At 43.7% G+C, this 121,896-nt stretch overlaps 2 protein-coding genes across 2 annotated transcripts; both read right to left on the reverse strand.

Moving 5' to 3' along the window:
- Positions 1 to 33,147: 33,147 nt before the first annotated feature.
- Positions 33,148 to 68,450, reverse strand: LOC110503830 (periostin). The gene is made up of 23 exons (XM_090218441.1): positions 67,851 to 68,450; positions 67,004 to 67,102; positions 52,686 to 52,750; positions 52,080 to 52,237; positions 51,683 to 51,847; positions 51,233 to 51,379; positions 50,854 to 50,995; positions 47,764 to 47,976; positions 47,289 to 47,423; positions 43,730 to 43,878; positions 43,025 to 43,161; positions 42,234 to 42,364; positions 41,843 to 41,973; positions 39,042 to 39,144; positions 37,098 to 37,165; positions 36,822 to 36,867; positions 36,670 to 36,702; positions 35,052 to 35,146; positions 34,838 to 34,934; positions 34,452 to 34,514; positions 34,071 to 34,157; positions 33,826 to 33,864; positions 33,148 to 33,630 (listed from the first exon to the last, which is right to left on the reverse strand). Exons 1-23 carry the CDS (start codon positions 67,967 to 67,969, stop codon positions 33,587 to 33,589), a joined length of 2,466 nt encoding a protein of 821 aa, XP_090074567.1. The 5' UTR covers positions 67,970 to 68,450; the 3' UTR covers positions 33,148 to 33,586.
- A 2,103-nt stretch (positions 68,451 to 70,553) lies between these two features.
- LOC110503831 (short transient receptor potential channel 4-like) lies at positions 70,554 to 112,742 on the reverse strand. The gene is made up of 16 exons (XM_021582383.3): positions 111,968 to 112,742; positions 109,378 to 109,565; positions 107,637 to 107,855; positions 91,390 to 91,530; positions 91,008 to 91,184; positions 90,531 to 90,731; positions 84,388 to 84,573; positions 84,086 to 84,236; positions 78,403 to 78,542; positions 77,917 to 78,060; positions 77,425 to 77,597; positions 76,487 to 76,682; positions 76,080 to 76,274; positions 75,229 to 75,270; positions 74,027 to 74,116; positions 70,554 to 73,836 (listed from the first exon to the last, which is right to left on the reverse strand). Exons 2-16 carry the CDS (start codon positions 109,534 to 109,536, stop codon positions 73,270 to 73,272), a joined length of 2,781 nt encoding a protein of 926 aa, XP_021438058.3. The 5' UTR covers positions 109,537 to 109,565; positions 111,968 to 112,742; the 3' UTR covers positions 70,554 to 73,269.
- Positions 112,743 to 121,896: the final 9,154 nt, after the last annotated feature.

Here is a 121,896-nt window from a genome sequence, read left to right on the forward strand (position 1 = left end):
GTCCAACGCTGGTCCGACCAAGCTGACTCCACACTCCAAGACTGCTTCCACCACGTGGACTGGGACATGTTTCGTATTGCGTCAGACAACAACATTGACGAATACGCTGATTCGGTGTGTGAGTTCATTAGAACGTGCGTTGAAGATGTCGTTCCCATAGCAACGATTAAAACATTCCCTAACCAGAAACCGTGGATTGATGGCAGCATTCGCGTGAAACTGAAAGCGCGAACCACTGCTTTTAATCAGGGGAAGGTGTCTGGTAACATGACCGAATACAAACAGTGCAGCTATTCCCTCCGCAAGGCTATCAAACAAGCTAAGCGTCAGTACAGAGACAAAGTAGAATCTCAATTCAACGGCTCAGACACAAGAGGCATGTGGCAGGGTCTACAGTCAATCACGGACTACAGGAAGAAATCCAGCCCAGTCACGGACCAGGATGTCCTGCTCCCAGGCAGACTAAATAACTTTTTTGCCCGCTTTGAGGACAATACAGTGCCACTGACACGGCCTGCAACGAAAACATGCAGTCTCTCCTTCACTGCAGCCGAGGTGAGTAAGACATTTAAACGTGTTAACCCTCGCAAGGCTGCAGGCCCAGACGGCATCCCCAGCCGCGCCCTCAGAGCATGCGCAGACCAGCTGGCCGGTGTGTTTACGGACATATTCAATCAATCCCTATACCAGTCTGCTGTTCCCACATGCTTCAAGAGGGCCACCATTGTTCCTGTTCCCAAGAAAGCTAAGGTAACTGAGCTAAACGACTACCGCCCCGTAGCACTCACTTCCGTCATCATGAAGTGCTTTGAGAGACTAGTCAAGGACCATATCACCTCCACCCTACCTGACACCCTAGACCCACTCCAATTTGCTTACCGCCCAAATAGGTCCACAGACGATGCAATCTCAACCACACTGCACACCGCCCTAACCCATCTGGACAAGAGGAATACCTATGTGAGAATGCTGTTCATTGACTACAGCTCGGCATTCAACACCATAGTACCCTCCAAGCTCGTCATCAAGCTCAAGACCCTGGGTCTCGACCCCGCCCTGTGCAACTGGGTACTGGACTTCCTGATGGGCCGCCCCCAGGTGGTGAGGGTAGGCAACAACATCTCCTCCCCGCTGATCCTCAACACTGGGGCCCCACAAGGGTGCGTTCTGAGCCCTCTCCTGTACTCCCTGTTCACCCACGACTGCGTGGCCACGCACGCCTCCAACTCAATCATCAAGTTTGCGGACGACACAACAGTGGTAGGCTTGATTACCAACAACGACGAGACGGCCTACAGGGAGGAGGTGAGGGCACTCGGAGTGTGGTGTCAGGAAAATAACCTCACACTCAACGTCAACAAAACTAAGGAGATGATTGTGGACTTCAGGAAACAGCAGAGGGAACACCCCCCTATCCACATCGATGGAACAGTAGTGGAGAGGGTAGCAAGTTTTAAGTTCCTCGGCATACACATCACAGACAAACTGAATTGGTCCACTCACACAGACAGCATTGTGAAGAAGGCGCAGCAGCGCCTCTTCAACCTCAGGAGGCTGAAGAAATTTGGCTTGTCACCAAAAGCACTCACAAACTTCTACAGATGCACAATCGAGAGCATCCTGGCGGGCTGTATCACCGCCTGGTACGGCAACTGCTCCGCCCTCAACCGTAAGGCTCTCCAGAGGGTGGTGAGGTCTGCACAACGCATCACCGGGGGCAAACTACCTGCCCTCCAGGACACCTACACCACCCGATGTCACAGGAAGGCCATAAAGATCATCAAGGACATCAACCACCCGAGCCACTGCCTGTTCACCCCGCTATCATCCAGAAGGCGAGGTCAGTACAGGTGCATCAAAGCTGGGACCGAGAGACTGAAAAACAGCTTCTATCTCAAGGCCATCAGACTGTTAAACAGCCACCACTAACATTGAGTGGCTGCTGCCAACACACTGACACAACTCCAGCCACTTTAATAATGGGAATTGATGGGAAATGATGTAAATATATCACTAGCCACTTTAAACAATGCTACCTTATATAATGTTACTTACCCTACATTATTCATCTCATATGCATACGTATATACTGTACTCTATATCATCGACTGTATCCTTATGTAATACATGTATCACTAGCCACTTTAAACTATGCCACTTTGTTTACATACTCATCTCATTTGTACATACTGTACTCGATACCATCTACTGTATCTTGCCTATGCTGCTCTGTACCATCACTCATTCATATATCTTTATGTACATATTCTTTATCCCCTTACACTGTGTACAAGACAGTAGTTTTGGAATTGTTAGTTAGATTACTTGTTGGTTATTACTGCATTGTCGGAACTAGAAGCACAAGCATTTCGCTACACTCGCATTAACATCTGCTAACCATGTGTATGTGACAAATAAAATTTGATTTGATTTGATTTGTTTTGTTTTGTTTGTGGCTAAGCTGATTTAAGTGTTAACTCTGAGGAAATTAGCTGTTTTGGTTTTCAAGCCCTATTAGATTCCCATCACAATCATAACTCAGTATATTGAGACATAGAAGACATGGGCTCTGTAGGAATCTCTTAAGCCTGAGGTTACATCCCAAATGGCACCCTATTCCCTAGGGCCCTGGTCAAAAGTAGTGCACTATAATGGGAACAGTGCCATTTGGGACGCAATCTAAGTGGTATGCTGTCCACTAGAGTATTTATTTGGGTCAGTGTTTTTCTTATGCTCTGGGAGAGTTCAGTGCTCTGTAGGACAGGGGGACGTCTCTTTGTAATCAGAACGATGAGGTTGTAAAACAGGACTCACTTGACTTGTAATAAAAGTCAGTGACCCTCTTCTTGAAGAGGTACGGTGTTGCAAATATCAAGTGTTCCTTACAGCTGGGTGCTAAATGCAAATATCAAGTGTTCCTTACAGCTGGGTGCTAAATGCAAATATCAAGTGTTCCTTACAGCTGGGTGCTAAATGCAAATATCAAGTGTTCCTTACAGCTGGGTGGTAAATGCAAATATCAAGTGTTCCTTACAGCTGGGTGCTAAATGCAAATATCAAGTGTTCCTTACAGCTGGGTGGTAAATGCAAATATCAAGTGTTCCTTACAGCTGGGTGCTAAATGCATATCTCAAGCACAGTTATGAAAAAGCACAGTTGGGTTAACACTGGACAAACAACCTTCATAGTGTGTGGGGTTTAATTTTCCGCAAACAAATGTGTGTTACCAGTGCAGTAAAGTACTTAAGTAAAAATACTTTAAAGCATTATTTAAGTTGTACCTTACTTTACTATTTATTTTTTTGACAACTTTTACTTCACCACATTATTAGATAAAATTATGTATTTTTACTCCATACATTTTCTCTGACACCCAAAAGTACTCGTTACGTTCTAAATGCTTAGCAGGACAGGAAAATGGTCTAATTCACACACTTATCAAGAGAACATCCCGGGTCATCTCTACTGCCTCTGATCTGGTGCTCACTAAACACAAGTGCTTTAAAAAAAATTCTGTCTGTGTTGGAGTGTGATCCTTACAATCCGTTAATACAAAAAACTAGAACATTTTGTTGTCTGGTTTGCTTAGTATAAGCAATTAGAAATTATTTATATTTTTACTTTTGATACTTAAGTTTATTTTAGCAATTACATTTACTTTTGATATTTAAAACTTCTCTGGGATATGTGGGACGGTAGCGTCCCACCTCGCCAACAGACAGTGAAATTGCATGGCGCCAAATTCAAAACAACAGAAATGCCATAATTAAAATTCCTCAAACATACAAGTATTTTACACCATTTTAAAGATAACCTTCTTGTAAATCCAGCCACAGTGTCTGATTTCAAATAGGCTTTACGGCGAAAGCACACCAAATGATTATGTTAGGTCAGCACCCAGTCACAGAAAACCATACAGCCATTTTTCAGCCAAGGAGAGGGCTCACAAAAATCAGAAATAGCAATTAAATTAATCACTAACCTTTGATGATCTTCATCAGGTGGCACTCACAGGACTTCATGTTACACAATAAATGTGTGTTTTGTTCGATAAAGTTAATCTTTATGTCCAAAAACCTCATTTGAAATTGGTGTGTTATGATCAGAAATGCATTGTCTCAAACAAACATCCGGTGAAAGTGCAGAGAGCCACATCAAATTACAGAAATACTCATAATAAACATTGATAAAAGATACAAGTGTTATGCATGGAAATATAGATAAACTTCTCCTTAATGCAACCGCTGTGTCAGATTTCAAAAATACTTTACAGTGAAAGCACACCTTGCGATTATGTTAGGTCAGCGCTAGTCACAGAAAAACATCCAGCCATTTTCCAGCCATATAAATATTCACTTACCTTTGATTATCTTGATCGGAATGCACTCCCAGGAATCCCAGTTCCACAATAAATGTTTGTTTTGTTCGATAAAGTCCATCATTTATGTCCAAATACCTCCTTTTTGTTTGTGTGTTTAGCCCAGTAATCCAAATGCATAATGCGCGATCACTTGTTCAGTCGAAATGTCAAAAAAGTTCTATTACAGTTCGTAGAAACATGTCAAACAATGTATAGAATCAATCTTTAGGATGTTTTTATCATAAATCTTCAATAATGTTCCAACCGGAGAATTCCTTTGTCTTTAGAAATGCAATGGAACGCAGCTACCTCTCACGGGCGCACGTGATCAGCTCATGGCACTCTGCTTGACCTCTGGCTCAAACAGCTCTCATTCTCTCCTCCTTCACAGTAGAAGCCTGAAACAAGGTTCTAAAGACTGTTGACATCTATTGGAAGCCTTAGGAAGTGCAATATGACCCCATAGACACTGTATATTCAAAAAGTACAAACTTCAGATTTCCCAATTCCTGGTTGGATTTTTTCTCAGGTTTTTGCCTGCCATATGTTCTGATATACTCACAGACATCATTCAAACAGTTTTAGAAACTTCAGTGTTTTCTATCCAAATATACTAATTATATGCATATTCTAGCTTTTGGGCCTGAATATCAGGCAGTTTACTCTGGGAACCTTTTTATCCAAGCTACTCAATACTGCCCCCCAGTCCCAAATAAGTTTTAAGTATATTTAAAATCAAATACTTTTAGACTGTTACTCAAGTGACTTTCACTTTTACTTGAGTAATTTTCTATTAAGAGTATCTTTACTTTTACTCAAGTATGACAATTGGGTACTTTTTCCACCACTGGGTATTACACATGCACCACAAGTTATTTCATGCAATTCCAAGTAAAGTCTAAAGTCTTTGAGCTAGAGTCAAGAGTCAAGTCTAAAGTCTTTGTAATCAGAAGTCACATGGAGTTGTAAAACTGGACTTACTCTACTCGTAATAAAAGTGAATGACCCTCCTCTTGAAGAGGTATGATGTTGCAAAAAAAATGTTAGTGTTACTTCCAGCTGGGAGCAAAGTCTAAAGCACAGGGGGGTAACACTGGACAGGCAACCTTTATAGCGCATCTGTTAGCGTTACTTTTGGCCATACAATGTTATACATGCAGTCAGTGACATTAGTTATCAAGATTGGTGTAACGATTGTCGTCGGAAGGACCAAAGTGCAGCGTGGCACATATTCATAATCATTTTAATAAAGATGAATACTGAACAAAAACAACAAACCAACAGTTCTGTAAGGTGCAACAAAAACACTAAACAGAAATAACCACCCACAACCCATAGTGGGAAAACAGGCTGCCTAAGTATGGTTCTCAATCAGAGACAACGATCGACAGCTGCCTCTGATTGGGAACCATACCAGGCCAAACACAGAAATACAAAACCTAGAACAAAAACATAGAATGCCCACCCCAACTCATGCCCTGACCAAACTAAAACAGAGACTTAATAAAGGAACTAAGGTCAGGACGTGACAATTGGCCGGTACATTAATTTAGGATTTGGGTCCACCATTGGTCGAATCGAATTGACTGACAAGCCTACAAGCAGTTATTTAGGAATCAGTAGAAGGGCTTTGAAGAGTTAAGACCTCCTTGGCAATGTCATAGAAAAATGTATTCCCAAGACAATGCTCATAAAAAAAATATATATATGTTCCACAATGTTTAGATTGGCTCAGATAGAGAAAGGAGTCAAACTGTCAATAGACATATTACATTAATGAGAACCAAACAGACTTGAATCTATCCCTTTAATGACCTTGTAGTAACACCACCATACAGGTGTGTACCATAGACAGCTGTTTAACTACCTGCAGTGACCTATTATAAAATAAAAAAAATTAAATGTGACTTTATTTTCTCACCCAGCTATACACATACCCCACAATGTCAAAGTGAAAAAATGTTTTTAGAAATCTTTGCAAATGTGTTGAAAATGAAATACAGAACTATCCCATTTACAAAAGTATTCACACCCATGAGTCAATACTTTGTAGAAGCACCTCTGGCAGCAATTACAGCTATGTCTTTCTGGGTAAGTCTTTAAAAGCTTTCCACACCTGGGTTGTGCAATATTTGCTCATTATTCTTTTCATAATTCTTCAAGATCTGTCAAATTGGTTTTTGATCATTGCTAGACAACCATTTTCAGATATTGCCACAGATTTTCAAGAAGATTTAGTCAAAACTGTAACTCAGCCACAGAACATTCACTGTCTTTTTGGTAAGCAAATCCAGTGTAGATTTGACCTTGTGTTTTAGGTTATTGCCCTGCTGAAAGGCGAATTTATCACCCAGCATCTGGTGGATGTCACGCACCGACCATAGAGAGCCCTTAGTTCTCTATGGTGTTGTAGGTCAGGGCGTGACTAGGGGGTGTTCTAGTCAATGCATTTCTATGTTGGTGCTCTTAGTACGTATGGTTTCCAATTAGAGGCAGCTGATATTCGTTGTCTCTAATTGGGGATCATACTTAAGGTGTCCCTGTTCCCACCTGCATTTGTGGGATGTTTTTTTGTTGAGTGCTGATGTGCATGCTGTTACTTCACGGTTGTTGTTTGTTTATCGTTTTGTTTAAATTTCACTAATAAAAGTTGTGGAACTCGAATCTAGTTGCGCCTTGGTCCGTCTATCATACCAAGCATGACAGTGGAAAGCAGATTGAGCCAGGTTTTCCTCTAGGACTTGTTCTTAGCTCAATTCCGTTTCTTTTTTATCCTGAAAACACCCCAGTCCTTAACGATTACAAGCATACCCAGAACATGATACAGCCACCACTATTCTGGAAAATATGGAGTTATACTCAGTAATATGTTTGGCCCAAACATAACACTTTGTATTCAGTACAAAAAGTTAATTGCTTTGCCACGTTTTTTTGCAGCAGTGGGACTAATGACTCTAGAAATGGGGAAAGGACCAATGAAATGGGGGGAAGGTTTTCGGGATTCTACCCGGAGGGGTAGTTCCCGAGTGGACAGCCAAACCCTCTGCCCGACAGCGAGGAACCAGAGTCTGGTGGAGGTCCGCTTGTCGACGATACCTGGAGGTGGTCTTGAGAAGAGTCACCCTAGCTCTTTTCCAGGTATGTTGACAGAGGCAGACGAACATCTGAGCTGAAGGTACGTTGACCTCAACTTTTTTGCTCTGGGAAGAGCGGGGACTGACACCCAATAGCCGAGCAAGGGAGAGTGTTCCTGGCATATTCCACTCAGACCAGTTGCTTACTCCAGGTGGTGGGTTTACTGGCAACAAGACACCAGAGTGCCATCTCCATATCTTGATTGGCTCGCTCCGACTGGCCGTTAGATTGGGGATGAAACCCAGTGGACAGGCTGGCTGACAACCCAATAAGAGTGCAGAACGCCTTCCAGAATTGGGACGAGAACTGAGGACCCTGGTACGAGACAACGTCAACCGGGAGTTCATGGATACGGAAGACGTGCTGCACCATAAGCTGGGCCGTCTCCTTGGCTGAAGGTAACTTAGGAAGAGGGATGAAATGGGCGGCCTTGGAGAATCTGTCCAGCACTGTCAGAATGGTGGTGTTGCCATCTGACGGAGGAAGCCCAGTGACAAAATCCAGAGAAATATGTGACCAGGGGCGATGAGGGACAGGAAGTGGCTGTTGGAGACCAGATGGAACATGCCGTGGAGTCTTGCTTTGCGCGCATACCATGCATGCCGCGACAAAGGCCGAGACATCAGGAACCATGGTAGGCCATGGTGGCAGAGGAAAGCCAGGGTCTGACAAGTACCAGGATGACAGGTAAGCCTGGGGGAGTGAGCCCATTCCAGGGCCTTAGACCGGACCGCACCCTAACCCTAACCCTAACCCCCCCCCCCCCCCCCAGGGTCCGACTGGGAACGCTGAGCCTTGCAGATTAGAGCCTCAATTCCCCAAACAACAGAAGTCGTCAAACAAGATGCAGGGAGGATGGTCTCAAATTCAGAGGGAGTTGCAGAGGAACTGTATAGACGGGAGAGAGCATCCGGATTCACTTTTCTGGACCTTGAGCGGTAGAAGATAGTGATATTGAACCTAGTAAATAAGAGAGCCTGTCTGGAATTAAGGCGCTTGACTGTGCAGAGATATTCCAGATTCTTGTGGTTGGTCCAGACCAAAAACGGATGTTCAGCTCCCTCCATCCAGTGTCTCTACTGCCATCTTGACCACCAGGAATTCTCGGTTACCCACGTCGTAGTTTATTTCTGCACAGTTGAGTCGATGGGACAGGAAGGCACAGGGATGAAGGTTATAGTCCTGGGCAGATTGCTGGGACAGGATGGCCCCGACTCCAACATCCGAAGCATCCACTTCCAACACAAATTGACGGGACGGGTCCAGGTGGATGAGGATGGGTGCTGTTGTGAACCAATGCTTCAGGTCCACAAAGTCTTTGTTGCCAGCTGGAGACAATATAAACGGTACTTTGAAAGAGGTGAGTGCAGAGAGGGGGGCCGCCAGGGTGCTGTAAGCAACACCTGGAGGGGTGGAGACAATCACAAGGACAGGTGAAACAGATCAGGGCGTGACACCTCATCCTCGACTCAACAGACACAATGAGTAGTGGGGTAGAAAAGCCCTGAGCTATTTTCTTACTCACTACGTGTCACGCCCTGATCTGTTTCACCTGTCCCTGTAATTGTCTCCACCCGCTCTAGGTGTTGCTGATTTCCCCTGTGTTTTTATCCCTGCTTTTCCTGTCTCTCTGTGCCAGTTAGTCTTGTATGTTTAGTCAAGTCAACCAGCGTGTTTTTCCCATACTCCTTTTGCTATTCTCCTTTTTCTAGTCCTCCCGGTTTTGACCCTTGCCTGTTCTGGACTCTGTACCCGCATGTCTGACCAGTCTGCCTGCCTTGACCACGAGCATGTCTGTCACTCTGTACCTCCTGGACTCTCCTTTTGCCTGTCCACAACCATTCTCTTGCCTACCTTTTTGGATTTTTTAAAATTAACATTGTAAGACTCCAACCATCTGCCTCCTGTGTCTGCATCTGGGTCTCGCCTTGTGCCTTGATACTACGTGTTATAGAAGAGTGCAGAAGCTCTGAACTATCCTAAAGGTTATGGAAAATTTGCTCTCTGAGTATTTTGTTCAGTAGGTTTCCACTAGGAGAAAGCCCCCACTGCTATGTAAAAGACAATAGAACGAAAACACCATAGCAAATATTACAGTAATGTCTGCAAAACACTACAGTATTACTACTGTTTTTTTAATACAGTATTTATACAATAGTAAACTGTAAATACTACATTATACTACAGTCATGTCCACAACACAACAGTGAATACTACAGTAATGTCAGCGAAAACACTACAGCTAATTCGAAACATCCTCTCACTGTCAACTGCGTTTATTTTCAGCAAACTTAATATGCGTAAATATTTGTATGAACATAACAAGATTCAACAACTGAGACATAAACTGAACAAGTTCCACAGACATGTGACTAACAGAAATGGAATAATGTGTCCCTGAACAAAGGGGGGTCAAAATCAAAGTAACAGTCAGTATCTGGTGTGGCCACCAGCTGCATTAAGTACTGCAGTGCATCTCCTCCTCATGGACTGCACCAGATTTGCCAGTTCTTGCTGTGAGATCTTACCCCACTCTTTCACCAAGGCACCTGCAAGTTCCCGGACATTTCTGGGAGGAATGGCCCTAGTCCTCACCCTCTGATCCAACAGGTCCCAGACGTGCTCCATGGGATTGAGATCCGGGCTCTTTGCTGGCCATGGCAGAACACTGACATTCCTGTCTTGCAGGAAATCACGCACAGAACAAGCAATATGGCTGGTGGCATTGTCATGCTGGAGGGTCATGGGCCTGCAGGAAGGGTACCACATGAGGGAGGAGGATGTCTTCCCTGTAACGCACAGCATTGAGATTTCCAGCAATGACAACGTTGTTGCCGATGATGTCTGGTGAGGACCTGCCTTACAACAGGCCTACAAGCCCTCAGTCCAGCCTGTCTCAGCCTACTGCAGACAGTCTGAGCACTGATGGAGGGATTGTGCGTTCCTGGTGTAACTCGGGCAGTTGTTGTTGCCATCCTGTACCTGTCACGCAGGTGTGATGTTTGGATGTACCGATCCTGTGCAGGTGTTGTTACACGTGGTCTGCCACTGTGAAGATGATCAGCTGTCCGTCCTGTCTCCCTGTAGCGCTGTCTTAGACGTCTCACAGTACGGACATAGCAATTTATTGCCCTGGACACATCTGCAGTCCTCATATCTCCTTGCAGCATGCCCAAGGCATGTTCACGCAGATGAGCAGGGACTCTGGGCATCTTTCTTTTGGTTTTTCAGAGTCAGTAGAAAGGGCTCTTTAGTGTCCTAAGTTTTCATAACTGTGACCTTAATTACCTACCGTCTGTAAGCTGTTAGTGTCTTAACTACCGTTCCATAGGTGCATGTTCATTAATTGTTTATGGTTCATCGAACAATAATGGGAAACAGTGTTTAAACCTTTTACAATGAAGATCTGTGAAGTTATTTGGATTTTTACGAATTATCTTTGAAAAACAGTGTCCTGAAAAAGGGACGTTTCTTTTTTTGCTGAGTTTATAGTGTTTATGCCATAGTATACTATAGTATTTTTCATGTCAGAATCCCCTCAAACCTGTATACAACAGACACAGACAGAACTGGGCCTCTTGGTCTGATATGAGGTCTTACTGCACAGGGGATGATATCTTTGAAACCTGCTCTGTCTACATCAGACACTCAGGTTCTCAGAGAATACATTTATCTCAGCTCTACACAGGCAAGGAAATCCTTACCGTCTCCAGAGGAACTCAAGGAAGAGGAGGAACCCCAGAGTTCCTCTGAGAGGAGAGGCAGGAGTAGAGGGGGAGGAGGAGGAGGAGGAGAGGAGATACTCTGGAGAAGCTCTAAGAGGACAGGGGGAGTAGGAGGAGATGGAAAAAAATAATGTAACAGGATAAAGGGAAAACAGCACTAATGATTTGTGCAAACTGTTGGATCCACTTCAGGGAAGACATATCTTTGAAAAAGTTGGTTTCCTCTCTAAGGTGCAAAATAGTACAATTCTCAGTGGGTGGTTACTGAACATATGTCATATACAGTATGAATATCACTTACTGTAGGTGCAGACTTTCCGAACAGCACATTTCAAAATATTGCTGGCCCTTAGGCTATATAGTGTATATATGGGCCCTATTCAGTCACAATCTATTATCAGGTTTCCAGGGTAAGATAAAAGCCTAATTTTAGCAATGCAAGAGAACATATTTCAATTCTAAATATTTGTCTTCCCAGAGACAACCGAGACAACCGAAGTAGTGTTTCACCAGTGAGAAGTTGTGGTTGAATATGCCCTGTGTTGTCTCTACTGTTACTGCAGCCAGACCTCCTTTCATCATCTAATATTCTACTATTTTTCTTCTAAATTTTCTGTATACGCCCCAGATGGTCTAAATACACTGGAATACTGAATGAACCCCTTTAAACGAAAGGCCATATAATAAATATAACTACTGTCTGTCGTTCTTTTGTTTAGGTCTCTGGTCAAAAGTAATGAATTATACAGTATAAGGAATACATACCATATCTGTGTCAAGATGACAAAGTGTGTTTTAGCCTAAACATGACAGAGAGATACTTTTATGACCTGACCTGGGAAACAAGAGATGATGACCTACATAGAACCATCCCTGTTCAAATGACATTTTACTTTCTCATTCTCACACTCCTCCACGTGCCTCGATTTTTTATCAACATGTTTCCCTTTCTTAGTGCTTAACAGAAGAATGTATGTCCGCATCACAGTGCGGCTCCATAGTACACAAAGTTTAGATTTACTACAGCTTCAATTAGTCTATTTTTGGAGAAGGTATAATATACATTACAACTCCACCAACTCCAGCCAGCTATATGGCACAGCCACAAGTATCATGACACAAGGTGAGACCCAGATGCAGACAAGTGGTTGGAGTCCTACAATGTTTAATAATCCAAAAAGGAGTAGGCAAGAGAATGGTCGTGGACAGGCAAAAGGTCAAAACCAGATCAGAGTCCAGGAGGTACAGAGTGGCAGACAGGTTCGTGGTCAAAGCAGGCAGACTGGTCAGGCAGGCGGGTACAAAGTCCAGAAACAGGCAAGAGGAAAAACCGGGAGAACTAGAAAAAGGAGAATAGCAAAAAGCAGGAGAACGGGAAAAACGCTGATTGACTTGGAAAACATACAAGACGAACTGGCACAGAGAGACAGGAAACACAGGGATAAAAACACTGGGAAAAATCAGCGACACCTGGAGGGGGTGGAGACAATCACAGGGACAGGTGAAACAGATCAGGGCGTGACAACAGGCAGCCATGGACTCCATGTTAGCTTCCTGGGGACTTGCCTGCTGAGCTGAAGCCTATATATAATATACATTACAACTCTACCAGGAGGAATCACTTCCCCTCAGACTCATTGTCGTTCCTACTATAGCAAGCTATATGACACAACGAGAGCTAGTCACGGAGTCTACAAGTGCGTCCCAAATGGCACTACTTTTCACCCGAGCCCTATCAGCCCTGGCCAAAAGTAGTGCACTAAATAGGGGAATGGGGTGCCATTTGGGACAAAGCCATCATTAACGTCTTGGGGGCTCGTCCTGCTGAGCTGAGATCTGGTTTGAGGTATGTGAGGAAGGCTTGGGTCAGAGCTGAGGGCCCTGGTCTCCTCTACTCATCTAGGCTGAATATCAAATGACATCATATTCACTGCATAGTGCACTACATTTGACTAGAGCCCTGGTCCAAAATAGTACACAATATAGGGAATAGGGTGCCATTTGGGAGGCAGACCTACAGTTTTAATTACATTACTATCCTCTTCATCACCACCTGTCATCGCCTGGATCGCCATGGAAACATTTCACTCAGAGCCCCCTGACATCATGCTGTTATTATAATATAATGTCATAACTTTACATTTACCAAATCTTTACGGGAACACTTGTTTCTATTGAGTCACTTCATCAGCATTACCACAAATGAGAAACAATAATACAACATGTAAAATCCTCCCTCCCACCCCCTATTAGCCTGGTCCCAGATCTGTTTGTGCTTTTTCTTACTCCATTGTCATTCCCAAGCCAAACATGTTTGGCACAACACTTTCAAAATAAGAATTTGGTAAGGAAGCTAACACCCATCCTTTGATTGACCTGAAGTTGAATTCTAGTTTAAGTTTGGTTTACACTGTAATGTGTTATGTAGGCTGCAAGTATGTACAGGTAAGGGTTTGGACAGGATGGATGAGAGCCTGGTGAGATTCTCCTCATAAAGCATCATTTTCTTGACTGATGTATTGTCAAGTCCTATCAACAATATTTAATTGCAAAAGGATTAAGCCGTACCATTGTTGAAATAGTTTCTGATAAAGACTAAATGCCACACACACACAATCAAAGCAGTTTGTTTGACACTTGTCAATACATAACAATATTTATGGTGCAGTCTTCAGGGAGTAAAATTACCAGACAGATTCAACCCAGATAATTGGATCACTGCATGGGCTTCAAACATAAGATCATGATGAAAATGATTGTAATGTTTTTATGTGTATATTTGTTAGTAAAAGTTTGAATTCCTTGTATGACTTACCAAAACAATTTCCATGTATTGCTAATCATCCACAGACTGCTATAAAGCACAATAATACGTGATTTATTTCATAGCACATTACAGACTCCTTTGAAACACAACAGCTGGATCGAGATTGGATCGAGATTTTGGATTGAGGCTAATATCCAACACAATGTAAAGGGAAATCATAAAACCCATTGTGAACAGAGATGTGTACAAGAAGCCAACTAGTTTCTAGTACACCTAGTACACCATTGTTTTTAAGAACATACGTTTTATAGAAATTGACATCATCTGTTATTTACATAAAAACATCCATGTACGTTTGCAAAACTACAAGTAATTTACCAAAGTTCCCGGAATCTTCAGTAGTTTATCTAATTTAATCTATGGCAATCTATGGTAACTTTGGTAATTTATACTTGAATTACTGATAATGGATTCATATAGTCTTATTTTTATATCATATTGTCCATGAGTTTCTAGTGGATAGACCATATGGTTAAGGAGAAAATTGCCTAATTAATGAAAAAATCATCTAATCAACAATGGCATTATTTCAATTAAATCTGAAACTGTTTACTTTTTCACAACTCAAAAAGTTGATTTCATTCTGAAACCCTCATATTAAACACCAATGGTATTCACTAAGTTGATGGTTTATATTTAGGATAATGTTTTACTGCTTTGTCGTTCTATTTTTATTTAATAATCAACCTATTTGATTATGTTCTATGCAGTATTTAACGTGTTATAAGGCCACACAGAGGGCCAGAGATGATTACAGACACCTGTGATAATCTGAAGTACCCAAAAAGGCCATATAACATTTTGTAAGTTATTAGTAATATACCCTCCTTTTGCAATCCTACATCCATGATAACTTAAGAAATATTCCAACATGATCTACAATAGTGTTTTATGAAACACAGCATGGATAGGAATATTGCATCTTCAGTAAGAACAATGATGCGTGTTGGACACATGGGATGGATCAATTCATTCAACTACCCAAGAGGATGAACAACACTACAAATTCACAAGATAACAAATTCACAAGCTTTGTTAGAGTTTTGTAGAATTATGTTAATATGTTAAACAACCAAAAAGTACTTTGACTCAAATCATTGATTTATACAAACAGTTATGCCATTTTTGGGGAAATAAATAACATTAGAAAAGACATTATGATTATTCAGTGCCAGTATACAGTACATCTCTGGAGGCACCTTGTGCCTACAGTGGTAGGTATACAGGTCTACAGCAGGGAGCTGATGATTGAACCCCAGTGAGTCTAGTCCCTATAGGCTATAGTCGCTGGAACCTCCACTGAGCTCTTTTCTTCTGAGCTGTATTTCTCAGAGGAAATCTGAGTTGGATCTGTCTTCCACTCTACATCCATCAAAGCATTTGAACAGCCGTAAAAAAACAAACATTGCAACACACACTTTCCAGAGTTAAAAACTATTTCCAGACCAACGTTACGTAACTCTTTGGTCCCCATTATTATTGGAGCGTCACCTGGATTCATGTGTCCTTGCACGCTGGCTGACATTAAAATAAGATGGATGTGTCTGTGAAATCATACTGTAGGATTATTGCATCTCTGAACTTCACTTTCAACCACTGCCTGTTGAGAATGCTTTGGACAAGATACTGACAACAGGACTGTCTCCATGTGGATACAAGTTACATACCGTGAACAGATTCCCATAGGGGCAGTATTACAAATCAACGACAGTACAACTAAAAAGTGGCGCTTTCAAATATTTTGTTTGATCCAATAATTTTCGTGTGAGTTTAATTAAGACTTGACAATATTTAAAGTTAAAAACACATGAATCAGTAACCAATCCAGAAGCTGAAACATATCTTGATAAGTAAACAGAAAGAGATGTGTCTCAAATACCTTGAGAAACATGAACATTGGTCTAACAGGGAAAAATAAAGAACAACACACGGCCTATAGTAAACCACATTTTAAGCCACGTAGCATAAGTAAAAAAATAAAAAATAATTTCTGGCACCAGTTTACCTATTAAAGGGCCGCAGCTGAGCTGAGGAGGATTATTTATTGGGTTCCATTTATGTTGCACTTGTGATGCCTTTTGGCTTCCTGTCAGTGCACGAAAGATTGTGCAACTGTTGAATCAGTTCCTCTGTGTGACACCATGCACCAATGGAATGGTAATGGAAAACTCTCTCTGTCTTAACAGATGATAGGCTGGGGCTGGGAGAGTACTATAGCAGCTGGGAGCGACTAGGAGAGTACTGACTCTGAGGGAGTCCGTTCAGTTATGTCAGGCTTGAGAACAACTGTTATTCCAATTACCTAATGATACACATGCTCTGTGCCATGGCTCTTATAGGAAGATACCCTCTCTGAACAAATACAATGCTATTTCTCTGTAAAAAAAAATATCAACAGACATTCAGCATGGTTATAGAGAAGGGCACTCAACATGTACTGCCCTGACACAAATGATGGTTTAAAGAAATTGATAATAAGATGATTGTGGGAGCTGTACTGTTAGATTTCAGCATATCCTTTGATATTTTTTATTACCCCTTTTCTTGGTATCCAATTGGTAGTTACAGTCTTGTCCCATCGCTGCAACTTGGGAGAGGCGAAGGTCGAGAGCTGTGTGTCCTCCGAAACACAACCCAGCCAGGCTGCACTGCTTCTTGACACACTGCTCGCATAATCCGTAAACCAGCCGCACCAATGTGTTGGAGGAAACACCGTACACCTGGCGACCATGTCAGCGTGCATTGCGCCCGGCACGCCACAGGAGTCACTAGTACACGATGGGACAAGAACATCCCTGCCAGCCAAACCCTCCACTAACCCGGACGATGCTGGGCCAATTATGTGCCACCCCATGGTCTCCCGGTCGTGGCCCCAGAGCCTGGACTCGAACCAGGATCTCTAGTGGCACAGCTAGCACTGTGATGCACTGCCTTAGACCACTACGCCACTCCGCCTTTGATATTTCTGACCATAACCTGTTGTTGAGAAAACGTATGTGTTGTGGCTTTTCAACATCTGCCATATTGTGGATTCAGAGCTACCTATCTAATAGAACTCAAATGGTTTTCTTTAATGGAAGCTCCTCTAATGTCAAATATGTCAAGTGTGGTGTACCGCAGGGCAGCTCTCTAGGCCCTCTACTCTTTTCTATTTTTACCAATGACCTGCCACTGGAATTAAACAAAGCATGTGTGTTCATGTATGCTGATGATCCAACCATATACGCATCAGCATCCACAGCTAATGAAGTCACTGAAACCCTTAACAAAGAGTTGCAGTCTGTTTTGGAATGGGTGGCCAGTAATAAATTGGTCCTGAAAATCTCTAAAACTAAGAGCATGGTACAAATAATTCCCTAAGTTCTAGACCTCAGCTGAATCTGGTACTGAATAATGTGGCTGTTGAAAAGTTGAGGAGACTAAATTACTTGGTGTTAACTTAGAGAGTAAACTGTCATGGTCAAAACATATACATTACGAGTCAAAAGTTTGGACACACCTACTCATTCCAGGGTTTTTCTTTATTTTTCTTAATTTACACATTTCAGATTAAAAATATGAAATAACACATGGAATCAAGTAGTAACCAAAAAAGTTTTCAACAAATCAAAATAGATTTTATATCTAGTAAAAACCATAGAATTCACAAGAGTACAAAATCAAAAACAGCAAATTAAAAACATTGACAGGTCAGGGAATCAGTCTCAAGGTCATTCATCAGTGATTTAAAAATACGAATCGGGACAAGTTCTTCCAGTTTCAAAGTATTTTGTAAGGCGTTCCAAGACGATGGCGCAGAGTACATAAAAGCCCTTTTACCAAATGCAGTTCGGACATAGTTTTAGAGATGCACAATGCAGAAAGTAGTAAAAATCACGAAAAACCCTTGAATGAGTAGGTGTGTCCAAACGTTTGACTGGTACTCTAGATTTAATGGTTGTAAAGATGGGGAGAGGGCTGTCTGTAATAAAGATATGCTCTGCTTTTTTGACACCACATTCCCAAAAACAAGTCCTGTAAGTTCTAGTTTTGTCTTATCTTGATTATTGTCCAGTCTTGTGGTCGAGTGCAAGCAAAGAAAGACCTAGTTAAGCTGCAGATGGCCCAGAACAGAGCAGCACGTCTTGCTCTTCATTGTAATCAGAGGGCTGATATAAATACTATGCATGCCAGTCTCTCTTGGCTAAGAGTTGAGGAGAGACTGACTGCATCACTTCTTTTTATAAAAAACATTCATGTGTTGAAAATCCAAAAATGTTTGCATAGTCAATTTACGCACAGCTCTGACACACACACTTACCCCACCAGACATGTCACTAGGGGTCTTTTCACAGTCCCCAAATCAAGAACAAATTCAAGAAAGCGTACAGTATTATATAGAGCCATTATTTCATGGAACTCCATTGCATCTCATATTGCTCAAATGAACAGCAAACCTGGTTTAAAAAAACAGATAAAGTAACACCTGTATGTAGTTCTGTCCTTGACCTGTTCTTGTCTATTAATGTTCGGTATTGTTTCATGTTTAGTGTGGAACCCAGGAAGAGTAGCTGCTGCTTTTGTAACAGCTAATGGGGATCCTAATAAAATACCAAACATGGCTACATGGGTTCTCTCTGCATCTAACAGGCATGTTACACTGGATGTGTAACTTTTGCAGAGCCTTACACTTGAGAACACTTGACGAAGTGGCTCGAGCTCTGCTCACGGCAGAAAAAGCTATACGTGTCCAGTGAAAGCAACTAAAAACCTACGGTGTTTGGGACACCCCAGTGTAGTTCCTCTGTAGTACTACTACATGGGTTGAGTCGTTGTGCTATAGGTAAGACTCATAAATGTCCCTACCTACCTCAGCAAAATCCCACAGTCAGTAAAACCCTGCTCAGATTCCAGAACTGTAATGTTGCAACCAGCTGTCTAATCACATTCACACTGAGGATGCAAAGCCAAGGCATCCAACGAGGCAGACAGCGCACCCTTAACATCTTTATAAACTGATACACACTATGGGTCGTACGAGCCTTTCTCTGTGATGAGCTGACACAGGGGATGTGGGAGTAGGAAAAAGCAGGCTCAGTGGACAGCAGGTTACAATGCAACATAGTGATTTCTGTATATTTGTTACACTAAGAATTTCTGCCAGCATTTTTTCTCTTACAGACATTACTCTGGATTTAGCCTAGCTGAGTTGACATGTGAAGGCAGGAACAGCTGTGGTGACACAAACTATTCATTGTTGAAGGAATACCATCCAAACTAGGAACTATGACTGAGGTGATGGTTTAGATAAGGAACAAAAACTGTATAGATTACATTGTATTGTGAAAGCATATGATAGAGAGGTTTAGGAGTCCCAGGATGATTGTTGCTTACTACTACTCACTCAGAGTCACCCATTCTTGTTTTCTGTTGTTCCTTCGAACTGGATGTGAGGGTTTGGCACAATCTGGTCGAAGAGCTTAAACATCACTGAAAATTGACCACAGATGCACCATTGAGGAAGACCCTGATGAGAAAGTGTGTGCTTGTTGATAAGAACAAAACATGCCGGCTGCCCGACTCAAAGACAGACCATAAACCTCACCGAATTGTGACAGAGCTATAGACTCGCAGCAGGAATCATTCCAAGTCAAGAAAGGCAGCGAACACTGCAGACTTCAGGTCCAAAATAGAGACACTTCATAGTGAAAAACTGGCATTGAGTTTTGACACAATGGAGGTTTTACAGTCTCTTTACAAAGACCTATACGTATAAAAGTCAGTTCAGTCCTGAAAACATCTTTCTGTATGACAACTAATATCCACCCATACAGTACTAAACACACATTTCCCTTCTCATATCTCCAAGGCTTTATTCAACCACGCCTATAAAATCCTTTTTAGATGGTAATAATGAGACATTCCCCACTAACTGCTCATAAAGAGAATATAATGCCTGAGGGTATGTGTGTTATTGAACTCAATGAAGGGTTGCATCCCAAATGTTACTCTATTCCCTATTTAGACCACTACTTTTGACCCAGGCCCACTGTGTAGGGAATAGGGTGTAATTCGGGACACAGCTTTACTTTGCCGAAAGAGCATTTAAGGTGTATCATTGCAGTGTGGTAAGAAGGTGCATGCCTTTACAACCAGGAAAAGGTCAGGACGAAGGTTGGCATAAATGGTACATCAGACTGGCAGCATGGAACAGCATTGAGCTAGGATGCGTCACAAAGAAGTGGCACCCTATTCTCTATAGAGTGCTGATCTTTCAAAAGTAGTGCACTATAGTGGGAATAGGGTGCCATTCTGGATGCACATTGAATGTAGGTACTTTGCCCCTTGAAAACCTCTGTTTGTCAGAGTTTGGTATTGTCTGCGGGTGATCTCCCCCATCTCTTCCACAGTCTCATAAAATATAAACTGAATGATAGAAAGATCAGGGCTAAGCATATTTCTGTACTTCCAAAACCACATGGAAAAGCAATAGGAATCACTTTTACATGGTTTCTACATGTACTTTATTACAATACAGAGAATGCTGTAAACACTTCTGAATAGGCTTCTGACTGGAAATTACATTTAATTGTCAGTATTGTGAAGCATGTAACTCTTTGCCAGCCTCTTTGTGGTCAGATCTCCCCAATTCCCTGATTCCCATCAGGAAAAATAAAAATAATAATACGTCCTTAACTTCTATAAATCTTAATACCATAATATAGAATGATGAACAGAACACAGCAGACACAAACAGGCTGACGGCAGCCTATTGAATTGATGTTTCAAAATACTGGTCTTTCTCAGAAAGCAGTGGCTGAATTTTAGTCAAATGGTTTTCACCACGTGAAGTAGGGGTGCTGGCAGTCTATGGAGTACATGTGTGTATGTGCTAATACATTGCTAACGGGGTGCTAGGCTTATTCTTGAGAGGGCTTCAGCACTGGCAAACCCCTCACTGGAGCTGCCAATGTCAGCTATCCATTAAAACACTTATGGTGTCAGAGGAAGCGTCGCCCAGAGGATTCCAGCCATGGCAGTTAAAACCACTTCTAGTCCCATACTTCAAACTCACTCTGGTCTGAACAAGTTACTCTAGCTATCTGCAACATGATTGGTTAAACAAACATTTATTTGCATTTATCGTGTGCAGGTTTATGTTGATTGACAAGAACTACAGTTATTTGATACAAAGCTTTCCTTTGCCACAGCATGCAGTCACCCCGTTTGATAGTGATGCCCTCTAGCGTTGAGTAGATTTGCATAAACCAGGCTCAGTTCATAATTCTGTTCACAAACATGTCTGTTAATTCATAGGACCCATTCAACACCAGTCCTTCAGACCTTCAGGATATTTACAGTGCCTTCAGAAAGTATTCTTACCTCTTCAAATGTTTTTGTGTTACAGCCTGAATTCAAAATGGATTTAAAAAATCATCTTTTAGCAAATGTATTGAAAATTAAATACAGAAATATCACATTTTCATAAGTATTCACACCCCTGTGTCAATAGTTTGTAGGTGCACCTTTGGTGGCAATTACAACTTTGAGTCGTCTGTATCAGCTTTTCACATCTGGAATTGGGGTTTTTCTCCCATTCTTCCTTGCAGATTTTCTCAATCTCTGTTAAATTAGCTGGGGAGCTGCAGGGAACAGCAAGTATTCAAGTCTTTCCACAGATTTTCAATGAGATTCCAGACTGGGCTTTGGCTGGGCCACTCAAGGACTTTCATATTCTTGTTCTGAAGACATTCCAGTGTTGCTTTGGTTGTTTACTTAGGGTCATTGTCCTGTTAGAATGTAAATCTTCGCCCCCAGTCTAAAGGTTGTTTGCACTCTGAAGCAGGTCAAGGATTTTGTTCTCTCATTGTTATCTCTATCCTTACCAGTCTCTCAGTCCCTGCCACTGAAAAACATGCCCACAGCATGATGCTTCCACTACCATGCTTCATGGTAGGGATTTTTTTATTTTATTTTTATTTTACCTTTATTTAACCAGGCAAGTCAGTTAAGAACAAATTCTTATTTTCAATGACGGCCTGGGAACAGTGGGTTAACTGCCTGTTCAGGGGCAGAACGACAGATTTGTACCTTGTCAGCTCGGGGGTTTGAACTCACAACCTTCCGGTTACTAGTCCAACGCTCTAACCACTAGGCTACCCTGCCGGGATGATGTTATACGGGTGATAAGCTGTGCCTGGTTTTCTCCAGACATAGCGCTTTGCATTCAAGACAAATAATTACATTTTTGTCTCATCAGACCACAGTCTTTCACATGCCTTTTTGCAAATTCCAGGCGTGCTGTCAAGTGGCCTCTGTCTGGCCACTCTCCCATAAAGCCCAGATTAGTGAAGTGCTGTTGCTGGAGAGACTGTTGTCCTTCTGGCCGGGTTCTCCCATCTCAGCCAAGGAACTCTGTAGTTCTGTCAGAGTGGTCATTGGGTCCATGGTCACCTCCCTGGCCAAGGTCCTTCTTGCCCGGTTGCTCAGTTTGGGCAGATAGCCAGCTCTAGGCAGAGTTTGGTTAGCTCCATATTTTTTCAATTTACCAACGATGGAGACCACAGTGCTCTTGGAAACTTGAAACACTCTAGACATTGTTTTATACCCTTCCCCAGATATATGCCTCATCACAATTCTATCTCGGAGATCTACGGACAGCTCCTTCGACTTCATGGTATAGTTTATGCTCTGACATGCACTGTCAACTGTGGGAACTTATATAAAGATGTGTGTTTCTTTCTAAATCATGTCCAAACAATTGATTTGGCCACAGGTGGACTCCAATCAAGTTGTAGTGACATCTCAAGGATGATCAAAAGAAGGTGGATGCACCTGAGCTCAATTTGGAGTGTCATAGCAAATGGGTGTGAATACGTGTGTAAATGAGATGATTCTGTATTTCATTTTCATTAAATTTGCAAACATAAAAAAAAAAACATTTTCACTTTGTGATTATGGGTATTGTGTGTAGATGGGTGAGAATTGTTTTTTTTTTTAAATCCGTTTTGAATTCAGGATGTAACAAGAAAATGTGGAATAAGTCAAGGGATATGAATCATTTCTGAAGGCACTGTATGTTCTTGATATTAGCAACAGACTCAAACTGAATCAAACATGCAAGCGCTGAAAGCAACATAGTGGAAAATTCAATTCATTGATTTATCTCTACACCATTTGAATCATACAGCTGTAGGTTGCATCCCAAATGCCATCCTATTCCCTTTGCTGTGCACACATTTTTGACCAGGACCCATAAGGTTTTAGTCAAAAGTAGGGCACTATATAGGAAATAGAATGTAATTTGGGATGCATCCGTGTCTCAGTGGGTGTGCATCTAAAGATCCTAGTGTCAGGGCTCTAGTCTGGCATAGCAGTACACTCTTAGTTCCAACAGAGTTCTGTGGCAGTCCTCTAGAAGAGCCATTTTTGGTTCCAAGTACAGTAGAAGCCTTTTTGATTCCAGGTAGAGCTATTTTGGGTTCCATGTAGAACCCTATGTGGAAAGGGTTCTACATCAGAGGAGGCTGGTGGATGGAGCTATAGGAGGACAGGCTCATTGTATTGACTGGAATGGAATTAATGGAACGGAGGCAAACAGGGTTTACAGTTGTTTGGATGCGACCCAAAAGGTTTCTACATGGAACCAAACGTTTTTTTTCAAGGCTTCTCCTATGGGGACAGCCGAAGAACCCTTTTTGGTTCTAGATAGTACCTTTTTTTCTAGGACTGTATGAAGAGTGTTAGGGCTCTTTTTAAACCCTGCAGTAATGACCATTACTGACTTCCTCCTCATGTGTTGTGTCCTGCTAGCACAATAAATCAGAGGCCTATGGAAAGCCTGGACGGACCAGGGACAGGCAACGGGGGCAGGGGCGTAGAGGATGGGGAGAGGAGAGGAGAGGAGAGGAGAGGAGAGGAGAGGAGAGGAGAGGAGAGGAGAGGAGAGGAGAGGAGAGGAGAGGAGAGGAGAGGAGAGGAGAGGAGAGGATGGACGGGGGTGGAGAAGGATGGGGGAAAGAGGGGAAAAGTCCCGTCAGTGGAATAAGAAGTACTGTGATACAACGGAAAAAGGCCTTTACTGCAGTACATATTATGTCATGTGGTGGTTGCTGATGGTCTCCATTAAGACAACAAAGACTGAGACATTGAAATGATGGAAAAGATCCTGCCAATGATAGCTCTTGCAGAACGGTTCCATACAAGTATGGGCATATAGACCAGTTGACTCTGAGGTTAGAATACAACACTTCAGTGGTACTGTAGTCCTCAGCTGCAGGGAGATGTAATCACGGAACTTGCCTCTGCAAGTGTGCATGTCAATCTGTTGTTAACTTGAACTGAACTGAACTCTTTTCAGGTTGATAAAAAAAATTACTGTCTTAGAGTCAACATGAGAACCTGAAGAAGCTGTACAAGAAACGCACTGTTCGTTGATGCAGAGCAGAGGAAAAATGAAAGATAAATATACCTAAAGTAAACTCTTTTCAGGTTGAGAAATAAACAACTGCTGTACAGTAAACAGATGAACCTGAAGAAGTGAAGCGGGTTGTTCATTGATGTACTGCAAATGAAAAATAAATAGAATAAAGAATAATAGATGGTCGGTTGCCTGTCTTGTGTGAAGTTTTTACACTTGTTTTTGGATGGGAGATTGTGTCAGGGATCCATCTTATTGTGACTTCCCTGTCTATGTAATATCAAATCAAATCAGTAATAACAGAGAGTAGCAGCAGCCTAAAAGAGGGGAGGGGGGGGGGGGGGGGGGCAATGCAAATAATCTGGGTAGCTATTTGATTAGATATTCAGGAGTCTTATGGCTTGGAGGTAGAAGCTGTTTAGAAGCCTCTTGGACCTAGACTTGGTGCTCCGGTATCGCTTGCTGTGCGGTAGCAGAGAGAACAGTCTATGACTTGGGTGGCTGGAGTCATTGACCATTTTTAGGGCTTTCCTCTGATACAGCCTGGTATAGAGGTCCTGGACGGCAGAAAGCTTGGACCCAATGATATACTGGGCCGTACGCACTACCCTCTGTAGTGCCTTGCGGTCGGAGGCTGAGCAATTGCCATACCAGGCAGTGATGCAACCAGCTGTAGAACCTTTTGAGGATCTGAGGACCCATGCCAAATCTTTTCAGTCTCCTGAGGGGGAATAGGTGTTGTCGTGCTCTTTTCACGACTGTCTTGGTGTGCTTGAACCATGTTAGTTTAATGGTGATGTGGACACCAAGGAACTTGAAGCTCTCAACCTGCTCCACTACAGCTCCGTCGATGAGAATGGGGGCGTGCTCTGTTCTCCTTTTCCTGTAGTCCACAACCATCTCCTTTGTCTTGATCGCGTTGAGGGAGAGGTTGTTGTTCTGGCATCACACAGCCAGGTCTCTGACCTCCTCCCTATAGACTGTCTTGTCATTGTCGGCGATCAGGCCTACCATTGTTGTGTCATCGGCAAACTTAATGATGGTGATAGAGTCATGCCTGGCCGTTCAGTCATGAGTGAACAGGGAGTACAGGAGGGGACTGAGCACGCACCCCCGAGGTGCCCCTGTGTTGAGGATCAGCGTGGCGGATGTGTTGCTACCTACCCTTACCACCTGGGGGCGGCCCGTCAGGAAATCCAGGATCCAGTTGCAGAGGGAGGTGTTTAGTCCCAGGGTCCTTAGCTTATTGATGAGTTTTGAGGGCACTATGGTGTTGACTGCTGAGCTGTAGTCAATTAATAGCATTCTCAAAGGTGTGAAATGGCAATGTGGAGTGCAATAGAGATTGCATCATCTGTGGATCTGTTAGGGCAGTATGCAAATTGGAGTGGGTCTAGGGTTTCTGGGATAATGGTTTTGATGTGAGCCATGACCAGCCTTTCAAAGCACTTCATGGCTAAAGACGTGAGTGCTACATGTCGGTAGTCATTTAGGCAGGCTTAGTGTTCTTGGGCACAGGGACTATGGTGGTCTGCTTAAAACATGTTGGTATTACAGCCTCGGACAGGGAGAGGTTGAAAATATCAGTGAAGACACTTGCCAGTTGGTCAGCGCATGCTTGCAGTACACGTCCTGTTATTAATCTGTCTGGGCCCTGCGGCCTTGTGAATGTTGACCTGTTTAAAGGTCTTACTCACATCGGCTGCGGAGAGCGTGATCATACAGTTGTCCGGAACAGCTGGTGCTCTCATGCATGTTTCAGTGTTATTTGTCTCGAAGCGAGCATTGAAGTTGTTTAGCTCATCTGTTAGGCTCGTGTCACTGGGCAGCTCTCGGTTCTGCTTCCGATACCAGTCTCTGTGCGTCACACCGTCCTACAGCATAATTTATAAATGGTATCTTTCAGCCCCAGTATGCAACAGCAGGCCCAGACTTACCTTCTTCACTGACAGTTGAACAGTCTCTAAGATGGATGTTATTATTTTCTGCAGTTGGAAATGAGGTGCTGCATCGTTTTCCTTGGTGTGGGTTTAATTCAGAATGAGAACCAGCACAAAGAAAAACAGATGGCAGTTGGAAAGCAACCACTGTAAACAGAAATATGAAAATTAAACGTTTTTTTTTAAAGATGCGCTATGCAGAAATTGCTCAGCCATTTCCTGGTTGCAAAAATTCAGTTTATGCATCGTGTAGAGAATAATTGTACCATCTAAACCGTTCTAAAATATATTTTCCATAACCCAAAATATTGTTTTATCAGCTCTTTGAAGCTGGTGTACAAAACCGAAAGTAAAAGATGCAAAAACTAAACTTAAGAATGGGAAGCATAGAAATAGCGCACATAGAACAGCTCTACCGCATCTTAGACTTGCTTTCAATGAGAATGACAGGGGATGTCACGACTTCCGCCGAAGTCGGTTCCTCTCCTTGTTCGGGCTGTGATCGGCGGTTGACGTCACCGGTCTTCTAGCCATCGCTGATCCACCTTTCATTTTCCATTTGTTTTGTCTTGTCTTCCTGCACACCTGGTTTACATCTCCTACTAATTAACATGTGTATTTAGCCCTCTGTTCCCTCCATGTCTGTGTGGGGTATTGTTTATTTTGTCAAGGTTGGCACGCTTCCGGCTGGTTTGCGTTGGGTTTGGTTTTATACCCGTACTTTGTGGCAGCCGGTACTTTGTGCTTGGGTTTTGTAGTTTGTGCTGCTTCACTTGTTCTTTGGGCATTTGTGTTGTGACGCGGTTGCGTTCTCTATTATGATTGCCTAAGTAAAGTGCTTTGTCCATTCATCTCTGCTCTCCTGAGCCTGACTTCCATGCACCAGCTACACCCACCATTGACACGGGGTGTGATATGAAATATGTAATTGCATTACACTCGTAGAAAAAAACACTTTATCTAGGACTTTTTATAAAAGAGTGTAGGATCCAGTAAAAGGAACTATTGGTGTGACTGTTGAACTTTACAGCCATAAACACTGTTTTATGGGGTTGTACACTATCACTCCAGCCAGATAAGAATATAATACCTCCTGATCTGATCTATATTTCTGACAAATCAATGCATCTCCTTTTCTGGGATCAGCTGGTTGTGATTATAGTCTGGATGGAAGCAGATAGTTGACGTACCAATCATATAGCAAGTACACTATGACCCTTCAAACACTCACAAGGTAAATTTAATTCTGGACCTCGAGGCCAGTTCTACTTCTGATTTTCATCCTTCCCCTCTAATCAAGGACTGATTTAGAACTGGGACAGCAGGTGAGTGCAATTAATGATCATGTAGAACAGAAAACCCGCAGTAATCTGGACCTCCAGGCTTGGATTTAAATACTCCTGCTCTAAACCATACATTTCCCATCATTGTCTTATAATACCTTAAACCCACATCATACCATCATACGTGTTTGTAGTGTAATAACATTTAACTAATGTTGTATCATAGTATTTTAACTCCTGAATGGACTTCACTAGCTAAAGCTCTGGCCCTGTGTGTCTAGCTGTCGTGTAACACTGTTTTTTAACATGACGTCATCGGATAATCCTTTGTGCATCCCAAATGGCACCCTACTCCCTACATAGTGCACTACTTTTGACCAGAGCCATTTGGGCCTTGGTCAAAAGCAGTGCACTATATAGGGAATATTGTGCCATTTGGAATACAGATTTCTTCTCACTGTAGCGATTCCCAACATTTTGGTTTTGATTAGCTAAGAACATATGGAGATACTTCCCATCCAGAGAATTGGAACATTCAGCAGAGTGTAAATTAGGGGGGGGGGCTGAATGAGTCATGAGTCCCCCTAAATGCAACAAAGTCAACATTTTGGGGGGGTCTCTAAATAATGTTAATTTAACCACTCTCCTATTTGTTTAAAATGCAATTTGTACTGCTACAGTGGTAAATATGAAAATAAAAGTTTCTTCCAAATTAAACTAGCCCCGTCCGGTCTACTCTCCCTCCTCCCCTCCGGCATTCAACGTTGCTGCTATACTAACCACCCATCGTTATACGCGAACCTGGCATTACTCATTACGCGCACCTGCACATCATTAGGCACACCTGGACTCCATTACCTCATATATTATCTCCCTTATGTCTGGCACTCCCTTAGGTTCTTTCCCCAGTCAGTATTGTTTATGTGTTTCATGTCTATACGCTACTCGTGTTTGTTATATTGTTTGATGTTCTGTTTATTATTAAACTCACCACCTGCACTTGCTTTCCCGACTCCCAGTGTATACGTTACAGAATACTTACTCAAGCAATGGAAGCAGCAGGAACACAGAATGTCTCCCAGACTGTCAACAAGCAGGGATTCCTTCTGCGTCAATATCATGACCAGTTAGCACAACTGGGGACGGCTATGGAAGAGGTTCTTCAAGGTGTGCAACGTCTCGAACATACCCAGAAGGCATGGCCGTCAACTAGCGGAGGATACTCTACAACCAGTCGACCCAGCGAGTCAGCACAACAGCCCATTCAGCAACCCAATCTGGTCAGCTATGCCCGTTTGTCCCTCCCGGATAAATATGATGGTACCCCATCTAAATGCCGTGGCTTCCTACTTCAGTGCTCCCTCTACTTTACACACCAGATGGGAGCCCCCACCACCAAGAAGTCCAAGGACCAGACGGCTGCAAGTACACGTTCACCTGCTGGACAGTAGCAGCATCCAGTGGATGGAATGAGCCGGTGCTTCGTACGCTATTCAGAAGAGGTCTGCGCAAGGAGGTTCAGACAGAGTTGGCCTGTCGAGACGACAATCTCTCCTTGGACGCACTCATTGCGATGGCCATCTGTCTGGATAACCTACTTCGGGAGTGTCAGTACTCTCATCGCTCAGTGAACACTCTGGCTCAGAGCCTGAACTCATGGAAGTAGGGGTCACACGCCTGGGGCTCTGTCTGTATTGTGGTCAAGGAGGGCTCCAGCGGTGTCAAGCACTTCCCAATCTGGGATTCACAAGAGCAGAGGGACAGTCATGTGTTTTTCCACCTCCTCGGGTGTCCATCACACTAGTTGACTGTCCCTCATGTACTGTGTCTACAGCGTTACTGGATTCCATTGCCAAGAGGAACTTTATTGACCAGACCCTTGCCTCCTCTCTTAACATCATCTCATACCCGCTCTCTTCTCCTTTCCCGGTTCAACTCCTCGATAGTCGGCCATTAGGATCCAGAAACATCACACACATCACTAAACACCTCACCCTCACCGTGGAATCCATTCATCAGGAATCCATTCATCATTCATCATACCCTTCATCACCAGTTCACAAGATCATCCTCAGCCTCCCTAGGCTGCAACGCCATAATGAGAATCACAGACTGGTCACACGAATAACAGAGGACCTGCTTCCCCGTCCCCTGTGTTTCCAATTCGGTTGAGAGTCCTATGGTTGCCCTTCAACCCAATATCCCGGAGGTATACCAGGACCTGTGGGAGGTTTTCTTCAAGACCTGCTGTCTTCCTCCTCATTTTTAGTTTTTATTTTATTTTACTAGGCAAGTCAGTTAAGAACACATTCTTATTTTCAATGATGGCCTAGGAACAGTGGGTTAACTGCCTGTTCAGGGGCAGAACAACAGATTTGTACCTTGTCAGCTCGGGGGTTTGAACTTGCAACCTTCCGGTTACTAGTCCAACGCTCTAACCACTAGGCTACCCTGCCGCACCTCATTGCTCCTGGGACTGTGCCATCGACCTGCTGGTAGGGTCTGCGCAGATGAATCTACCCTCTGTCGGTGGCTGAGACCCAGGCCATGGAGGATTACATCCAAGAGACGCTCCAACAAGGTTTCATCCGCACGTCCACTTCTCCTGCATCGGCAGGAGGGATGGAGGGTTACGCTCATGTATTGATTAGAGGACTCAATGAAATCGCCAAAAAGTACCGTTACCCTCTCCCGTTGGTGCCAGCAGCCATAGAACAACTCCGCAGGGCCCATTTCTTTACCAAACGGGACCTGCGGAGTGCATACAATCTCATTCGCATCCGGAAGGGGGATGAATGGAAGACAGCTTTTAGCACAATGTCCGAGCACTTGGTGATGTCGTTTGGTTTAGCCAATGCTCCGTCAGTGTTCCAGGCATTCGTTAACGCGGTGTTCAGTTACAGGGTCGGACGCCAGGTGGTTGTGTATATCAATGACATCCTGGTCTACTCGGCTAGCCTGGAGGATCACGTCACTCACGTTCGAGCAGTCCTGGAACGCTTCCTGGCTAGCCACCTGTTTGTCAAGGCTGAAAAGTGTCAATTTCATCAGAAGGCTGTCTCCTTCTTAGGCTACCAAATCAGCCCGTAGGGAGTGAGGATAGATGACAAGAAGGTAGATGCGGTCACCCTAAAGGGGTTACAATGGTTTTTGTGGTTTGCCAACTTCTATCGCCGTTTCGTCAGGAACTTCAGCTCCGTCACCGCCCTTCTCACCTCTCTCAAGGTTAGTGTGGAGCCAGCTGACGGGGTCTTCTGTCTACTCAAGGGGCATTTCACTGTCCCCTGCAGAGAATAATTACGACGTCAGCGGAGTGGAGACACTGGCTGGAGGGCGCCAAGTAACCATTCGTCATCCTCACTGACCATCGGAACATGGGTACATACTGACAGCGAGGAAGCAAGGTGGGCCCTTTTCTTCACAAGGTTTAAGTTCAAGCTGGTTAAAAAAACACCAAGGCAGATGCCCTGTCCCATCTCTACGATTTGGGTGATGGTCCTGTCCAGCATGCACCTATAATCCCATCCTCCCGAGTCGTAGCTTCTGTGGTCTGGGACGTTGATGTGGACATTTGTCAGTCTCTGGAGAGGGAGCCTGCACCCTCTAACTGTCCTCTCGTGTGCATCTACATTCCTATGAGGATAAGGGATTGGCTGCTGACCTAGACACACACAGCTGTCATCGCTGAACATTCAGGTATTTCTCACACTACCCAATCCATCTCTGAGAAGTACTGGTGGCCCACCGTGGCACAGGATGTCACTCACTACATCAACTCCAGCAGGGAATCTCCTTCCCCTTCCCGTGCCTCAGCATCCCTGGTCCCATCTATACAAGAGGTTCCGGGTCCCCTAACTGATGCTGACCCCCACAACACGCCTCCACCCCCCCGGACATCGAGGGGGTCCGGCCTAAGCCGTCAGATCTCTACTGGACTCCAGAAGTCGTGGAGGTCGGCTCCAGTACCTGGTGGACTGGGAGGGTTATGGCCCAGAGTAGCAGTGTTGGGTTCCAGTGGAGCACATTCTGGATCCCAATATCATCTGCGATTTCCACTTTCGCCACCCGGACCGGCCCGCTCCTCGTCCTCTAGGTTTTCGACGTCGCCGGTATACTAATCACTGGTCCTGGTATCCATCATTATGCACAACTGGCATGAATTATTACGCGCACCTGCACGTCATCATCAGGCACACCTGGACTCCATTACCTCCCCTTATATCTGGCAGTCCCCAGTCAATATTGTTTGTGTTTCATGTCTATACGCTACTTGTGTTTGTTATATTGTCCGATGTTCCAATTATTATATATTAAACTCACCACCTGCACTTTCTTTCTGACTCCCAGAGTATACGTTACAATAGTCCCCTATCTCAGCCCCTTTTTGGTTGCCCCAACTTTTTTTTTGTACAAAAAAGGTCCTTTGTCAGTCAGCAAGATATATCAATTAATTTAGTCTTGAAGAGTATAATGTCATTACACTTTTTGGTGTTTAGTAACCATGTCTATTTCCATTCATCAAATGGTGTGGATAAAGTCTGACATTCTGGGATTTTTTTTGACTGGACCTCCTATGCGTACCTTTTAATTTGGGCATGAACACAACCAGTCATGATGTTTTAATCTTATAGTCAAACAAATCGCTTCAGGTAGTCTACCCGTGCATGTTTGTCCACTCCAAAAACATCACAGCATCTAAACAGTGCACGGTGACTTGTTTGACAATAAGATGGTTGTGTTCACGACAAACTAAAAGGTCATATAAAATGTATTACATGTCTTTACTATTAGGCCCATAAGAAATGTAATGTAAGTGCGGGCACACATAGGAGGTCAAGTCCCCCAAAAATTGAGACCCTGACAATCATGGTATAATTCGCACTCTGACCTTTTAAAGGACACAGATTGACATTTGTAGCATTGTCAGACTCTTTTATAGATTTTAGGAGAACTAAAAAACGTTTTTTTAAACTCCCCCCCCCCCCCCAAACAACTAGCGTTATACAAAACAATGGAATTCATTGAGTAGGTAGGGCCCAGTAGACACGTGCACAAATTAGATTGTGATCATACATCTTCTCCTCAAATTGGGTAAATGTGATTCTAAAATGTAACTGGAATTTAATTCCTTATAGCGATGAACTACTAACAAGTTTTTCAAATAAAGTTTTTCTCCTGGAGAATTATGCACTTCATATCCAAGAATATACTTTATTGAAAAAGGCTTGAAAAAAGTTTTAAAAAGCTATTGAGAATATGTGAAAAGTTAGGTTTGTCAGAGTGTTGCACATGTGAAACTTCTAAAAGCAAAGACAAACTCAATATCTTTATGGTTAGCTAGGTAGACAGTCAGACAGAAAGGCAGAAAGAGAGAGCAAACACACTACTGTGAAACTCAGATCAGAGCTGAAATTACATCTGGTAGAAAAATATAAACATTTGCAGAAATGAAGTCACTGTCAGAAAACAGCAATCACATTTTATTTTTTATTATTTTTATTTTTATGTGAGCACCACAAACTCGATATCATGCAGAGGTAAATTACAAAATCTTCCTAAAAATCCTGTTGTATCACCTCAACCAATGGTCGAGGCTTTCAAAAGATTGGTTTCAAAGATTATTTTGCTACCCCTGGCTAGCTTCTAATCTTTCATCTCTAATATACACCGAAAACCCACAAATATGCGTACGCTATTTACATATCTTGATGGCTTTTAGTTATCTTTAGATACATGCATCAATGATTTTTGTTTTGTTTAGCAAATGGCTTTACTGGTCTCACTAAGTTCAAGTTCTGTATGTCTACACACGCATCATTTGGAGTGTAGAGCTTTTATGGGAGACCATTCATTGACATTATCTCTGTTGTTCCTCTCTGGTTGCTGGTGCATCTTTAGTCACCTGGTCTGTCCATGTTTATGCTCTTTGTTCCTCTGGTCTGACTCTCCTCCTGGCACCAGCTAGGGATAGAGACAACAGAAAGATCATCATACACTCAAATAATATAAATAAAGTTCAAGTCAATGTTCAATGATAGGTGGTCATTCTCTTTCAATGGTCGCAATTAAAGATCCTCGTAGGATGACATTACCCATCATTTGAATCCCCCAACACGGTCAAACAGTATGTTATGTTATCAAGGAATCATGTTTTACCTGGAATTTTCCTGCCAGTTACTCGTCTCGGGTTTCCCTCTGTGAAGACAAATTTAAACCTCAGTCATTATAGAACCTTATAGAACCCAAATGTTGGTCACTACAGAATCTTACAGAACCTAAACTATAGTCATTATAGAACCCTACAGAATCCAAACTCCAGTCATAACAGAAACCATATCTTAATCACGTCAGATCCTTACAGAACCCAGTGGGGATGAGTAGAGTTTAGATGTGTCTCTTACCTTGGATGAACTTGGTGATTTTTTCAGAGTCCATGTCGAGCATTGAGGGGTTTCCCTCGATGGTGGTGATACGGGAGAAGTCAGCACCTACAGGACGGAGACAGGGATGTTACTGTATATGTCACAGATGGGACTATTATATATTCTAACGAAACAAGCAATTATGTTGGACAATTGACTAATTCTGCCGACTATGCCAAATATCACAGGATGGAAATGTAACAGTTAGATTGAATCTTGTTTGTCACTCAACCCAGATTCTAACAGAACCTGTCACATGTCTACCCAGTGACATGCATATATGTGATTTTCAATGTAACATTGCATTATTTCCTCTATATTAAGTTATCTATCTACAACCAAAGGGGTGATGTTACTGACCTTCCAGCTCAATGTTGGAGATACCACTGCTGGAGCCACTGCTGCTGGCCGAGTACTGAGGACCTGTGGATGACAACATATTGAAACATTACATCAGTCTTCACATAGAAACATACTGTTTTCACAGAGTGGCAGATGTAAGAGTCATGATCCAGGGGTGACGTAGAGTCAAGGGAATTCAGTACAACACATTAACATCTGTAGACCTGTGTCTCACCTCAGCAACCCAAACATTCACTTCTTTGTTTCATATAGTGAATCAATACACCGTATAGCAACTATAGACCAAAACAGGTTAATTTTACTACATGTTAATATGTACCTAGAGTTCTTCAGACCTCATGGACAGGAGTCAAGAAAGACCTGTGTGTCTGTGAGGTACGTACCTGAGACCACTCTGGTAACTTTGGTGACCTTGGGCTCTCCCTCGATGACTCTAGTGACCTTGGTGAACTTTGGCTCGCCTTCAATGACTCTAGTCACCTAATAATCATAATCATGTATTAGATTCATATAAGGCTTTTCCCGATGCTCAATGTGATTTGGTGGTTACATGGGTGGATACAATGGTTGAAACATGGTTTGTTACATTGGTGTTACCTTGGTGATGGTAGGCTGTCCCTCAATCACCCTGGTCACCTTGGTGATAGTAGGTTCCCTTTCGATAACCCTAGTCACGTGGGTCACATCAGGCGCTTTAGAAAGAGAGAGAGGAAAACAAGTTTAACAACTGAAATAAATAACATCGAAAGCATCATTGAAGAACATGACGTTTAAACGGCAAACTAGTAAGATCTGAAGGTCCGAATGAACTTAAAAACTCCAGACTCCATGAACCACAGACATGTAGTGTGTCATTGGTTCCTCTACTTCTTGATTCAAATATTGTCTGTATCGAATTAGACTGAAGCCCAACCTTCATTGGCTTTAAAAGAATTCATATGACAGGAATATATTGCATAATCAAAGGACACGTGGATATGTGCTTTGCAGATACGTTCAGAGTAAAGGCTCTCTCCAAGACATTAGTTTTCCCCTCAGAATCTTGACTGGAGATAATTGCATAAACAGTAACTTGAACTTCTGTGCATATTTCTCTTTCACATCAAGAATTAATCCTTAAAAGTCAAATCCCAATAAAGAACGATAATTTTATCCAGAACAGATAAAACCTTTCCAGGTGTCTGCTGCTATGGCAAGTCTTCTCTTGTTGCTGTCTGTACTGTAATTATCTGAACAACCACAATGGTTTTTCCTCTTGAACGTGGGTCACGAATCTCATGGAAGACAGAGATCCTCCTTATCTGAACTGTGCCAACTAGTCTATCAACTCTTGTAGCACAATGTCTTCAAGTCTTTCCAAGACTACTCATGATATATCATGTAAAATGAATGTACACTGAGTGTCCAAAACATTAGGAACACCTGCTCTTTCCATGACATAGACGAATCAGGTGAATTCAGGTGAAACCTATGATCCCTTATTGATGTCATGTGTTAAATCCACTTCAATCAGTGTAGCTGAAGGGGAGGAGACAGCCACCAATTTGAGTGTGTCAAGAACTGCAACGCACTGGGTTTTTCACACTCAACAGTTTCCCATGTGTATCAAAAATGGTCCACCACCCAAAAGACATCCAGCCAAATTGATATAACTGTGGGAGTCACCATGGGCCAGCGTCCCTGTTGAATGATTTTGACACCTTTTAGAGTTCATGCACTGATGAATTGAGGCTGTTCTGAGGGAAAGAGGGGTTCAACTCAATATTAGGATGGGTGTTCCTAATGTTTTGTACACTACACAATGCTAAGATTTATGTATGAATTTTTATTTTTTTTACCCCCTTTTCTCCCCAATTGTTAGTAATTACTATCTGGTCTCACCTCTACAACTCCCATACGGGCTCAGGAGAGACAAAGGTCGAAAGCCATGCGTCTTCCGAAACACAACCCAACCAAGCCGCACTGCTTCTTAACACAATGCAGATCCAACCCGGAAGCCATCCATCCCGGTAGGGATATTCCTACCGGCCAAACCCTCCCTAACCCGGACGACGTATGGCCAATTGTGCATCGCCCCACAGACCTCCTGGTTGCGACAGAATCTGGGCGCAAACTCAGAGTCTCTGGTGGCACAGCTAGCACTGCGATGCAGTGCCCTAGACCACTGCGCCATCTGGGATGCCCTCATTGTTTCAATCCTTTAACTGTAACTTACCTGACTCAATGACGCGTGTGACGATCGTCCTCTCTGAAGGAAACCGAAAACACACAGCAGTTAATCACAGGACAACAGCAAAGTTACAAATAGTTGCATCGCAAAAAGGTACAGCAGACATCTAAGACTTGGACTGATACAGTTGTACTCACTCATGAATGTGAGAGGGATTTCCTTATATCTGTATCCTGACACAAACTGTGAATGAATAGAAAGAAGGAATAGAGGCTGTTAACCATATTACTGTAGGTCTGTGTACACATCGTTCTGCTCAACTCCAATGTGGTAGGTACTGTATTTGTTCAAGGCTTTACATAGTGTCTTGTCATCTTAAGGTAATTTTGTAACAAACACTTAGACGCTAATCTCATCTTGCTATCTCAGGGTTCTCCCTAATTCCTTTATGTGGGTGTGGCCTGGTACAGTACCTTGATCTCCATGTACTTGATGAGTCTTCTCAGCAGCCCCAGAAGGTCAGAGTTTCCAGCAGGCAGCTCTACAGGACAATACAGTACAGGGTGTTAGACATACTGGTAACACTTTATACTAGGGTACAATACTGTACAGTACGGCACAGTACAGGGTGTTAAACATACTGGTAACACTTCATACCAGGGTACATAAAGGTTACTGCCAAAGTAATGGAAACACTTGAGGAAATGAGGGATACAAGAAAAATTGCTTACACGCAGGTGTGGTTCCTGAGTTAATTAAGCAATTAACATACCATCATGCCCAAAATGTTGGGCAGGCCATTATTTTGGCCAATATTTTTTGCTACCATGGCTTTGCCCCGATAGGATGACAATGCCCCCATCCACGGGGCACAAGTGATCACTGAATTATTTGATGAGCATGAAAACAATGTAAACCATATGGTATGGTTTACATGGCATAAAACCATGTTTGGGCTCATGGTGGCCTAACACCCTACACTTTGGCGTTGGCGTTTTCTTTATTTTGGCAGTTACCTCTACATACTGGTAACACTTTACGTTAGAGTATATACAGCACAACACAGGGAGTTAGACGTACTGGTAACACTTTACATTAGCGTACATACAGCACAACACAGGGTGTTAGACGTACTGGTAACACTTTACATTAGTGTACATACAGCACAACACAGGGTGTTAGACGTACTGGTAACACTTTACATTAGTGTACATACAGCACAACACAGGGTGTTAGACGTACTGGTAACACTTTACATTAGTGTACATACAGCACAACACAGGCTGTTAGATGTACTGGTAACACTTTACATTAGTGTACATACAGCACAACACAGGGTGTTAGACGTACTGGTAACACTTTACATTAGTGTACATACAGCACAACACAGGGTGTTAGACGTACTGGTAACACTTTACATTAGTGTACATACAGCACAACACAGGGTGTTAGACGTACTGGTAACACTTTACATTAGTGTACATACAGCACAACACAGGGTGTTAGACGTACTGGTAACACTTTACATTAGTGTACATACAGCACAACACAGGGTGTTAGACGTACTGGTAACACTTTACATTAGTGTACATACAGCACAACACAGGGTGTTAGACGTACTGGTAACACTTTACATTAGTGTACATACAGCACAACACAGGGTGTTAGACGTACTGGTAACACTTTACATTAGTGTACATACAGCACAACACAGGCTGTTAGATGTACTGGTAACACTTTACATTAGTGTACATACAGCACAACACAGGGTGTTAGACGTACTGGTAACACTTTACATTAGTGTACATACAGCACAACACAGGGTGTTAGACGTACTGGTAACACTTTACATTAGTGTACATACAGCACAACACAGGCTGTTAGATGTACTGGTAACACTTTACATTAGTGTACATACAGCACAACACAGGCTGTTAGACGTACTGGTAACACTTTACATTAGTGTACATACAGCACAACACAGGCTGTTAGACGTACTGGTAACACTTTACATTAGTGTACATACAGCACAACACAGGGTGTTAGACGTACTGGTAACACTTTACATTAGTGTACATACAGCACAACACAGGCTGTTAGACGTACTGGTAACACTTTACATTAGCGTACATACAGCACAACACAGGCTGTTAGACGTACTGGTAACACTTTACATTAGTGTACATACAGCACAACACAGGGTGTTAGACGTACTGGTAACACTTTACATTAGTGTACATACAGCACAACACAGGGTGTTAGACGTACTGAACCATTTAGCACTGCTAAATATATACAATATATCAAGAAATGATTCCCTGCACAGTGCGTCTTTCAACACATGACAATTTAATCAGGGTATAATTTGTTTCTCCAACAGAGGAGCTGGCAGTCAGAGAGGTTTGAGTCAGTCTTACCTCCGGGGTAGAGGAGGGTTTTGACAAAGTGAATGACTCCGTTAGTGGCCATGATATCATTTTCAGGGACCTCAATAGTGTTCACTCTAATTGTGTTGTTAGCCTGGAGGAGAGGAGTAGAGGGGATTAAGATACAAACACTGATGGGATGATTACAGATAAGACAGCCACAATGAGATGAGTTATGGGTGCCAGCTGGTAATGTGCCATATGTCTCTCAATTAGGTTGGCATTTACTTTTTCCACATTTTGTTACGTTACAGCCTTTTTCTAAAATGGATTAAAGACATTTTGTTCCTCATCAATCTACACAAAATACCCCATAATGACAGAGCAAAAACAGGTTTTTAGAAGTTTTTGCAAATGTATTAAAAAAGAAAACAGAAATACCTTATTTACATAAGTATCCAGACCCTTTGCCATGAGACTCTAAATTGAGTTCAGGTGCATCCTGTTTCCATTGACCATTCTTGAGATGTTTCTATAACTTGATTGGAGTCCACCTGTGTTAAATTCAATTGATTGGATATGATTTAAAAAGGCACACATCTGTCTATATAAGGTCCCACAGTTGACAACGCATGTCAGAGCAAAAACCAAGCCATGAAGTTGAAGCAATTGTCCGTAGAGCTTCAAGACAGGATGGTGTCGAGGCACAGATCTGGGGAAGGGTAGAAAAAACTGCAGCATTGAAGGTCCCCAAGAACACAGTGGCCTCCAGCATTAAATGGAAGAAGTTTGGAACCACCAAGACTCTTCCTAGAGCTGGCCACCCGGCCAAACTGAGCAACAGGGGGAGAAGGGCCTTGGTCAGGAAGGTGACCAAGAATCTGATGGTCACTCTGACAGAGCTCCAGAGTTTCTCTGTGGAGATGGAAGAACCTTCCAGAACCAGCACTGCAGCACTCCACCAATCAGGCCTTAATGGTAGAGTGACCAGACAGAAGCCACTCATCAGTAAAAGGCACATGACAGCCCGCTTGGAGTTTGCCAAAAAGCACCTAAAGGACTCTCAGACGATGAGAAACAAGATTCTCTGGTCTGATGAAAACAAGATTGAACTCTTTGGCCTGAATGCCAAGCGTCACGTCAGACACCGCTCATCACCTGGCCAATACCACCCCTACGGTGAAGCATGGTGGTGGCAGCATCATGCGGTGGGGATGTTTTTCAGCGGCAGGGACTGTGAGACTAGTCAGGATCGAGGGAAAGATGAACGGAGCAAAGTACAGAGAGATCCTTGATGAAAGCCTACTCCAGAGCACTCAGGAAATCAGACTGGGGCGAAGGTTCACCTTCCAACAGGACAACAACCCTAAGCACACAGCCAAGACAATGCAGGAGAGGCTTTGGGACAAGTCTCTGAATGTCCTTGAGTGGCCCAGCCAGAGACCGGACTTGAACCTGATCGAACATCTCTGGAGAGACCTGAAAATAGCTGTGCAGCGATGCCCCCCATCCAACCTGACAGAGCTTGACAGGATCGAGGCTGTAATCGGCGCCAAAGATGCTTCAAAAAGTACTGAGTAAAGGGTCTGAATACTTATGTAAATGTGACTATTTTTTTTAAATATAAATTGGGGGTATTGTTGGTGGACTGGTGTGGAAATAAAACAATTTAATACATTTTAGAATAAGGCTTTAACGTAAGAAAATGTTGAAAACGTGAAAGGTTCTGAATACTTTCTGAATGTAGTTAAGCTACAGAACTACAGAACATTTGCAACATTCAGTGTTGGGGAGTAGTGAACTACATGTAACTACATTTTGCAGCGAACATTTTGGTGGTAGTTAAACTAAATTCAAATCTACGTAGTGTTTTCAGTGGTCAATTACTTTTCCACCATGTAGCGGTGTAGGTAACTACTATATCTACTAACACATTACTTTTTTGGCAAAAATGAAATATGGGTGAAGTAGGCAAGAATTTACTTAATTTTTTGGCATTAGACATGACTAATTCTTGCTTGAAGCGTTGTTTTTGTGTTTAATGGGCTAACTTAAACATGCTGTTAACATAAGGTCAAAGTAATGTGTTCTTGCAATTTGTAGTCTATGACATTTCAGATTTCCATATGATAATTTATCACAGAGTAGTTTGCATATACTGCACTACCTTTTCAAGGTAACTTTAGTTCAGTAAACTATATTTTTTAAGGGTAGCTTTAGTATAGCTTAACTTCTGTAAAGTCATTGGTAGCAGTGGAATGCAACTGTCTGTTTTTGGGTAAAATGTCATCTAAACTAAATCATGAATATTCTGCACAACAAACATCCAGAGACCTCACATGGCTTTCTGCTTTATTTTATTTTATTTAAATGTTTTTATCGTCTTAGAATATGACCCTAAGGACACTGCTGTAACACAACTTAAAAGCTAAGAATAAAATTAACCCAAAATGAAAATACTAAATACCTTTGCAAAATCCTAAGTCTTGTCAGAATGCTGAATTATGTTGGGGAAGTTGTCTCTGGGGAAGTTCATCCAACAAATGCGATTCTGGTTTCTTATTCATCAAATGAATGTTATTTTAGACGTTCTCTTTTCCCAAACATGTTTAAGTGTTATATATGTGTTCCAAGAAGTCAAATTTAGCCATAACTCCTAGTTTAAACGTTTGTTGACATTGTCGATGACAAAGGATTGCGGTTGTTAGTAATACGGAGTGGATCAGGATGAGAGTCTCTTGATTCACTGTAAAAACATTGTATAATCTCTTCAGGATTGATTTTGTTGCAGCCATGATGCCATGATGTCTTATATTTACAGCCCTGTTGAGTGTTGAGAGGTTTGGACTCACATGCAGCACTCGGAGGTTGTTTCCCTGCAGAGACTTGAGGAGGTTGGTCACCCCAGTCTCCAAACCTCCGCCGATGAACACTCCGTTACTGAAGTGGTAGAGCAGGATGGTACGCAGGGCATTCATATTACCTGGCCAGAACAGACAGGGTTTTAGATGGAAGACGATGGATCCATAGTACATATCGTACATGCATCTACTAACTCTAAGACTTATGGATGTTCCTTTGACATAGCTTGTAGCTATGGTAGCTATGGTTAAGGTCAGCAGTTTTTCCTGACCAGCACGATGTGGCTAGACAAGAAAAACCTCTGGCTCTGATATTTGTTTGAGAGACTGAGACAGACTAACAGGGACGGAGAGAGAGGGAGAGTCTAAGAGATGAACCAACCTCTGAGCAGAGCCATGTCACTGTCGCTGACACCAGCGAAGGCCTCATCACTGGGAGCGAACAGAGTGTATTCTCCTTCCTGTTTGAGCAGGTCAGTCAGACCAGCCATCTCCATCAGTGACAGGAAGATCCTACAACCAAAACATGATGAAGGAAACAGTTACCTGGCTCTCATGACAACCACTGAGGGTAGATATAACTGGTGCCAGTGTGATAGCTTAGCATATAGAACTCGTTCCTGAACTTGTCTCTGACTGGGCTTTAACCAGTGTTCTCTACCTTACCAACACATGTGACCGCCCGTACGAACCGATTGAGCTATAGAAAAGGATCCTATTCAGTGATGAGATCCTTGGTATTATTTAGATGAAAAGATCACTCGCAAGAGGTGTACATGATTTGGAAAGAAGCTGGCCCGCTGGTCTGTATAAACTCTTAATACATTTCCCAGCCTGCTCCCAGGTCTGTATAAATTTGATTGAACTCTGTCTGATTAGTGAACTCTCTGACTCTCTGGCTATTGGGTTGGCTGAAGAACATCCTTTCTCAAGCAGGAGTAGGGGGTGAGACAGGATTGTACTCCAAATCCAACACTGTATAATATACAATATATTCATGAGTTGGCCACAAAATCGGAACAATCTTCATCTGCCCCTTGATCCTTCAACTATTCTGATCTCAGATCTGTATGAGCTTGAGCTAACTTATCTGACTATTTCATTGGCTGAAGCTCATACAGATGTGGGACCAGGCTAAAGCACACACAGCCTATAAGTCCACAAGCAGCTTACTTGAATCCTCCGTTGTCAGTGAGGATCTGGAACATGGTGGCCTCAGCTGGCTTCATCAGAGTCTTCATCAGGTGGAGGGCTCCGTTACTGCCCTCCTTGCTGCCGCGCACCAGGCAGGAGTTCTCTATGCACACCGCCTACAGACAGACAGGACACAGGGTATACAGCTTAAAGAACCACTTAAGTGAAAACTTTTTTTTATCCTGATGATGTAACTCTAGTCCTAATATCCTAATTTTAGCAAAATTATGACCTATGTGGGCATTTTGGTATGCTAGCATAAGCACCTAACTAGTTAGCTAGCCAGATAGTTAGCCAGCTAGGCTAATTGGTTCTCTAGACAGCTAACGTCTTTTTTGAGCATCTTTAAAACTGAAATTTGAGTTGGAACATCTGCTGAAGTAGCCCTTAATAAGACATGGAAATGAATAGTCTACTAGCTACTGAATTAACAGACTCTTAGTCAGTCCAGCAGATGGATAGCCCAGTGAAAAGGATATGTGTTGTATGGCAGACAGCCATTGTGTTTGACCAGCTGTTCAGAGACAAGAGATGGACTTGCACGCACGCACACATGCACACACCCACACACACACACACACACATTTGTATACTCACACAAACTCTCTCTCTCACAAACACACACATACTGTATGCACACGCATACCAGCACACACACTCAAACACACACACACAGAGACTCACTGTGCGGTAGATGAAGACTCTGAGGAACTTCCCGGCGATAGTCTCCAGGCGCTGTCCGTTGTACAGCTGTCCCAGAGTGATCTTCTCCTTCAGGATGTGGTTCTCCAGAATCACCTTCAGAAAGTTCTGGTCAATGGCCATCACCTCATCTGGTGGATGAGATATTTCATATATATACATTGTAAGAGGTCAAAAGATTACATTAAATCTGTTTGTAAACAACACGTTTTTCAGAAACTAGCCCCTCGTCTGGAAGGGTGATATACATGGAATATACAGTGGGGAGAACAAGTATTTGATACACTTCCGATTTTGCAGGTTTTCCTACTTACAAAACATGTAGAGGTCTGTAATTTTTATCATATGTACACTTCAACTGTGAGAGACGGAATCTAAAACAAAAATCCAGAAAATCCCATTGTATGATTTTTAAGTAATTCATTTGCATATTATTGCATGATATAAGTATTTGATCACCTACCAACCAGTAAGAATTCCGGCTCTCACAGACCTGTTTTTCTTTAAGAAGCCCTCCTGTTCTCCACTCATTACCTGTATTAACTGCACCTGTTTGAACTCGTTACCTGTATAAAAGACACCTGTCCACCCACTCAATCAAACAGACTCCAACCTCTCCACAATGGCCAAGACCAGAGAGCTGTGTAAGGACATCAGGGATCAAATTGTAGACCTGCACAAGGCTGGGATGGGCTACAGGACAATAGGCAAGCAGCTTGGTGAGAAGGCAACAACTGTTGGCGCAATTATTATAAAATGGAAGAAGTTCAAGATGACGGTCTATCACCCTCGGTCTGGGGCTCCATGCAAGATCTCACCTCGTGGGGCATCAATGATCATGAAGAAGGTGAGGGATCAGCCCAGAACTACACGGCAGAATCTGGTCAATGACCTGAAGAGAGCTGGGACCACAGTCTCAAAGAAAACCAGTAGTAACACACTACGCCGTCATGGATTAAAATCCTGCAGCACTTGCAAGGTCAAGCCAGCGCATGTCCAGGCCCATCTGAAGTTTGCCAATGACCATCTGGATGATCCAGAGGAGGAATGGGAGAAGGTAATGTGGTCTGATGAGACAAAAATATAGCTTGCTCTAAACTCCACTCGCCGTGTTTGGAGGAAGAAGAAGGATGAGTACAACCCCAAGAACACCATCCCAACCGTGAAGCATGGAGGTGGAAACATCATTCTTTGGGGATGCTTTTCTGCAAAGGGGACAGGACGACTGCACCATATTGAGGGGAGGATAGATGGGGCTATGTATCGTGAGATCTTGGCCAACAACCTCCTTCCCTCAGTAAGAGCATTGAAGATGGGTCGTGGCTGGGTCTTCCAGCATGACAACAACCCGAAACACAGGGCAACTAAGGAGTGGCTCCGTAAGAAGCATCTCAAGGTCCTGGAGTGGCCTAGCCAGTCTCCAGACCTGAACCCAATAGAACATCTTTGGAGGGAGCTGAAAGTCCGTATTGCCCAGCGACAGCCCCGAAACCTGAAGGATCTGGAGAAGGACTGTATGGAGGAGTGGGCCAAAATCCCTGCTGCAGTGTGTGCAAATCTGGTCAAGAACTACAGGAAACATATGATCTCTGTAATTGTAAACAAGGTTTCTGGACCAAATATTAAGTTCGGCTTTTCTGATGTATCAAATACTTATGTCATGCAATAAAATGCAAATTAATTTTCTTAAAAATCATACAATGTGATTTTCTGGATTTTTGTTTTAGATTCCGTCTCCCACAGTTGAAGTGTACCTGTGCTAAATTTTGTTTACAGATCTCTACATGCTTTGTAAGTAGGAAAACCTGCAAAATCAGCAGTGTATCAAATACTTGTTCTCCCCACTGTATATACAGTACAGTATATACTACATGGTTAATAGCATACTTAGATAAACAAAAAGACACAATAAACTACAGCCAAATGCAGGGGATCTTGCGGTATTGGGCAAAACTCAGACGTGTACAGATCAAAAGATTACAATACATCTGTTTGTAAACAATACGTTTTCTAGGAGCTAGCCCAAATTTCGCAAGAATGTAGATCAAAGGTTTTCCTAGGACGAAGACCATAAAAAAAGTTCCATTGTGATTATTATCGTCATTATGAGTCATAATATAGGTTAATAATGCAGTCTGCTGGTCTAGTCAATTGTAAAACGTCAACCTTATTTTCCAGGAAATCTCCCGGGTTCTGTAGCTTCCCCACAGACAGATTGATCAGCCACATTGGAACAGTGTCTGCGTCACAAATTGCACCTTATTCCCTTATTCCCATAGGGCTCTGGTCAAAGGTAATGCACTACTGTATATACGGAATAGGGTGCCATTTGGGACACAGACAGTGACTGTTCCAGTCTGCATTACCCGTACGTAATATACTGATATCCCGCTGGGAGAAGAGCTACCTCCTCCAGAGAGGAAACTATGGCTCTAATAACAGAGGACGTTTTAACAAGTGCTGTCTGAGAAATAGAGCTGTTCTGGTCTGTACAGTACGGTACGTCGACAATGGGCCAATCATGTAGAGTCTAAATTAGAGAACAATTTAGTGGAGGAATTTATAAGCCGTAACTCAGCTATTCCAGCCTGGGACTCTTTCCTTTCCTACAGCATGCAGCAGGCTAGTGTATCATACAACTGATTAATATACCTTGGTTCAGTTTATCACACATGCGTTACAAATGTTGGATTCAGGTAGGATATATCTCTCCCCACGCCTTGTGAGGTCTAGAATGTTCCTATGCTGTGTATGTGTGTGCGCAGGGGTAATTATGTATTCTTAGGGTTTGCGCGGCATAAAGCTCCAGCTATTAATCATTCCAGCAGCCAGGAGACCAGTATGCAGTATGTATAGTATACTGCTCACTAGTGAGTCCGCATGACAGCATGACTAATGTCACAGTTTGGAGCTCAGTGTGCATTACCCACCTGTTGAGAGGAGAGAAAGAAGGAGAGGAGTGATAAAGTAGTGACAGTGGAGCTATGGAGAGGAGGAGGGGGACCGAGAGAGGAGCTAGAGAGAGGAAGAGGGGGAGAGAGAGAGGAGCTAGAGATAGGAAGAGGGGGACAGAGAGAGGAGCTAGAGAGAGGAAGAGGGGGACAGAGAGAGGAGCTAGAGAGAGGAAGAGGGGGACAGAGAGAGGAGCAAGAGAGAGGAAGAGGGGGACAGAGAGAGGAGCTAGAGAGAGGAAGAGGGGGACCGAGAGAGGGGCTAGAGAGAGGAAAAGGGGGACAGAGAGAGGAGCTAGAGAGAGGAAGAGGGGGACAGAGAGAGGAGCTAGAGGGAGGAAGAGGGGGACAGAGAGAGGAGCTAGAGAGAGGAAGAGGGGGACAGAGAGAGGAGCTAGAGAGAGGAAGAGGACCAAGAAAGGAAAGAGTTCAGGACGTTCAAGAGTATTTAAGGGGAACGAGGGATGTGTTACAGACATAATTGAGCGGGTCCATGATGTGTACTCACCAGTGAAGACAGAATTGAGCGAGGCCATGATGTGTACTCACCAGTGTAGACAGAATTGAGCGAGGCCAAGATGTGTACTCACCAGTGAAGACAGAATTGAGAGGAGCCAGTAGTGTGTATTCTGCCTCAGCTGCCATGGCTGCAGAAAGACCTAGCTCTGACACCATGTCACTGAAGGTGGACTGGGAAGGGGTGAGCAGCTCCATCACCTGCTTGGCTTAGAGGACACAGACAACACCATTAAAAGCTTCTCTACCACTGAAAGATCAACACATCTACACTTATTCAGTTTTCAGATTTTATTTTAGTCTTGCCGTCATTGTGTCATTGTTTCCATCTATTTGCCTATGTGTATGGCTGACTTGTATAATAGTGTAACAGCAAAGGGAGATTTAAATAAAGGTGGTGTGTATTTCGGGAAAACAGTTCATGCCATTTACATTCCAACAAACAAATGCAAATGCAAAAAACTGTGTGTTAGGAGCACAGCTCTGAAATGAAAGCACTATACAAATGACATGTATAATTATTAGGTGGGTCAAGATGGGGGAGCTAACCTGAGTCAGGCATGAGGACCTCGTCGATGAGGTGGATGACTCCGTTGGCGGTGACAATGTCTTTCTTCAACACCATTTTGATGCCGTTGACCGTCAGGCTGTCCCCGTCACAGCCAATCTCGATGTTGTGGCCTTCCAGGGTCTCAAAGGTCTGGCCGGACATGATGCCCTCTGAACACTGGACAGAGTTCAGCATGTGGAAGTTCAGCAGAGCTGGAGGGAGAGGAGAGAGGAGAGAGGAGAGAGGAGAGAGGAGAGAGGAGAGGAGAAAAGTGTAAATCGGTCCCACACACTCCGATACTCCTACATACAGTATATCCTTATTGATTAACAGCATTTTCATTTGGTTGGGTTACTACATTACGGACTAGACTGGACCAGCATCCCGGGAAAAGTGTGTTTGACTTCATATACTGTACTAGCCAGGCGTCATTTTAATCCTAAATAATATAAAAAATCACCATCAAAACCTGTCAGTTTAAGCTAGAGATATTTTGCATTGGCTCCATCTCAATCTACTGCATCACATTTGTCGGCCTTCCACATCTGAGGTGAAAGGTGGCCGAGCTACAGTGGTGTTTGTCAGAGCTACTCATGAGACATCCCGAAAATCGGTCTTCTCATGAATACATCCTGCTGGACACGTCTGAAGTCGGTAACACTGATCTGCCAACTTCTGTCTGTAGCGTCCCAACCTTTTGGGCTACAACCTAGTTTGACCTCACTGTGGAAAGGGGAGACACTCGTTTTACTCTACATCCTTCACAAGTGTTACTGGGTTCTTCTGAATGTAACCAATACAAATGAATGGTAGTAGAGGTGCCTATGCATGGGATTATGTCATCACTAGTTCCCACAGCCACAAAGTCATAAACCCCGCCTATTTCCACAATTTTTCTTCGTAAAATGTGATTTTAAACCTAATCTTAACCACACTGCTAACCTTATGCCTAACCCTAAACTTAAATAAAGACCAAAAAGCAAATGTTTGTTTTCATACATTTTTACGATATGGCCAATAGTAAGAACCGCGCTAATGTTGTTGCTAGCTAGAATTTGTAATAAGCCCTTGTTGACACTAACCAGATGGCCACAACTAAATGACTAGTGTAGATAGCAACATAAAGAAACCACAATGGATTCATTTTTTGAACGAAGCAGCTGCCTGTTAGCTGTCGAGATTCGGTGGAGTAGCTACTGTATGTTGTGCTAAATAGAGATGCTAACCGTTTAGCTAACGTTAGCTAACAAAATACTGTATATGGAAACATACACTCGTTGGACAGTTTATTAGGTGCACCACCCCATTCACGGAAATAGTTTGTTCCTACAGACAGTGAGTCATGTGGCCGTGGCTTGCTATATTAAGCAAGCAGACAGGCATCAAGGCATTCAGTTACTGTTCGATTGAACGTTAGAATGGGCAAAACAAGTGACCTAAGCGACTTTGAACGTGGTATGATTTTCGGTGCCAGGTGTGCCGGTTCCAGTATCTCAGAAACGGCCTAGGGTTTGGAGACAATGGTGCGACAAACAAACGAGCAAATAACGGCGCAGTGATGTGCAGAACGGTACCTCGGAACGCACAACTCGGCGGTCCTTGTCACCGATTGGCTATTGCAGACCAGGTTCCACTTCTATCAGCTTAAAATAAGAAGAAGTGGCTCCAGTGGACACGCGATCATCAACACTGGATAATTGAGGAGTGGAAAAGCATTGCCCGGTCCGGTGAATCCCGGTTCTTGTTGCCTCATGCTGATGGCAAAGTCAGGATTTGGCACAAGCAGCATGAGTCCATGACCCCATCCTGCCTGATGTCAATGATACAGGCAGGCTGGTGGCGGTAGTGTAATGGTGTGGGGAATGTTTTCCTGGCACACGTTATGTCCCTTGATACGAATTGAACAACTTTTTAGACCCGGTACTAGATGGGTTTAGGTAATAAACTGGCCACTGAGTGTATATAAAACACAGGAAATATTGTTTTGGACTGCACTGGGCCTTTAGGTGCTCAACTTTTGACCAGATCCTTATGGGCCCTGGTCAAAAGTAGTGCACTAAGTAGGGAATCAAGTGCCATATGGGACGCAGACTATGAAACTCGGGAGACCTGGAGATCCCTTAGATCCCTTGGGTCCTGGTGTTGGGAGACTAGTGAGTGCAGGGAGAAAGTTTTACTACTGTGTGTGAAGTGACGGGATCTCACAGCTCAGGGATCTCACAGCTCAGGGATCTCCCAGCTCAGGGATCTCACAGCTCAGGGATCTCACAGCTCAGGGACGTTAGGGATCATCACCCCACTGCCAACCATCCTAATGCTCTGAACCTTCTGAACCTTTCCAGTCCCAACCCTTTGACTGGGATGTGTCCCAAAATTACACCCTATTCTCTAAATAGTGCACTACTTTTGACCAGAGCCGTATGAGGTAGGGTATGTAGGGAATAGGTTGCGATTTCGGACACAGGCAGAGCCAGCTGCTTTCTGCTTCCTGCCCTGTGGTGTTTAGCACCATAAGAACGACACCTTTTTGGAAATAGTTTTGAACAAGTTAGAGTGTTTTATAATGGGAGTGCCAACCAGACATAAATTATAGTGTGACGGTAAATGTTTAGATTGTAAACTTGTCAAATTATCAAAAAGCTTCACCATATGAAAGTGTATGTCTCAAAAGCCATTATTTCGTAGGCCATATGTGATCCAACATCTGAAACAAGAGCTCTTTTCTTTTTCATTACTCACTCTCACAACTGTGGTGAACGCTCAGTTTGCCAACTGCCTGAGGATTACAAATCCACAGCACAGACTGTAACTAGTTGGCTCCATTTTTTTAAGTATGAAAAAGCGCTTACATGGAAAACCTCTGCGGTTACTCAGCCCTGCAAACATGGCGAGCGGGAACCATTGAGTTACTTTTCCTGCACCTTCATCTCATTAAACACGGATATGGCCTGAGGGTGGAGATCTATATAAAGTCTCTATGTCTCCCCTCTGATTTAAAGTACTCTCCTGTGAGCTGCTCTCTGTATTTCTAGAAGGCATTCCAGAGAGGTGATGGGAGCTCTGAAGCCTGGCTCAGCGGTTTGGCTTACCTTGGAGGACACCCTTGTCACCCATCAGTCGTTGAAGCACGTCTGAGTCCAGCTTCGCGAAGGCATCGTTGGTGGGGGCGAACAGGGTGTACTGGCCGGGTTGTCCCAGCTTGTCCAGCAGGCCTGAGGCCAGAGCCACTTCCTGCAGTGAGAAAACACATCATATCCTCCAACATATGCTCCATTAATACTGTATGAATCGATAAATTGAATAAAATAGAATGAAAAAGACAAGAGGAGAAGAGAAAAGGAGAAAAGAGGAGAACAGATATAGATGAAAAAGGTAAGAAAGGAAAGGTAGGAAAGGAAAAGTAGAAAGGAAAGGTAGGAAAGGAAAAGTAGAAAGGAAAGGTAGGAAAGGGCAAAAGAGAAGACTTACACTGAGAGTGGTGAGGTCATCGTCAACCTCGATGACATCCTGGATGGTGTTGCCCACGGCAGTGATGACACGGTCGATGATGTGCACCACCCCGTTGGTGGCAACCTGGTTGCCATGGATAATCCTGGCACAGTTCACCGTCACGATCTTCATACATAACAACACACCACATAGGACATGCACAGCACAGTCAGTATCTGCACACAACACACAACAGCATACTGTCCTTAACTCTCCAATGTGCACTCAACACAGCCTTCAACAACTAACTACCTGCACACAATAAAGCCTTAGCTTTCCATGATGGCAACTTTCCTATCTCATGGCGTGGAAACAATCGGATTTCCAATTAATTCAATGGGCGCTGGTCAAAATAGTGCACTAAAAATGGAGTAGGGTGCCATTTGGGATGCAGGAGATGATGTGGTGTAGGTCTAGTGGGATGCTCACCCCGTTGGAGTAGTGGTTGATGTAGAGTCCCAGGTCGTTGTACATGGAGTCGACCACCAGGCCGTTCTTCAGGTCTTTGGTCAGCAGGCGTTTGTTAGCCATGTGGTAGTGCAGAGCATTGTACAGCTCAATGTTCACGTTGCTCACCAACGCGCTACGCACTTCCTGTTAAAGAAATGCAGAATAGAAAGGCTTAAGATAACATAAATGCTAAACATAAAGTAATGACAAAGATTTACAGCAACCTACTGTAGGGTTCAGGTCAATCAACCACACATTCTGGTCACATCACGAGCACAGAATGGTTTTGGCACTTAAAAAACCTAAAACTATTGTCTGACTTAAAACTATTGTCTGAATTTTCCAGCTGTAAGAGATGACACCTATCCTGACTTACCTCTTCTAACAAGTCCCAAGCATCGTTGCTGGGAGCGAAGAAGGTGTATGACCCAGATCCCTCTATCTCCTCCCGCAGCTTGGAGATGTGAGAGTATTCCTGGGTGGAGATGGCCTTGACCAGGCCCAAGGTACCATACACATTGTCTATAGGGGCCACTGTGGAACAGGGAATAGAAGGTACCATGATGATTGCATCTCCCTACATACCGGGGGTAATCCCAAATGGTATCCTATAACCTATACAATGCACTACTTTTGACCAGAGCCCTAAAGTAGTGCAGTACATAGGGAATAGGGGGGCATTTGGGGTGCACACAAGTCTCATTGAAACAACTCTAACAACCCTAAAGAACCCCAAAAACAGACGGATGAAGCTAAAAGGAAACATGCAGGGGTAGGACGATGTGCCAGCGGAATCTTTATGTTGGTGTGGCATTGTGACTCGTGAATTTAATGAGAAAACGTAATACCCCTTGGTATGTCTTCGTTGAACCTCTTGTTTAACCTTTGAAGTACACTATAACATTAAGTGCACTACAAAAATACACTGCGTATCTTGTACCCTATAACATTACATATACTGTAACCGACTGTAGCTACATACCTGCAGGACATCCTTTCATTCCGTCCAGCTTCATGTACCCTGGACAGCACTCATACAGCACCGTCCTATACACAGAGAGATACAGATCGACTAAGTTCAGAGACATAGACAATGTACCACAGACAGATCACGCATAAACAGATCACTCGTACAGCACCAGCACCGTCCTACAGATAGAGAGACACTGATAGACCAAGTTCAGAGACATAGACAATGTACCACAGATAGATCACGCATAAACTCAAACAGCACCGTCCTACAGACAACACAGGGACACACACGTTAGAGACAGAAAGGAGGGAGAGATGGAGACATCCCACACAGATCACGCTTTAGAGACAGAGACGACACACAGACACAGACAGACAGACAGGTCACAAGCTAGATACAGAGACATACCCTATCCTCTGTTTGAATATTCAGAGTCGGGGTACATAAACAGTGATCCCCACATCCCATGTAATTACAGTGTTCTAGAAGGTCTTTCAGTACAACAGAGCATATCGTATATTTATCCTGGAGTTCATCTTAGTATATTTCAGCTGAATCATCACTAATGTCTTTATAGAAAGGCTGTTTCATGCTCCTGTGTGTGTGTATGTGTGTGTGTGTTCAGATGTTTCCACATGGTCCTCATTATCTGTTTTATTACCCATAAGGCCATGTGGTCCCAGGGCCCAGGCCAGCACGCCTCCAGGGTAACGCTACCACATTGTATGCATGCATAAACAATGTCTGCCTCCAGAATGGCACCCTATTCCATATATAATGCACTTTGTAGGGAATAGGGTACCATTTACCAAGGACCCTGCCCCTTTGCAACTAAACTATTAGTCTCGCCTTCTAGTCCATGAATCAGCCTTGGTTAAGCTCTAAGACATTATGTTTTGGGTCTTGAAGTAGCGCGTTGCGATCAAATCCATAAGCAGTTGGAAACCTTGGTTATGAAATTTAACCACAAACTATGGAATGGGCTGTGTGGAAACTGTAACAGACTAGCTCATTAGAAATGACTTGGGGGGGAAATGATGGGAGGAAATGGCACTGTAATCTTTCATCTAAATTAAACAGCTTTTAAAAGCCATCGTAATCACAGAGACACAAACACAGAACAGGCCTAATTAGGTTTTCAGAGGCTCTTTAATTAAACTCCATGACATTACAACCCAGCTAACAACAAACATTCCCACAACTTTAAGTCATCAACCCTCTAGAGCAGCGTTCCCCAAACCCGGTCCTCAGAATCCCAAAGGGAACACGTTTTGGTTTTTGCCCTAACAGTATACAGCTGATTCAAACGATCAAAGCCTGATGATTAGTTGATTATTTGAATCAGCTGTATAGTGCTAGGACAAAAACCTAAATGTGCACCCTTTGGGGTCCCAATGAGAGAGTTTGTTCTGAAATGTTTGTCCTATATCTGAGAGATACAGTACAAGAAAGATCAGGAAACTATATATAAATTTTTTGACATGTATTCAAACCCTTATTTTAGACACTGAACTATCTCCATAAATATACTGGACACAAATATAAATGCAAAATAAAACAATTTCAAAGGTTTTACTGTTACAGTTCATATAAAGAAATCAGTCAATTTAAATAAATTCATTAGGCCCTGATCTCTGGACTGATTACACATGACTGGGAATATAGATATGCATCTGTTGGTCACAGATACAGTAAAAACAAAAGGTAGGGGCGTAGATCAGAGCATCCCAAACAAGCTCAATGGGTAACATGTCTGGTGAGTATGCAGGCCATGGAAGAACTGGAACATTTTCAACTACCAGGAATTGTGTACAGATCCTTGCGACATAGGGCCATGTATTATTCGTGCTAATACATGAGGTGATGTCGGTAGATGAATGGCATGACAACGTTAACATCAGCAAACCGCTCGCCCTCACGTTGCCATACATATGGTCTGCGGTTCTGAAGCCGGTTGGACGTACTGCCCGAATTCTCTAAAACACAGTTGGAGGCAGCTTATGGTAGAGAAATGAACATTACATTCTCTGGCAACAGCTCTGGTGGACATTCCTGCAGTCGGCATGCCAATTGCACACTCCCTCAAAACTTGAGACATTTGTGGCATTGTTTTGTGTGACAAAACTGCATGTTTTAGAGTGGCCTTTTATTGTCCCCAGCACAAGGTGCACCTGTGTAATAATCGTGCTGTTTCATCAGCTCCTTGATATGGCACACCTGTCAGGTGGATGGATTACCTTGGCAAAGGAGAAATGCTCATGAACAGTGATGTAAACAAATGTGTGCACAACATTTGAGAGAAATAAGATTTTTATGCATATGGGACATTTCTGGGATCTTTTATTTCAGCTCATGAAACATGGGACCAACACTTCACATGTTGCGTTATATTTTTGTTCAGTGTATTTCCATTCATTTTTTAAACTGGTACTGGGGACCTTCAGATGAGTCTTGTGAGGCTTGTGGGCATCCTAGAGCAAAACATCCGATATGTGCAGTAGTGTGTCTGTGAGAGACATATATTAGTTTGTAGCCCAAGCTGTCAGAAGAGGCTGTATCGAGTTCAGACAAGTTCCTTGATGCTTGTGGGGGTCGAAGAGCAAAACAGAGAGCAGCGTGGTGAGTCTCTTCTACCACAGAGGGGTAGGCCAAAACATTCAGACGCTTTAGATCTTTTCGCGAGAAGACTTACTTTCGGAATTGTCTTATGGTTTGACAAACATTGCTTTAACTCTGCCAGAGAGATATCAGTGGATTGAGATGCAGCCCATGCAAAAAAAACTGATGTCTCTACCTTCTTAAAAAAAAGGTTTCAAAAGGGTTATTTGGCTGTCCCCATAGGAGAACCCTTTGAAGATCCCTTTTTGGTTCCAGGTAGAACCCTTTTAGGTTACATGTAGAGCCCTCTGTGGAAAGGGTTCTCCTATGGGGACAGCCAAATAACCCCTTTGGGTTCTAGATAGCACTTTTTTTTCTAAGAGTGTAGCTTAAACAGGCGTATTTTGATGAGGATTTTTTAATGATGTTAATTTGTTTTCCGCTGGGCCACGGAAATTGTAGGAAAAGGGTTCTTGTCAAATAGAACATGGTATGTTTGGAGGAACTTTTGGGGGGGGGGGGGAGTTGATGGAATATTCTCCTAACCCACAGAAAACTAGACACATTAATGTTCTTGCAGCGTCCCATGACTCGTGTCTAGAACATTATTATTGTACATTCTGATAACATAGTAACCACGTTATTGATATTTTCTTTTTGACATTAAGGGAATGTTCTCCTAACTCTAACACCAAACCGTGCAAAAAAATGAGGTTTTTGCTAACATAGATAGAATGTTCCTCTAACTAACGGAACATTGGACACAAACATTATGGGAACATTACAAATCCCTTTTCGCTCCCTAGAATTGTTAGCTGAGAAACTGTTTGATATCATCATCTATCTGTATGACACCTCTGCAGTACACATGAACTGTATTGAAGACTGATGCTTTCAGACGATAGCTAACAGCTGCAGGTTGGATTTCCACCTCTTTATATCTTAATAACTATTTGTAGTAACGGTGTCCTGTCCTGTTCCCATTCAATTAGAATAACAGAACTTCACTTCACATGTTGATACAAGTCTCAAAACATCTAACAGCTGTCTGGGTGGACAAGATTACAAAAGGCACCCTATTCCTTTCATAGCGCATAACTTTTGACCTGAGCCCTATTGGCCCTGGACAAAAGTAGCGCACTATAAAGGGAATAGGGTGCCAAATGGGACATATCCCATGTATTCATATGACACCTCTGCACATGGACTGTCTCAAATTCTGATGTTTTGTAATCTCGTTCACCCAGGCAGCTGTTAGATGTTTTGAGACTTGTATCAACATGTGAAGTTGATGTGAGTTTCAAGTTCCTTGGTGTCCACATCACCAACAAACTATCATGGTCCAAACACACCAGGACAGTCATGAAGAGGGCACGACAAAACCTTTCCCCCTCAGGAGACTGAAAAGATTTGGCATGGGTCCCCAGATCCTCAAAAGGTTCTTCAGCTGCACCACCAAGAGCATCCTGACCGATTGCATCATTGCCTGGTAAGGCAACTGCTCGGCGTTTGACCATAAGGCACTACAGAGGGTAGTGCGAACGGCCTAGTACATCACTGGGGCCAAGCTTCCTGCTTTCCAGGACCTATATAATCGGTGGTGTCAGAGGAAAGCCCATAAAATCCTCAGAGACTCCAGTCACCCAAGTTATAGACTGTTTCCTCTGCAACTGCATGGCAAGCGGTACAGGAGCGCCAAGTCTAGGACTAAGAGGCTCCTCAACAGCTTTTACCCCCAAGCCATAAGACTGCTGAACAATTCATAAAATCGCCACCGGACAATTTACATTGACCCCCCTCTCTTTTGTACACTGCTGCTACTCACAGATTGTTTGTTATCTATGCATAGTCACTTCGCCCCCACCTACATGTACAGATTACCTCAACTAGCCTGTACCCCCGCACACTGACTCTGTACCGATGCCCCCTGTATATAGCCTCATTATTGTTATTGTGTTACTTTTTATTAATACTTTTTATTTTAGCCTACTTGGTAAATATTATCTTCTTCTTGAACTGCACTGTTGGTTAAGGGCTTGTAAGTAAAGCATTTCACAGTAAAGTCTACACTTGTATTCGGCGCATTTGTATTTGTGTGACAAATACAGTTTGATTTGATTTGAATTGAAGTTCTGTTACTCTAATTGAATGGGAACAGGACAGGACACAGTAGCTATAAATTACTACGAAGAATTATTAAGTTATAAAGAGGCGGAAATCCAACCTGCAGCTGTTAACTATATAAAGGGCCTTAACCTGTAGATCAGCATGTCTGAGCGTGTGTGTTCATGGGTGTGTGTGCGTGAGAGCGAGTGTATCTGTGTGTGTGTGTGTGTGTGTGTGTGTGTGTTTGTGCACACTTTGACTGTGAGTGAGAGTTACAGTACAGTGAAAGTCTGATTTATCCACTCTGAGAAACCCCAGAGGCCCCGTAACTACTCTCCATCTCTCTCTTTAGTGGTAATCAGCTCCTATAAAGGTATTCAAACTGTAAACAGTACCACATGGGCACCAAGTTGGCATCAAAGTTAAATGAATTTACTATAAGCAGAGTCCTTCCTTGTTTTAATAGACAAAAAACACAGAAGGACACTATCTGGGTCCTAAATGGCACCCTACTCTATATATTGCGCACTACTTTTTATAAAGGGGAAAGGGTGCCATTTGGGACGTACTCTAGAACCACCTAGCTAGTCCATTTCATAATCTCACACCTCATGAACCATGACACGACTCGTTAAAGCAGAACAAGTATGCTTCAATTTGTGCAGAGCCAGAGGTACTGTTGAGAGAGGAGAACTCACAGACATTGCTTTATGATATGCCAGTAAATGCCACAGGGTGTATTCCACTGATTAAGAAGAAGAACTGACTAAAATGTCAAATGTAAGTAAGCCTTTTCTGAGCCAGTGGCAGACGTGAGGCAGCGTGATTTACAAGTACACCACTGGACAGCATGCTATTCCACTGTCTTCAGCTGCAGAAATTCTAAACAGTAGAAATGCAGCAAATGCTAAATATACAAATACAATGATACATGAAGTAGGCTATAGTACGAGATGGGTGTCCAGTTTGAAGTGGACCAGACCTTACATGGTTGTGAAACTGAAATATCAATTGTGGGTTACAGATCTCTGTAGAAAGCATTATGCTGTATGAACACTCCAGCTGGGCACACACTGGTTGAATCAATGTTGTTCCCAAGATATTTTAACAAAATTAGATGTGGAATTTATATCTGTGCCCAGTGAGCTGACCCTGCATGATGCTGATCCTAGATAACTCACTAACTCATGTCTGGATGATGGTAGTTGGGGGTTTAGTTTCTTTTTTTCCAGAGTAATGGTTTTTGAATAATGGTTGCTTGTTGCTCAGTCTTTGGTGGCTTGGAACTTAAGTCCAACTGTGCTTCTTCATCAGCGGTCCCCCTGCAAACCAGAAAAACATTTCCACATGATCTCCAGTGTTCCAGTGGTACAGTGCCTTGCGAAAGTATTCGGCCCCCTTGAACCTTGCGACCTTTTGCCACATTTCAGGCTTCAAACATAAAGATATAAAACTGTATTTTTTTGTGAAGAATCAACAACAAGTGGGACACAATCATGAAGTGGAACGACATTTATTGGATATTTCAAACTTTTTTAACAAATCAAAAACTGAAAGATTGGGCGTGCAAAATTATTCAGCCCCTTTACTTTCAGTGCAGCAAACTCTCTCCAGAAGTTCAGTGAGGATCTCTGAATGATCCAATGTTGACCTAAATGACTAATGATGATAAATACAATCCACCTGTGTGTAATCAAGTCTCCGTATAAATGCACCTGCACTGTGATAGTCTCAGAGGTCCGTTAAAAGCGCAGAGAGCATCATGAAGAACAAGGAACACACCAGGCAGGTCCGAGATACTGTTGTGAAGAAGTTTAAAGCCGGATTTGGAAACAAAAATATTTCCCAAGCTTTAAACATCCCAAGGAGCACTGTGCAAGCGATAATATTGAAATGGAAGGAGTATCAGACCACTGCAAATCTACCAAGACCTGGCCGTCCCTCTAAACTTTCAGCTCATACAAGGAGAAGACTGATCAGAGATGCAGCCAAGAGGCCCATGATCACTCTGGATGAACTGCAGAGATCTACAGCTAGAGGTGGGAGACTCTGTCCATAGGACAACAATCAGTCGTATATTGCACAAATCTGGCCTTTATGGAAGAGTGACAAGAAGAAAGCCATTTCTTAAAGATATCCATAAAAAGTGTTGTTTAAAGTTTGCCACAAGCCACCTGGGAGACACACCAAACATGTGGAAGAAGGTGCTCTGGTCAGATGAAACCAAAATTGAACTTTTTGGCAACAATGCAAAACGTTATGTTTGGCGTAAAAGCAACACAGCTGAACACACCATCCCCACTGTCAAACATGGTGGTGGCAGCATCATGGTTTGGGCCTGCTTTTCTTCAGCAGGGACAGGGAAGATGGTTAAAATTGATGGGAAGATGTATGGAGCCAAATACAGGACCATTCTGGAAGAAAACCTGATGGAGTCTGCAAAAGACCTGAGACTGGGATGGAGATTTGTCTTCCAACAAGACAATGATCCAAAACATAAAGCAAAATCTACAACGGAATGGTTCAAAACTAAACATATCCAGGTGTTAGAATGGCCAAGTCAAAGTCCAGACCTGAATCCAATCGAGAATCTGTGGAAAGAACTGAAAACTGCTGTTCACAAATGCTCTCCATCCATCCTCACTGAGCTCGAGCTGTTTTGCAAGGAGGAATGGGAAAAAAATTCAGTCTCTCGATGTGCAAAACTGATAGAGACATACCCCAAGCGACTTACAGCTGTAATCGCAGCAAAAGGTGGCGCTACAAAGTATTAACTTAAGGGGGCTGAATAATTTTGCACGCCCAATTTTTCAGTTTTTGATTTGTTAAAAAAGTTTGAAATATCCAATAAATGTCGTTCCACTTCATGATTGTGTCCCACTTGTTGTTGATTCTTCACAAAAAAATACAGTTTTATATCTTTATGTTTGAAGCCTGAAATGTGGCAAAAGGTCGCAAAGTTCAAGGGGGCCGAATACTTTCGCAAGGCACTGTAGCTGGGTCCATAATAGGACAAGACAGCCTTGTCTAAATCAACAGTTTGACTGGAGAGAGAGGGGGGTCGAGGGCAGGATGGAGTGAGGTTTACAGTGGCTTGTTTCCTTCAGAGCGACAGACGACGAGGCTACAGTGTGTTGGGCTGTCATCCCCGGCTCCTCCCTCAGACATACATGCACGCAAGCGTGTACGCACGCACAGAGCTATCATCCCTCAGTAAGAGTCAGCAGAGGGAAACAGAGCTATCATCCCTCAGTAAGAGTCAGCAGAGAGAAACAGAGCTATCATCCCTCAGTAAGAGTCAGCAGAGGGAAACAGAGCATATCAAGGCCTGCCGTACGAGGAGAGGGGCTATGTCCCAAATGGCACCCTATTTTCTATATAATGCACCTCTTTGACCAGGACCCATAGGGACCCATAGGGCTCTGGTCAAAAGTATTGCACTATATAGGACAGATGTATTCAACTCTTACCCTAAGAGGTCCGGAGCCTTCTGGTTTTCTGTTCTACCTGATCATTAATTGCATCCACCTGGTGTCCCAGGTCTAAATCAGTCTCTGGTTAGAGGGAAACTATGAAAAAACGCAGTGGAACTGCCTTCGAGGTCCAGATTTGAGTTTGAGGGAATTGGCTACGGTGCCAGATGAGGAGAGTTCATGGCTCATGGCTGACTGCCATAAGTTCTTTTGAACTTAGCCCCTGGAAACACAGAGAAGAGGAAGAGTGGGGGGACGAGCCAGGCATGAGATCACACATGCCCTGATGAGGCACAGTCAGCAAAACCATCTCCACTCTCCCACGCACATACAGGAGAACCAAGACTCCCTCTGGTCTGGCCAAGGGGTTGGAAACTTCCCTCTGTCTGGTGAGCAGCTATACTTTAGACTGGAGATCTCTGTATGTCAGCTAGCCAAACCAATACTACTGTAGTACTGGCATCTGGTCAATGGATAACACTGTGCTGTTCCAAATAAACAGATCATTACTAATGATGTGCCTATCATTATGAGCAGGGCCAGTTGTTTGGTTGTTTTTTTGTGTGTGTGTGTGTGTGTGAGGGGGGGGGGGGGTTCTATCCAGCACTATCCATTAGGCTTGCTGCAGGTAGAAAATGCTAGGAACTGTTCCGCACCTCACTTTGCTCAAACTAATCCTCTCCAACAGACTCGGAAGTTGTAGCTTAAAATGGGTCAATTATGGGCAGGTAAGGGGACAGTCAATGAAACCAACTATGGAAGAATGTTGTAGCGAATTCGCAAGGTAGCCATGACCGGGACCCGAATCCTGATCCAGCGAATGTCAAGCCAACACATTAACCGTTAAGCCAAGAGGTTTGAACCTGTTGGTGTAACAGTTAAGGTGTTGGCTTGACAGTCGCTGGACCCAGGTTCCACAAATACTATTATTTGTCAGGGAATACTATACTTTGTAAATGAGTGATACTACACATCATTTTGCTCAAGCTGATCCTCTCCAAAGACTCTTGTTTGAAATTGAAATTGAAATTGTTAAGGGCAGTTTAAGGTGAGAGTCAATAAAACCGACGATGAAAGTATGCTGTAGCGAACACCACTCAGCATCCAGGAGTATAGAACACTACTCAGTACCCAGGAGTATAGAACACTACTCAGTACCCAGGAGGATAGAACACTACTCAGTACCCAGGAGCATAGAACACTACTCAGCATCCAGGAGCATAGAACACTACTCAGCATCCAGGATCATAGAACACTACTCAGCATCCAGGATCATAGAACACTACTCAGCATCCAGGAGCATAGAACACTACTCAGCATCCAGGAGGATAGAACACTACTCAGCTTCCAGGAGCATAGCTAGCATAGAACACTACTCAGTATCCAACAACATAGAACACTACTCAGCATCCAGGAGCATAGAACACTACTCTGCATCCAGGAGCATAGAACACTACTCAGCATCCAGGATCATAGAACACTACTCAGTATCCAGGAGCATAGAACACTACTCAGTATCCAGGAGCATAGAACACTACTCTGCATCCAGGAGTATAGAACACTACTCAGCATCCAGGAGCATAGAACACTACTCAGTATCCAGGAGGATAGAACACTACTTAGTTTCCAGGAGGATAGAACACTACTCAGTATCCAGGAGCATAGCTAGGATAGAACACTACTCAGTATCCAGGAGGATAGAACACTACTCAGCATCCAGGAGCATAGAACACTACTCAGCATCCAGGAGCATAGAACACTACTCAGCATCCAGGAGCATAGAACACTACTCAGCATCCAGGATCATAGAACACTACTCAGTATCCAGGAGCATAGAACACTACTCAGTATCCAGGAGGATAGGACACTACTTATTTTCCAGGAGGATAGAACACTACTCAGTATCCAGGAGCATAGCTAACATAGAACACTACTCAGCATCCAGGAGGATAGAACACTACTCAGTATCCAGGAGCATAGAACACTACTCAGCGTCCAGGAGCATAGAACACTACTCAGCATCCAGGAGGATAGAACACTACTCAGCAGCCAGGATCATAGAACACTACTCAGCATCCAGGAGGATATAACACTACTCAGCATCCAGGATCACAGAACACTACTCAGCATCCAGGAGCATAGCTAGCATAGAACACGACTCAGCTTCCAGGAGCATAGCTAGCATAGAACGCTACTCAGCATCCAGGATCATAGAACACTACTCAGCATCCAGGAGCATAGCTAGCATAGAACACGACTCAACATCCAGGAGCATAGCTAGCATAGAACACTACTCAGCATCCAGGAGCATAGCTAGCATAGAACGCTACTCAGCATCCAGTAGCATAGAACACTACTCAGCGTCCAGGAGCATAGAACACTACTCAGCATTCAGGATCATAGAACACTACTCAGCATCCAGGAGGATAGCTAGCATAGAACGCTACTCAGCATCCAGGAGCATAGAACACTACTCAGTGTCCAGGAGCATAGAACACTACTCAGCATCCAGGAGGATCGAACACTACTCAGCATCCAGGATCATACAACACTACTCAGCATCCTCGAGGATATAACACTACTCAGCATCCAGGATCATAGAACACTACTCAGCATCCAGGAGCATAGCTAGCATAGAACACGACTCAGCTTCCAGGAGCATAGCTAGCATAGAACGCTACTCAGCATCCAGGATCATAGAACACTACTCAGCATCCAGGAGCATAGCTAGCATAGAACACGACTCAGCATTCAGGAGCATAGCTAGCATAGAACACTACTCAGCATCCAGGAGCATAGAACACTACTCAGTATCCAGGAGGAAAGAACACTACTCAGCATTCAGGATCATAGAACACTACTCAGTATCCAGGAGCATAGCTAGCATTGAACACGACTCAACATCCAGGAGAATAGGTTGCATAGAACACTAACAATAATAGATTTCACATGAAAGTACTTTGGAATATACTTTTTTCCAATGTGATCCTTGAAATACTATGTGGTTGTTATAATATGTGGTTATACTGTGTCTGTTTCGTGTGAGCAGCACTATGTGGAAACCTCTCTGTCCTATGTGGGCTCTGTCCTTTCTGTCTGTGCTCAAAGAGTTTCCACTGTTTCAACCTCCAACCAGTAAATATGGCTGACACATTACTGCCCTATCAGAGCCAGGAACCAGCGGTGCACCACTGTGGCGTCCCTACGGCGACCACGCTCACCATACAATAATACCATCATAACCATAGTAACCAGGACCTTTATAATGCTTGGGATTGTGCATTGATGTAGGAGTTGAAGGCTTGCTTGGGTATAATCTTAAATCTTGTTCCTTTGACGTTCATTACTAAACCCTCTGAACTCTCTTCAGAGTAGTCTTTGTTTCCCAACATACACTAGATGAAGAGATGGTATTTGATGGTCCGTCATCCTCCTAGATTATTCTTTACTGATGTTCGTGTTTATGTTAATTAAACCTATCCTTCTCAACTACTCTCCCTCTCAAGTTCAAGTTCAGTCATAGTACCATTAAAGGTCTCTTTGTTTCTCAACATGGATGAAGATGATGAGAGGGCATTTGATGGCAGGCCATCTTTATACATTAGACATTCCTCTGATGTTAGTGGCAAAATTAGTCAAAGATAACACAGACCTTTTGTTATCTTTCCTAAAACTCCCCCTGCGTCCCAAATGGCACCCTATCCTCTGTATAGGGGACTACTTTTGGCTCTGGTCAAAAGTAGTGCACTATATAGGGAACTCCCTGACTGGTTCTAAAGGGTGATCGTAAATCTACACATACTTGTTTTTTTGTTTTTTTACCCCCTTTTTCTCCCCAATTTCGTGGTATCCAATTGTTAGTAGTTACTTTCTTGTCTCATCACTACAACTCCCGTACGGGCTCGGGAGAGACAAAGGTCGAGAGCCATGCGTCCTCCGAAACACAACCCATCCAAGCAGCACTGCTTCTTAACACAGCACGCATCCAACATGGAAGCCGGCCTAGCGACCTGGTCAGCACGCACTGCGCCCGGCCCGCACTACGCCCGGCCCCCTACAGTAGTCGCTAGTGCGGATGAGACAAGGATATCCGGCCATACCCTCCCTAACCCAGACGATGCTAGGCCGATTGTGCATAGCCCCATGGACCTCCCGGTCGCGGCTGGCTGCGACAGAGCCTGGGCTCGAACCCAGACTCTCTACTCAGTATCCTGGAGGATAGCTAGCATAGAACACTGCTCAGAATCCAGGAGCATAGAACACTGCTCAGAATCCAGGAGCATAGAACACTGCTCAGAATCCAGGAGCATAGAACACTACTCAGCATCCAGGAGCATAGAACACTACTCAGCATCCAGGAGCATAGAACACTACTCAGCATCCAGGAGCATAGAACACTACTCAGCATCCAGGAGCATAGAACACTACTCAGCATCCAGGAGCATAGAACACTACTCAGCATCCAGGAGCATAGAACACTGCTCAGCATCCAGGAGGATAGAACACTACTCAGCATCCAGTGCCTTAGACCACTGAGCCACCCGGGAGTACTACACATACTTGTTTAATCCGTACCTTAACACATACCCCGTATAAACCGTACCATAGCACATACCCCGTATAAACCGTACCATAGCACATACCCCGTATAATCCGTACCATAGCACATACCCCGTATAAACCGTACCATAGCACATACCCCGTATAATCCGTACCATAGCACATACCCCGTATAATCCGTACCATAGCACATACCCCGTATAAACCGTACCATAGCACATACCCCGTATAATCCGTACCATAGCACATACCCCGTATAAACCGTACCATAGCACATACCCCGTATAATCCGTACCATAGCACATACCCCGTATAAACCATACCATAGCACATACCCCGTATAAACCGTACCATAGCACATACCCCGTATAATCCGTACCATAGCACATACCCCGTATAATCCGTACCATAGCACATACCCCGTATAAACCGTACCATAGCACATACCCCGTATAATCCGTACCATAGCACATACCCCGTATAATCCGTACCATAGCACATACCCCGTATAAACCGTACCATAGCACATACCCCGTATAAACCGTACCATAGCACATACCCCGTATAATCCGTACCATAGCACATACCCCGTATAATCCGTACCATAGCACATACCCCGTATAATCCGTACCATAGCACATACCCCGTATAAACCGTACCATAGCACATACCCCGTATAAACCGTACCATAGCACATACCCCGTATAATCCGTACCATAGCACATACCCCGTATAATCCGTACCATAGCACATACCCCGTATAATCCGTACCATAGCACATACCCCGTATAATCCGTACCATAGCACATACCCCGTATAATCCGTACCATAGCACATACCCCGTATAATCCGTACCATAGCACATACCCCGTATAATCCGTACCATAGCACATACCCCGTATAATCCGTACCATAGCACATACCCCGTATATTCCGTACCATAGCACATACCCCGTATAATCCGTACCATAGCACATACCCCGTATACCCCGAACCATATCACATACCCCGTATAATCCGTGCCTCACGAAAGGCACATAAATCTGTTACACTGACTTCCAAGTGAGGGAATGTTACCCTTGGCTGTGAACCCACTCTCTGAGGGTGTCTCAGGGTGAGTTGGGATATAAAAAAAAAAACATTACCAATTCACATGTGTATTAATACACACCTGTACATGTGCGAAAAAGGACAAATATAAGCACCCACCAAATGATGATTATTATTATTGTTATTATTAAGCTCTGCTCTGACGTTGTGTGGTCCATAGGAGTTTCCATGGCACTAGGGATCACCCTGTGTCCATTTGGACATTTCTGTGTGGCACATGAGACTTCATCATTCCTGGGTCCATGTCTGTGTCCTTAATGGCACACTATTCCTTGTATAGTGCACTACTTTTGACCAGAGCCTTATGACCCCCTATGGGCCAAAAGTAGTGCACTATATTGGTAATACGGAGCAATTTGGGACACATCCTCTGTGGTCCATACAGAGGACCCTAACCTGGCAGTGTCATATTATTCATATTTGAACACAAAGGAAAGAATGTGTCCTGGGGGAACCCCCAAAAAACTAAACTTGACTTACGCTTTCTTTCCACAGATGGCCCCTTGATACCAATTACGACACGTGCTGAAATACTTCTTCTTGGTCCCCATGGCCTGCTGCAGAGCGCACACGTTGGGTCTAACGGTCGCCAGGGAAACAGAGGAGACAGATGGTTAAATGAACACATTTGGAATATCTAAAGTGTTCCGCACTCAGCATACCATGTAATAAATACTGTATGCCTGTTTGATTTCTTATCCTTATTTCATATTCACAGTATATTTCACTTTTGTTATTTAACTTTTGGTAATTTTGCATTCATAAAAATGTATCTGACATAGCATTTTATTTACATTAGCTCTTAAATGTTGTTAAGTGAACTTTAAAGCATGATTAACTTAGAAATTATGAAATAATCATATTCAGAATGAAAGTCTCAGATATAATTTGTTTCCGTAAATTATGATAAAAGCAGAAAAAGAGTTGTGTTTCAACTCAGCAAAAGTTTGGACTTAAAACAACTTTTGCATGACACATTTGTAGAGACTGTGTAGCATCAGCATAAATCAGTAAATACAGATCAAGTCCATCAGATAATAATAACAGTAATAATACCAATAATAATAATACAAATAATAATACCAATAATAATAACAGTAATAATACCAATAATAATAATACCAATAATAATAACAGTAATAATACCAATAATAATAACAGTAATAATACCAATAATAATAATACCAATAATAATAACAGTAATAATACCAATAATAATAATACAAATAATAATACCAATAATTACAATAACAATTCCACTACTACTACTAATGATAATAATAATAATAATAATAATAACAATACTAATTTAAAATAATTAACTTACCCCTCTTTTCTTGCCCTGACTTTACTGTGGTAGACTATCTTATCATAAGAAGAGGAGTCCGCCATGTCAAAGTTAGACAGGACAAACACAGAAAAGAGAGCTGCAAACAGGATCTTCATGATGATATCCCAGGAAGCTCCTCCAGGTACACAGAAACACTGAGAAATGGGATCTGGCTGGGGAGAGGGAACTTATATAGTAGGATAGACTCACTAGGCTGGCTGGTTGAGGAAATAAGAGGGAGGACTGGAACACACCAAAGCCAGACTCACGCCTGGACCACCCAGCACCCCTCCAAGACCATGTTACGCACTCTACACTAATACTGTGTAGTGCGACACGCTACTATACGGGGAAATAGTTGTAAGATTAATGGAAGGTATTGTCATCATTGAGATTTTTGATTTAGTAATAATTTTGATACTGATATAATTTGCTCCCACTTCAGATTTTATACTTCAGATTCTGTTGAGATTCCGTTTCAATTTAAGGAAAAACCACACAAAAAATCACAATGGTATTTATTTATGCCATGGAAAATACCTGTAGAAACCACACTGGCAATGTAGAAGACAGATCATACATCCACCGTTCCTTTCTGAAAACAAGTAGCTAGACAGAGAGTTATCTTGTTCTAGACAGACAAGGTCCAGACAGACATGGTACCATATTGCACTATTAGTCACCTCTGTGAACAGGCAGGCACCACTGGAGGCTGTACGTCATTTTATTCAGAACAAAGCTGGCCTCCAGATTTAGAAAGCCACAAACACACTCCAGATGGACCTACAGAAGCTGAGTCCTGCAATGCCAGTCACTAATCTGTGTATCAACTCCTAATTATTAAACCACATAAACAAAACTCACACACAAGAGGTAGGAGAAGTAATCTGTCAAAAGTAACAGTTTGTGTTTAGCCCCACCTAGTGGACTGAGGGTAGTGTGACATAGAGGAATCTATGACTATTGGAGAGGAGAGGAGAGGAGAGGAGAGGAGAGGAGAGGAGAGGAGAGGAGAGGAGAGGAGAGGAGAGGGTTCAGAGTGTGGCTGTAAATACCAGAGCCAGATGAACTCTTTAATACACTAAAGATGTTAGGGAAGGAAGCCTCGCTCAGCCTCTCTGTCCACACGTCAGAGGAACAAACAATGCCACAAATACACGCCTATGTTTCATATGTCCATAGAGCCTTTAAAAAATAGAATTCATAATTTAACTAACTCAATTGTTATGGGAGGCAAATTGGAGAAAATCCCAGTGATGTGTTATGGGCATAAAAAAACAAGAAAAACACAACACCATTCTAAAATGTTTTTGAGGAAGAAAACCCTCTAGACAATCATACCAGTGTGTGTGGGTGATAAGGGTCAGTTATCATCTAACTTCTAACAGAAGGGAATAAGATAATATATTTCTATGATCTGTTGATTGTTCGCATGTGTTTGAAATGTCATTTTTCAAGTGTGTGAGCTGTGCAACTTTAACATACCTTTGGAAATGGAGCAATCAAATCAAATTGCTTCTCTGAGCTATTTGAAGAGATGTGTCTGCACCACACAAACCAACTAACAAGTCAATCACTGTTTTGCTGCTCCACATGCGCTATGTGAGGTCGGCAGGATCATAGAGATAACCCTACCGTCAGGGAGGGCAGTGTGCTTCTCTCTCTGGTTAGAGGAACAGAACACTCCTACTGTTCACTAGATTCTGCACAAACACCAGAAACTACACAGTACACAGTACACACACCAGAAACTACACAGCACATGTCCCCTGAACCCTAACCCTTACAGCTTATGACACATGCTGGAGAATGCAGGAAGTTCTTTTCAGCCCATAGTCCAAAGCCAAGGTTTCCCAACTCCAATTGCTGTCATTGTCAAGCCAAGCATAACAATGAGTGAAAAATAATTTGCATGAGAGCACCACAGACTGGCAGTCAGGCTCAGGCTCCCACCACATCTATTGTGATTTGTTACAGTTTCTAATCCTATTAAACAATCTACAATCAATTCACTCTGCAATCCATAATTAAGTATTTCCATTAGCCAGAGGAACCAGGAAATCTCCCGGAGCAGCATGTCCCTGTTAGATGAGAGAGTAATGACAGTGTTTTAACACCCAGGCTGGTTAACTCATTTAACACATGCAGTGTGACTTTTCCCTGTAAAGGCCAGCAGACTGCTGGAACACTGAGTGACTGGGGAGAGGAGCAGCAGACACATGGGCTATGTCTGACTCTGAAATTATACCCTATAAAGTGCACTAGTTCTGCTCAGCCGTCTGTCTGTGCCCTTAAATCCTTTATGTCTGTCTCACAAACTATTCCTATCTGTCCTACCATAAAAACGATTACAGAAATATGTGTAAGAGGATCGGGATTTATTTATTTTTTTTACAAAAAAATGTTTCGTTTACGACTTTCAACAGGTTTCTCAGCCAAGCGAATGTTCCTCTGTGTGACCTTAACCAGTCTGAAGTAGCAGTGAAGTACCTTCATATTAGAAAAGGATTCTTCCAATTCATGTTACCATGGAGACAGAGATCTAATGAGTAGATGAGACACCCCAGCAGATCTGTAGGTGTGAAGCTGAGAATATCCATGGAAGTGCAAAAAGATGAATGAGGAACGTGTGATATATGGTGATATATATGTGAGAAAACGCTCACTGTCTGTCTAAAGGATGGTGATACTGACTTCAAATCATCTATGTTAAAAACATATTTATGTTTATTGATTCATGTTGTATAGCCCTCTGGAGCCTGAATGAATGCCAGATATAAAACACAACATTAGCACTCCCTCAGAAAGTATACATATCTAATCAATTTGCATAATCAGAATAGCAGAATACAATGCAATACTTCACATGTGAATGCAGTAGTATGTCTTTAAGGTTAACAATGGGATGCTGAGTCCCAGTATCTTACCTTGAAGGGCAAATCTAGGATTCGAAAAACAACTGTCACACCCTGATCTGTTTCACCTTGTCTTGTGTCTCCCACCAGGTGTCTCCCATACATCCCCTGTGAATTTATACCTGTGCTTTCTGTTTTGACTGTTGCCAGTTTGCCTTGTCTCGTTCCTCTTTCTTGTTTTTGTTCCAGTCTCCCCGGTTACGACCTGTTTTGCCTGTCTTTACCCTGAGCCTGCCTACCGTCTACGTCTGCCAACTATTACAGGATAACAAACCCCTGCCTGTCCTCGACCTGCCTTTTGCCACCCCCTCTATAGTCAATAAATCTCTGAGACTTGAACCATCTGCCTCACATCCTGACATGATAACAACAAAGTGGTAACTCCACCACTTGTTTTGGTAAACGGCTGAGGGATGGGCCTAAAGAAGAAAACACTCAAATAAACGGAGCTATAAAAAGCCCCCAAAATATGCACAAATGGCTGTACCACTCTTGGATTGCCCCTTTAAGGTTAACAATGGGATGCTGGGAGCTGAGTTAGTGTGCAGTGTTACTGTCAGTACTGAGTATAGCATCATATGGTAAGAACGTGGGGAATTCCTCACAAAAAGCTAATGAATGGTATTTCACAAGCTAAGCTATGTCAACATTCAGTTGTAGGGGAGAGTTGGGTAAGTTAAGACATTTTTTCCATTCTGTATCACTCCGTAAAGGGAAATATAGTATTATTTCTAACATGGAAATAATCCGAATTCATGTAAACATTACAGTTTTTAAAACATAGCTTGTCCAAAAAAAGTAGTCTCTTGGCACAACACACCGGGTATAGGGTGATATGAACTGTGGGACAGGGTAAGTTAAGCCGCCTTCAAATGTCTGTACTGAATTAAATATTACCACTACCTTTTTAAACAATGTCTATCTTTAACACAATTACAATCACTTTTTTGTCTTTAAATAATTTTAAACATATTTTAACACAGGCTTAACACCTAATAAACACTGTACTTTTTTAAACACTTTTAAAATAGGACAGTCCTTGTTGTTACCTCCTATCCCAGCGATAATGCCTTGGATTACGCATGGGAAGAAAACATTTAAATTTGCTCAACTTGCCATTGGCTCAACATACCCCGTGGTAATTGGCTCAACATACCCTGTGGTCATTGGCTCAACATACCCTGTGGTAATTGGCTCAACATACCCCGTGGTCATTGGCTCAACATACCCCGTGGTAATTGGCTCAACATACCCTGTGGTAATTGGCTCAAATTACCCCATGGTCATTGGCTCAACATACCCCATGGTCATTGGCTCAACATACCCCATGGTCATTGGCTCAACATACCCCGTGGTCATTGGCTCAACATACCCCATGGTCATTGGCTCAACATACCCTGTGGTAATTGGCTCAAATTATCCCAAGGCAAACATTTGGATTATTAGCCCACACAGCTACTAGGATACACTTAACCTCAAATGATGTATAGAACAATCTTACAATTATCTACTTTCGTTTAGATACAAGCATCATGAAACCTCCAACACAATAAATTAATTTGACTTGGTCAAAAGTAGTGCACTATATAGGAAATAGGGTTCAAACTAGTTTTGAATAATTCGCTAAGGTGTGACATTGTACAGATCTACCTGTAAGAGTCATTAGTGTTTTCCGTTATGCATTATGACAAGGGATCATTGTGAAATAGCAGGTGGCTGACTGGAGGAAGCAGCAGAGACAGGGCTTGTTAATAAAATACTGATAGTTCTATCACGTCTAGGGTTACAAAACTCAGGTAACTTTCCCCAAATTCCCAGGTTTTCCAGAAATCCTGGTCGGAGAATGACGTCTTATATGCTTGTTCCATATGACACCCTATGTCCCCTGGGTCCAGAACCCTATGTCCCCTGGGTCTAGAACCCTATGTCCACTGGGTCTAGAACCCTATGTCCCCTGGTTCCAGGGCCCTATGTCCCCTGGTTCCAGAGCCCTATGTCCCCTGGTTCCAGAGCCCTATGTCCCCTGGTTCCAGAACCCTATGTCCCCTGGGTCTAGAACCCTATGTCCCCTGGTTCCAGGGCCCTATGTCCCCTGGTTCCAGAGCCCTATGTCCCCTGGTTCCAGAGCCCTATGTCCCCTGGTTCCAGAGCCCTATGTCCCCTGGTTCCAGAGCCCTATGTCCCCTGGTTCCAGAGCCCTATGTCCCCTGGTAAAATGTAGTACACTATATAGAGAATAGAGTGCTATTTGGTACACAAACCAAGAAACAGACTTCTAGTCTCCAGGTCTCAGGCTTATACGTTCTAGACCAGAATATATTAGTCTGAGAGCTGAATTGGTTCTGAAGTCGCAAGACAAGTTACTACACAGGTCTCCATGAAGACGTATCATAATGACACATTCAAATCGCTTGTGGTCTTTTGAACAGTATTCACTCTATAGTCCTTCTACGTAGCAGTCTCATCCTCAACAGTCTGTTCTAACATGAACCCTTCTCTCTTCACTCTCCCCTCTCTTCGTTTTCTTCCTTCTCTGTACACGTCCTCTCCCTCGCTCCACCCTGCTCCTCCTTCTCTCCATCACAGTCCAGCTCCTCCAGGTCAGCCTCCCCCATCTCCTCAGACACAGAGTAGAGCCCAAAGTCACAGATGTCTTTCCTGGCCAGTCCGTCTTTGATGGAGGGAGTGGAGGAGGGAGAGGAGATGGAAGTGGAGGAGGTGGGGATGGAGGAGGTGTCAGTGGAGGTCCAAGAGGGTACCACAGAGCCGTTGACCAGTCGGTTCAAGCCCTGAGAGGTGGAAGGGGATGTGGACGAGGAGGTGGAGGAGGGGGCTGCCCTCTGCTGGAGCATGGATGTGGTGACGTGAAACATGTTGGTCTTAAGCGTGGCCGGGGGGAACTTGGGGGAGTACTTGAAGGAGTGGTCAGGGTAGACCAGACTGGAGGCCCCTGCCACCTCACTGGGTTTACTTCCTGCTATAGCCACGCCCCCACCCCCAGGCCCCACCTTCCCCTTCATCATCCCCAGGACCTCATACCTAAAGCTGGAGATGTCCTGCTTCAGCTCCTGGGGAAAGAAACATGCACACATACAACTTTTTATCTATTTATGACATTTACAGTGGACAGTGCAGGTCAATTATCATTCATTGCCGGAGACAGAAACAATGCTTATTTTTAGTTTGTAGTCCCTGTCTGGTGCTGAATTCAGATTGTTTTTAAAGAAATGTGGAATGTCAGAGGAAACCAAACCTTACCTTAAAGTTCTCCTCAGTCAGTCCTTCCTCTGTCTTGGCATCTCTGATCATGGCTGCTACATATCTCTTCACCAGGTTCCTCAAAACCTCCTGAAAACAACACAGTCCACAGGTTGATAGAATCATACCAAACACATCCACTCCTGGGTTACTAACTTCTGTAGATAAAATGGAAAACATAATCCTTAGAGTGGACAGGTACAGGAATGTGTCCCAAATGGCATCCTATTTGCTATATGCTGTAGTGCTCTACTTTTGACCGTGGCCATAGAGCTCTACTTTTGACTGGGCCATAGAGCTCTACTTTTGACCGTGGCCATAGAGCTCTACTTTTGACTGGGCCATAGAGCTCTACTTTTGACTGGGCCATAGAGCTCTACTTTTGACCGGGGCCATAGAGCCCTACTTTTGACTGGGTCATAGAGCTCTACTTTTGACCGGGGCCATAGAGCTCTACATTTGACCAGGGCCATAGAGCCCTACTTTTGACCGGGGCCATAGAGCTCTACTTTTGACTGGGTCAAAGAGCTCTACTTTTGATCGGGGCCATAGAGCTCTACTTTTGACCGGGGCCATAGAGCCCTACTTTTGACCGGGGCCATAGAGCCCTACTTTTGACTGGGTCATAGAGCTCTACTTTTGACTGGGTCATAGAGCTCTACTTTTGACCGGGCCATAGAGCCCTACTTTTTACCGGGGCCATAGAGCTCTATTTTTGACCGGGCCATAGAGCCCTACTTTTGACCGGGGCCATAGAGCTCTATTTTTGACCGGGCCATAGAGCCCTACTTTTGACCGGGGCCATAGAGCCCTACTTTTGACCGGGGTCATAGAGCTCTACTTTTGACTGGGTCATAGAGCTCTACTTTTGACCGGGGCCATAGAGCCCTACTTTTGACCGGGGCCATAGAGCTCTATTTTTGACCGGGCCATAGAGCCCTACTTTTGACCGGGGCCATAGAGCCCTACTTTTGACCTGGGCCATAGAGCCCTACTTTTAATCGAGCCATAGAGCTCTACTTTTTCACCAGGGCCATAGAGCTCTACTTTTCCACCGGGACTCTGGTCAAAAGTAGTGCATTATATAGAGAATAGGGTGCCATTTGGGAAAAATCGAGTTCAAAATATGTGCATCAGCAGAATAAAAAACATTGAAAACTGACACATAATGATTGAGAAATAATCCATTTAAATATAAATACCTGATACTGGTGGTTTATTCGTACATTTATAGCAGCCCGTCTCTACAAAAGAGGAACATTAACTTACTCCAAAAGCACACCAGGCAGCATGACTAATCAGTTCATGTGATTTCCTTCTTGGGGGAGAGTTGGCCAGCTAGCTCTGTCATCACCTGCCCGTTCTCTGTTAAAGGGATAGTTTGGGAGTTGGGCAATGAAGCCCTTTATCTTCTTCTCCAGTGTCAGATGAACTCGTGGATACCATTTTAATGTCTCTGGATCCAGTATAAAGGAAGGTAGAGGTTGATTTGTGAGCCAATGCTAACTAACATTACATGAAGACTTCCAGTCTTTGCACTATTCTTTTTCGCTAAACTAGCGCATATACGAGTTAGCATTGACTTGCGAAAGTACCAGTAACTCCCTTTATACTGGATGCAGAGACATAAAAATTGTTAATTGCCCAAATCCCGAACTATCCCATTAGTTCCCGAACGATCCCTCTATCCCTTTAACTTCTAACTGCTGATGCTATCAGAACAGTTATGTCTCATGACACACGTCTAACCATTCTGGGAAGAACAGGTCATTTCATTCATGATAATTTGTTGAGAACAACCTTCTGAGAATAGAGTAGAAGAGAAGAAGTAGAAGATTCAACTGTGAACTATTCAGTGGAGTTCCAGAATTGCCAGGTCTTCCAGAAATCTCAGTTGGAGGATTCCCAGAATCAGAGTGGAATAAACAAGAAATACAGGAAATCCAACCAGGATTTCTGGAAAACCTGGGAATTTGGGGGAAATTACTGACATTTTACAACTCTACTGTTCAGTACAATTATTGTTGATGTAGACTAGAGACCACATCCTCACCCCTATGGTTCCAAATGTTTCTGTTTTCTTGGGCCTGGTGATCTTGAAGATGTGTTTCCTGATCCAGCAGATGAAATACCAGATTGACTTGGGGCTCGGGATGATGTTGAATGGAGAAGGTAGAGTCCCTCCCTCTTCAAAGTAACTCATCCACAACTTGGTTCTTGCAAACTTCCACTCAATGTCTGCATGATCCTGAACAGAAACAACACATGCTAAGCATCTGAACAAGTGATATGAACAAAACTGTGTGATATAAAATGACCGCAGACAGGTTGTTGGGCTCACAAACAAGTGAATGAATTAATAATTTTGCTTTCCAGTGATAGCATAAGACTTACAGCGATGTGTTGGTAGCAGTTGTCTATCATGGCTAGGGTTAGTGTTAGGGTTAAGGTTTCACTCACAGCGATGTGTTGGTATGAGTTGTTCATCATGGCGATCAGCATGTTGAGTAGAACCACCAGAGAGATGACATTATAGGTTCCGAACATGGTGGCCCCTACAAACTCTGTGAACTGGTGGTCTGCCTCCACGTTGGTCACATACAAACTGATCAACCCAAAGACAGACCAGAACAAAGACTGGAGTGTCTCAAACAACCTAGAGGAGAGAGAGAGAGAGAGAGAGAGAGAGAGAGAGAGAGAGAGAGAGAGAGAGAGAGAGAGAGAGAGAGAGAGAGAGAGAGAGAGAGAGAGATGAAATAGAGAGAGACAGATGAAAGAGAGAGACAGATGAAAGAGAGAGCGACAGATGAAAGAGAGAGAGAGAGAGAGAGAGAGAGAGAGAGAGAGAGAGAGAGAGAGAGAAAGAGAGAGAGAGACAGAGAGAGAGAGAGAGAGAGAGAGATGAAAGAGAGAGAGAGAGAGAGAGAGAGATGAAAGAGAGAGAGACAGATGAAAGAGAGAGAAAGGGATGAAAGAGAGAGAGACAGATGAAAGAGAGAGACAGATGAAAGAGAGAGCGACAGATGAAAGAGAGAGAGAGAGAGAGAGAGAGAGAGAGAGAGAGAGAGAGAGAGAGAGAAAGGGATGCAAGAGAGAGGGGGTTATATTTCAAAATGTATAACGTATGCTGAATCTACATGAATAGTCAAGATATCATAAAAGGCTGCCATTCCAGTTTTGCCCTAATCCAGAATATTGGCAAAACATACATATCTATCTCAATAAAATAAAATGTAAGGTTGCAAAATTCCAGTAACTTTCCCCAAATTCCTGAAATTCCTGGTTTCCCTGCTAATTGCCTTCTGATTCCGGGCATTTTGGGAAAGATAACAGAATTTGTTTACCCTCCCAAAAGTTAAACATGTTACAGAGGAACACATTATCAGGTCTTTACTAACGTTGAGAAAGCGTTGTTCTGTGTTTCGCAGCGGATGCCCTTGCATCCCTTCAGTCCCTCGTCTGTCTCGTAGTAGAAGTAGAGCTGGTTGAGCCCGTTAGCGAAGGCCAGGAGCACCAGGCAGTAGATAAACAGGAACTTAAGGATGTCCAGCAGCATCCTGCCCAGAGAGATCTGGAATCATGATGATTATCGTCATATTCATCATCATAATCATCATCATAAACGAGAACCTTTCATGCAATAAATTGCAGCTCAGTGCTTTACAGATCAGGGGCCATACTGTATGTATCAATCTTCTCAGAGTAGGAATACTGATCTAGGATCAGGTCCCCCCCGACCATATAATATTATTCATTGTGAATTAAAAGGAAAAACTGATCCTAAATCAGCAGTCATACTCTAATACTGCTCCTAATACTGCTCCTGGACATAATGACAGAAACATAGTATTAAATGACAAATCATGTGAATCTAGTATGATAATCCTGACCTGTAGAGGTCCCAGGTGGGAGTTAGCTGTAAACAGAGAGATGAGGCGGAGGGAGCTGAAGATGTTAGCGATGGCAAACACAGCCTCTGCTACCAAGGTAGGATGCCACATCTGCCACTCGTTCCTGGCCCTGAAGCCACTGTACTGTGGGAGAGAGGGAGAGACAGAGAGGGGAGAGGTCAAACTCTACTGTGGGAGAAAGGGAGAGACAGAGAGGGGACAGATCAGAGTCTACTGTGGAAGAGAGGGAGAGACAGAGAGGGGAGAGGCAAACTCTACTGTGGGAGAAGGGGGTGAGACAGCGAGGCGGCATTACATAGTAAGTCCAATCAGCCTTCTCCACCGGACAACTTTTGACGAGCGTGAGGCGCTCCTACTCATTTAAATGAAGCCTGAGTGTAAGGTGGTCGTATTTTCAAGAATTCGTCGACAATTTATTCAAGCGTATTTCATATTATCTAGTACACAACAACCATCATACAGTACCTTGACATAGGCAACAATCTTCAGAGAAATGGTAGCCAGGTACAGAGAGTTCATAACAAAGTCCATGAGGTTCCACCAGTCATGGATGTAGTCCTGGAACCCTCCATCCCACATCTGTTTAATCTCTGTCCAGATGAAGCCTACAGGACGGAGAACAGACTATCCATTCTATCCATTGCAAAGTGCATTACTTTTGACCAGAGCCCTATGTAACTCACCCTATTCCCTACATAGTGCACTACTTTTGACGAGGGCCTCTCGAGGCCTGGTCTAAAGTAGTGATCTAAACAGGGAATATGGTGCTATTTGGGATGCAGTCCTAGAGTTAGGGTTAAGGTTGTCATGTCTGTCTGACGCTGGGCAGAACTAATCTATCATGTCTCTCTCACTTCTCTGATCTATGTCCACGTTCCCCAGGTGAAGAGGGGGTGTTAAAATCAAATCAGATCAAATGGTATTTGTCACATGCGCCGAATTCAACAGGTGTAGACTTAACCATGAAATGCTTGCTTACAAGCCCTTCCCAACAATGCAGAGATAAAGAATTACAATAAAAAGAAAATACAAAAGAATGGAGCTACTGTATATACAGAGTACCAGTACCAGATCAATGTGCAGGGGGATGAGATATTTCAGGTAGATATGTACATGAAGGCCAGCTAAAGTGACTCTGTATGCATGTGTGTGTGTACATGTAGGATCTTAATTTGATCACTTTTAGGTTGGTGAGAATTTTCCTACATAGCAGGAAATGCAAACTTGTAGTGTATTTGAGTTTTAAAGAGGCTTCTAAAGTTTGTAATTTCAGACTTGTTTTACACTACTGAAAAATGATAATTTCCGTTTCCTGTTGCTGCAGAATTATTTTCCTGCTGTGCTAAACTGGCTCAAATTAAGATCCTACATCTGTGTGTGTGTGTGTGTGTGTGTGTGTGTGTGTGTGTGTGTGTGTGTGTGTGTGTGTGTGTGTGTGTGTGCGTGTGCGCGTGTGCGTGCGTGCATGTGTATGTAGAGTATCTGAATGTGTATGGGTTTTGTGTGAGAGCGTTGTTCTAGTTTGTGTGTGAGCTTTGTTCTAGTTTGTGTGTGAGCGTTGTTCTAGTTTGTGTGTGAGCGTTGTTCTAGTTTGCGTGTGAGCGTTGTTCTAGTTTGTGTGAGAGCGTTGTTCTAGTTTGCGTGTGAGCGTTGTTCTAGTTTGTGTGTGAGCGTTGTTCTAGTTTGTGTGTGAGCGTTGTTCTAGTTTGTGTGTGAGCGTTGTTCTAGTTTGTGTGTGAGCGTTGTTCTAGTTTGCGTGTGAGCGTTGTTCTAGTTTGTGTGTGAGCGTTGTTCTAGTTTGTGTGTGAGCGTTGTTCTAGTTTGTGTGTGAGCGTTGTTCTAGTTTGTGTGTGAGCGTTGTTCTAGTTTGTGTGTGAGCGTTGTTCTAGTTTGTGTGTGAGCGTTGTTCTAGTTTGTGTGTGAGCGTTGTTCTAGTTTGCGTGTGAGCGTTGTTCTAGTTTGCGTGTGAGCGTTGTTCTAGTTTGTGTGAGAGCGTTGTTCTAGTTTGCGTGTGAGCGTTGTTCTAGTTTGTGTGTGAGCGTTGTTCTAGTTTGTGTGTGAGCGTTGTTCTAGTTTGTGTGAGAGCGTTGTTCTAGTTTCTGTGTGAGCGTTGTTCTAGTTTGTGTGAGAGCGTTGTTCTAGTTTGCGTGTGAGCGTTGTTCTAGTTTGTGTGTGAGCGTTGTTCTAGTTTGTGTGAGAGCGTTGTTCTAGTTTGCGTGTGAGCGTTGTTCTAGTTTGTGTGTGAGCGTTGTTCTAGTTTGTGTGAGAGCGTTGTTCTAGTTTGCGTGTGAGCGTTGTTCTAGTTTGCGTGTGAGCGTTGTTCTAGTTTGTGTGTGAGCGTTGTTCTAGTTTGTGTGTGAGCGTTGTTCTAGTTTGTGTGAGAGCGTTGTTCTAGTTTGCGTGTGAGCGTTGTTCTAGTTTGCGTGTGAGCGTTGTTCTAGTTTGTGTGTGAGCGTTGTTCTAGTTTGTGTGAGAGCGTTGTTCTAGTTTGCGTGTGAGCGTTGTTCTAGTTTGCGTGTGAGCGTTGTTCTAGTTTGTGTGAGAGCGTTGTTCTAGTTTGTGTGAGAGCGTTGTTCTAGTTTGTGTGTGAGCGTTGTTCTAGTTTGTGTGAGAGCGTTGTTCTAGTTTGTGTGTGAGCGTTGTTCTAGTTTGTGTGTGAGCGTTGTTCTAGTTTGTGTGTGAGCGTTGTTCTAGTTTGTGTGTGAGCGTTGTTCTAGTTTGTGTGTGAGCGTTGTTCTAGTTTGCGTGTGAGCGTTGTTCTAGTTTGCGTGTGAGCGTTGTTCTAGTTTGCGTGTGAGCGTTGTTCTAGTTTGTGTGTGAGCGTTGTTCTAGTTTGTGTGTGAGCGTTGTTCTAGTTTGTGTGAGAGCGTTGTTCTAGTTTGTGTGTGAGCGTTGTTCTAGTTTGTGTGTGAGCGTTGTTCTAGTTTGTGTGTGAGCGTTGTTCTAGTTTGTGTGTGAGCGTTGTTCTAGTTTGTGTGAGAGCGTTGTTCTAGTTTGCGTGTGAGCGTTGTTCTAGTTTGTGTGTGAGCGTTGTTCTAGTTTGTGTGAGAGCGTTGTTCTAGTTTGTGTGTGAGCGTTGTTCTAGTTTGTGTGTGAGCGTTGTTCTAGTTTGCGTGAGAGCGTTGTTCTAGTTTGCGTGTGAGCGTTGTTCTAGTTTGTGTGTGAGCGTTGTTCTAGTTTGTGTGAGAGCGTTGTTCTAGTTTGCGTGTGAGCGTTGTTCTAGTTTGCGTGTGAGCGTTGTTCTAGTTTGTGTGTGAGCGTTGTTCTAGTTTGTGTGTGAGCGTTGTTCTAGTTTGTGTGAGAGCGTTGTTCTAGTTTGCGTGTGAGCGTTGTTCTAGTTTGCGTGTGAGCGTTGTTCTAGTTTGTGTGTGAGCGTTGTTCTAGTTTGTGTGAGAGCGTTGTTCTAGTTTGCGTGTGAGCGTTGTTCTAGTTTGCGTGTGAGCGTTGTTCTAGTTTGTGTGAGAGCGTTGTTCTAGTTTGTGTGAGAGCGTTGTTCTAGTTTGTGTGTGAGCGTTGTTCTAGTTTGTGTGAGAGCGTTGTTCTAGTTTGTGTGTGAGCGTTGTTCTAGTTTGTGTGTGAGCGTTGTTCTAGTTTGTGTGTGAGCGTTGTTCTAGTTTGTGTGTGAGCGTTGTTCTAGTTTGTGTGTGAGCGTTGTTCTAGTTTGTGTGTGAGCGTTGTTCTAGTTTGCGTGTGAGCGTTGTTCTAGTTTGCGTGTGAGCGTTGTTCTAGTTTGTGTGTGAGCGTTGTTCTAGTTTGTGTGTGAGCGTTGTTCTAGTTTGTGTGAGAGCGTTGTTCTAGTTTGTGTGTGAGCGTTGTTCTAGTTTGTGTGTGAGCGTTGTTCTAGTTTGTGTGTGAGCGTTGTTCTAGTTTGTGTGTGAGCGTTGTTCTAGTTTGTGTGAGAGCGTTGTTCTAGTTTGCGTGTGAGCGTTGTTCTAGTTTGTGTGTGAGCGTTGTTCTAGTTTGTGTGAGAGCGTTGTTCTAGTTTGTGTGTGAGCGTTGTTCTAGTTTGTGTGTGAGCGTTGTTCTAGTTTGCGTGTGAGCGTTGTTCTAGTTTGTGTGAGAGCGTTGTTCTAGTTTGTGTGTGAGCGTTGTTCTAGTTTGTGTGTGAGCGTTGTTCTAGTTTGTGTGTGAGCGTTGTTCTAGTTTGCGTGTGAGCGTTGTTCTAGTTTGTGTGTGAGCGTTGTTCTAGTTTGCGTGTGAGCGTTGTTCTAGTTTGCGTGTGAGCGTTGTTCTAGTTTGTGTGTGAGCGTTGTTCTAGTTTGCGTGTGAGCGTTGTTCTAGTTTGCGTGTGAGCGTTGTTCTAGTTTGTGTGTGAGCGTTGTTCTAGTTTGTGTGTGAGCGTTGTTCTAGTTTGTGTGTGAGCGTTGTTCTAGTTTGTGTGAGAGCGTTGTTCTAGTTTGTGTGTGAGCGTTGTTCTAGTTTGTGTGTGAGCGTTGTTCTAGTTTGTGTGTGAGCGTTGTTCTAGTTTGTGTGTGAGCGTTGTTCTAGTTTGTGTGTGAGCGTTGTTCTAGTTTGTGTGTGAGCGTTGTTCTAGTTTGTGTGTGAGCGTTGTTCTAGTTTGTGTGTGAGCGTTGTTCTAGTTTGTGTGAGAGCGTTGTTCTAGTTTGTGTGTGAGCGTTGTTCTAGTTTGTGTGTGAGCGTTGTTCTAGTTTGTGTGTGAGCGTTGTTCTAGTTTGCGTGTGAGCGTTGTTCTAGTTTGCGTGTGAGCGTTGTTCTAGTTTGTGTGTGAGCGTTGTTCTAGTTTGTGTGTGAGCGTTGTTCTAGTTTGTGTGAGAGCGTTGTTCTAGTTTGTGTGTGAGCGTTGTTCTAGTTTGTGTGTGAGCGTTGTTCTAGTTTGTGTGAGAGCGTTGTTCTAGTTTGTGTGTGAGCGTTGTTCTAGTTTGTGTGTGAGCGTTGTTCTAGTTTGTGTGTGAGCGTTGTTCTAGTTTGTGTGTGAGCGTTGTTCTAGTTTGTGTGAGAGCGTTGTACTAGTTTGTGTGTGAGCGTTGTTCTAGTTTGTGTGTGAGCGTTGTTCTAGTTTGTGTGTGAGCGTTGTTCTAGTTTGTGTGTGAGCGTTGTTCTAGTTTGTGTGTGAGCGTTGTTCTAGTTTGTGTGTGAGCGTTGTTCTAGTTTGCGTGTGAGCGTTGTTCTAGTTTGTGTGTGAGCGTTGTTCTAGTTTGTGTGAGAGCGTTGTTCTAGTTTGTGTGTGAGCGTTGTTCTAGTTTGTGTGTGAGCGTTGTTCTAGTTTGCGTGTGAGCGTTGTTCTAGTTTGTGTGTGAGCGTTGTTCTAGTTTGTGTGTGAGCGTTGTTCTAGTTTGTGTGAGAGCGTTGTTCTAGTTTGTGTGTGAGCGTTGTTCTAGTTTGTGTGTGAGCGTTGTTCTAGTTTGTGTGTGAGCGTTGTTCTAGTTTGTGTGTGAGCGTGCATAGAGTCAGTGCAAGATAGGGTCTGTGTAAGTACTCTATTAATGAACTAATTAGCACTCTTATGGCTTGGGTTAGAAGCTGTCTCGGAGCCTGTTAGTCCAAGAGTCGACGTTCCGGTACCATTTGCCGGACGGTAGCAGAGTGAACTATGGCCAGGGTGGCTGCAGTCTTTGGGAATTATTCGGGCCTTCCTCTGACACCGCCTAATGGAGGTCCTGGATCTTGGCCTCAGTGATGTACTGGGCTGACCACACCACCCTCTGTAGCGCTTTGCAATTGAGGGTGGCGCATTTGCCATATCAAGCGGTGATACAGGACAGGTAGACAGGTATGAACAAGTAGACAGGTATGAACAGGTAGACTGGTTGCATGCATCCTGCCATGCGGTTGCACTGAACAGAACACCGTAATGGGAGTTAAATAGGAAACACATGGGCTGGGTTGTCTTACAATACAGTGTGCGTACAATGCATGAAAACCAGCTGTAAAAGGTAGATAGGGTATTTGGCTGAAACACAAGCTTGGTTTCTACCATTTCCTGTCAGAATTGTCATCAACTAGTATCATTAACACCAATAGCAGTCTACGTGGTATGTCTCGAATGACGCTCTATCATCAGCTGACCTTCTGTGGAGTTGACATTGTGTTATGTATCACTTTGGAGGGAGCAGCATGTGTCCGGGTCTATCCTTTCTTGACCAACCATGTTGTGCACCTCTGCGCGCACACACACACACACTCTTACCCAGTACCCAGGGCAGTATCATCCATTCCACCACAGTAGGAGTCGGCCCCTGTCTGTTGGGGTCTGTTGAGACGATGTGCTGGGAAGCCAGCAGCAGCAGGAACAGGAAGGTGAGATACGACGTTGTGTGGCAGATAAACTTGATGAAGGGCTTCCTAATGATGTAGAAGAAAATTACTTTATTGTCCATTAGGTCTAACATAAATTCAACTTCAGCTTCCTGACAGATTTTTCCCATCAGACCAGGGATTCAAACTGGCAACCCTCCAGTTGCTGGCCTGCCTCTCTAATGTCTAGGATACTTGCCTGATGAAGTGTCCATAGCGGCTCTTAGGAGAGACCAGGTAGCAGAAGGAGAAGAGGGGGAAGAGGAGGCCGATGAAGACACAGGTTAGGAACTTCCCTGCCCAGTGACGACGCCTCCACCCAGGGAACTCATCGTACCAACGAGACGCAAGCAGCTGCTGACAGTTAGGCTGGGCTACAAACTGGAGGAGGGAGATTGAGGGAGGGAATAGGGGTGGGGAGGAAAGGAGAGAGAGAGGGAGGAGAAAGAGGAGCGAGAGAGGGGGTATGAAGGGGAAGGGAGGGAGGGAGGGAGGGAGGGAGGGAGGGAGGGAGGGAGGGAGGGAGGGAGGGAGGGAGGGAGGGAGGGAGGGTCAGCCTTTATGATAATTACTGATTAGCTGTTATTGGAGACCTGTGTGTCTAATGTAACTTCACAATGTTTAATATTCTTTCTCACTTGCTTTCCACTCCACATTGACAAACAACTGACACGAAAACAGGCACATCTTAAGCAAGTCTTGGCAGTTGGGTACAGCATACTGACAGCAGTAAACATACTCAGCTAATGGAGGAGGTCAAATGACGTCCCAGATTACATTATGTGTGCATCCCAAATTACACCCTATGTGCTGTTTAGTCCAGCAGCACCTCCAGCTCTTCAAATCAAATCAAATCAAATCCGATTTTATTTGTCACATACACATGGTTAGCCGATGTTAATGCGAGTGTAGCGAAATGCTTGTGCTTCTAGTTCCGACAATGCAGTAATGACCAACAAGTAATCTAGCTAACAATTCAAAAACTACTACCTTACAGACACAAGTGTAAGGGGATAAAGAATATGTACAAAGATACAGTGCCTTGCGAAAGTATTCGGCCCCCTTGAACTTTGCGACCTTTTGCCACATTTTAGGCTTCAAACATAAAGATATAAAACTGTATTTTTTTGTGAAGAATCAACAACAAGTGGGACACAATCATGAAGTGGAACGACATTTATTGGATATTTCAAACTTTTTTAACAAATCAAAAACTGAAAAATTGGGCGTGCAAAATTATTCAGCCCTTTTGCTGCGATTGCAGCTGTAAGTCGCTTGGGGTATGTCTCTATCAGTTTTGCACATCGAGAGACTGAAATTTTCACAAAAAAATACAGTTTTATATCTTTATGTTTGAAGCCTGAAATGTGGCAAAAGGTCGCAAAGTTCAAGGGGGCCGAATACTTTCGCAAGGCACTGTAAATATACATATGAGATGAATAATGTAGGGTATGTAAACATTATATTAGGTAGCATTGTTTAAAGTGGCTAATGATATATTTTACAGAATTTCCCATCAATTCCCATTATTAAAGTGGCTGGAGTTGAGTCAGTGTGTTGGCAGCAGCCACTCAATGTTAGTGGTGGCTGTTTAACAGTCTGATGGCCTTGAGATAGAAGCTGTTTTTCAGTCTTTCGGTCCCAGCTTTGATGCACCTGTACTGACCTCGCCTTCTGGATGATAGCGGGGTGAACAGGCAGTGGCTCGGGTGGTTGTTGTCCTTGATGATCTTTATGGCCTTCCTGTGACATCGGGTGGTGTAGGTGTCCTGGAGGGCAGGTAGTTTGCCCCCGGTGATGCGTTGTGCAGACCTCACTACCCTCTGGAGAGCCTTACGGTTGTGGGCGGAGCAGTTGCCCGTACCAGGCGGTGATACAGCCCGACAGAATGCTCTGGATTGTGCATCTGTAGAAGTTTGTGAGGGCTTTTGGTGACAAGCCAAATTTCTTCAGCCTCCTGAGGTTGAAGAGGCGCTGCTGCGCCTTCTTCACGATGCTGTCTGTGTGGGTGGACCAATTCAGTTTGTCTGTGATGTGTACGCCGAGGAACTTAAAACTTACTACCCTCTCCACTACTGTTCCATCGATGTGGATAGGGGGGTGTTCCCTCTGCTGTTTCCTGAAGTCCACAATCATCTCCTTAGTTTTGTTGACGTTGAGTGTGAGGTTATTTTCCTGACACCACACTCCGAGGGCCCTCACCTCCTCCCTGTAGGCCGTCTCGTCGTTGTTGGTAATCAAGCCTACCACTGTTGTGTCGTCCGCAAACTTGATGATGGAGGCGTGCGTGGTCACGCAGTCACGCAGTGGTCACGCAGTCGTGGGTCACGCAGTCGTGGGTGAACAGGGAGTACAGGAGAGGGCTCAGAACGCACCCTTGTGGGGCCCCAGTGTTGAGGATCAGCGGGGTGGAAATGTTGTTGCCTACCCTCACCACCTGGGGGCGGCCCGGTCTTAATGACCTTAATGTGCCTGATCATTCTGATGAGTGTTACCAGCTGTTCTTGGCCTGGTCCCAACTGTCCCTCCCTGGCATCTCTGTTCCTCTCTAATATCCTCTTCACACACTGTACTGCGCTGTGTCGGATACTTTCTCTTCATATTGTCCTTGTCAGCACAGTTCCAGGAACTGTGGTGGGTATGTAACCGGAGCATTACAGTTCTCTCAGATCTGCCATCTACAAGGTTTGATAAGGAACACTCTATCCGTCTCAGGCACTGTCTAAAACACTCTCTGTCTCAGTCGCTCTCTGACTGATGACCTCACTAATGACCTCATCCCCCACAATGCCCTGCTCTAAGTGATGGGGATCCATTTGGTTGTAATTGTTCGTAATTCCATTAGACTGAGATTAAATTTACGTCACACAGAGCAGCGCAAATGTTCAGCAGATGGTTCTATCAAATCTCACAGAGACAAAAACATAATGATGTTTAATGAGGAACAGATTTGACAGACAGGCACTCTTTCAAACAGGACCATGGAGTTCGTTAGAAATGTCTCTCTATGGAGTCTTATCTCTGTTCTATCCATAACCTTAAAGCCAAATAGCATGTTGTGTATTTTCAGTAGTGTCATACTGTAAATGTCCGTCTCATGGAAAGGGTTTAAAGTATTAAGCAATGAATTTGTGTTTTTTTTCTGCAGTTCTCGGTCCTCTTCACTCTACATGAAAACAGATGCAGCATCCCATTCTACTCAGGAGGGGGCAACATTTCATAACTGTACTGTACATGCTCATCTACAGTAAGTCTAGCAGCAACCAACCATAAACCAAAAAATCACAATACAGTGGTGTACACTTAACATGAGACAATATTCCCACAAACTACTGACGGCATACTAGCCATGATAGGACCACAAATAGGGAATCAGGTGCCATATGCAATGTAGCCAAGGTTGTTGTTTTCCTGTGTAACATGTTGTTTTCCTGTGTAAATTAGATGTATTGTGAGTCAGTATTCCAAGGAAACATTCAGTCAGAGCATTATCGTATTTGTAGCATCATTATTGCTGTATCATTATGTTTCATTATGTTCCCATCAAGGGACTGGACAGCAGACTGAGACATACACTATACAGTGCATTCGGAAAGTGTTCAAACCCCTCGACTTTTTCCACATTATGTTACGTTACAGCCTTATTCGAAAATGTTTTAAATCGCTTATTTCCACACATCAATCTACGCACAATACCCCATAATGACAATGCAAAAACAGATTTTTGGACATTTATAAAAGATAAAACACTGAAAAATCACATTTACTTAAGTATTCAGATAATTTACTTTGTTGAAGCACCTTTGACAGTGATTACTGTCTCGAGTCTTCTTGGGTATGATGCTACAAGCTTGGCACACCTGTTTGGTGGGTTTCTCCCATTCCTCTCTTCAGATCCTCTCAAGCTCTGTCAGGTTGGATGGGGAGTGTTGCTGCACAGCTATTTTCATGTCTCTCCGGAGATTCGGTTCAAGTCTGGGCACTCCTGCGTTGTCTTGGCTGTGTGCTTAGTGACTTTGTCCTATTGGAAGGTGAACCTTTACCTCGGTCTGAACTCTTGAGCAGGTTTACATCAAGGATCTCTTTGTACTTTGCTCCGTTCATCTTTGCCTCGATCCTGACTAGTCTCCAAGTCCCTGCCGCTGAAAAACATCCCCACAGCATGATGCTGCCACCACCATGCTTCACCGTCGGAATGATGCCAGACGTTTCCTCCAGACGTGACGCTTGACATTCAGGCCAAAGAGTTCAATCTTGGTTTCATCTGACCAGAGAATCTTGATTCTCGTGGTCTGAGAGTCTTTAAGTGCCTCTTGCAAACTACACGCATGCTATCAGGTGCCTTTTACTGAAGAGTGGCTTCTGTCTGGCCACTCTACCATAAAGGCCTGATTGGTGGAGTGCTGCAGAGATGGTTGTCCTTCGGGAAGGTTCTCCCATCTCCACAGGGGAACTCTGGAGCTCTGTCAGAGTGACAATCGGGTTCTTGGTCACCTCCCTGACCAAGACCCTTCTCCCCCAAATGCTCAGTTTGGCTGGGCGGCCAGCTCTAGGAAGAGTCTTGGTGGTTCCAAACTTCTTCCATGAGGGTGGCCACTGTGTTCTTGGGGACCTTCAATGCTGCAGAAATTTTTTGATAATCTTCCCCAGATCTATGCCTCGATACAATCCTGCTCGGAGCTCTACGGACAATTCCTTCGACCTCATGGCTTGGTTTTTGCTCTGACATGGGAACGTATATAACTGTGGGAGAAAGGTGTGCGCCTTTCCAAATCATATCCAATCAATTGAATTTACAACATGTGGACTCCAATCAAGTTGTCGAAACATCTCAAGGATCATCAATGGAAACAGTATGCACCCGAGCTCAATTTCGAGTCTCATAGCAAAAGGTCTGAATACGTATGTAAATAAGGTATTTATGTTTCCATTGAATGCAAACTCCATAGACAAACATTGGCAGTAGAATGGCTTTACTGAAGAACTCAGTGACTTTCAAAGTGGCACCTTCATAGGATGCCACCTTTCCAACAAGTCAGTTCATCAAATTATTGCCTTGCTATGGCTGCCCCGGTCAACTGTAAGTGCTGTTATTGTGAAGTGGAAACTTATTGTGAAGCAACAATGGCTCATCCACGAAGTGGTAGGCCACACAAACTCACAGAACAGGACCGCCGAGTGCTGAAGAACATAGCTTTTTAAAAATTGTCTGTCCTCAGTTCCAACAGACACTACCGAGTTCCAAACTGCATCTGGAAACAACATCAGAACAGGAACTGTTCGTCAGGAGCTTCATGAAATGGGTTTCCATGGCAGGGCAGCCGCACACAAGCCTAAGATCACCATGCACAATCCCAAGCGTCAGCTGGATTGGTGTAAAGCTCGCCGCCATTGGACTCTGGAGCAGTGGAAATGTGTTCTCTGGTGTGATGAATCCCGCTTCACTATCTGGGAGTCCGACGGACCAATCTGGGTTTGGTGAATGCCAGGAGAACGCAACCTGCCCAAATGCAGAGTACAACTGTAAAGTTTGATGGAGGAGGAATAATGGCATGGGGCTAATTTTCCATGCTTCGGATAGGCCCCTTAGTTCCAGTGAAGGGAAATCTTAACGCTACAGCATACAAGGACATTCTAGACAATTCTGTGCTTCCAACTTACTGCCAACAGTTTGGGGAAGGACTTTACTGTTTTAGCATGACAATGCCCCCGTGCACAAAGTGAGGTCCATACAGAAATGGTTTGTCGAGATTGGTGTGTAAGAACTTGACTGGCCTGCACAGAGCCCTGACCTCAACCCCATCGAATACCTTTGGGATGAATTGGAATGCAGACTGCGAGCCATGTCTAATCGCCCAAAATTAGCGCCCATCCTCACTAATGCTCTTGTGGCTGAATGGACGCTTGTCCCTGCAGCAATGTTCAAACATTAGTGGAAATCTTTCCCAAAAGAGTAGAGGCTGTTATAGCAGCAAACAGGGGACCAACTCTATATGAATGCCCATGATTTTGGAATGAGATGTTCGACGAACAGGTGTCCACATACTTTTGGTCATGTTGTGTAGCTCCAGTAATGTGTTGTTTTACTAAGGAAGGATGCCATTTTCAGACACAGCCTGGTGATTATCACATAATTCCAACTCCCATAGGAAGTCTCCACCCAAATCCGGCCAGCTACTACTTCTCAATCCTTTTTTAAAGATAACAGCAGTTAGCTTCATGCTTTATCCACTGCAATATAACATGCAAAACCCTCAGCTGTACATTGGGAGGGAGAGTCACCTGGCCAAGTGTCAACAAGCAGAAAAATTACAATAAACACATTGGTTATGTCTTACCTCTTTCTGTCTGTATTTGATAGCCAGTTTGAGTCTGGCCAGATCGTTGGTGTTCTCATCCAGTAGAGGGTTGATGTCATCTCTGTAGTTCAGGATCAGCTCTAGTTCTCTGGAACTTCTGGTTTGGTCCAACAGGTCCTTGGCAAACTGTTTACACTGCTGAGATAACTCTTCATACTCCGACATAAACTCATTCTCCACCTGAAACAGTCAGGAAATGTTAGTTAAAAGTCGAGCACAAATAAACACCGTCATGGAACACCGTCCATCTCCTATTAGGCAGAAGATGGGCGTCTGTGGCACTCTATTGTGGAAGCCTTATGTTCCAAATAAGAATTAAGTATGTACATTAATAGTCCATAAACTGCTTATAAAGTACACTGCTGAGACAACTCCTCACTCTTTGACTCAAACTCATCCTCCAGCTCAATTTAATTAAATTAAATAAACTTAGCAAATATCTGTTGAAACCCCCACCTTGCTGAGTTCCTGCAGTTCCCAGGAGAGCTGGAAGGCTGTGAGGAAAGGGTCTTCACTGGAGAGGGCTATGAGTGATGGGCTGGCCAGGGCCTTGTAGATGTTGAGACGTGAGCGGGAGTGACGAAGACTATCCACATCAGAGCTGGACACGCACTCCATGCAGTTACAGCGCACCTGGAACAGAGTTAGGGGACGGAGGGCAGTATTGTAACTATCATACTGTACTCTACTATTGTATCATACTGTATAGTGTAGTGTAGCCTGCTGTGACTATTGTACTGTACTACATTACATACTATATCATACTGTAGCATGTAGTATTTTATAATTGACCATAGTACTAAACCTTTGTGTAGCATATATCCTGATTCAGACCCACCTCATGTGGCTGGGGCACAGACACCCCCTTCTGCACCAGCAGTTTGATGATCTCATAGTTGTTGGTGTGAGCTGCTAGGATGATGGGTGTGATGTCAGGAGTGAAGTCAGAGAACTGCTTGTCCAATAGGATGGGAGGAACCTGGGGAGAAGGCGGGGAAGAGATAAATATGGGTCATAGTCAGATAGGGATGATGGTGGGCAAGTGACAAAAGTTGTGTTCAATCCAGAAATCGATTGAAGAAGGAAAACTGAATTAGACAAAACTGAATTCATAACAACATCGTAGTATTATCAATATCAATACTACCAAAATGCCTCCTTTATGAACCAATACAATAGAGTTTAGGATTTACTTGAGAAGAAGCTGTTTATGTGTGTGTGTGTGTGTGGGTGTGTGTGTGTGTGTGTGTGTGTGTGTGTGTGTGTGTGTGTGTGTGTGTGTGTGTGTGTGTGTGTGTGTGTCTGTGTGTCTGTGTGTCTGTGTGTTGATTACAGAGGACCAGCTGCTCTATTACAGAGGACCAGCTATGCAAGGATCTGCTTTAGGATCACTATTGTTTTCACTATATATATGCTACCTTTTGGTGATGTTATTCGGAAACATAATGTCAACAGATACACAGCTGTACATTTCAATGAAACGTGGTGAAGCCCCAAAATTGCCTACCCTGGAAGACTGTGTTTCAGACCTAAGGAATTTTTAAAAACTTTTAAACACGGAAAAAACAGAGATGCTAGTTAAAGGTCCCACGAAACAAAGAGATCTGCTGTTTCATCTGACAGTTCATATTGATGGTTGTACAGTCATCTCAAATAAAACTGTGAAGGATCTTGGTGTTACTCTGTACCCTGATCTCTCTTTTGACGAACATATGAAAAATATTTAGAGAGCAGCTTTTTTTCATCTTCGTATTATAGCAAAAATATGAAACTTTTAGTCCAAAAATTATGCCGAAAAGCTAATCCATGCTTTTGTCACTTCAAGATTAGACTACTGCAATACTCTACTCTCCGGCTACCCGGATAATGCACTAAATAAACTTCAGCTATTGTTAAATACGGCTGCTAAGATCTTAACTAGAACCAAAACATTTGATCATATTACTCCAGCACAAACCTCTGGCATCCTGTCAAGGCAAGGGCTGATTCAATGTTTTACTGATAACCTATAAAGCATTACATGGACTTGCTCCTACCTATCTCTCCAATTTGGTTCTGCCGTACATACCTACATGTAAGCTCACAAGACGGATGTCTCCTTATTGTTTCTAGAATTTCTAAGCAAACAGCTAGAGGCAGGGCTTTCTCCTATAGAGCTACATTTTATGGAAAGGTCTGCTGATCCATGTGAGAGACGGTAATTAATGAAGACTCATCTCTTCAGTAGGTTCTATGATTGAGTAAAGTCTGGCCCAGGGGTTCGAACGTGAATGGCAAGGCACTGGAGTGACGAACCACCCTTGCTGTCTCTGCCTGGCTGGCTCCCCTCTCTCCAATGGGATTATCTGCCTCTGAACATATGAGTCACTCTCTTGCTAGTGCTCTCCCATGCCGTCCCTAGGAAGGTGCATCACATTGAATATCGCTATACTTGACTTGAGTGGGTTGAGACACTGACATGATCTTCCTATCCGATTCTGCACCCCCTCGGGCTGAGCGAGATCTTCATGGGCCATACTCCACCTTGTCTCAGGGGTAATAAGTTGGTGGGCTATTGATATCCCTCTGGTAGTGTGTGGGCTGTGCTTTGGCAAAGTGGGTAGGGTTACATCCTGCCTCGTTAGCCCTGTCCCGGGGTATCGTCGGATGTGGCCTCAGTCTCAATGTCCAGTATCTATGCTGCAGTAGTCTATATGCCAGGGGCTAGCGTCAGTCTGTCTGGTGTAATTCTCCTGTGTTATCTGGTGTCCTTTTTTATCTTAAGTACTGTATGCTCCCTCTACTTGTTCCATCTCTCTTTTGCTCTCTTTCTCTCTTCCCAGAGGACCTGAGCCTTAGGACCATGCCTCAGGGCTACTTGGCTTGGCGACTCCTGGCTGTCCCCGTTCCCGTCCCCAGTCCATCTGGTTGTGCTGCTGATCCAGTTTTTGCTGTTCTACCTGCGGCTATGGAACCCTGACCTGTTCACTGGATGTGCTACCTTGTCCCTGACCTGGTGTTTCCACATTTTTTTCTCCCTCTCTCTCTCGCTCTCTCTCTATCATCTGCACCTTCTGTCTAAACCTCTGAATGCTCGGCTATGAAAAGCCAACTAACGTTTATCCCTCTATAACCACTGTGATTATTATTGTACCTGCTGGTCATCTATGAACGTTTGAACATCTTGAAGAATGATCTGGCCTTAATTACCATACTTAATTACCATGTACTCTTATAATCTCCACCGGACACAGCCAGAATAGGACTGGCCACCCCTCAGAGCCTCGTTCCTCTCTAGGTTTATTCCTAGGTTTCTGCCTTTCTAGGGAGTTTTTCCTAGCCACCATGCTTCTACATATCTGCATTGTTTTTTTTCTATGAGGTGTTTGGCTGAGTTTCTGTAACAGCACTTCATGACATCTGCTTTATAAATCAATTTGATTGCCTGATTGACAGGGTTTAATCATTTAACGTGCGTCCCAAATGGCACCATCATAGGGCTCTGGTCAAAAGTAGTGCACTATATAGGGAATAGGATCCCATTTGGGTCACAGCCACAGTCTGATTGGTCTCCCTCTGGGAGGAGATGATAAGGAAAGAGGCACTTGAGTGACCACTTCACTTACAGTACGAGGAAATACTAGCTAACATGATTAAATTACTGTTCCCTTTACTGCAACAACTCAGATCTAAGTGATGTTCCCGTAAACCACAGGTCTTCTTGTCATTGATTTATGATGTTCCTGATAGTGTGCGTGCATTTGTGTGTGGTCCAGATAATGTGTTTGCATAACAAAGTGATGTTGAAACAATGACTAGTATCGCTGCCAGTTAGGTCATGTTGTTGAGATGGAGTCTGACCTTACTATCATTATCTCTAAACTCCCGCAGAAGAGATGGATAAAGAGAGGTGGAGAAAAAGAGATGAAGAAAGAGAGGTGGAGATACAGTAGAGATGGAGAAAGAGAGGTGGAGAAAGAGAGGTGGAGATGGAGAAAGATAGGTGGAGATACAGTAGAGATGGACAAAGAGAGGTGGAGACGGAGAAAGATAGGTGGAGATACAGTAGAGATGGAGCAAGAGAGGTGGAGATGGAGCAAGAGAGGTGGAGATGGAGAAAGATAGGTGGAGATACAGTAGAGATGGACAAAGAGAGGTGGAGACGGAGAAAGATAGGTGGAGATACAGTAGAGATGGAGAAAGAGAGGTGGAGATGGAGAAAGAGAGGTGGAGATACAGTAGAGATGGAGAAAGAGAGGTGGAGATGCAGTAGAGATGGAGAAAGAGAGGTGGAGATGGAAAAAGATAGGTGGAGATACAGTAGAGATGGAGAAAGAGAGGTGGAGATGGAGAAAGATAGGTGGAGATACAGTAGAGATGGAGCAAGATAGGTGGAGATGGAGAAAGAGAGGTGGAGATGGAGAAAGATAGGTGGAGATACAGTAGAGATGGAGAAAGAGAGGTGGAGAAAGAGAGGTGGAGATGGAGAAAGAGAGGTGGAGATACAGTAGAGATGTAGAAAGAGAGGTGGAGATGGAGAAAGATAGGTGGAGATACAGTAGAGATGGCGAAAGAGAGGTGGAGATGGAGAAAGATAGGTGGAGATACAGTAGAGATGGAGTAAGAGAGGTGGATATGGAGAAAGAGAGGTGGAGATGGAGAAAGATAGGTGGAGATACAGTAGAGATGGAGAAAGAGAGGTGGAGATACAGTAGAGATGGAGCAAGAGAGGTGGAGATACAGTAGAGATGGAGAAAGAGAGGTGGAGATACAGTAGAGATGGAGAGAGAGAGGTGGAGATGGAGCAAGAGAGGTGGAGATACAGTAGAGATGGAGCAAGAGAGGTGAAGATGGAGAAAGAGAGGTGGAGATGGAGAAAGATAGGTGGAGATACAGTAGAGATGGAGAAAGAGAGGTGGAGATGGAGAAAGATAGGTGGAGATACAGTAGAGATGGAGAAAGATAGGTGGAGATACAGTAGAGATGGAGAAAGAGAGGTGGAGATGGAGAAAGAGAGATGGAGAAAGAGAGGTGGAGATACATTAGAGATGGAGAAAGAGAGGTGGAGATACAGTAGAGATGGAGAAGAGAGGTGGAGAAAGAGAGGTGGAGATACAGTAGAGATGGAGAAGAGAGGTGGAAAAAGAGAGGTGGAGAAAGATAGGTGGAGATACAGTAGAGATGGAGAAAGAGAGGTGGAGATGGAGAAAGAGAGGTGGAGATACAGTAGAGATGGAGAAGAGAGGTGGAGAAAGATAGGTGGAGATACAGTAGAGATGGAGAAAGAGAGGTGGAGAAAGAGAGGTGGAGAAAGAGAGGTGGGGATGGCGAAAGATAGGTGGAGATACATTAGAGATGGAGAAAGAGAGGTGGAGAAAGAGAGGTGGAGAAAGAGAGGTGGGGATGGCGAAAGATAGGTGGAGATACAGTAGAGATGGAGAAAGAGAGGTGGAGATGGAGAAAGATAGGTGGAGATACAGTAGAGATGGAGAAAGATAGGTGGAGATACAGTAGAGATGGAGAAAGAGAGGTGGAGATACAGTAGAGATGGAGAAGAGAGGTGGAGAAAGAGAGGTGGAGATACAGTAGAGATGGAGAAGAGAGGTGGAAAAAGAGAGGTGGGGAAACAGTAGAGATGGAGAAGAGAGGTGGAGAAAGAGAGGTGGAGATACAGTAGAGATGGAGAAGAGAGGTGGAAAAAGAGAGGTGGAGATACAGTAGAGATGAGAAGAGAAGTGGAAAAAGAGAGGTGGAGATACAGTAGAGATGGAGAAAGAGAGGTGGAGATACAGTAGAGATGGAGAAGAGAGGTGGAAAAAGAGAGGTGGGGAAACAGTAGAGATGGAGAAGAGAGGTGGAGAAAGAGAGGTGGAGATACAGTAGAGATGGAGAAGAGAGGTGGAAAAAGAGAGGTGGAGATACAGTAGAGATGAGAAGAGAAGTGGAAAAAGAGAGGTGGAGATACAGTAGAGATGGAGAAAGAGAGGTGGAGATACAGTAGAGATGGAGAAGAGAGGTGGAAAAAGAGAGTTGGAGATACAGTAGAGATGGTTAAAGAGAGGTGGTGAAAGAGAGGTGGAGAAAGAGAGATGGAGAAAGAGAGATGGAGAAAGAGAGATGCAGATACAGTAGAGATGGAGAAAGAGAGGTGGAGATACAGTAGAGATGGTGAAAGAGAGGTGGAGATACAGTAGAGATGGAGAAAGAGAGGTGGAGATACAGTAGAGATGGAGAAGAGAGGTGGAGATACATTAGAGATGGAGAAAGAGAGATGGAGAAAGAGAGGTGGAGATACATTAGAGATGGAGAAAGAGAGGTGGAGATACAGTAGAGATGGAGAAGAGAGGTGGAGAAAGAGAGGTGGAGATACAGTAGAGATGGAGAAGAGAGGTGGAAAAAGAGAGGTGGAGAAAGATAGGTGGAGATACAGTAGAGATGGAGAAAGAGAGGTGGAGATGGAGAAAGAGAGGTGGAGATACAGTAGAGATGGAGAAGAGAGGTGGAGAAAGATAGGTGGAGATACAGTAGAGATGGAGAAAGAGAGGTGGAGAAAGAGAGGTGGAGAAAGAGAGGTGGGGATGGCGAAAGATAGGTGGAGATACATTAGAGATGGAGAAAGAGAGGTGGAGAAAGAGAGGTGGGGATGGCGAAAGATAGGTGGAGATACAGTAGAGATGGAGAAAGAGAGGTGGAGATGGAGAAAGATAGGTGGAGATACAGTAGAGATGGAGAAAGATAGGTGGAGATACAGTAGAGATGGAGAAAGAGAGGTGGAGATACAGTAGAGATGGAGAAGAGAGGTGGAGAAAGAGAGGTGGGGATACAGTAGAGATGGAGAAGAGAGGTGGAAAAAGAGAGGTGGGGAAACAGTAGAGATGGAGAAGAGAGGTGGAGAAAGAGAGGTGGAGATACAGTAGAGATGGAGAAGAGAGGTGGAAAAAGAGAGGTGGAGATACAGTAGAGATGAGAAGAGAAGTGGAAAAAGAGAGGTGGAGATACAGTAGAGATGGAGAAAGAGAGGTGGAGATACAGTAGAGATGGAGAAGAGAGGTGGAAAAAGAGAGGTGGGGAAACAGTAGAGATGGAGAAGAGAGGTGGAGAAAGAGAGGTGGAGATACAGTAGAGATGGAGAAGAGAGGTGGAAAAAGAGAGGTGGAGATACAGTAGAGATGAGAAGAGAAGTGGAAAAAGAGAGGTGGAGATACAGTAGAGATGGAGAAAGAGAGGTGGAGATACAGTAGAGATGGAGAAGAGAGGTGGAAAAAGAGAGGTGGGGAAACAGTAGAGATGGAGAAGAGAGGTGGAGAAAGAGAGGTGGAGATACAGTAGAGATGGAGAAGAGAGGTGGAAAAAGAGAGGTGGAGATACAGTAGAGATGAGAAGAGAAGTGGAAAAAGAGAGGTGGAGATACAGTAGAGATGGAGAAAGAGAGGTGGAGATACAGTAGAGATGGAGAAGAGAGGTGGAAAAAGAGAGTTGAGATACAGTAGAGATGGTTAAAGAGAGGTGGTGAAAGAGAGGTGGAGAAAGAGAGATGGAGAAAGAGAGATGGAGAAAGAGAGATGGAGATACAGTAGAGATGGAGAAAGAGAGGTGGAGATACAGTAGAGATGGTGAAAGAGAGGTGGAGATACAGTAGAGATGGAGAAAGAGAGGTGGAGATACAGTAGAGATGGAGAAGAGAGGTGGAGATACATTAGAGATGGAGAAAGAGAGATGGAGAAAGAGAGGTGGAGATACATTAGAGATGGAGAAAGAGAGGTGGAGATACAGTAGAGATGGAGAAGAGAGGTGGAGAAAGAGAGGTGGAGATACAGTAGAGATGGAGAAGAGAGGTGGAAAAAGAGAGGTGGAGAAAGATAGGTGGAGATACAGTAGAGATGGAGAAAGAGAGGTGGAGATGGAGAAAGAGAGGTGGAGATACAGTAGAGATGGAGAAGAGAGGTGGAGAAAGATAGGTGGAGATACAGTAGAGATGGAGAAAGAGAGGTGGAGAAAGAGAGGTGGAGAAAGAGAGGTGGGGATGGCGAAAGATAGGTGGAGATACATTAGAGATGGAGAAAGAGAGGTGGAGAAAGAGAGGTGGAGAAAGAGAGGTGGGGATGGCGAAAGATAGGTGGAGATACAGTAGAGATGGAGAAAGAGAGGTGGAGATGGAGAAAGATAGGTGGAGATACAGTAGAGATGGAGAAAGATAGGTGGAGATACAGTAGAGATGGAGAAAGAGAGGTGGAGATACAGTAGAGATGGAGAAGAGAGGTGGAGAAAGAGAGGTGGAGATACAGTAGAGATGGAGAAGAGAGGTGGAAAAAGAGAGGTGGGGAAACAGTAGAGATGGAGAAGAGAGGTGGAGAAAGAGAGGTGGAGATACAGTAGAGATGGAGAAGAGAGGTGGAAAAAGAGAGGTGGAGATACAGTAGAGATGAGAAGAGAAGTGGAAAAAGAGAGGTGGAGATACAGTAGAGATGGAGAAAGAGAGGTGGAGATACAGTAGAGATGGAGAAGAGAGGTGGAAAAAGAGAGGTGGGGAAACAGTAGAGATGGAGAAGAGAGGTGGAGAAAGAGAGGTGGCGATACAGTAGAGATGGAGAAGAGAGGTGGAAAAAGAGAGGTGGAGATACAGTAGAGATGAGAAGAGAAGTGGAAAAAGAGAGGTGGAGATACAGTACAGATGGAGAAAGAGAGGTGGAGATACAGTAGAGATGGAGAAGAGAGGTGGAAAAAGAGAGTTGGAGATACAGTAGAGATGGTTAAAGAGAGGTGGTGAAAGAGAGGTGGAGAAAGAGAGATGGAGAAAGAGAGATGGAGAAAGAGAGATGGAGATACAGTAGAGATGGAGAAAGAGAGGTGGAGATACAGTAGAGATGGTGAAAGAGAGGTGGAGATACAGTAGAGATGGAGAAAGAGAGGTGGAGATACAGTAGAGATGGAGAAGAGAGGTGGAAAAAGAGAGGTGGAGATACAGTAGAGATGGAGAAGAGAGGTGGAAAAAGAGAGGTGGAGATACAGTAAAGATGGAGAAAGAGAGATGGAGAAAGAGAGATGGAGAAAGAGAGATGGAGAAATAGAGGTGGAGATACAGTAGAGATGGAGAAAGAGAGGTGGAGATACAGTAGAGATGGAGAAAGAGGTGGAGATACAGTAGAGATGGAGAAGAGAGGTGGAAAAAGAGAGGTGGAGATACAGTAGAGATGGATAAAGATAGGTGAGAAAGATAGGTGGAGAAAGAGAGGTGGAGAAAGAGAGATGGAGAAAGAGAGATGGAGATACAGTAGAGATGGAAAAAGAGAGGTGGAGATACAGTAGAGATGGAGCAAGAGAGGTGGAGATGCAGTAGAGATGGATGAAGAGAGGTGGAGATACAGTAGAGATGGAGAAGAGAGGTGGAGAAAGAGAGATGGAGAAAGAGAGGTGGAGATACAGTAGAGATGGTTAAAGAGAGGTGGAGATACAGTAGAGATGGAGAAGAGAGGTGGAGAAAGAGAGGTGGAGATACAGTAGAGGGAGAAGAGAGGTGGAAAAAGAGAGATGGAGATACAGTAGAGATGGAGAAGAGATGTGGAAAAAGAGAGGTGGAGATCCAGTAGAGATGGAGAAAGAGAGGTGGAGAAAGATAGGTGGAGAAAGAGAGGTGGAGAAAGAGAGTTGGAGAAAGAGAGATGGAGAAATAGAGGTGGAGATACAGTAGAGATTGAGAAAGAGAGGTGGAGAAAGAGAGATGGAGATACAGTAGAGATGGAGAAAGAGAGGTGGAAATATAGTAGAGATGGAGAAGAGAGGTGGAAAAAGAGAGATGGAGATACAGTAGAGATGGAGAAGAGAGGTGGAAAAAGAGAGGTGGTGATCCAGTAGAGATGGAGAAAGAGAGGTGGAGAAAGATAGGTGGAGAAAGAGAGGTGGAGAAATAGAGTTGGAGAAAGAGAGATGGAGAAATAGAGGTGGAGATACAGTAGAGATGGAGAAAGAGAGGTGGAGAAAGAGAGATTGAGAAAGAGAGGTGGAGATACAGTACAGATGGAGAAGAGAGGTGGAGAAAGAGAGGTGGAGATACAGTAGAGATGGAGAAGAGAGGTGGAAAAAGAGAGGTGGAGATACAGTAGAGATGGAGAAGAGAGGTGGAAAAAGAGAGGTGGAGATACAGTAGAGATGGAGAAGAGAGGTGGAGAAAGAGAGGTGGAGATACAGTAGAGATGGAGAAAGAGAGATGGAGAAAGAGAGATGGAGATGGAGAAGAGAGGTGGAAAAAGAGAGATGGAGATACAGTAGAGATGGAGAAGAGAGGTGGAAAAAGAGAGGTGGTGATCCAGTAGAGATGGAGAAAGAGAGGTGGAAATATAGTAGAGATGGAGAAGAGAGGTGGAAAAAGAGAGATGGAGATACAGTAGAGATGGAGAAGAGAGGTGGAAAAAGAGAGGTGGTGATCCAGTAGAGATGGAGAAAGAGAGGTGGAGAAAGATAGGTGGAGAAAGAGAGGTGGAGAAATAGAGTTGGAGAAAGAGAGATGGAGAAATAGAGGTGGAGATACAGTAGAGATGGAGAAAGAGAGGTGGAGAAAGAGAGATTGAGAAAGAGAGGTGGAGATACAGTACAGATGGAGAAGAGAGGTGGAGAAAGAGAGGTGGAGATACAGTAGAGATGGAGAAGAGAGGTGGAAAAAGAGAGGTGGAGATACTGTAGAGATGGAGAAGAGAGGTGGAAAAAGAGAGGTGGAGATACAGTAGAGATGGAGAAGAGAGGTGGAGAAAGAGAGGTGGAGATACAGTAGAGATGGAGAAAGAGAGATGGAGAAAGAGAGATGGAGATGGAGAAGAGAGGTGGAAAAAGAGAGGTGGATATACAGTAGAGATGGATAAAGAGAGGTGGAGAAAGATAGGTGGAGAAAGAGAGGTGGAGATACAGTAGAGATGGAGAAAGAGAGATGAGAAAGAGAGATGGAGATACAGTAGAGATGGAGAAAGAGAGATGGAGATACAGTAGAGATGGAGAAAGAGAGATGGAGATACAGTAGAGATGGAGAAGAGAGGTGGAAAAAGAGAGGTGGATATACAGTAGAGATCGAGAAAGAGAGATGGAGATACAGTAAGGATGGAGAAAGAGAGGTGGAGATACAGTAGGGATGGAGCAAGAGAGGTGGAGATGGAGAAAGAGAGGTGGAGATACAGTAGAGATGGATAAAGAGAGGTGGAGATACAGTAGAGATGGAGAAGAGAGGTGGAGAAAGAGAGATGGAGAAAGAGAGGTGGAGATACAGTAGAGATGGATAAAGAGAGGTGGAGATACAGTAGAGATGGAGAAGAGAGGTAGAAAAAGAGAGGTGCAGATACAGTAGAGATGGAGAAAGAGAGGTGAAGAAAGATAGGTGGAGAAAGAGAGATGGAGAAAGAGAGATGGAGAAAGAGAGGTGGAGATACAGTAGAGATGGAGAAAGAGAGGTGGAGATACAGTAGAGATGGAGAAAGAGAGGTGGAGATACAATAGAGATGGAGAAGAGAGGTGGAAAAATAGAGGTGGAGATACAGTAGAGGTGGAGAAAGAGAGGTGGCGAAAGAGAGGTGGAGATACATGAGAGATGGAGAAGAGAGGTGGAAAAAGAGAGGTGGAGATACAGTAGAGATGGATAAAGAGAGGTGGAGAAAGATAGGTGGAGAAAGAGAGATGGAGAAAGAGAGATGGAGAAAGAGAGATGGAGATACAGTAGAGATGGAAAAAGAGAGGTGGAGATACAGTAGAGATGGTGAAAGAGAGGTGGAGATACAGTAGAGATGGAGAAAGAGAGGTGGAGATACAGTAGAGATGGAGAAAGAGAGATGGAGATACAGTAGAGATGGATAAAGAGAGGTGGAGATCGAGAAAGAGAGGTGGAGATACAGTAGACAGATGCCACAATCTCCTCTGATAGAAAGATTAGAGGGAGCAAATACACTCTTCTATTACACTCCTCTCTCTCTCTCTCCATCTGATGGAGGGACAGAATCCTAATTCAGATGTAATACAGTATGGTGTATGTAGACATTGTCTCAATAGCTAACTGCATGGGTGGCTCTATGCGTTCTTGTCCATCTAGTTAAAAGGGCCTCAGTTGAATCCAAAGTGTTTCAGAGTGTGTTTGTGTGTCAGACCTACTGTATTCTGTTCTATTTCTGTCCTAGCTAAAACATAAATGTAACCTTGATAATACACGCTGTAATTTAATGAAGTTGTTTGCATTTCAGGACTGTGTTTGTCTTCCAGTTACTTTTAATGTTGTATTTTTGTCCCTCTGCAAACGAGAGTAATAGCCACTGAAATATATATTTTCAAGATAAATGGTTGAGTTCAAATAGCCTAATATTATAATTCAATATATTGTATAATCTGTTGGAAAGAGTTTTGCCTGGTCGTTTCTGTGATGGCCACAGCACCTCTCTCACTTGTGCGCTCTTTAGTTAGGCCTAATTATGACATGACAATATTGTTACTGTTTTAAACGCGTGTACAGCCGCTAAATACTTGTTCGCAATTGCCCAATTATCTGTCATTCGAGTGACGCTATTTTCCTAGTGTCCTAGTGTGTTGCCGCTTCTTGGAGCTCCCTCGCTCCCCACCCACATATGTGTACTCTCCCCTTCAGAGAGCAAAGCCAATATTCTAATATTCTCTCCCCTTCAGAGCATGGTGGAATATTCTAATGAAGTGAGAGAGACTTTGTCATTTCTTCAAGCAATCATCTTTATTTAATACCAATTAATTATTGCAATAATGAGACTAGTCAACCACTAGATGACGCTGTTTGTTAAAAGGCTGATACTAAGAATGCTTAGTCATGGATGGTTCCACCCTGGTTATCTGCACGGGATGCCAGGATGATTATGAGACAATGAGGGCTTGTTCTAAACTCTTCCAGGGAACTTGAGTGGAAACCATAAAAACACAGCATTAGTAGAACAGAAATGTCTTACTATTAGTTAAATATGAATTGTTAACCATTAATATCAAAGAAATCAGGTAAATATGTAATTTTTCTATCACACCAGATAGAAATACCTTGAGCTCCCTTGTAGATGGCATTGCCAGTGTTCTCTAAGTTCTGATGGGGAGAGTGTCCATATCTTTGTAGGCTGTGGGCCCATTTTGTTGTCATAGTACTCACAGCCTGTTTCCTAACACCAGTAGGAAAGTTCAGTTTGATTTCATTTTAGACACTCTTATCCATAGCAACTGGGCTTAAGTACTTTGCTCAGGTGCAAATCTACAGATTTTTCACCTCTCAGGGATTTGAACCAACAACCTTTACAGTTACTGTCCCAGGGATCTTAACCAATAGGCTACCTGCCAACCCAGGAAATAACCTTTTCACAGTTTCACATAATAAGATGTCGTCAATAGGCTACAGATGTATCACGGTATACACAAATCAGTAGCCTATACAGATGAAAGACAGTACATGCCTATTGACTCGTTTGCTAAAGAGGTCAACAGAAATTTAAATCAGATGAATAACATATTACTAAGAGAGTGTATAAATAAACAAACTGTAAATAGAGGAGTCACATGAGGGCTAGGAGATGTGGGGAGGACGATCTAGTCTAGTGGATCAGCTGTGATTTAAATAAAGCGACGAGCAGAGTTAAGCTTTCTCCTTCAGACCTCAGGGAGACCCTGTCTGTTTTAGCATACCTCTGTTCACCTGGCTAAGTCTCAATGGCACCCTATTCCCTATATAGTGCACTATATTTTGATATGGGCCTATAGGGTGGTGTGCACTAAATATGGAATAGGGTTCCATTTTGGGATACAACCAAGATCAACACAGAGATGGAAGAGAAGAGGCAATTATGTGTAGAAGAGATGCTGTGGAGAATATACTGTAAGAATTATGGTTCAAATATCCAGAGTGCAAGTGAATGGGGAAAATGTGTAAATCGCCCATAGTAGCTTATCTCATTGCAGTTCTGAGAGAACCTGTTAATTAGAGTAGACCAACACATACAGAGAGAGAAGTGAAAAGGGAATTATGTGCAGAAGCAAGAGGAGAGGAGGAAAAATATGTAATTCACAAACATTATATGGTTCAAATATCCAGCGTGTAATAGCATGGAGAAACACTTGTAAATTGCACATGCAAATTTTCTCTCAGTTGAAAGTTAGACTTGAATTTGTATGTTTTCCACTGAGGGGAAAACCAGGGGAAATTGGGGTAGGGGCATTATATAGAAAAAGGGGGTGGGGGTATTAGTTGCAAGTAATCTAATTTGATACACTTAAATCTGCTAATTTCTTAGCTGATCTATCCCCTTAAAAATAAAATAGGGTTGAAGTTGTTCTTTACCATTCGGCCATCAGCTTTGCCACTAACGCTCCTTATAGGACACATCACTGCACTCTATACTCCTCTGTAAACTGGTCATCTCTGTATACCTGTTGCAAGACCCACTGGTTGATGCTTATTTATAAAACCCTCTTAGGCCTCACTCCCCTCTATCTGAGACATCTATTGCAGCCTTCATCCTCCACATACAACACCCGTTCTGCCAGTCACATTCTGTTAAAGGTCCCCAAAGCGCTTCTTTTCAGTTCACTGCAGCTAGCGACTGGAACGAGCTGCAACAAACACTCAAACTGGACAGTTTTATCTCAATTTCTTCATTCAAAGACTCAATCATGGACACTCTTAATGACAGTTGTGGCTGCTTTGCGTGAATTATTGTTGTCTCTACCTTCTTGCCCTTTGTGCTGTTGTCTGTGCCCAATAATGTGTCATGACGTTGCCCTCTTTGGGTACAGCAAGCCCCATCCCCCTCTCCCTGCCTCCTACACCTAGGCTGCTGTGGTCAGAGAGAGGTCATAAATTCCTGGAGGAGATTATCTCCTCATGGCCACAGTATAGAGACAGAGCGAATTTTCATAGAAAACAAAGGAATTTCTTCTACCTCACAGATCTTGAGGTCCGAATAACATTTATGTTCCGGAGAAGGTATAAAAGATCAGTGAAGAATCCAGCTACGAACTGGTTCGTTTGGTGCAATTTTGTGGGGCTCATGGGAGATGGTGCGGCCACATTACCATAACACTGTTGTCATGACGTTGCCCTCTTTGGGTACAACGAGCACCATCCCCCTCTCTCTGCTCCTACAACCAGGCTGCTGTGGTCAGAGAGGTCGTAAATTCCTAGGGAAGACCCTGCCTCATGGCCACACAGTATAGAGACAGAGTGAAGTTTCATAGAGAACAAAGGAATTTCTTCCACCTCACAGAACTTGAGGTCCGAACAACATTTATGTTCCGGAGAAGGTATAAAAGATCGGTGAAGAATCCAGCTATGAACTGGTCTGTTTGTTACATTTTGGTGAAGCTCATGGGAGACGGTGTGGCCACATTACCATAACGCTGTTTATATAATAGCCTCAGATATGAGGTTTACATCTAATTGTTGTATAAGATGAATGAGTGAGGATGATACTGTTTGTAAAATTGTGTAATGTGATTCTGGACTGTTTAATGAAGAAAACTCCAATTCCCTTTTGAGTTTAACTAAATCAGAGGACCGCCCATGAGCCCAGTTAGGGTCGGGCATCCTGGGACAGGCCCTTTGCTGCAACTCCTGAATAAAACCCCAACTTTGAGAAATTCTCACTAGACTGTGTTTTTCTCCATTACGAGAGGACAAAGGTTGAGACGATTGCTGAATCTTTTAACCATACCACATGGTTAAACTCTTAGACTATCGATACCGACAGAATAAGAACAAGTCTTTGATATGAATTACTAGTCTGCAGATAGGAATTCGGTATCATTGAATGCGAAGAACGACAACCGCAGAGACACCCATTCTACAACAACATGAATGAATGTCACTCTGAACTACCCACGACAGAGAGAGAGAGAGAGAGAGAGAGAGAAGACGGAAACTCTCTAACAGAAACTAACTTATCAACAGCGATCAAGACGACACATGGAGCGTAAATATATATATTGATTGCAATTGTTCCCGAATGAGTGAGCGTTCATGTGCAAAGGATTAGCATTTCAATCGTTATAATTATCAACTCTGTAGGGACTTCTCAGTCGACCCCCACTTCCTTTTTTGTCTAACAAGCCGCCATGCCAGTTTAGCCCACTAGGGCACATTCCCCTATAATTTCTTGTAACCATTTTTACTCTGTTTGTTTGTGTGTGCACTTCTGTGATTGTTTAGTTAGTTAATAAATCAATTATTTAAGACAATTGATGTATGGATGACTCATAGTGAAGACTGGGTTCGTGCAGATAACCAACAATTTACGACGTTTGGAATGAGACTAACGTGAGGTAAAATAAATAAGTCATTAATCAGAAGACTATTGATCAGATATTCAAATATCTGAAAAGTTATATTAGGAAAATTATAACTTTGTAATCTGAATATTTTCCTTGGTGCCCGACTTCCTAGTTAATTACAGTTACATGATTAATCAGTTTAACCGCGTAATACTAATTACAGAGAATATTTGATAAAAACTAAGTCTCATTTAATGATAGTAAAGACAAGACAAATGTTTGTACCATGTTTTGTGCTGCTGCCATGTTGTGTTGCTACCATGTTGTTGTTATGTTGTGTTGCTACCATGCTGTGTTGTCAGGTGTTGCTACCATGCTGTTGTCTTGGGTCTCTCTTTATGTAGTGTTGTGTTGTCTCTCTTGTTGTGATGTGTGTTTTGTCCTATATTTTTATTACATTTATTTAAATTTTGAATCCCCTGTCCCCGCAGGAGGCCTTTTGCCTTTTGGTAGGCCGTCATTGTAAATAGGAATTTGTTCTTAAGTGACTTGCCTGGTTAAATAAAGGTTTTAAAAAAAGGTTGTTAAAAAATGTATCCTTATAGGAATGAGTATGTGCCTGGTAGGGCATGTGCTAGTGTAATGCACAGGAAAAACAACAGGGCATATAGTAGAGACTGTTCTATGTCGACATGTCAGGTCTAAGGCCTTTCTCAAGACCAGTAAAGCAGGTAGCCTATTGGTATGTGATAACACAAGGACAGTGTGCTGTATGCAGGTGAATGTAGGCTAGTCACCCCTCCACCAAGTGACTATAGCCAACACTCAACAACAGGGTGCCATTTGGGAAGCACGCTGTAACTATCCTACCTGTTTCTCCCCGCTGGGCTTCTTGTGGTTGAGCAGCAGTTCCACGGCCCCCACCACCTCTTTACGGATGGCGTGTAGGAGAGCATCACCGACGTACACGTTATAGGTGAGCAGCAGCTCTATAATCTCCAGGTTCTCATTCTCTATAGCGATCAGCAGAGCTGTGCGGCCCAAAGGGTCTATACAGTTAATGTTGATCCGGAAGTATATCTCTGCCTCCTACAAGCGGGGGGGGGGGGGGGGGGGGGGGTGACAATGGATGATTACTTAGTTTTACGGTATCAAGATAGCAAATTGTATCATGTTTATTGATATTGTACTTGAACTGAGACTTATTTATCCCTCCATCCCTCCCCTCTTCCTGTCCCTCCCTCCCTCCCCTTTCCTGTCTCTCTCCATTCCTTCCTCCTTTCCTTTCACTCCCTCCCTTCCTACCTCCCTCCCCTCTCCCTCCCTTCTCTTCCCTCCCTCACCTCTTACCTTTCTCCATCTCCCATCCCTCTACTCCCTCCATCCCTACCACTAGAGCTTGTTTGATGGAAGTATAGTATGCTTTCTCCTACCTACTTAATCTCCCCCTCCCTTCCTCCCTCTCTCCACCTCTCCCTCCCTCCCTCCCTCCCTCCCTCCCTCCCTCCCTCCCTCCCTCCCTCCCTCCCTCCCTCCCTCCCTCCCTCCCTCCCTCATCCCTCCCTCTCCTTCCTTCTTCCCTACTTCCAGAGACCGTTTGACTGAGGCATAGTCTCCTTTCTCCACCATCCCCTCCCTTCCTCCCTCCCCTTTCCCTCCCTGCCCTGCATCCCTACCTCTAGAGCCTGTTTGACTGAGGCATAGTCTCCACCATCCCCTCCCTTCCTCCCTCCCCTTTTCCTCTCCGCCCTGCATCCCTACCTCTAGAGCCTGTTTGACTGAGGCATAGTCTCCACCATCCCCTCCCTTCCTGCCTCCCCTTTGCCTCTCCGCCCTGCATCCCTACCTCTAGAGCCTGTTTGACTGAGGCATAGTCTCCACCATCCCCTCCCTTCCTGCCTCCCCTTTTCCTCTCCGCCCTGCATCCCTACCTCTAGAGCCTGTTTGACTGAGGCATAGTCTCCACCATCCCCTCCCTTCCTCCCTCCCCTTTTCCTCTCCGCCCTGCATCCCTACCTCTAGAGCCTGTTTGACTGAGGCATAGTCTCCACCATCCCCTCCCTTCCTCCCTCCCCTTTTCCTCTCCGCCCTGCATCCCTACCTCTAGAGCCTGTTTGACTGAGGCATAGTCTCCACCATCCCCTCCCTTCCTGCCTCCCCTTTGCCTCTCCGCCCTTCATCCCTACCTCTAGAGCCTGTTTGACTGAGGCATAGTCTCCACCATCCCCTCCCTTCCTCCCTCCCCTTTTCCTCTCCGCCCTGTATCCCTACCTCTAGAGCCTGTTTGACTGAGGCATAGTCTCCACCATCCCCTCCCTTCCTGCCTCCCCTTTGCCTCTCCGCCCTGCATCCCTACCTCTAGAGCCTGTTTGACTGAGGCATAGTCTCCACCATCCCCTCCCTTCCTCCCTCCCCTTTGCCTCTCCGCCCTGCATCCCTACCTCTAGAGCCTGTTTGACTGAGGCATAGTCTCCACCATCCCCTCCCTTCCTCCCTCCCCTTTTCCTCTCCGCCCTGTATCCCTACCTCTAGAGCCTGTTTGACTGAGGCATAGTCTCCACCATCCCCTCCCTTCCTCCCTCCCCTTTTCCTCTCCGCCCTGCATCCCTACCTCTAGAGCCTGTTTGACTGAGGCGTAGTCTCCTTTCTCCACTGCTCCCAGGTAGTTCCTTTCCAGGCCAGACAGTTCAGACTCGGCCCTGACAATCCTCAGAGGGATCCGGTCCCTGTAGGAGGAGTTGTCTGTCCTCCGGTAGTACAGTTGAGACATCGCTGCTAGTGCTAGGCAATCTCACTCACCTAGACAGGTTAGATTAGATAACATTGATTACCCCTTATCTACATTTTGGGGAGGCAGTGGACAGAGACAGGGACACAGATCAGTAATGGTTGGGTGAATGGTTTGGTTGCTAGTGGGAAAACTACTTCATGCAGACTGGACTCACTGGACAGACGTTTGGTCATTTATTTACATCTTTGCACCTCCAATAAGTATAATATGTTTTTTTGTGTGTCAACATTTGTATTTATGTTGTCATTTTTTCGTTAGTGAGGGGTGGTGGGGGCTCTCATATAACTTAACTTGCATATTCAGTTCATATTGTATTTAATTGTGGACTGCCACTCCAAAATAAAAATGTAACATTTAAAAAAGTACATATATACGAAAAATGTAAATAAGAATTTGTTCATAACTGACTTGCCTAGTTAAATAAAGCTATAACACTTTTTTTGCATTTTTAAAACCACCAATGTAAATTCTCCTGTAATTCTCCTTTGTTGTTAGCAGGCACAAAGCAACCTGGTCTCAGAGAAAGACATAATATAATACTAAAGTATTATACATAGTATAATACTAAACTCAGCAAGAAAGGAAACATCCTCTCACTGTCAACTGCGTTTATTTTCAGCAAACTTAACGTGTAAATATTTGTATGAACATAACAAGATTCAACAACTGAGACATAATCTGAACAAATTCCACAGACATGTGACTAACAGAAATTTAATAATGTGTCCCTGAACAAAGGGGGGGTCAAAATCAAAAGTAACAGTCAGTATCCGGTGTGGCCACCAGCTGCATTAAGTACTGCAGTGCATCTCCTCCTCATTGACTGCACCAGATTTGCCAGTTCTTGCTGTGAGATGTTACTCCACTCTTCCATCAAGGCACCTGCAAGTTCCCGGACATTTCTGGAGGGAATGGCCCTAGCCCTCACCCTCCGATCCAATAAGTCCCAGACGTGCTCAATGGGATTGAGATCCGGGCTCTTCGCTGGCCATGGCAGAACACTGACATTCCTGTCTTGCAGGAAATCATGCACAGTACGAGCAGTATGGCTGGTGGCATTGTCATGCTGGAGGGTCATGTCAGGATGAGCCTGCAGGAAGGGTACCACATGACGGAGGAGGATGTCTTCCCTGTAACATACAGCGTTGAGATTTCCTGCAATGACAACAAGCTCAGTCTGATGATGCTGTGACACACTGCCCAGACCATGACAGACCCTCCACCTCCAAATCGATCCCGCTCCAGAGTACAGGCCTCGGTATAACGCTCATTCCTTCGACGATAAACGTGAATCCGACCATCACCCCTGGTGAGACAAAACCACGACTCGTCAGTGAAGAGCACTTTTTGCCAGTCCTGTCTGGTCCAGCGACGGTGGGTTTGTGCCCATAGGTGACGTTGTTGTGATGCCTAGTGAGGACCTGCCTTACAATAGGCCTACAAGCCCTCAGTCCAGGCTCTCTCAGCCTTTTGCGGACATTCTGAGCACTGATGGAGGGATTGTGCATTCCTGGTGTAACTCGGGCAGTTGTTGTTGCCATCCTGTACCTGTCCCGCAGGTGTGATGTTCAGATGTACCGATCCTGTGCAGGTGTTGTTACACGTGGTCTGCCACTGCGAGGATGATCAGCATGCCTAAGGCATGTTCATGCAGATGAGCAGGAACCCTGGGTATCGTTCTTTTGGTGTTTTTCAGAGTCAGTAGAAAGGCCTCTTTAGTGTCCTAAATTTTCATAACTGTGAACTTAAATGCCTACCGTCTGTAAGTTGTTAGTGACTTAACGGCTGATCCACAGGTGCATGTTCATTAATTGTTTATGGTTCATTGAACAAGCATGGGAAACAGTGTTTAAACCTTTACAATTAAGATCTGTGAAGTTATTTGCATTTTTACAAATTATCTTTGAAAGAAAGGGTCCTGAAAAAGGGACGTTTCTTTTTTTGCTGAGTTTATGTCCTCCAAATATGATAACTTAAGTCATCCAATGTGTACATACTATACGTCCTGTAATTCATAGGATATTGTATGACTGCTATTCCATTCATTATGTAATGTGTAATACTAAATAGAGTGAGTCCGATTTACATAATAAATCTTACCCTGAGGCCAGGTTGACTTATTCTGACGTTCATGGCAGTAAAGCAAAAAATGTAGCAGAATCTAAATCGACACAAATCCAGAGTCTAACAACAAAGTCAGCAAAGCAATTATATACATTTGATGGTTAATTTAATTATGTATTAGTTTATTATCAAATGAATATGATATCAACTGCTGGTAATAACTGAATTTGGCTAAAGCCATTAATTTCCTCAAACGTTCAATGTGGTTGTTCGCAGGGCATCCCATCGATGCCAATATACTATACAAATGCATTATACACGCAAGCAAAAAGACAGCTGAACTTACCCTCTCAGTCCTGTACGTTTTGACTATGACATTTGATTGTCAAAAAATTAAACACCTCTCTTCCATTACTTGAAACACATAGGCCTACAACAGCAGGTCTTCTGTGGGTTGCGGAACAGAAATAGGACGAAGAAAAACTATTCCACCTTGTTCCTTTGTGTATTCCAGTTGACAGTAGTAGCATATACTGAATAAGGAGCCTAAAGTAACAACGTTATAATTAGAGCAAGCTAATAGTGTCGCGATCAAAGATATTTGCAAAATAAATGATATGACAGAATTGTCAACATAATTCCATCAGAATTATCGGGACTCGTAAGCATTCAATTCAGTAGAAGGTGTGATCTTGGATGTTTTAAAGTGTAAGAAATCCACCCTCGTTCAAAACATTCGCAAACACGCAATCAAGCCCGTTTGAAGAGACGCACACATCCTCTTCGCTGCCTCCAGCTTCGCGCGCTCTTCGGTTGATAGACTACAGGAGCGTCTCGTGACTCAGTAGGAGTGTGTTTGTTCGCAAATGAAAAGCATGCAGAGGTAACACGGACGCACAATCCACTATCATCCTTTGAGATGCATGTCCATGTGAATTGTTTGATTGGTAAAAAAAATATTTTATAATTCCAAGTAAAAGCTTGTTCCAGCCAGAGACAACATTACAGGGAATATCCAAACCACTGCAAATTTAACTGAGTGACCCGTTTCTAATTTAAGCAACACTTTTTCCAATAAATGTAGTGGAGAAAAACATGACTTTGAACTATTTCATGAGGTGTAACAGGTGGCATTGCATTTGTCATGGGATGTTGATGCAGCTGATGAAGTGAACAACGTTATTATGCTCCTCCAGACACAATAACTTAATTTGGCTCCTTCTGAATAAAGTAGAACTAAGAGAATTGTGATGGCTTTCAATTTGGAGCCACTGGATAGCGTTAGGAAGACTGAACAGAGGGGATGGAGAAGGCATAACTATAGAACGTTCCTGAGGGAACTTAATATTGTAAATAATATTGTAAATTCCAATGTCAGCCAGGTGACATTCTTACTGAAGCAAACAGAGAGACAGACAATAACCTCAGTGCAGGAGGACAGGAGCTGAACATAGTAGTGCATTTCCCATGGCTCTGACAGTTTAACACATGTTCGTGCTGAACAGTTGTCTTTATCACATTAGAGGAGAACTGAAGAGGCGTAGTTGACTAATTGAATTAATATTAATAATCTGATTGAGTTACATTCAATTAGTTTAGTTAGGAGGACTGAGAAACAGAAGAAATTGCGTTAGGACTAATGAACCTGATGTTGGAACATTTAGTTGGGGACATGCAACATTTATGTTCTGTGCATTGTGTCCTAAAATCTTCAGAATTATTTGTCAATTTCTATAATCCTTACAGCATTTACAATCAGCATGTACTGTAGATGTGCTCACAGTCTTAGTGAACATCTAAGAGCACCTCATCAAGTCCCTACAAGATAAAACTGGAGAAGCTTTTCTATAGAAACAACCTACATAAGATGAAACACTGTACAACCAATCCTTACAATAATTAAGAGTCTACTTTGTTTTACAAGCTCATGTAAACATATGACAACATCAGGTTCAGGAAACAGCAGAGGGAACACCCCCCTATCCACATCGATGGAACAGTAGTGGAGAGGGTAGTAAGTTTTAAGTTCCTCGGCGTACACATCACAGACAAACTGAATTGGTCCACCCACACAGACAGCATTGTGAAGAAGGCGCAGCAGCTCCTCTTCAACCTCAGGAGGCTAAAGAAATTCAGCTTGTCACCAAAAGCACTCACAAACTTCTACAGATGCACAATCGAGAGCATCCTGTCGGGCTGTATCACCGCCTGGTACAGCAACTGCTCCGCCCACAACCGTAAGGCTCTCCAGAGGGTAGTGAGGTCTGCACAACGCATCACCGGGGGCAAACTACCTGCCCTCCAGGACACCTACACCACCCGATGTCACAGGAAGGCCATAAAGATCATCAAGGACAACAACCACCCGAGCCACTGCCTGTTCACCCCGTTATCATCCAGAAGGCGAGGTCAGTACAGGTGCATCAAAGCTGGGACCGAGAGACTGAAAAACAGCTTCTATCTCAAGGCCATCAGACTGTTAAACAGCCACCACTAACATTGAGTGGCTGCTGCCAACACACTGACTCAACTCCAGCCACTTTAATAATGGGAATTGATGGGAAATTATGTAAAATATATCACTAGCCACTTTAAACAATGCTACCTAATATAATGTTTACATACCCTACATTATTCATCTCATATGTATATACTGTACTCTATATCATCTACTGCATCTTTATGTAATACATGTATCACTAGCCACTTTAACTATGCCACTTTGTTTACATACTCATCTCATATGTATATACTGCACTCAATACCATCTACTGTATCTTGCCTATGCCGCTCTGTACCATCACTCATTCATATATTTTTATGTACATATTCTTTATCCCCTTACACTTGTGTCTATAAGGTAGTAGTTTTTGAATTGTTAGCTAGATTACTTGTTGGTCATTACTGCATTGTCGGAACTAGAAGCACAAGCATTTCGCTACACTCGCATTAACATCTGCTAACCATGTGTATGTGACAAATAAAATTTGATTTGATTTGAGGTTCTGTTCTCCTCACTGTCAGCATGGACAGTGAGACAGAGCAGAGGCACGAGTTGTGAATGTTTCCCATCAGCCCGGCAGCAGGGACATGACTCTGCAGACTGCACATCTTCAAAAAAATAAGGACAGTCAGGAGGACAGAGCACATCCAGAGTTGTTGAAAATGTCCCAACGTCAAGACAATTCTTCACTTCTTTAAACAAGCTGACAGTTAAGAGAGGATAGGAGAGGACAGGATAGGGAAGTTGATGTGGCACATGCTCCATCTCTTAGACTAATTATTTTATAAATTCCTCTCCCACAGTGAGGAGTCCCTCTCCCACAGCCATGTCAGAGGCAGTAGGAGACAGAGTGAGGAGGTCCTCTCCCACAGCCCTGTCAGAGGCAGTAGGAGACGGAGTGAGGAGTCCCTCTCCCACAGCCCTGTCAGAGGCAGTAGGAAACAGAGTGAGGAGTCCCTCTCCCACAGCCCTGTCAGAGGCAGTAGGAAACAGAGTGAGGAGTCCCTCTCCCACAGCCCTGTCAGAGGCAGTAGGAAACAGAGTGAGGAGTCCCTCTCCCACAGCCCTGTCAGAGGCAGTAGGAGACGGAGTGAGGAGTCCCTCTCCCACAGCCCTGTCAGAGGCAGTAGGAAACAGAGTGAGGAGTCCCTCTCCCACAGCCCTGTCAGAGGCAGTAGGAGACGGAGTGAGGAGTCCCTCTCCCACAGCCCTGTCAGAGGCAGTAGGAAACAGAGTGAGGAGTCCCTCTCCCACAGCCCTGTCAGAGGCAGTAGGAAACAGAGTGAGGAGTCCCTCTCCCACAGCCCTGCCAGAGGCAGTAGGAGACAGAGTGAGAAGGTCCTCTCCACAGCCAGTCTGGGCACCAGTCTGTTTGTCCTATCATGCCACTCCTTGCCACACTTTGTCATGTTTGGCATGGCAAGAAGTTCACATAAATCAAACTTTATTTGTCACATGCGCCGAATACAAGTGTAGACCTTACCGCTTTACTTACAAACCCTTAACCCACAATGCAGTTACAGTTACAATGATGAGTTGGAGCCCTCTTTATACAACTGTCGTTCTTACACATAATTTGATCAAATGATCATTTGATCATTCAGAACTGATGTGAACTTGTTTTCTTCATTTCCATCACTGTCCCAAAACAACATTCTTAGGCTGTGTCCCATATGGCATCCTATTCCCTACATAATGGGGAATAGTATTGTCAAAAGTATTGCACTACATAGGGAATAGGGTCCCATTTGGGACGCGACTGTAATTGACCTTATGTTTGAAAGAACAGCAATCTTTAAAACAGCCTCCTGACGTCTGTTCTCCCTTTGCATCTAAAACCATTGAACTGACCTAAAAAAATTATAAGACCTTGTGACGCACCACAGATAATGTCTAATAGGTTCTCCAATGAAATGGACATAGATTGATTTAGCGGATCCTCAGTGTTCGAGGCATTCACTGAAGTAACTGGCCTCCATGTGCCCTTTAAAGGCACAAAGCAGTTTTGTATATTTTATTATTTCATTTATAGGGAATAATAGAGGCCTAAAATACATCTACTCAGCCCAGTTTTGAACCACTCTTTCCTCCGTAGCATTGGAAGCGTACGTATGGAAGCAGGATGACAATTGTTTGGGCCTTGTGTTACTAAGCTCTGGGTTGTGTCTGTGTAGACAGGTTATACCAAACCAAAACACACAGCCACTCCCAAGGAACTCCTACCCCCATGACCAGATGATAAGGCTCAGATAGCTTCAAGGTTTCCATCTCTGCATCCCAAATAGCATGCAGGCCATTTATACACACTTTTATTCTGTATTGTCAGTCAGCATTCACTCAGTGTTATATTAACTATCTTCTACTGCCACCACCACATTAGTATCATGATATCATGGCAGCTTTTAGCGGTTTGAGAACCCCTCTGTACCCAGATAGGCTTTACCGGCTATGTAATATTTATTAAGCACCAAGGCCCGAGGGGCTGTGATATATTGCCAATAAACCACGGCTAAGGGTTGTTCTTCAGCACGACCCGAAGCATTGTAATTATGCCATTGTTGACAACATAACTGACTGACTGGGCTCTTTGCTGGAGAAACCATTATTGTCGTTTATAAATATAGCTGGTTACATTCTGTGGCATCACCTGCAGTTGTTGCCATGCCGATGCCATGTTCAGGAAGCGTCTTATTGATGCGGTTCAGTGTGTCTCATCTGCATATTAATTCATACGAGGGGATTCATTGTTTCCTCTGTCAGTACAGATGGCAGACAGAAACATAGGATAGACCTCAGCAAATTGACACCTTAATCCATTGCCTGCTAATCATCTGGTAATAGCTAGCGCCATTCACCATCTGACTCCAAAAAAATATAATTTTTGGAAAAGGTCCTCTCCGCAAGCCAGAACTTACTAAAAAAAACTCTAAAAAATAACATTTTATTTATTACATTCACCAAATACAACAGATGTAGACCTTACCCTGAAATGCTTACTTTCAAGCCCTTATACAAAATATGCTAAATAAACTAAAGGAAAAATAGTAACACAATAAAATAACAATACCAAGTCAATGTGCAGGGGTACAAGGTAGTTGAGGTAATAAGTACATGTAGGTAGGGGTAAAGTGATTACGCAGAGATAATGAACAGAGAGTAGCAGCAGCTTATGTGAAGATTGTGAAAGAATGCGTGTGTGTGTGTGTGTGTGTGTGTGTGTGTGTGTGTGTGTGTGTGTGTGTGTGTGTGTGTGTGTGTGTGTGGTTAGAGTCCAGTGAGTGTACATTGAGCCTGCACAAGACAGTTAGTACAAAAAATTCTAATAAATAATAATAAATAAGGGGGTCAATGCAAATAGTCTGGGTAGTCAGCAGTCTTATGGCTTGGCTGTATAATCTGTTAAGGAGCCTTTTGGTCCCAGACTTGGCGCTTGCTGTGCAGTAGCAGAGAGAACAGTCTATGATGTCGGTGGCTGGAGTCTTTGACAATTTTAGGGCCTTCCTCTGACACAGCCTAGTTTAGAGGTCCTGGATGGCAGGAAGCTCGGCCCCAGTGATGTACTGGGCCGTTCTCACTACCCTCTGTAGCGCCCTGCAGTCGAATGCCGAGTAGTTGCCATACCAGGCAGTGATGCAACCAGTCAGGATGCTCCTGATGATGCATCTGTATAACTTTTTGAAGATCTGAGGTCCCATGCCAAATCTTTTCAGCCTCCTGAAGGGGAATAGGCGTTGTCTTGCCCTCATCAGGACTGTGTTGGAGTGTTTGGATCATGATAGCGATGTGGACCACAAGGAACTTGAAGCTCTCGACCCGCTCCACTACAGCCCTGTCAATGTGAATGGGGGCATGCTTGGCCCTCCTTTTCCTCAAGTCCACAATTAGTTACTTTGTCTTGTTCACATTGAGGGAGAGGTTGTTGTCCTGGCACCATACTGCTAGGTCTCTGACATCCTCCCTATAGGCTGTCTCATCATCGTCGGGGATCAGACCTTCCACCAGCGTGTCGTCGACAAACTTAATGATGGTGTTGAAGTCGTGAGTGGCAGGGCAGTCATGGGTGAACAGGGAGTACAGGAGGGGACTGAGCACGCACCCCTGAGTGGCCTCCGTGTTAAGGGTCAGCGTGGTGGATGTGTTGTTGCCTACCCTCCCCACCTGGGGGTGGCCTGTCAGAAAGTACAGGATCCAGTTGCAGAAGAAGGTGTTCAGTCTCAGGGTCCTTAGCTTAGTGACGAGCTTGGAGGGCACTATGGTTATGAATGCTGAGCTGTAGTCAATGAACAGCATTCTCACTTGTTCCTTTTTTCCAGTTGGGAAAGGGCAATGTGGAGTGCAATAGAGATTGCATCATCCGTGGAACTGTTGGGGCGGTATGCGAATTAGAATGGGTCCAGTGTGTCTGGGATGATGTTGTTGATGTGAGCCATGATAAGCCTTTCAAAGCATTTCATGGTTACAGATGTGAGTGCTATGAGGCGATAGTCATATAGGCACGTTTCCTTGGCGTTCTTGGACACAGGGACTATGGTGGTCTGCTTGAAGCAAGTAGGTATTACAGACTGGGTCAGGGAGAGGTTGAAAATGTCAGTGAAAAAACTTGCCAGCTGTTCAGATCATGCTCTGAGTAAGCATACTGGTAATCGGTCTGGCCTTGCAGCCTTGTGAACGTTAACCTGTTTAAAGGTCTTACTCACATCGGCTATGGAAAGCGTAATCCCACAGTCATCCGGGACAGCTGGGGCACTCATGCATGGTTCAGTGTTGCTTGCCTCGAAGCAAGCATAGAAGACATTTAGCTCGTCTGGTAGGCTTGTGTCACTGGAAAGCTCGCGACTGGGTTCCCTTTGTAATCCATGATAGTTTGCAAGCTCTGCCACATCCGACGATATGGTTGTCTGGGTTTGTTGGTTCTCATTCATGGGGAACTTGATAAAAAATATCCACTGGAAAGTATTGTGAATAAACTTTTCAAAACGCTGGTAATGTCAAATTATATCACCTGAAGCTCTCTGATACACCATAATTCATATTTTACCTTTATTGAACTAGGCAAGTCAGTTAAGAACAAATTCTTATTTTCAATGACTGCCTAGGAACAGTGGGTCAACTGCCTGTTAAGGAGCAGAACGACAGATATGTACCTTGTCAGCTCGGGGCCTTGAACTTACAACCTTCCGGTTACTAGTCCAACACTCTAACCACTAGGCTACCCTGCCCCCTGGAAACATTTCACAACACTTTTGTACTAGTCGTCAACAATTTTGATTTCGGAACGTTTTCTTTGATGTGAATTATATCATTATTATCTCCATGCAAATCACTTTGTTAGTTACAGTGTAATGGAGATAATGATTTCAGGGTGTTTCATCAGTAGGATCCGCTAAAGCCACACAGATGGAGCTCACACTGGTGGTGAGAATAATAATATAATTATTGAGAGATAGCTGTACATCCTCTACAGTAGACGGGTACTTATCTCTCTCTCTCTCTCCCTCCATGTCTCTCCTGCACTCTCGTGCTCTCTCTTGCTGCCCTGTCATGTTTCTCTCTTCAGGCAAGAATCAGACACTTCCATCCTCTCCTCAGACATAGTGGGAGGACCTCCTGCCCAGCCGTCCTGTCTCCTGGGCCTGACACACACCAGAATAGAGAAACACATTTTTTTCATTTTGATTCCAATGTGTAAAGTATGTTGTTCCTGTCTTGAAAGCACCCCTTTCACTTTCTGCAGGGTGGCAGCCGCATTACAGACCAGTCCTCACATTCTGTAGTGATCTGAAGAGAGTAAGAGGCATCTGGCAGCTTAAAGATGAAAGATACTGGCAAGATACTCCAACTTTTTTAGAGCTGATGGATATTCACAGGGGAGGGAGAGGTTTGACAGCAGATTCCTGATGACGGCTGAAATAAAATAAAATAAAACTTTATTTATCTTGCACATTTCGTACATAAATGTAGTCCAGAGTGCTTCACATACATAAATAAATAATAACAAGTAATAAAGATAAAAACATTACATATTTCTAAACAAGTGGATATAATACAGTAGAATAGAACAGTAAAACAACAGTGGACCTGAGAGACTAATGCAGCCAGTTATGCTTGTTACCAATGTTCCCTATAAGACAACAACATAGCATGGCAGGAAAACATGACAACACAGCATGGTAGCAACACAACATGACAACAACATGGAAGCAACACAGCATGGCATCAGCACAACATGGTAGCAGCACATAACATGGTACAAACATTATTGGGCACAGACAACAGCACAAAGGCAAGAAGGTAGAGACAAGAATACATCATGTGAAGCAGCCACAACTGTCAGTAAGAGTGTCCATGATTAAGTCTTTGAATGAAGAGAAGGAGATAAAACTGTCCAGTTTGAGTGTTTTCTGCAGCTTGTTCCAGTCGCTGCAGCGAATTGAAAAGATGATCGACCCAGGAATGTGTGTGCTTTGGGGACCTTTAACAGAATGTGACTGGCAGAACAGGTGTTGTATGTGGAGGATGAGGGCTGCAGTAGGTATCTCAGATAGGGAGGAGTGAGGCCTAAGAGGGTTTTATAAATAAGCATTCGGGTCTTGCAACAGTTTCCAGAGGAGTATAGAGATGTGTCCTATAAGGAGCATTGGTAACAAATCTGATAGCCAAATGGTAAAGAACATTTAGCTGCTCGAGAGCACCCTTACCTGCCGATCTATAAATTGTGTCTCCGTAATCTAGCATGGTCATCTGAATCAGGGTTAGTTTGGCAGCTGAGGTGAAAGAGGAGTGATTACAATATAGGAAACCAAGTCAAAAATTCACATTTTTTCACCCCAATTGTTGACCCCCGGTCAACAGCACTGCACCCCCCACAGCAACTCGCCCAAGCCTTCACCATTTCTCCTTCTCCCAAATCCAGTCAGCTGATGTTCTGAAAGAGCTGCAAAATCTGGACCCCTACAAATCAGCCGGGCTAGACAATCTGGACCCTTTCTTTCTAAAATGATCTGTGGAAATTGTTGCCACCCCTATTACTAGCCTGTTCAACCTCTCTTTCGTGTCATCTGAGATTCCCAAAGATTGGAAAGCAGCTGCGGTCATCCCCCTCTTCAAAGGGGGGGGGGGGGGGGGGGGGACACTCTTGACCCAAACTGCTACAGACCTATATCTATCCTACCCTGCCTTTCTAATGTCTTCGAAAGCCAAGTAAACAAACAGATTACCGACCATTTCGAAATCTCACCATACCTTCTCTGCTATGCAATCTGGTTTCAGAGCTGGTCATGGGTGCACCTCAGCCACGCTCAAGGTCCTAAACGATATCTTAACCGCCATCGATAAGAAACATTACTGTGCAGCCGTATTCATTGGTCTGGCCAAGGCTTTCGACTCTGTCAATCACCACATCCTCATCGGCAGACTCGACAGCCTTGGTTTCTCAAATGATTGCCTCGCCTGGTTCACCAACTACTTCTCTAATAGAGAGTTCAGTGTGTCAAATCGGAGGGTCTGCTGTCCGGACCTCTGGCAGTCTCTATGGGGGTGCCACAAGGTTCAATTCTTGGACCGACTCTCTTCTCTGTATACATCAATGATGTCGCTCTTGCTGCTGGTGAGTCTCTGATCCACCTCTACGCAGACGACACCATTCTGTATACTTCTGGCCTTTCTATGGACACTGTGTTAACAACCCTCCAGGCAAGAGGCCATACAACTCTCTTTCCGTGGCCTCCAATTGCTCTTAAATACAAGTAAAACTAAATGCATGCTCTTCAACC

Source organism: Oncorhynchus mykiss, chromosome 24, assembly GCF_057628025.1.
Source record: "Oncorhynchus mykiss isolate SJ-2025 chromosome 24, ASM5762802v1, whole genome shotgun sequence".
Lineage (NCBI taxonomy): Eukaryota > Metazoa > Chordata > Actinopteri > Salmoniformes > Salmonidae > Oncorhynchus > Oncorhynchus mykiss.

Coding starts and splice junctions, on each gene's coding strand:
- LOC110503830 (XM_090218441.1), bottom strand. CDS start 67,969: ATGAAGATCCTGTTTGCAGCTCTCTTTTCTGTGTTTGTCCTGTCTAAC. Junction 52,751..67,003: donor GCCATCTGTGGAAAGAAAGC/GTAAGTCAAGTT, acceptor CTCTGTGTATAG/GACGGTGCTGTATGAGTGCT. Junction 37,166..39,041: donor AACCCTCCTCTACCCCGGAG/GTAAGACTGACT, acceptor ATTGTCCTGTAG/AGCTGCCTGCTGGAAACTCT.
- LOC110503831 (XM_021582383.3), bottom strand. CDS start 109,536: ATGTCTCAACTGTACTACCGGAGGACAGACAACTCCTCCTACAGGGAC. Junction 91,185..91,389: donor CTGTGCCCCAGCCACATGAG/GTGGGTCTGAAT, acceptor ACTCTGTTCCAG/GTGCGCTGTAACTGCATGGA. Junction 76,683..77,424: donor CAGAACAACGCTTTCTCAAC/GTTAGTAAAGAC, acceptor TCTCTCCTCTAG/GTTGTTTGAGACACTCCAGT.